At 48.5% G+C, this 143,812-nt stretch overlaps 1 protein-coding gene and 1 long non-coding RNA gene across 4 annotated transcripts; both read left to right on the forward strand.

Moving 5' to 3' along the window:
• Positions 1–23,900: 23,900 nt before the first annotated feature.
• On the forward strand, positions 23,901–49,311 carry Trim29 (tripartite motif-containing 29). Of its 3 annotated transcripts, none has more exons than XM_006510616.4 (10): positions 23,901–24,865; positions 32,512–32,607; positions 33,544–33,777; positions 35,359–35,557; positions 37,993–38,094; positions 40,222–40,314; positions 42,706–42,801; positions 44,023–44,124; positions 45,496–45,572; positions 48,296–49,307. In XM_006510616.4, the coding sequence occupies exons 1-10, from the start codon at positions 24,062–24,064 to the stop codon at positions 48,356–48,358; spliced, it is 1,866 nt and encodes a 621-aa protein (XP_006510679.1). In that variant the 5' UTR covers positions 23,901–24,061; the 3' UTR covers positions 48,359–49,307. The 3 variants fall into 3 exon arrangements, with proteins under 3 accessions (XP_006510679.1, XP_006510680.1, NP_076144.2); XM_006510617.4 differs by having other exon boundaries at positions 44,026–44,124; NM_023655.2 differs by lacking the exon at positions 44,023–44,124 and having other exon boundaries at positions 23,949–24,865; positions 48,296–49,311.
• Positions 49,312–70,956: 21,645 nt separating this feature from the next.
• Positions 70,957–91,592, forward strand: Gm36799. The gene is made up of 3 exons (XR_379317.3): positions 70,957–71,131; positions 90,031–90,222; positions 90,471–91,592. It is a non-coding gene; the product is annotated as a predicted gene, 36799 (long non-coding RNA).
• Positions 91,593–143,812: the final 52,220 nt, after the last annotated feature.

Raw genomic sequence — 143,812 nt, forward strand, 5'->3', positions numbered from 1 at the left:
AATCCTGGGCGAAGCCCCACCCCCAATACGTGCAACAGAGTAACCTGGTTTAAAACAGGAACCCGGCTGGAATATATGTTTGAGAGCAGCCTTCTCCCTGCTATAGAGAATCTGAGGGCGATCATAAAACGCATTCCGGCGCTGGCCAAAACAAAACAAAACCCAGGCCTTTGTGGAAGAGGGGGGCGGTCATCAAAGCCTAGCGAGCCGAGGCAGGTCGGTCAGTGCTGGGAGCCGGGAAGGCACAGGCTTCCCACCGCTCCCAAGGCCCGGCAGCCACACTGCAGTGCCTCACATCACCGCACGGGGGCGCACGACCTCCCGCCTCTCTGCCTCTCTTCAAAGTCCCCTTTGCAGACCCTTTGTCTCCGTTTTTTTCTACTTTTCACTTAGGCAAAGAAAAAAAAAAAAAAAAAAAAAAAAGAAGAGAGATGCGTTTGGGGACGACCTCCCTTGGACTGAGTAATTTGATTTGCTTCGCCAGGCCAGGAGCCATGAAGGTGACATTTAGAGCTAAGTCACTGGTGGAAGATGGTCGTCCATTCATTAGCCACCTACTCATAAACTCAGCATGCGATAGCCGGTGAGACTTTGCCCAGCTATTGGTCATCTTAGCGACTTGGGTCTGCCTCCTGAAAGCCGTGGGAAGCTCCTGCAGGGAGGTCGGCAGGGTGTAACAAATGGAGGACACAGCAGATTTGTTTTGGCATGATACCTGTGGCTGCTGAGAATGGACCCAGGTGAGCCAGGGTGCTCTGAGACAGCAACCAGGAACATCAGAGACATTAGAGATGCCCCAATGGTGATGGTGTCAGGGCTATGCTTATTGAATTTATCTGGGTGTGTTAGCACACTCCTGGAATAACAGCATTCTGGAGGCAGAGGCACGTAGGTTACTGCAAACTCCAGCTCAACCTGGGTTACATAGCAAGACCTTGATTCAAAACAAACAAACAAACAAAGCCACAAAAAGCCAAAACCCAACCAACCAACCAACCAACCAACCAACCAACCAACCATCAACAACAAAACAAAAAACCCAAAACCACCAGTTGGCCATCCTGGCTCATACCTATAAATCCTAGCACTTGGGAGGCTGAGGCAGGAGGATTGCTGCAAGTTCAAGACCAGCATGGGTTTCAGAATGAGATCCTGTCTCAAAGACAACACTCCTTTCCTGAGCAACAGCAACATATAAAACAGTTCAGCATTGTGGCTCATGCTTGTAATCCTATCACTTGAGAGGTTGAGGCAGGGGGATGGCTTCAAGTTCAAGGCCAGCCCTGGTCTCGGTGTGACACTCCACATGACAGAATACTAAACCAGGCAAAGAATACCAACTGACTGACTAAGCAAGAACCTAATGGCATGCACTCATTGGTGGGAGACGGCAGCATAGCCTCTCCTCATTCCTGAAGCACCTCACTTATTGGTTCCTAGACCATCTTTCCTTTCCAGAGGACCTTTCCATGCTCTAGGATGTGTTTGTCCAGAGGCTTTGTTCAAATCGGCCACACCACCTCTAAGCTGTGACCACAGACACATTCCCCATGCCTACAGCCGAGATCTTGGCCAGCCCCGTGCCAGGCCCCAAAGGCTTTTACATGGAAAGCATGTATGTGGGGAGAGAGGGTCACAATTTTTAGATAGTCTCTCTTGCTCTCCCATCTCAGGCACAACCAGAGGCAACCCGTCCCCCAGGAAGTAACTCATGATTAATGTCTGGAAGTCCAAATAAGAAAGCATAATGTTGAAGTAGTGTATGAAGGTCTTGCAGAGTTGTGAGCACAATTCCAATTATGATGATATATGGCGCTCATGAGCACGCACACACACACACACACACACACACTCCACTGACTATTACTGCATTGACTGTAGAGGACATGCAGGATTTAGGTTAGCCATATGTAGTATGTTGTCTCATGTGTTGATTATCTTCTTATGTGTCATATCCAGGAAGTCCCAGGGTCCTTCTCTCATGAACTCTTCTGTCACCCAGTAGAAAGTACCTCTGTGGCACCTGGGAAGTTCCTGGTCTCTGGAGTATTGGGGTGTTTGTAACTGTCCCCCATGATCTCTCTTTGTCTTCTTCTTCCTGACACTGATTGCTTTTGAACTGTATACGCCTTCTCAGACTGCTTTTCTCCTTCTGATTCTGGGACAGAGCCTCAGACTGTCTGAACTACTGGGTAGCCTAGGCTGGCCACAAATTCATGATGGTCCTCCTTCCTCAGCCAGATTACAGATGTGAGCCACCGCTGCTGTCTGCTTCTCACTCAGCTTTGGCCATTCTTTCTGCTCTGTGTGCACTTTGGTCCCTGGAAATGAACATAGAGGCTTCCAAATCCTTTCATCTTTCTGTTTGTGGATGGTCCCCTTGGGTCACTTCTGTACTCTCCTTGTGCGGTTACTACTTCCAAGGTCATCCTTGGAAGCGCTTCCTGCCGCAAATACTGGCAAACCTATCCTGTGTGGCCAGGTTTACTGCTAGTCACCCTTACCTGGCCTGATGATGAAGAGGAGGAAGAGGAGGAGGAGAAGGAGGAAAAAGAGGATGAGAAGGAAAAAGAGGAGGAAGAGGAAGCAGAGAGGAAGAGAAAGAGGAGAAAGAGGAGGAGGAGAAGGAGGAAAAAGAGGAGGAAGAGGAGGAGGGAGAGGAAGAGGAAAGGGAGAATGAGGAGGAGGAGGAGGAAGAGGAAGAGGAAGAGGAAGAGAAAGAGGAAGAGGAAGAGGAAGAGGAAAGCTCATATTTGTGAGCCTCACAGCTTGCAAACTCCATACTTCTCTTTGGTCTTTAGAACAGTACAATAACTCTGTGAGTTACATCGATCCTGGCACATTGTAATGACTGGAACGATAGCAGTTCGCATCTATGATGTAGCAGGTTTAGAGCTACACCAAACACTCAGGACCCAACACCTTATTTGCAGCACACCCCTCTGCTCTCTTGTACAATTGGTCACTAAAATGCACGTGTTATGTCCAGGTACCGCTGACGGCAGTGGCCCCCATCAGCACACCACATGGTGTGGCCAAAGCCACCACCACAGCGGAACAATTGTTTTGAAATGAGACAAAGTCAGTTCGTGGCTGACCGGTCGGTGTTGTGTTCACACCCCATATCAGAGCCAGAGTAAAACTGTTTGTCGGATGAGAAGAGGGAGAGAAGTGGAAGCATCCCAGGCGAGAACAGAGCGCGGACGCTGAGGCTGGTAATTAGTCACATGACTTGCACCAGTCACATCGTTTCTATGGCAGGCCTCCATTTCCTCTGGGCCAAAAGGAATAATAAAGTTTTGGCTTCCAGTAATGGAAAAATCGCTTTGCTGGATCAATCCCCCAACCTCAAAGGACAGCAGTTATAGAATCTAGATGTGTGCATGCATGCGCACACGCGTGTGTGCGCACACCCTCCCCCCCCCCCAGTAGATGGATGCATATGTGTGTGCACGAGTGCATTGGTCAGAGGACCATCTTCAATGTTGTTGGTCAGGTGCCATCCATGACTGTTTACCTTGTTACTTCCAACTCTGGGGAATTGAAACTCAGACCACACTTGTGCTGGTCAAACACTCTACCACTCTGCTACATCCCCAAGAGACCCACCTTGCTTTTTGAACCAGGGTCTCTCACCACCTTAAATTTGCTGATTCGGGTAGGCAGGATCAGTCTGCCTCCACCTACCCAGTGCTGGGGTCATAGCTCTGGGGTTGACTCTGCTCTATATGAACTCTGAGGGTTGGGTTCAGTCAGGGTCCCATGCTGGCGAGGCAAATGCCGTACTAACTGAGCTTCCCAGCCCTAGACAAATGCATTTTAAAAAGAGATTTATTTTGTGCATGACTATTTTGCTTGCATATAGGTTTGTGTCCCACATGCATGCCAGGTGCCTGAGGAGGCCGGAAGAGAGTCTTGGAGCCTCTAGAACTGGAGTTACTGATGGTTGCAAGCCACCATGTGGGTGCTGGGAATCGAACCTGAGTTCTCTAGAAGAGCGGCCAGGCTTGTAATCACTGAGTCATCTCTTCAGGTCTTTATGCAAACGTTTTTTAAAAGTAATTCTTTGCGAACGTCATAGAATAATCAAAAGCAAGCAGGAGCTGAAATTTCACTAGCAAGGAGTGAATTTGTGAGGGAAATCTGTTTGAGGTGTTAAGGTGGGGGTAACCAGAACACTGGGGTAAGACTTTGAAATGAACGGTGCCAAAGAGGGGGTGACTTTCCAAAGCAGTGTTGAATATGTTTGTATAAAATTGGCCCAAGGCCTTGCTGCTTACTAAGCTAGTAAGCTAGATAACCAAGTCTGTGAGGGAAACACACACACACACACACACACACACACACACACACACACACACACAGCCACACACGTCATGTAGAATTTAAATTGGAAAAAAAAAAAAGCAAGCAAAGATGGCATACCTTGCTTACCACAGTGGAGATAGTTTGGAGTCCAGCCAGAGTGACTGACATCTGGTGCGAAATCGATCCTTCAGAAGAATATAGCAGAATCTGGAGTCTCCGTGACACACCATGATGCTCAGTATCTAATTGGAAGTCACTAGGCATGCAAAGTAACAGCCAAGTGTCACCTGTACTTGTTCAAAACACCAGCTGATCCCAGCCGTGAGATGACCTGGTTTTTGTGATTAGTGGATAAAGATTTTAAAGCAGCTGTTAAAATATGTCCGAGATCTGGGCCTGGTGGCGCACATCTGCACTCTCAGCTGTAGACCAAGGCAGAGTGATTGAGAGTTTGAGGCCAGCCTGGGTTGCAGACTGCAACCCTGTTTTAATAACAACAATGTGTTTGATAATTTAAAGGAAAATATATAGATTATGAATGAACAAGTGGGAGACCCCAGGAAAGAAATAGATGCTGTTTGAGGAAACAAATGAAAAAATTATAGCTAAAAATCACTAAAGATTGAAATAAAACAATCATCAGATAGGCTTAACAATAGAGCTGGAAGTGTTAGGAAACTGAGCTTGTAGGAGGATTGTCCATAAGGATTATGTACGCCTAACGTCAGTCAGCTAGTTAGAACAGAGCTGCTCTGGGGCAGTCACACACCTCTAATCTCATCACTTGAAAAGCAGAGGCAAGAGTCAGAAACTACAGAGTTCAAGGCTAGTTAGAGCTACATGAGATCCTGTATAAAGAACAAAACCAAACAAACAAATAGAACAGCAACAAAGACATAGAAAGCAGTAGGCCTAAATGAAAACTTATCAGTCACTACATTAAATTATGTTGGATGATACAAAATAGATGAACTGAACACTTTAATTCAAAGGTACGGGTTAGCCAACTGGATTTAGAGGCAAGACTAAGTGTGCACGGACTACCAGAGATACACTTTAAATGCAATCTGGAAGCTAAAGGTTGGAAAAGGTATTTGTGTTGGTTTATGGATATGCTCGGTACCCAGCAACTCAATCTAACAGTAACGTAGGCATTCCTGTGACCAGATGCCGTGACAGTAGTGCTGTGTGTCAACCTGATTTCACTGAGATGTGCCTAGGACTCAAGCACACTTCTGTGTGTCTGTGATGTATTTCCAAGGATATTTAACCAAGGAGGAAGACTCACTTTGAGTGTGTGGTACCATTCCCCTAAGCTGGGGGACCTGGATGTGAGAAAGCTCACCAGCACAGGCATCCTCCTGACTCACTTCCTGCAGAGACCAAGGATAGCTAGCCTTACACATCTCTAACTTGTCCTTAAAATTCTTCTTCTTCTCTTTCCCTTCCCGGCTTCACTTCTCCCTCCTTTCTGGGCCTATCACTCAAACAGAATTCATCAAAAAAGCTGCAGTTACTATATTCGTATCTGATGAAATAGATTTCAAGACAGAGCGAAAGTGACATTTCATAGCCATAAAAGGGTCAACGCATTAAAGAATCACAATAATTACCAACATGTTCCAAAGCCTCATAATAATAACAATAATTATAATCTGTACCAAATCTAATAACAGAGCTTCAAATACATGAAGCAAAAACTGACAGAATGAAGAGAAAAAATAGAGAAATTCGCATTTACAGCTGCAGATTTAATGCTTCTTGATGTAATTGATGGTGTAATTGGACACAAATTCAGTCAGAATACAGAAGGCCTGAATACTACTACCCGCTTTCTCGACTGAATTGATATTTCTAAAATATGACACAGAACAACTGATTTCCTCGGGGAGTACATGGAACACTCAACATGATGCATGGGGCTGGGGACACAGCTCAGTTGATAGAGTGTTTGACCAGCACACACAAAGTCCTGGTCTAGATCCTCAGCACAAGATAAAACGAGGCGTGCTGGCTCATGACTGTAACCCAGCACTCAGGAGGCAGAGGCTGGAAGATCAGTTCAAACTAATCCAGGCTACGTCATGGGCCCTGGCATACATGAGATTTCTCAAAAAATAAAAACAAAACAGACACCAAGAAGCAGCAATGAGTCACACGCTGGAGAAAAGAAAACATCTCAGGGTTTCCAAGCTTGAACAGCGTGTTGGTTAACAGCCATGATCTTGGCACTCGGGCCTGGAAGTCCTGAGGTAGGCCAGTTTGTGTTACATACTGAATGCAGATCCATCCCAAGTGACAGAGTGACAGCCCCATCTCAAACTCCCCAACAGGTGGAATCAAACAATAAAACAACAGAATTGAATCCAAATCTTGATTTGGATTTTTAGCAAATCTTGATGCTTTACCGTCATTGGTTAGTTTAAGATAACTTTACAATTTCTGTCTTAGCTTTTGTCTTTTTCCTCTTTGTCCTGTCAGTTTTTGCTTCATATTTTGAAGCCCTGTTATTAGATTTGGTACAGATTATTATTATTATTATTATGAGGCTTTGGAACATGTTGGTAATTATTGTGATTCTGCAATGCATTGACCCTTTTATGGTTATGAAATATCACTTGCACTCTCTCTATATATGTTTTTGTTGTTGCTGGTTTTTTTGAGACAGGGTCTCTCTACAAAGCCCTGGCTGTCCTGGAACTCACTATGTAGACCAGGCTGGTCTTGAACTCACAGAGATCCATCTGCCTCTGCCTCCCGAGTGCTGGAATCAAAAGAGTATACCACCACACTCAACAAAGCTGTATTATTTAATTTCAAACTCAATCCAAAATACACAAATGATGGGGTCTAATCACTTTTTATTTGTATGGGTCTGTTTCTGTGTATGTTGTATTCACTTGTATGTGTGTGTGTGTGCATGTATGTGTGTGGAGGTCAGATGTCTTTGATCACATTTCATCTACTTGTCTGATGCAGGGTCTCTCACTGAACTTGAAGCACATCAAGTCTGCTACAGTGATTGGTCCATTGAGCTCCAGAGTCTACTTCATTAACTGAGCCATCTCCCCAGTCTCCACAAATGGAGTTTCATCCACTAGTTCAACCGCAAGTTGAAAATTCTAAGTCAAGAATGTATTTGAATTGGGGCTATAGGTCAGGGCAGAGCATTTACCCTAGCATGATTGAAGTCATGAATTCAATCTCCAACAGAGCCCAAAACCCCAAACCCAAACAACAATAACAACAACAACAACAACAACAACAACGAACCCAAACAAAATTCCAAACAAACAAATAACCAAATTAAAAGCAAACAAACAAACCTAGAACAAAAAGCAAAACAGAGCAAAATCCATTTGATACACTTAACCTACCAACCATTGTAGCTTAGTAACAGGGTGGATGCACGTTAGAATTCTGGCCACTTCTTCCTGTGATCCAGTGGCTGAGTGGTAGTGCAGCTCTCCACCGCTGCCCGTCATCACGAAAGACAGTGGTGCTGTACATCAGTATCCCAGGAGAAGATCAGGATGCAGAATGTGGACTGATGTGCACTTCTCACCAAAATAAAGTAAGAGAAACAAAACAAAACCACAAAATACCCAAACAACCCAGTAAGGTTCTCCTTCCTTAGTAGGAGATTGCCCATGTAAACCAATCCATATTGAATTAAATTCATAGAGCAGTTATGGTAACCCACCTTCCTTACAGAGTCAAAGTAAAAAATGTTACTATTTGTTAAGACTGTGTGTAGGAACCACCTGCAGAAAGATGGAGTTGCACAAAGTGTAGATATTAGGGACTTACAAACACTTATAAACACTTATCGATGTGTACCTTGCAAATGAGGATTCTTGTAACTCAGGGCAGGGGGAAGAGGTTTATGCACCAAGCTGGACACAGCAGGGCTGCAGCCAGTGGAAATGTACCTGGGTTTTCTCAAACCTATCAACACGGCATCAGGTGAGCAACAATCTAGGCCTGGCACCAAATGCTTGGGTGGACTCTTAATGACTTTGTTTATCTTCTAGCATATGGAATGGACGCCAAGGTTGCTTGGCAGACAGAATGGTAGTTACCACCACAGGGGCTGGAGGCAGGTTAAGCTGGATCCTGACGTTATTACATCAGTAAGTATTCAAAAATCATTTGAAAACAAAAATTCCAACCACTCACAGGAAAACTTTGGAAAGCTGTACAAGTTTAATCAGTCTGATAAAGGGTATTTTATATAAAAAAAAATCCAGCTAAAGTCACCATTACAGGCAAAACCCCTAAGACATGCTTCACAGCCCAGGACTAACTGCCAGGGTGTTCACCTTCATTACCATGGTTACAAAGTATGATAGTGATCATAGCCTCGGGTACAAGGCAAGAAAAAGAAATAAATGATATAGGGAAAAAAAGAAACAGTCTATATTAACATGTTGTGATGATTTATGTGGATAAAAATCTTACTAGAACTAACACGTGAATTTAGCAAAGTTGCAGGATATGAGGTCATTACATACAAATAAACTGTATTCATGCATACTAGTGTTCAGAAAAGCCATTGATGACACAGGGAATATACCTGTTACAAGAGAATTATACACAATGAAAGAGTCAGGAAAGTCTTCCACAGAGATATACAGGAGCTGTGCTCAGAAAAACCATGGCTGAGTGAAATGGAGAAGATCCAGGCAAGGGGAGAGATAAGCAGATTATGAATGGAAAACATTGAGATCATTTTTGACAAATTAGTTACAGATGTAATGTAATTTCTTTCATATTCCTGGGAGGCTTTCTGGTGTATTCATTCTGAAAAATATGTGGAAGTATAAAAAAGCCAAAATAAACCTAAAAAAGATAAACAAATCTCAAGGATTGAGTGCTGGGTTTGCTTTAAGATCTTTAATAAGGGGCTGGCGAGATGGCTCAGAGGGTAAGAGCACTGACTGTTCTTCCAGAGGTCCTGAGTTTAAATCCCAGCAACCACATGGTGGCTCACAACCACCTGTAATGAGATCTGATGCCCTCTTCTGGTGTGTCTGAACAGCTACAGTGTACTCATATATAATAATAATAAATAAATCTTAAAAAAAAAGAAAAAAATTTAAAAAAGATCTTAAATAAATGGAAACTGAGATGGTGTTGTATTGGCAGATAGACAGACAGATCTGTGGACATACAATGGAAATTCTAAACAAGGGCTGGCACTATACATAGTTGATTGAATTTAGTGGAATCTAAAACATTCTGGGAAGAAAAGAAACTCTTTGAACAAGTGGTAATGACATAATTGAACGTCTTTGTCCACAAATAAATGAAACTTAGCTGGGTGTGATAATTTAGACCGGGAATCCCAGCACTTGGGAGGCTGAGGCAGGAGAGCTGCTATGAGTTCCAGGCCATCCAGGACTACATCCTGTCTTGCAAAAAAACTCAACACCCCAGGTTGGGGATGCAGGTCAACTGGCAGAGTGAGTATCTAGCTGGCACAAAACCTGGGTTTGATTCACAGAACCTTGTGAGCCAGGTGTGGTAGCACACACTGTAACCCCAACGCTCAGGGGTGGGTGGTTGGAGGTAGGACGATGAGGAGTTAGAGGTCATTGTTGCTTATGCAGTAAGTCTGAGTGCAGGCTGGGTTGTGCGAGACCTTGTCTCAGGAAAATGAAAACCAACTAGATTCCCAGTTAGATCCTTCTAGAAGGAATGAAGTCCTGCCCCGAGTCATAAAATACGTCTGTCTGTGCAGGCTTTGGAGACTTCATTTCTTATTTCAAGACTTATAGCAAGATGGCAAGAGCCAAGACAGTGTTTTATAACACAGACAAGTTACTTAGATGACTGGAAGAGCAGAGGAGTCCAGGAATAGTTTTTTATAAATACAGCGAATGGGCTTTTCATAGAGATGGCACTGTAATTTAATGGGGGAAATAATATTTTTTGTTCAACAAGAGTTTTTAACGAATGACCCTATAAAGATGGGATGTCCATGGACAATAGTTTAAAAAAAATCATTTTGTACCAAAACTAAGAGTTAATCTGGTTCAATGATTCAAGTCTTTTAAATCTAAGTTTAGAATTTTTTTTTAAACATTGGAAGCATAACTCTTATAAGAAAAACAATCAATCTTTTGGATTTTATCAAAATGAAAATCTGCTTTTTAGAAGACATGGTTCTCAAAGTACAAACGCAAGTCATACTGGGGCTGAAAACATTTGCAAAATCAGTGTCTAACAACAGACTTGGGTCTAGGATATGTGCTTGTATCTCCTTTTCCCTCAATAAGAAAACAAACAGCCTGTGTAAGAGCTGGGCCAAAGATCCTGAGCCCATAATGGCTAGCACACAGCAGGGCTAGCACACAGTAGGGCTAGCACACAGCAGGGCTAACACACAGCATAAGCTCAGCATCATCCATCACTGGATGAACGTGCACCTCCATCACACTGGGGTGCCATGCAAAGGCTAGGAGCTCGACAATGGAAAAAGACTGATTAGATCCTGTGTCAGCAAGATGTGAAACAAGAACTCTTGTTGGAGGAATGGGAGATGGTACAGCCACCCTGGAAAATAGTGTGACAGTTACATGACCAAAGAATCCATTTGTAAGACATGAAGACAGAGATTTCTGGGGGCCAGGAAGACAGCTCGATGGTTAAAGCATTTGCTGCAGGTGTGTGAGGACAGGTGTGTCCGTCAGGATGCCCAGAACCCATGTTTATGCTGAGGGGATGTGTTAGCCAGCCTGCAGTTCCAGACTCAGAAGGTGGAGACAAGGGGTCCCTGAACAATCTGCCTAGGGAGAGACTAGTCATGTCTGAGAGCTCTGAGATGATGGAGAGACCCTGGCTCAGTGAATAAAATGGAAGAGTGGATAAAGGATGATTTCTGTCATCCTCTTCAGGCCTCCATAGGCACGTGTACACAGCATGTGTGCATTCACATCCACACGTGTGTGCCTACAATGTGCAAACATGTATGTATATACACATGCATACTCCACACACGTGAGAATGGAAAAAGAAAAAAAAGACATTTCTTCATAGTATGTTTTTTCTTTTCCATTTTCCTTTTCTTTCTCCCTTCCCCTTCCTTCTTTTCTTCCTCCTTCCCTCCCTCCCTCCATTCCTTCCTTCTTTCTTTTCTTCCTTCTATTTTCTTTTTCTTGTATTTTCTTTTCTTTTTTGTTTTTGAGATAGGTTCATGCTTTGTAGTCCAGACCGGCCTGGAACTCATTCTGTAACCTAGCCCAGTTAGTGGCAATCCCCCTGCCTCAGCTTCCCCAGTGCTGAATTATAGGCATGAGCCACCATGCCCAGCATATTCATAGCAGTTGGTATAACAACTTCAAACTGAAACAAAGACCAAATGTGCATCAAGAGTTGAATAGATAAATCAGTCATGGCTCATCCAAAGATGAACACTGCAAAGGAACTTACAGCAAAATCGTGGATGGCTCTCAAAATGTTGTGTCAGAGAAAGAGGCCAGGCAGGCAGAGAAGATGATATTCTGTAAGTACCCATTGGTATGACAGTCTAGAGAAGCTAATGTCAGAAAGCCGGTCAGTGATGTCCAGGGCCTGGCAGTAGCCCAAAGGACTGCACCTCTCATTAGTGTATACGTTTATCAGGGGCTCGTTGATTGGCACACTTTAAATTGGTTTATGTATAGCTTATTTAATTTTATATAACTTATGTGAAGTATGCTTTAGTAATTCTTAAAAAGCATCCTATTAAGCAAATAGGCTGACCACGTATTTAAAGAAAATATCTATAAAGCATATGTCTGCAAAAGGACTTGTTCCTACCCAAATGTACAATAAAGTCCTCTCATTCAGTGACAGGGACTGGGGCATTGCTTGATGGTGAAATTTAGCATGGGTGAAACTCTGGGGCCAGTCTCATGCATTAATAATATTAATAGTAAGAAGCTTAAGAAGCCACATAAGGAGCTATGGTGATAGCTCTGTAGAGGGCTCACCACCTAAGGGTGAGGCCCTGCATCTAGGCTCCCAGCACCCACGTGAAGACTGGGTGTGGCTATGCTTGGCTGTAACTCCAGCTCCAGGATGCTGAGAGGATCTCAAAGGTTCACTGACAGCCAATCCGGCCAATCAGTGAACTCGAGGCTCAGTCACAGACTGACCCTGTCTCAGAAAAGAAGGTGAAGCACCATCCAGGAAGACACCTGACATTGACCCTTGGCCTTCGCATGTACACACATGGGCACATACACCCTCACTACCCACCTGCATGCATCCACATGAACTTATACATGCACCACATATGTAAAAGTCAAGTAACTGTAGTGAAAATGGGTAAAAGAGTTGAAGAGAGTCCTCACACACGTAGGGAAACGTATGCACAATATTCACATGAAACACTGGGTGACATCATTAGTCACTAGGCAACTATGAGAGATCACCACAGACCTCCTGGCGGCTGCGTTGAAAACACTTATAGGGGCTGGAGAGATGGCTCAGTGGTTAAGAAAGAAGGCAGGCTGCTCTTGCAGAGGACCCTGGCTCACTCCCCAGCACCTGTATGATGGCACAACTGTCTGTGTAACTCCAGTTCCAGGGATCTGATGCCTCCTCTGGTCTCCTCCAGCACCAGACATACTATGGTACATAGGCATACATGCAGGTAAAATGAAAATACGTAATATTGCGGGGAGGAGGAAGAAAAAGCCTACGATCAACAAGAAGTGGAAGAAGCCACAAAAGCTGGATGCATACACACCACTGTTGGAATTTCACATAGTGCAGCCACATCTTAAAAAAAAATGGACTCTTTCTCCCTTCCTCCTCACTCCTTCCCTCCCTCCCTCCCTCTCTCCCACCCTCTCCCTCCTTGTCTCCCTCCATTTCCCCCCCTCCCTTCTTTTGTCCCTCTCTCCTTCCCTTCCTCTTCCCCCACTTCCTCTTTCCCTCCCTCTTTCCCCTATTTCATCTTCCTTCCCCTTCCTTCTTCCCCCTTTCCTCCTTCCCTCTTTCCTCCCTCCCCTTTTCCTCCCTTCTCCCCCTCCCTCCCTCCCTCCTTCCTTCCTCCTTCTCCCATCCTTCCTTTCTTCTGATTTTCCTCATTTATTTCTGTGTTGTGCACACACATACATACAAGCATGCATGCATGAGCAAGAACATGCATAAGAGCACTGAAAAGCGCCACAGTGTCCATGCAGGGGTCAGAAGACAACTTGTGGAAGTTACTTTTCTTTCACCACTTAAGCCTCAAGAAACAAACTCAGATCCTCAGGCGTAGGGGCAAGGGCTTTTCCCTTTTCCCGCTGAACCATCTGGCCACCATAGTTTTGTTTACAGTTAAACACACATACTCCACTCCTGGGTATTTATTTACCCAGGAGAAGTGAGAGCCTGGCCAGAGACAGATATGACAGGGGCCTCATACGCTGTAGTCGTACACTGGAAACAACCCAAATGGCCACCAGCAAAACTCGGAGATGAATTGCAATGCTCACATCCAGAGGAATAAAAAGCCACAGACATGAGACGGGTGAGTCACCGAGACGTGATGCTCAGACACAAAGCAAGCCCGTGAGAAAGCTTGCTGTGTAATTCTGCTTTCTCCAAGATCTAGAGGAAGCAAAGCGAAGAAATGAATCCATCGTTGGAGGTGGTGTTAGTTTGGAGTGGTGGTAGCCTGTGGGATTACCTGGGAAGGAATGAGAGAGAATTTCCCAGTAAGATGTTAACGTACCGTGTTATGACAGAGATGTGGGCACTGGGATATAAACACTTATCAGCACCACGCAGCTAATATTTGTACATTTGACTATGCAAATTTTCTTAGAAAAGCCATGTCAAAAAAAAAAAAGCATACAAATGGAGTGTGTGAAATCATAGCGAGAATGGCATACTGTGATTGTCGCTGGAACCGGTGATGGGCGCACAGGGCTCTCAATTAGACCATTATGTTTACTTTGTGTGTTTTTCAAGTTTCCCATAATAAAAAGTGAAATAAAATAAAGGGGAAGAAAAGGATAATTGCACCTTGAGGGGCTGTTTCGAGTTCCTGCGAAGGTTGGGGAGGGCTTCGAAGGCTGTGGAGTACAATCTGAGGTCTGTGCTCTCCGCGTGTGATCTGCTCTCCTCTCCTCCCGTCAGGATCTGCTGTAGCCACCGCTTCCTTCTTCTTCATCTTCTCCCTTCTTCTTCACCCTTCCTGCTGAGTTCTTTTCTTTTACCATTGCTCCTCCACCCCCTCCCGTTTCTCTTCTCCACCTTCTGTTTTTCAGAGACAGGGTCTCCTCACTGTCTAGCCCAGACTTTCCTCTCTATTCCAGATGTCCTCCTGCCTCAGCCTCTCCAGGGCTGAGATTACAGGTGAGATTACCTTACACTCCTTCCCCTAGTTTGCACCTGCCTGGTTTCTGCTTTGAACCTTCACTGCCCTTTCCCTATGGCCCTTTGTCCACCGGGTTGACAATTTGGGGGGTAAACAATGGAGAAGGGGCTTGGGACCCCTTTGAGGTTCTGCTTTCTTTCCTCTTTGTCCTTTGCTCTCCGTGCTCCTGAGTCCTCCTCTAGAAGAGGCTGGTGACACTCTTGACTGAAAGCCAAGCACACCTGTGACAGGATGGGCAGGCTGTGCAGCTGGCCCTTGTCACCTCTCTCTGGCTTTCCCCAAAACTCTCAGATTAGGGGAAGTCTGATTCTGGCTCCCAGCCCTAAGACCTGGCTCACCTCCCTGCAGAAGGCACCCTCCCTACCCCACCCAACTTTGTACCTCAATCTGGCTTCTGTTCAGACAGATGTGGGTGACATTCTCACTTCTCTGTCAGCACCCCAGCGCTTGCACCCTGATTCTTTTCTTGCCGGGCATCAGCTCGGGGCGGTCTCATGAGACGCTGACCCTCTGCATTCACTCTTGTTCTCTGTTAACCACCTATGAGCTCAGCAGTGTTTAATGAGCACCTATTATTTGCTAGGCACTGTTAGACCCTGTGGTCATAGCCATCCACGGTAAGGGAGGTAAAATAAAATGCAGGGTGTATGGTACAGTGTTGCCAAGCTGTGGGCCACACAGAGGACTCTTATATACAGCATAGCTTGGGGAGGTAGGTCAGGCCATGCTAGACAAAACACCCATGAAGCTAAGACCCAAAGTAGGTGAACAGGCCTGGACACAGCCTGTGAGGCAGTGGGGTTAGCTCTCCTGGGCGGGGCTCCCTGGGAGCTGCAGGCAGTGCAGGTGTAAAGGGAGGGTCAGGTGGAAAAGAAGCCTGTGATGCCCACACAGCCTCCCTGCCAGGAGCTGCCACAAACCGGCCCATCCTTCCTCAGCTAAGCCACCAGTGTCCTTGCTCACGCAGATATGGCCTTTCCTGGAGTGGTGAAGTAGAACTGGTACCCAACCTTCATTCATCTCCTACAGGGATGCCCCCATGCCCTGACCCCCATCCCCCAATCCCTACCCCCATCCCCCATTCTCCCAACCCCTCCCACCCCACCCTGCCCCACCCCACCCCACCAAGCCTCTGGCTGGGCAATGACTCAGGAGGAGCTAGCCTCAGTGTCTGACATGTGACTCCTGCCTCTGCCTCTGTGCCTCACTTGCTCCTCTGCTCCCTGTGTCTTCTGGGGAACTCTGTCTCTGTATCTGGATCATGTTTTTGATTGTGGCTCTGATGCCAGTGCTGGCCCTGGGTACAGCAGTCTCCCTAGCTGAGCATATACCCAGGTAGCCAGGCCTTGTTGGAGCCTGACGCTGACCTCATAGATACCAAAGGTACCTCTCTATCCCACATACTATTGAGCTGGGATAGAGGGCCAGTGGGCAGCTGTGGAGTGGGTAGGGTTCAGTGGCTTCTCTAGGGTGAAGAGGCAGCTGGAGGAGGCCCACTCCCCCCACACATTGGGAAGCTGAAGGAATGTGGGGGAATAGACAAAACGTGTTAGACACTTCACAGAGTAGCTCCTGGCATGCCCAGCCAGAAGCAAAAATCACTAGCAGAGTGTAGGGAATTAAAGAGAAAGTTCCGGGGCTGGATTATGCTGAGTTCAAACCCAGTTCTGCTAGCTATTAGCCTACTGACCTTGGGCCTGTTACCCAACCTGTCTAGTTCCTCTTATGTAAAACAGGAAGAATCAAACATGTCACATATAATGGTAATACCATTTATTGATTGTGAGACTTCTAGCTGTTCCTGTCACCCTCTGGGAGCCTTGTCGGGATTGTCCCTTCCCTCCCTGGGAATCAGAGCCGAATGGGAGTGTGCAGGAGAGAAGCTTGGAATATCCTTGGGGTCAGTGAGTGAGGGAAACAGCTCAACTTCTTGCTCTTAGCTCTTTTGTGTTCTGTCCTCTCACGGTTCAGAATGGCTCTAGGCTGAGTCCTGGCTGCTGGGTGGCTTTGGGAGGGTTGCTTTCTATCTCTGGGTCTCTGATTCCTAACCTGTGTTTTGTAGTAGGCAGTGATGCAACCAGGGCTGTGTCTATACGAGGTTCCTGGCAAGAGAATGCACCAAACCTAAAACAGTAGCTGGTTCGGTTCCTTTAAAAGCACCAGTAATGATGAAGGGGTAAGAGGGGCACTGGCTGGCTGGCAGGCTCAGGACAGAAATGTCCTCCTTCCCAGCCTTCCTTGGACATTTACTGTTCCAGGAAGGAAGGGGAGAGGTGCCTATGGCGGGACTCTGAGGAGCAGGCAGGGACTCCATGCTTTGATTTGTAGCTCCTTGTTATCGCTAAGCCTTGGGGGTGAGGCATCTCATGATTCTCTGGGTCTAGGGCTGCTGGCCCAACTTCTTTATATCCCCTAATAGCTGTTCAGTTTGTATTTTTTAAAAAAACCCTTTTATTCTCTTCTCTATTTCCGGTGTGAACAAACGTGTCAGCCATCTTCCTGTCCCTGCCACCGTGCTTTCCCTGTCTGAGGCCGTGCCTTTCTCACCGCCGCGAACTATCTCCCTCTGGAACCATAAGTCAAAACCAACCCTTTCGTTCCTAGTCTCTTTTCTCCTCTCTCACACAGTTCTGTAAAAGTAAGGATCTAGAATCCAGATGTCAAGGAAGAAATGCTGCGGAATCCATTTCCCACCGTAATCACCCGTGCCAGCCCACACTCCTCCAGTGCACCGCTATCTGAGGCAAGTGGCCCTGTCTGTGGCGAGTGGCCCAATCTGTGGTGAGTGGCGCTCTCTGTGGCGAGGCCTTCACTTAGCTGTCCGACTGGAGTCCCTCTAGCTGCAGTTAGTCTAGAGGGTAAGAGGGAAGCTGGCCCTGTCTTGGTCAGAAGGGTATCATTAAGCCACCCCCTCTCCAGGCTAAACAATCCTAGCGCCTTTAACCCTTTCCTCTTAGGTCCTGTTTTCCAGGTCTTTAATTATTTTGGCTGTCCATGTCCAAATTTCAGAACACAGCCCTATAATCATAGAACTTCAGGGCTCCAAGCTACCTGGATAGACTCTGGAGGAGGGCCAGCAACAGAGGTGGCCAGCCTTGCCCTCCCCAGCCATCCCACAGGGGAGGGAATGGCTCATTTGCCCTTCTCAGACCTTCCTAAAGGCTCCTCCAGCAGAGGAGAAACTTGCCTGGGTCCCTTTATAGGGAAAGAGCCACTTGTCCGGGGTGGGGTGGGTTTTTTTTTTTGACTATCTGCAGCCAGTGCTACCCTTAACCCTCAGCAGTCCTTCTGGGTAGTGAGGGTCAGCCTCATTTTGTAAACAGGGAAACTATCGGAAAGATTGTGTAACTTACCCACATCTACCCACTGAAAAAGTCCCTTGCTGGGCTTGGTTGGAACATGGCTGCAACCCAGAACTCAAGACTGAGGTAGGAGGAATGTCACAAGTTCAAGGTCAGCCTAGACTATATAATAAGATCAAGGCCAGCCTGGGATAAGAGACTCTGACTCAAAAAATAAAACAAAACAAGCAAAACACAACAAAATTAATTTCAGGAAAATGGAAGTCATGGGCTCCTCCCCCAAGCTCTATCCCCACCCACTCTTATAACCCTGTCACCCCCAAACTCCTTGGTCTCACATAGGCCCTGAGCACAACCCTGCAGAAAACAGCTCAGGAAGTGGAGTCAGGAGCTCAAACCGACTCGGAGCCAGCAGCATAACTGTGAAATTACGGAGGGCCTTATTCCTACCAGTTGCCAGGTGGCTGTGGGGACGCACTGTGGAAACCTGGAAGGCATGGAGAATTGGGGTGGTAATGCAAGAGATCTGTTGCAGCTTTGGGCTGGACTGCATCTTCTTTAGGAATCTCCTGTCTTTAACACTTCCGGGCTTCCCGTTCCTAAATGGAGTCACACTACATCATCTAGGGTAGTCTTTATTTAACATCAGCCAATTTCTGGGCCTGGTGGTGCATACCTGTGATGCCAGCACTCAGGATGCTAAAGTGGGAGGACCTCAAGTTCCTGGCCAACCTGAGTTACCAAGTGAGACCACTCTGCCTCAAAACCAAGAAGGATAAGACATAAACGAAAACAAAACAGAACAAAAGGAAACAGGGCTCCCAAGTCAAAACCAGAGATGTTTTAAGACCAGCCTGAACTTTCTCTCACAGTCCTGATGGCTACTTAGACATTTTTAGTAAGACCAAAACTCCAGTTCCCCAACTCCACATGCACAGTCAACTGTCACTTCTAGCGTATTGAAGCTAGACTCAAAGGAGAACTGCCTGCAGATTAAATTATCATAGAGCTTGGGATGCGTGGTAGGGGAAGACCGCAAAGTGTCTTCCTCCCATGTTTTTAAGGGTCTGTCATCCCTTAAGAGACACATACATAAAAGACTTTCTAGGGAGAGTCTTGTCCAGAGACAGGAGAATGGGCCCCGTGGCCACTCCCCTCCCACCCTGGGTTCCCAGGAAGGCAGAGGAGCCCTTTCCTTTTAAGGAATTTCCTCTTTTATGACAGGAGAGTTAGAGGCAGAGTCAGAAGCAGTCAGGCCACCAGAAGTAGGCGGAGGAGGTTGCTCCACCCGCTGAATCAGGAGGGGGACCAGCTTCAAGCTTCCTCTTGAAAGGGCTTTGAGAGGAGTCCAGGGTCAGCGGCTGGTGGGCGTGGGAATAGGCAGCCCAGTGGAGGTTGGCAGACAGGGCAGACTGGCATTTGTCCTGAGACAGCCAAAGGAAGACACAGAAATCGTCCCTGTTCCATAAGAACTCTTCTCTGGAAGCCACAGCTCAGCGTCCTAACCCTTCTCAGATCCAGCACTTAAATCGCATGATAGGCTTTAAGGAGGACCAGAGGGAGGGCAGAATAAGACAGGCAATGAACGACTGAGAAGGCCAGGCAAGGTTCCTTTTCCTTTCAAGGCTTTTTAAAATACAAAGATCCTTCTGCTTTGGTCCTTGGGAGTCTTTTGCAGTTTGTGTGTGACACAGGTTTAGAGGACCATCATGCAGTGACTTTTTCTAGGCTGTAGAAGGATGATAGGTGCTTGGCTGTCGTTAGGCCCTTGCGTGGGCACAAGTGTAGAGTCAGAGCGAGAACCCTCAGGGAGTGAAGGAATCGTCACCTTTCTTTGGACACCTGGGCACTTCCTCCACTTCAGTGCTGGAGCTTGACATAGCCCAGGCTAGTCTTCAACTTTCCAAGGAGCTGAGAAAGACCTTGAACTTCTTCTGATCCTTCCTCTCCTACCTTCTGAGTACTGGGATTACAGGAGTGTACCGCCATGCTCGTTTATGCTGAGGACAGAGCCTAGGGCTTCATAAATGCCAGCCATGCACCCTCCCTACTGAGTTACAGTCCCAGCTTTAGCCTCACCTCTTTGGTTCAGCTCCGCAGCTCTGTTAGGGAAGCTGAAGACTATGTGGTGGCTAGGGAGGGTGCTTTTGAGGGAGACCTGGAACCTGCTCAAGGGGTCACTTTCAGAGTGGCCTGGGGCTCTCCCTCCCCTGGGCATTCCAAGCCCCCTTGTGTTTATTCTCTTATGAGCCATTCACCCAAAATTTGAATGGATCTTTTACTCTTTTCCCATGACACTTCAAGCTCCTCAATGCAGATCAAGAACTCATTCCAGTCTGTATGATGGGTTCCTGCTCAATGCCAGGCACACAGTAGTACTCAGGAGTAGGTGGGGATGAACTAACACTAACAAACACAGGCAGGTCTGAGCTAGATGTCTCTTGTGGGACCGGTAGGTGCTAGGATGGAAGCAGGAACTGTGAGGTCAAAGGGACAGTGACAGCTCTTTATCCCATGCACATGGGGGCCCTTGAACCTACTTCCCCTCCCCAACTTAGGACAACTGAACATGGCTTACTCCAGGATCTGCAATCTATCCATCTTCCTACAGTCCATCTGTGTACCTCCATCATCCATCCACCAGCCCAAGGCCTGGGATGTGTTGGAGCAGGCCCGTACTGACTCAGGAGAGTACCAGGTACTGTCAGCATCTTGAGGTATTAGGCGCAGATTGACACTTCAAGATGGTGATAGCAGGGTGGGAGGAAGAAGCAAGTTCCACAGGCTAGGGCTTTGTAGGAACAGTCAGATGCCAAGTCTCCTTTAGCAAACCTTTGTAACTCACTCACTCACCTACAAACTGTTTGTATCTCTCCTTCCTCCCTCTAGTCTCTCTCCCTCTCTCCTATCCTCCTTTTGCCTCCTTTTCCAATTACTTTTTATCATTTATTTATGTGTAGAAATCCATCCATCCATGCATCCATCCATTCATGCATCCACCAATCCATCCATCCATCCATCCATCCATCCATCCATCCATCCATCCATCCACCTATTCATCCATCTATTCATCCATCTATTCATCTATCCATCCATCTATCCATCCATCCATCCACTCATCCATTCACCTACCCACTCATCCATCCACCTACTCACCCATCCATCCACCAATCCACTAATCCACCCATTCAGCCCCCCACACCTACCCATCCATCCAACCATCCATCCCACCCATCTCTACTTATATTCATCTTTTGATTTCTTTTTTCCAGCCAACTAGCCACAGATTTTATTTTATTTTATTTTTTGGGTCTGGACATCTGTGTATCTGCTTATTCCTAAGGCTCATAGTACTTCCCCGACCTCTGGAAGCAGGTGTATGAACTCTAAGGATCAGAAGCAGCTGCTGGATGGCAGGGAGCCCAAAGGCTTTCCTCCCATCTTTTCTTGCTCTTCTTCCTCTCTAGTCCTCATCATCTGGTCCCTTAGGATGAGGAGACTTTCAGTGGGTGAGGAGGGGACATGTCTATACCAAAAGACCAGAACAACATCTTCCTTTCCCTCCCTGCTTCTCCCAGGCCTCAGGCAAGAGTGCAGTGTAGTGACATTGACCTGGCCTGGCTTCCCCGCCTTACCTTCTTCTCCATTCCTGTTTCCTCTTTACTTCTCTGCTTTTCCTTTCTCTTTTTCATTTTGTTTTGTTTGGATCTCTCTCTCTCTCTCTCTTTCTCTCATCTATCTATCTATCTATCTATCTATCTATCTATCTATCTATCTATCTATCTATTTTTGGCCTGGAATTTACTATGTAGACCAGGCTGGACTCAAACTTGTGGCAATCTTCCTACTTCTACCCCCCAAGTGGCTAGGATTACAACCCTAAGCCATTACAAACTCTGGCCTGGCTTTTGGAACATAGTTGGGTTTCCCAACCCAGAAAGCCTCATGAGTTCTTCTTAGGTAAGCCTCATGAGTTCAAAGGAAAGGAGTTCCCATGAGGCCCCAGGACAGATACAAGTCAGCAATCCCACTTCCAGTACACATCTCTTCTTACCTCTAACTACTTTGTGTGCCAAGTGTGTCTGCCTTTTCCCCAGGGCTGTGATAACAAAGGCTTAGCTGCCAGCCTTCTGAGTCAAGGGGTGGGGTTCCCAGGATTTAACCTGAATTTGAGTGGAAGGAACGGAGACCCTTCCCCTGCACACACTCCAGAACCTTCTACTCCAGCTACACCCACATTCTACTGTATCCATCCATCCATTCCCAAGGGGGAATGGGGGCAGTTCTGTACTCTGTGGGGGAGCAGTTTCCAGGTTGCCTCTAAGAACAGAACTTCTGGTCCTTGGCTAGGGGGTGGGGGAGGAAGAGAGCTTGGCAGTTCTCATGTCTCTAGAGCTGAGTCCCACACTGTACTGTGTCATTTTGGAGGTTATCCCATAGGGCCCGACCAAGAGAAGATGTGTAGGTTTTTCTGATTCATACCAGAAAACCTGTCGAGAAAGGGAAGTCAAATGTCTGGTCTCCAGGGACCCCCACCCCCACCCCTCACCCCCTCGCTGCCACTGTGTCTCTGCCCCACAGGCCCCAAGCAGGCTCTGGTCTGTTCTAAGGGGATACCCAAGACCTGCATGTGCACCTTCTTAGGGCCATGAGCATAGGAAAACCTCCAGCAGCTATGTTCTAGTGAGATATTTAGGTGGCTCTAAGAACCAGGGATAGAAGAAGGAACTTCACAACCTCAAAAGGCCCAGACTATAATCCCAGGCCTGTAACGGGCTGAAGTCAGTGTCCTCTTAGTGCCTAAGTTTTATCTCTGTCAGAAGGCACAGCTGGGGACTCAGGTGGCAAAGGCAGCCAGGTTGGGGGTGGGGGTGTTCCCCAGAGACCAGACATTGATTCTTTCCTTTCTCTACAGTAGGTTTTTTTTGTATGACTCAGAAAAACCTGCACACCTTCTCTTCTTGGCCGGGCCCTATGGAATGACCTCCAAGATATCACAGTGGGTGAAATGTTCACCGGGCAAGCATGAAGACCTGATTCACTCTCTAGCACCATGTAAACACTAGATGTGGTATCCTGTGTCTGTAGTACCACTGATAGGAAAGAGACAAGCAGATCCAATGGCCAGCTCCAGCTTCAGGAAGATCTTCTGCCTCAAAAAAAGGAATGTGCAATTGAGCAAGATGTTGGACAGACAGACACATACAGAGGCATGAGTACACACACACACACACACACACACACACACACACACACACACACACACACGAGGGGGACAGAGAGAGAAAGAGACAGAGACAGAGAGAGAGAGACAGAGGCAGAGAGAGAGCCAGAGAGTGAGCGAGAGAGAGAGAGAGAGAGAGAGCCAGAGAGAGAGAGAGAGAACCAGAGAGAGAGAGAGAGAACCAGAGAGAGAGAGAGAGAGAGAGAGAGAGAGAGAGAGAGAGAGAGAGCCAGACTGAGGATTGTAGAGAGGCTTAAATAAGCTCAGACACGTAAAATACCCAAGACATCAGTCGCAAATTGGTTAGAATCAGTTGTGCATACAAGACCTGGGCCACAGCTTCCCTCAGAATATGCTGTCCTAGGGTGGAGACTTGCTTTTGATGTCCAACCCGCAAATTACAAGGCGATTTGGCTTGTGTGACCCAATTAAGAAGCCTTCTGTCCCGTGAACCTCTGCGGACACCTCACCTTCTGCCCCCAGGGGCAATGACCTCCTCAAAGCCTGCCCACCTGTGTGGACAGAGGCTCTGCCTTCCTGCCAGAAGTGCATCTGATGAAGCAGCCTAACAGGTTGTCAGTGGTGGGAAGTAATAAAACTGGGACATAAAAAACACTTCTTTAAAATCCCGGGCTGGGGATGGATGTGCAGGCGTGGCCCAGGTAATTAACCACTCTGCCCCGCCTGTCTCTCTCGGCCCGTTTTGTCAGGTTGCTCCTCCTATGGCTCCTCCTCCTGCCCCACCTTCTCCCCACAGGTGTGTCCCTGGGCTCTGGCTGCCAGCCCCACTTCGTGCCCCGAGACATCCGCTGAAGCCACCTGCCACGAGACCCCAACCAGCAGACACAGGCTAGCAAGTGACCTACCATGGAAGGTGCCGATGCCTGCAGGAGCAATGGGGCCAGCCCGGAAGCCAGGGACACCCGCAGCCCACCGGGTCCCAGCGGCAGCCTAGAGAATGGCACTAAAGCAGACAGTAAGGACACCAAGACAACCAACGGGCACAGTGGGGAGGTGACAGAGGGCAAGACCCTGGGCAGTGCCCTGAAGTCAGGGGAGGGGAAGAGTGGCCTATTTTCCAGCAATGAGTGGCGCAGGCCTATCATCCAGTTTGTGGAGTCTGTCGACGACAAAGGCTCCAGTTACTTCAGTATGGACTCTGCGGAAGGCAGGAGGTCCCCTTATGCGGGGCTCCAGTTGGGGGCTTCCAAGAAACCTCCTGTGACCTTTGCTGAGAAGGGGGAGCTGCGAAAGTCCATTTTCTCCGAGCCCCGCAAACCCACGGTGACCATCGTGGAGCCCGGGGAAGTCCGCAGGAATAGCTACCCCAGGGCTGACTCCAGCCTCCTGGCGCGGGCAAAGTCGGGCTCCGAGGAGGTGCTGTGCGACTCCTGCATCGGCAACAAGCAGAAGGCCGTCAAGTCCTGCCTGGTGTGCCAGGCTTCCTTCTGTGAGCTGCATCTGAAGCCCCACCTGGAGGGCGCTGCCTTCCGGGACCACCAGCTGCTCGAGCCCATCCGAGACTTCGAGGCCCGAAAATGTCCCTTGCACGGCAAGACTATGGAGCTCTTCTGTCAGACCGACCAGACCTGCATCTGTTATCTCTGCATGTTCCAGGAGCACAAGAACCACAGCACCGTGACGGTGGAGGAGGCCAAGGCAGAGAAGGAGGTGACTTGCTAGGCCCCTCGCTGCCTTCCCTTAACCCTCCCACTTGGATCCTCACTGGGGACTTATGGCTTCACGGTGCTCTGCTTTTAGGAAACATTTCTTCCTCCTCTTCATCTTCACCCTGGGGGTCAGAGGTCACTCTAACTTCCAACGATCTTAAGAGGGACATCCCGTTCGAGCCAACAGAAGATTAGACGCTAGGCAAAGCACACCAGATGAATCCTAAGTCGGGCTGGAGTGTAGAACGGAAGGATTCAGAACTCTCTGCTTGGCTGATCTGTTGTCTGTCCCTCTGTCTGTCTCTCCCTCTGTCTGTCTGTCTGTCTCTCTCTGTCTCTCCCTCCCTCTCTCCCTCCCCTCCCCCTGTCCTCACAGGTGATACTAAGGCAGGAAGACTCTAAGAGGGGACTTGAGGGCTCCTGAGTACCCTTTTTTTCTGATTCCAGGTTTGCACTTGCAGTCCTGCAGCTGCTGGCTCTGCCCTAATCTGGAAGTCACCCCACCCCACCCCACCCACCCCCATCCCCTCCTCTGCTCTCAGCTGGGCCCTGTGCCCTTTGTTTGTGTGGCTCCAGCAGACAGGTCTGTGCCTGTGGGTGGACAACATTGGATCGAGAGCATGTGTGGGTGGGTGGATGTAAATGTGTGTTTTATACGCACACGGGTGTCTGCGAATGTGGGTGTCTGCCCCTATTTATGTATGGGCTACGTAAGTGTGTTTGTGTGAATTCCCTGTGTGCAATTAGGCGGTACTTCCACGGGGAGGAGCAGAGGCAAGGCAAGTGGAGACTTGTGGGTGTGCTGCACCTGGGGAAGGTATTCTGGGTAAGGCCCAGCTGTGGCCACTGGTCTTGTCCCTTCCTGAGCTCACTCACCCAGTAGCATGTGGCCTTCCCAGGGGCAAACCTTCCTGGTGGCCAGGGCAGGGGCTTTACTTTCTTGTCAGCTTTTGTACCCCAAGGGACTCCTCTTTACCTAGCTCCGTGATCACATGCTTGCCGGTCACTCACTCTGTGCCGCTTGCCACTACCCTCGGGCAGCAGGTTCTGAGTCGCAGGTGGAAACAGACTCAGACATCCTCTCTAGACGCTTCATTTGGCTCCCAAAGGTGTCTTCAGCTTCTCCTGTCCCTGGCTCCAGTGTCCTCTGACACCAGTGTCCTCTGGCTCCATCCTGGCCTTTAGCTTCAGGATGGGAGACAAGAGAGAGGGAGCGTGAAGCCATTCTTAGGGACTGTGCTGGGGAATTCAGGACAGAAGGAAGGCACTGGGAACTAGTCTCAGGCCTGGTGTAAAGATGGTGCCAGTCATGAAATGTAAGACAGTGACTAAGCTCCCTCCATGTGAAACCGAGGCATGGGTTACACCAGCGGTTCTCAACCCGTGGGTCAGATCCCTCTGGTGAGTCTCTATCTTAACAAACAAACAAACAAACACCACTGCTCTAGACTGTGTTCATGTTTCTCTGTCTTCACAAGAGTTTTAGAAGAGTCTCTGAGGACTCTGGGGTGAGAAGGGGGACAAAGCAGATACAGAAAGCAAAGGTTTCAGGTCCCGACTCCCACGAAAGCCTGGTATACCGCTGGCCTCTTTTCTGGGCAAACTTTGGTTCCACTGTGAGCATCTGCAGAAGGGCTGATTCCAGAGGGCAGGAAGGTGTGGGCATTCTAGCCTAGAGACACAAGAGCTTCCGAGTTTGCTATTCTCAGCCAGGGGCTGCTGTAGGGCTCAGAGAGTCCTTGACTCCAAGGGCGTGGTAAAGAAACAGAGTCTCAGACATACAAACAAGATGGGACACCCTCCCAGGTACGCAGAAGCATGAACACGGAATTGCAGAGGGAGAATACCAGGCTTAATGGAGCATTCTCAGTCTCTCGGTCTCCTGTTCACCCCGCAGATGGAGGGAGGGCACACCCAAGGGAAGGATGGAACCTGGCTGGAGAAAGCTGTGCCTTGGACCCACCTTGGGAGGGAATGGGATACTGGAGTGGCTGCTATGGTGGGAACTTGGGGTAACGTGGGGTAACAACTCACCTGTCTGTGCTCTTGCAACACTAGGATAGACAGACAGGAGTGGGATTGAGCATCCAGGAGACAGCACAGAAACAGTGTCTGGGGCTGGCTATTATGGGATGTCTGACTTGGGGGGACTTTGACCCAGAATAGGGGAGGTGGTTTGATGGATTGGGGTGAAGCAGAGTGTCAATTCTGGCATCTTCTGAAGGCCTCCGAACCAAACTCAAACACCAGCTCCTGCATGCCTTTGTGCAAGGGAGCAGGCAGAACCAGCTCTGCAGGCCTGGTGGTGAGGCCAGGTGAGGTCATTAGGCAATGTCTAGGTTAGTTGCACAAAGCTGAAGATGACACCCAGGGCCACGGGCACTCATCTCCGGGGCCTCCAGCCTATGTACAGACTTGGAGTACAGACTGTGCTGGGAAAAGATCATGTGTTGTAACACATGATAGTGGCCCTTTCCTCTAGTGAATCTCAGTGCTTCCCTCTCTACTCTCAATGTCCCAATGTCCCATAGGTGCTCACTGGTCCAGCTTATACCTCTGTGTTCTCTCAGGCTATGATAGGAGATAAGATGAAGAGGGATATCAGCATCCTATTTATCCATCGTCCTCCCTAACCATTCCGAGTCCTTCCAGCTACAGCTGCCTGCTCCAGGTGGCCCTGTCTTAAGGTGCATTTGACCTGGTCTCTGGGTTGACATCGTTGGCATAGGAAGGTATATGCTGCTGACATTCAAACTGGAGTGCTACCCCAAAGGGCTCACACTAAGTGACCAGTCCACATTCTAGATATCCTCATCTGACTCAGTTCTCTTACTTTGCCTTGTGGCTTGATTTCTCATCCTCTTGCCCAATTCTTTGAGCAAGACTGAGCCACTAGGGTAGCAGGCTAATGCAGCCACTGGTCCTTGGGTTTCTTGCTGTGCTCATTTGGGGAGGAAAGCTCTTTGAGCAGGTGGTGGGGGCTGGGGTTCAGGAAGAGGAGCCAGACTAAAAGCTGGGCTGCTTAGAATCTCATTGGTCATTTTCAGGGTCTAGGTGTGAGACGGGGGCATGATCAGTTGGATGAAGAGGGGAATCCATTAAAGGACTGGAAAGTGAGAACCAGGCAGGTGGTTGGTGATCCAGTCTCTAAGGAGCTCCCGTGGGTGGGTCAGGGTTGGGCTCAGCATTTGCATGATTACAAATGAAGCAGTCCTGAGGGATGGAGGGCAGGCTCAGTGATGCAGGGACTCATACAGGCTAGGAATGAAGAGTTGAGGTGGGGCGGGATGGAGGGTTTCTCTCTACTACTTCAAACCTTTTTCCCTAGCAGGATTAGAAGAGTCTTCTTGTGATCATCAAATCTAGGGGCCTCCAAACTTCAGGCTGCAGGTGGGGGTCACTCGGTGATCTGTTAGAAAACAGAGTCCCAGTCTCTGCTCTGAGACATTCTGGTTCACAGGGATTCTAATGTGTAGCTGGGCAGGGGAAGGTAGCCCAATTCACCACAAGGGAAATGAAGCTAAGGGGTGGGTAGTGACAGCTGTAGGGCTCCTCCATGGTCTGCAGATGCCAGGATGAAGCCTCGAACTCTGGCTGGCACCATCCTTTAACCTGAGGCAGGAGGAAGCTGAGGGAGTGAGAGGGGACCCCTCAGTGAAGCCTGTGGACAGATAGGAGGCCATTTGACATGTGAGCATAGAAATATGAAATCTATTCAGCATTTCAGATTCTTATCCAGGTAATTACTATGTGTCTGAGAGTACAAATTTGGCAATTAACTGGCTCATTTGGTAAATGTCACAGCCCAGGGCCCATGCAGTTAATCCAGGCTGATGGAACAGCTTGGCCAGCCAGGTTCTTCTTTCCCGGGGCCCTGCTGGTCCACGGGTCTAGTGCTTGACTGTGTCTACACTTGATCGCCAGTCTAGGCTGAAGCACCCCAGGAAGTGCCATCCCTCTACTCTCAGGGGGCTTCTACTCACTCAAGGCCACAAGAATTTTAATGCTGAGCAACCCACCACAAAGGCCATCCTAGCCTTCACAGAGGAGAGGCCCCAGACAGTGTGGGAGAAGGGAACAAAGGAAGCATTTAGGGACAGGCCTGGGCAGGGTGTAGAGAAAGAAGAGAGGAGTGGGAGGAAGCCAGGAGGGAGGAAAGGGGAGGGGTGGAGCACTGAGGCCTGTCAGTCATCTGGAGCATCTGGGGGAGGGGTAAGGGGAGTAGAAGAGTGATAGCTAGTGTGTGTGTGTGTGTGTGTGTGTGTGTGTGTGTGTGTGTGTTTGTGTGTGTGTGCAGTAGGAAGGGAGAATTGCTGAACTTCACCAGCTCCAAAGAGGAAGGAATTCGGTAAAGGACAAGGTCTATGTCCTAGGAATGTCTAGACTCCTACCTCACAAGGGGCTTCTGAAGACCACAGAACAAGAAATGAGCCCCGTGATTATAACTTGCCTTTACATCTCTTTCTCAATGTGCACACTCGGACCGGTTACATAGCCCCTTTAGGTCTTGGTTGCTGCTTCTGCAGTGTGTGGCTAACACCACTGACCTCCACAGGGTCTTTGGCTTGTAGGAGATGCTCAGTAGCCCAATGCTATAGTTATGGTATCTTTGGATATCCTGTTGTTACTTTCTATGCAGAATAAAACCTGACAAACACTAAGAAGATCCGAGGCACATCCCTAGGGATCTGGCTCTAACACATGTCCTCAATGGGACAAGACTCCCCCTAGATGGGAAAAGGAGCCAATACTGTGACACTACTTCCAGCTCCAGGAATACACTGTATCCTGCAGGTCTGGTCTTGCTGACCATGGTGTAGGTACCGGGCCTCTCCCAGCCCATGTCTAACATCTTTAGAACCTCAGAGAAGAGGAGGGCCAGTCTCTCCTCTGCCCTGACCCATTCTGCCACCCACTGATGCAGACAGCCTGTCTCCGCTTCTGATCCTGTCCTTGCACGTGCCCAGGCTGGCCATCTCCTCCTGCCAACATAGGTGGCTGGGCAACACCCCAACTCTCCTCTCCAGACCTCAGATGGCCCCTGCCCTCCCCTTCCCTCCCTGTCTTTCATAACTGTGGACTCCCAGGAGCTGATCTCTCTTTGTCCTTAGCTTATATGCTCCATGGCCTAAGCTGCATTGAGCTCTATCCCTTGGACTCGGGACCACCTTCCTTCCTCTTGGCTAGCCAATCCAAGGGAGAGCCTTCATCCAGCTGTGGACTGGCCACACAGCTCTTGATAGGTGTCTTTGGTACCACGGTTCACCTCCAGCTCCTAACTCCGCCATTCATCTTCTTCCACTAGCAGGGCTTTGCCTTTTCTCCACCTTTTCCAACCTCTTTCCTGCTTCCCCCAGGGTCCTCCTTGCAAGGGGGTATCTTACCCTTTAAGGCTGGTGTCCCAGCCATTGTCCACTCTGAAGTCTGCCCACATCCTGACTGTGTCTATACCACATCTGGACTCCATCAGTCCCCACGTACCAGCCTCACCATCTAACATGTCTCAGTCACCTGAGCACGTCTGCCACTACCCCACTTGCTATATCTACCGCCTTGCCCCACCTGGGAGGTGCCGTAGAGAAGTGGCCATGGGGACATTACTCAGTCAGTGCTTACTCTGTGCCAGGTGCTTTCTGAGAGCATCACTTGGTGATCCCCATCTCTCCTACACCCTTGGTAGTGGGTACGGGTGCTCAGGTTTCCTCCACAGCACAGATGGAGCTAGAGCACAGGGAAGCAGAGGAATTTATAAGACCCCACAGCCTGCCTGCGGGTGGCGATTAAGGGTCTCAATCTTGGATTCTTATTCACGAGCTTTGAGTGAACCTATTCGAAAGACTTAGCTACAAAAGATGGGAGGCCTCCTGCTCTACTTGGACCCTGGTTTCCCCCAGGAATTCTTTAGGGATGGGAGAGTTGCTGGGACACACCCCTTATCCTTATCCTTATTACACACTTTCTATGCCTATTCCTCAGGGTACAGAGCTTCTGCTCAGGCCTGGACCACATTAGGGTCTTTAGATCACTAGCTCTGCAAGTGTTGTTTCCTGGGCATTTTGATTCTTCACCTCAAGGAGCAGAGCTGGAGGGTGAGGGCTTACTCTCTTTGTTCCCCCCACCCCTGCTGCTACTGTGTCTTCTCTCAAGCTTTGTTCCAGAGACCCAGCCAAGTCCCCACCCTCATCTCCTCCTGCAAGCCTGTCTTCCTCTCTGGCGATGGTATTTTCCATGCTGTGGGGTTTTCAGATGTTGGCAGTGGGACAGGTGCTTGCTGAGAACATCCTAGACTCTTTTTGCCTGGAGAGCCTGGGAATATGGTGGTGGTGGTGGACAGGTCATGGAAGCAGGACTTCCTGCCTGGGAGTGGGGGGGGGTCTCTGTGTCTCCTGAGTCCCTGTTTTCCACACCTCTGGGCACCAATTTTAAAAAGCCAATGGGAACCTATTTACCATTAGAAGCCATGCTCTGGGGATTGTTGCGACCATCCCAGGGCAGTCCCTCAGCCTCGGCTACAGGCGCTCCTTGGTTCCATGTTCTGTTCAAAAGCAGCTGTTGATGCTGCAGGCCCAGCTGCTCATGATACCCTGCCTGGAGAGCTCACCTGCCTCATGGCTTGTGATTTCTTCACCTTAGCCAAGGTGTTCTTGTAGGTTCCCCGGGGAGATGGCTAGAGAGACGAGTAAGAGTCTGTTTTTGAACCCCGGTGGTTCTGGGAAGCTCTGAGTCATGCAAGACCTCCTTGAAGGATCACCCCTTTATCTTCCAAGCTGGACAGGGCTTTGGGAGCCCAAGTGAGGCCCAGGAGGAAAACAGAGGTGCCTTTGACTCATTGGATAGCCTTGGCTTTAGCTTCACACCTCCAATCTGCCCCAGTGAGAGCTACTTTTCAGAGGAGGGCTTTTCCCCACATGGAAGTCAAGGGTGAGTGTAATCCTGATGTCTCAGTGCCCTCCTGATAGAGCTTCTTCCAAGCCTACCACAGGGTCCGACACTCTGTGAGCCTCTGAACACGGTCTCAGGTCCTCTCCTCCACTGCCTGGCCTCACCCTGTAGTTTTTTTTCCTTCAGGGAGCCTGGGGGAGTGTTCCCATCTTGCCTACACTGCAGATACGCTCCCTTTCTTATAAACAGGTTTACAGCTGTGCCTGCCTAGACGGAGTCTGTGCCGGCGGCAACCCCAGCTCTTGCTTGCAACACCAGGCCTGCGTCATGCCACAGAAACGCTGCACGGGGTTTCTGCTACAAGACACTCCCTGGGCAGGGCTCCACTGGACTGGGCTGAGTCCAGATCATCTTTTTCACCAATGGCCTAGGCCCACTGAAGGGAACCAGAATCTTCCACCTTTCGGGTTAGGTAGGAAGGCTCTAGGAGGCTTAGGTCCTATAAGGACACAGCCAAACTGCTCAGCCCTAGTGGTCCATTAACACAGAAGCATGGCATTGTATACATTGCTGGATTCTTAGCCAGTAGCACAGAGCCCAGCAGATCTGAGGTACTGATATCATGAGCTGAGTGAAGGGCTATACAGATGCATGGGGAATGTGCCTGAGTTTGCTCTATGGTGAATCACCAGCCTGGGTCTCTGGTTCTGTCTCCCCCGCCCCTCTCTGTTCCTGACAACTTCAACCTCTACGCTTTCCCTACAGACCGAGCTGTCACTGCAAAAGGAACAGCTGCAACTGAAGATCATTGAGATTGAAGATGATGTTGAGAAGTGGCAAAAGGAGAAAGACCGGATCAAGGTGAGCAGCCCGAGGCTCTTCAGCTGTGCCCTTACTTGCCTGTGTTGTTGTAGAGAAGCAGACCTCTGCTGCTGCTCCAGGCTTTGGCCCCATGGCGATACCCATATTTAGGCGCCTCCCACCCCCTTTGACATTCCCTCCCACTTTCCTTCTCAGCCTAGGACATTGAGGTGGGCTTTTCCCTATCACCTGAGCCAGCAAACAAGACCCTAGAGCCATTCCTCCTCCACGTATCCTCCAATGTCATCTAATGGCTGCTCTGCCCACCAGACTACCCAGCTACTAAATACACATTCTTTTCTTCTTGGGCCAGCATGGTAAGCGGTATGCCTGCTGTGGCTTGGATAATTGCAAACCCATCTAAAGTTACTGACTGCAGAGCCTGGCCTCAGGAACAGCCAACCGATTTACTTTCCAAATAATGTTTGCGCTAGTCGGGGTTTCGGCAAGCATACCCTGACTTGTGGGAGACTGTGGGGGCTTTTAGAGAGTCACTTGAGCATGGAATAGAGGCTCATGTTGACCCACCCACGGGAAAGAGCCAAGGTAAATAAGGAAGAGTGGGCCATAAGAAACACCTGCAGACAGATGTGCAGGTGACACACACCTGTCATCCCAGCACTCAGTGGGTAGAGGTAGGAGGATCAGAAGCTCAAAGCCAACCTTGACTACATAAGAAGTCTGAAGGTAGCCTGGTTTACGTGTAATCCTGTCTCAAGCAACAACAACAACAACAACAGAGCAATTCACCTAGAACAATAACATACACACTGGCATGGTTATCCATAAGAGGCATCGCCCAATGATGCCTTCAAATGAGATTCGTAGACAACTGGCTTGTCAAGTCAGGGCCCTGGGGTTCTCTGTTCTGTTAGAAACCTAGGGGTTTTTTCTTAATGCAACTCTTCCTCAACCCTCCCCTGACTCTGGACCTAGAGCTTTACCACCAACGAGAAGGCGATCCTGGAGCAGAACTTCAGGGACCTGGTGAGGGAGCTGGAGAAGCAGAAGGAGGAAGTACGGGCTGCACTGGAGCAGCGGGAGCAGGATGCTGTGGACCAAGTGAAGGTGATCGTGGATGCTCTGGATGAGAGGGCCAAGGTGCTGCACGAGGACAAGCAGACCCGAGAGCAGCTGCACAACATCAGTGACTCGGTGCTGTTCCTGCAGGTAGACGACTTCACCGTTCAAATCCTCGGTCCTGATGCTCATCTCATCCAGTCTCTCAGGCCCTCATTCGCTATTCATCCATGTACGATTACTCACTGCCCATTGACCATCCATTTATCCGTACATCCACTCATTCCTTAGCCACTCACTACCTATCCATCTACCCACTGTCAATCCATTCATTCTTCTTTCCATTTCTACACATCCACTCACCATCAATCCACTCGCCCATTACCTATCTGCTCACTATTCATCTAACTATCTATCCACCCACCCATTACCATACACTCACTATCCATCCACACACCCATCCACCCACCCACCCACCTATCCACCCATCCATCCACTCACCCATCTACCCACCCACCCATCCATCCATCCACCCACCCACCCATCCACCTATCCATCCATCCATCCATCCATCCATCCACCACCCACCCATCCACCTATCTATCCATCCATCCATCCATCCATCCATCCATGCCTACAAATATGCCCACCTATCACCCATCCACTCTTTACCCATCCCCCTCCACTCACTACCAACCAACCAACCAACCCACTCATCTATCTACTTACCACCCACCCACCCACTATTTATCCATCCATTCACTACCAATCCTCCTGTCTATTTAATTTTCTATCCAGTCTACCCTCTCTACTACTCTTAAGGATGGCACGCAAATGTCACCTTGTACCAAGTTCAATTGCTATGGACCAGCAGTGCTCTAGGCTTGATAAGAAAGAGTTCTGTGATTAATTAGTAATGCCTGCTTTGGGAAAGGGGGGAGTGGCATGAGAGCATTTCGTACTTGTTATCTTTGATCTTGTCTGTTTGTGTATTCATGCATCCATCTTTCTGTCTGCTAGAATGTTTTGATACTCCTGGGCAGGCAGGACTCTATCAGGTGCCGTGGTGAATAGAGAAGTATGAGACATGGTTTCTGCCCCCAGGCAGCTGCAATCCAACTGGGAAGATAAGACATGTACAATTAGAGAACAATATGGAAAAGTGTGTAATTAAGTGATAAAGCATGTGGCTCAGGAGATAAGTGCCTATGGAAATTCAGAGAAGGGCTGGCGGGCTGGAGCAATCTAAGGACAACCTAGAAGAGGAGGTGCAGTTTGGAAAGGGTCTTGCAGGCTGCTTAGGACTCAAGGAGGAGGGATGCTCAGGAGAGGGAGAAGGGATATGTGAGAACCAAGAAAGACTGAGGCAGGATTGAGTAAGCCTGTCAAGATGGAAATACACACACTGTTCTGGTATTTTCACACACCTCTTTACCTTTCCCCCTAAAGTCTATGCAGTCTGTGTCACTTTCACAACTCTCCGAGTACGTACGTTATGTACACATTGGTGCTGGGAGCCCTGGAATCTCTCATCTGAATGCTAATTTGGTCAAGGCTGATTTTAGCTGACTCATCTGTCCAGTGAGGAAAAGCAAGGCTAGCTATTGAGCTGATCCCAGAACTCAGCCCTTCTGGCTCTCCGCACAGTCCCCAGCTAAACTGAGAGTTCCCTTGCTCCCCAGAGCTCACAAAGACCCGGCAAAGTCAATGACTGCTTTTCTTTCTCGGTAGGAATTTGGTGCATTGATGAGCAATTACTCTCTCCCTCCACCTCTGCCCACCTACCATGTCCTGCTGGAGGGAGAGGGGCTGGGACAGTCTCTTGGCAACTGCAAGGATGACCTGCTCAATGTGTGCATGCGTCATGTTGAGAAGATGTGCAAGGCCGATTTGAGCCGCAACTTCATTGAGAGGAACCATATGGAAAATGGTAGGTCCTCCCTTGTCTACAGGTCCGAGGCTGAGTGTGTTTCTCAGCCAATTCCTGCTACCAGATATAAGACAAGAACCTGGCTAGCTGACACCTCATGGTCCCTGTTTATTCATTCATCGGACACGTTCAGCTTCAGGCTCAGAGATTCTAACACCCCTCGCCCACCATTGAACTGGCAGCTATTACAAAGGACTCTAGAGTGAAGAGCCTCTGGGAACTGCTATACAGGTGCCTCCTCTGTGGGCCATTCACTAAAGTCAAGGGCTGGTTTCATTCAAGTCTCCATCTGACTGTCAGCTCTAATCTAGCCACTGAAAACTGCTGCTGCTTGAATGGGCTGGCTTTGAATGGGTGGGTTACGAGCTTCATAAGTAACCCAGAATGACATCTGGGCTTGGAGGGAGGGAGGCCTGTCACCTTGACCGTGATGAGTAGTGTTAAGTCCACAGGCTAAAATTGGCCTGGTAGTGGGTTGGAGGTGACTTGGTGTGTCTCTCTGACTCATCAGCCCTTCTCTGCGTCACGCTTTTCCTCTGTAGAGATCACCTGAATTACCTCACAGAAAGACTCCTGAGAACCTGCCCTGCTAAGCCCTATTCCATCCAATCCCACTCCCTTTAGGGAGTACCTGAAGCCTGGGTACTTTCTCCAAGGCCAAGCCCCAATGGCTCAGGCCCAGTGCAAGATCTTCCAAAGCAGCTCGCTTGGACCTCGTAGTCATCAGCACCAATGGGAGTGATTCTGTCTGGTCTCCAGGTGCAACATATCATTCTCAGAGGAGAAGGCTAGGAGTGTGCAGGGGACCACACATGCATTATCCCATACAGTGTCCTTGTGAAATATGGGGGCGGGGGAGTGGGCATTCAATCACACCTAAGGACAGATAAGCCATTTTAGCAAGACAATCATTTGGCTTAGAATGGCACTCAGATCCTGACAGCCTTTTCCTAATGGCAATAGCCATGATCCTAATGGGGCTAGTGACAGCCAGTGTGATTGAGGGCTCCCCTGGATGTAGGCATTATGCCGAGTTCTTTCCTTCCTTGGCCTTTCTCTATTCCCTGGTAGGGTATTGCATCTTGCAAATGTCCAGGTTGTTATTTGGAGAAGCAGCCTTTCAAAGGGCCCCCAGCCAATGGGGAGGACATACTGTTGGGTTTCCCACTGTTCATCTGGATGCTATGGCTTCTCATCTTAAACAGGGACACCACCACTGTTGACAGCAACAGCCTTGGTTTAAAGAAGGACCATTGTATTCTCTGTGGCACAAACCTTGCAGGAGACTCCCTGGGTATGGTTTGGGCAGATGCGAGAGGACAGTCCTAGCTAGGGTAGGATAGCCTGCGAACCTCGTAGGAACCACCCAGCCTCCTGGTGGCTCATCATCCCATTTCTAGGTCACGATGATTCTTGCCACAGTCTCTGTGCAGGTGTGGCCCGGCGTCCTATATAAGGTGTGGAGGGTGATGGTGGCAGGGGCGAGGCTGAGTGTGCTGACTAAGCTGCCCTACACCTGTGCTGCAGGCCCCGGGGAAGTCTCCTTTGCCAATGTCATGTTCTTGTTACCGTTGGCTGTTGGCTGGATGGTATCTGTTATAGGAGATAGAGGCTGGATAGCATGTGAGTCAGGCCTTGGAGTGACCATCTGCTGCTCCCTGATTAAGGCTTGCCTACCAGACCAGGGATGCATTGCACCATCCCAAGCCCAGGGCTCAGAGGTACCAGGTTACCTTCAGAGATCCTTGGTTTAGTGGGACCAGGGCTGGATAAGTACCTTTAGTCTACTGGGCACCAGGATCCTGCTAGATGCTGATGGAGATGGAGATGAAGATCAAGATGAAAGATAGGTCTGAGCCATCTACTCCTTACCTGAGAGAGCATGGGAGGGCTGGAGAAAACAGTAGCCAGGAAGTAGGGATAGGAGAGGGATGGAAAGCAGCAAGGTAAGGGTAGAGTTGGACACCGAGAGAAAAGGTTGTTGGGATTTGAGAGTCTGCAGCTGTGTGCAGCTTACCCTACACAGCTGACTGGATCCCTGGACCACAGAGGCCAAGAGAGAACCTCAGTCCACCACTTGATACTGCCAACAGTGGCTGGGACTGAAGTGGAGTGAGGGATCAAACCCCTTGACTGTCCTATCTCCAGCAGCAATCCACTACCCCTTGATTTCCTTTGATTTTCTTTTCTGTCACATGGAGATGTTCATTCACATCTGCCTAAGAACTGATGTAGAGATCAAATAAGAAATGTGTATCTACCATGCACATGATAGCCTTCGCCAGGAGATGTGTGACTGGAAAGTAGCTCACTGGAGGAGCCGGGTGCACGTGGACACCGTGTCGTCATGTTCTCTGTGAGGGTTTGACTCTCCCTGTGGGCTAGCTCCTCTTCCCCATCTCTCCTGCTGCTGACCCACCCACCCTCTCTTCCAGGTGGGGACCATCGCTACATGAACAGCTACACCAGCAGCTATGGGAACGAGTGGAGCACGCCTGACACCATGAAAAGATACTCCATGTACCTCACGCCCAAGGGTGAGGGAGTGTGCTACCAACGGTAGCCGTTCAAAGCCCCTCTCGGACTGGTGCTTCCTGGGCAGAGTGACGGTGACTCAGTGTGTCTGGCACCTGCATCGGTGCTTCCGTTCACTCAGGGGTGACACATGTCCTGGTTTGGTGGCAGGTTATTCAGCGCCCTGCTCGTTAGATGCATCAGTCCCCTAAAGCGGCTCGTCACTCCTGTAGCCTCTGTCCTTCAGAGTGTCTTCCAGACTCTACTCTGGCGGGCCAGAGCTGTGTAGAACTTCTGCCCAAGTTGCAAGCAGTGAGCCCTGGGTAGGGCTGCTGCCTCCAGGGCCAGTCTGCCCCTCTGCATTTTCCTCGGAGTCACCTGCCTCCTTAGCCTGCCCTCCAGGGGGGACAGCCTAGGCCAGGGTTTGCCTGTCCTTGGTTCAGAATAGTCTGGAACATTCTTAGAGGCCAGCAACAAAACACAACAGTGCATGTTGCTATAAGGGTGGGTGTCCCAGGCCACAGGCCCAGGGTAGAGGGGGTATGCAGGTGGCTGTGGGAGCCAGGCAGTCTAGAGAAAAGTGGGGGTGCTAGAGAATGGAGGGTGGAGCGGGAGGGGGAAGATCTGGAAAGGTGTTTAGCTGGAGAGGCTCTGAGCAGTTGCTGACAGATAGATAAATCCACAGGACTCGGGATTGGAAGAAATGAGCTCATCAGACAGGAAGTTCTGCACCCCGCCTTTCTTAACAACACATGGACTTTCTGGAAGGTTCTAGGCAGCAGAGAGGTGCCAGGATTTCCCCTCTGACATCCCTGGGGTGAACCAGGCTCTGACATCAGTCCTGTCCCCTCTCTCTGCCCAGACCTCCACTCTTACTTAGCCAGTTCCATGAAAGGACAAACTGTGCTGGCCAGATCCCCAACATCTCTCTCCTTAAAAGTCCCTGTCTGCCTCTTACCAGCCTGGTCTCTCTGCTTCCAGCCCTGTGTGGTTAAGGGCTAGCCAGATGACAGTGTCTGAACCCCACTGATGGGGCCATCCAGTCTCCACTGGCTTCGGCTCGATACTCTCTGCATAAGGGAGACCCAGGGACAGAGTGGTCCAACTGCTGTTCACCAGGTGTAGGGAGTGCAACCTCTTACAACAGCTCCCTGAGAGTGCCAGGCTGAATCAGCCTGAGGCTGGTCACTGTTCCCTCTGGCCTGTGTCCTTCTGTGTGAAGAGAGGCAGTGAGACTCCAGGACTAGGAGCTTTTCTGACTTTGACTCTGGGCCTGTGAGTCAGTTGTGTGACATCTATAGGTAAAAGAAACAGGTTCTTCTGGTGTCCCTGCCCTGTGGGGACAAGATTGGTAGGGCACCTGCAACTCCCAGGCTCAGGGTAGAGGAGAGGCATGGGAGGAGCTGTGAAGACGTCAAGAGGACCAGAGAAATGGGGCCACCGAAGGCTGAGCCTGGAAGCTTAGAGTGACTATGACCCCCTCCCTTGGAGAAATTAGTTCCCAGGCTCAGGAAGGAGAGCTTTCTGCCCAGTGGAGAGGGCAGGGCTGTGATGGCAAAGGATGGACAGGCAGGGCAGGGCCGGGTGAGTCAGCAGTGGGTTGGGTGTACGGAGTCTAGGCGAGAGGTTAGAGACAACAGGAGGGCCCTGACTGGGGCCTGTGTGGGAGCACAATGCGGAGAGCAGGGAGAAGCCACAGGCTGTGTTGACAGGAGATCCAAGCTGGTCCATTAGCCTTCGTAGGAGGCTAGGTCATTGCGGGAGGACACAAAACCTCCACCCCTCCCCCCACTGTTGTCATGCTTCTTCTTCCTCCTATGACCCCAGCCTCTGCAGTGCAGGAGCGTCGCGTCTCAGCCTCCTGCTCTCAAAACTCCTCCATAGAGTGACCTAGCATCTTAGCGCACCCAGGACACCCAGAAGTCTAGTACTCTGGGCACTGCAGCCAATAATGTCCCCTCTGCTTTCCAAAGGGTCCCCTTCTGGGTGATGAGTTTTGTGACTACCTCAGGCTAGACCCAGGGACTGTTCCTAATGGAAGAGTTCAAAGGGCTCTGGGGGGAGGGGGATGTTTAGGATACTAAGATCCCCCTCAGCAAGTGGGAGTCCACAGGTCCCAGTTGAGTCAGGACCATGTTTCTGCCCCACAGGTGGGGGCCGGACATCCTACCAGCCATCCTCGCCTAGCCGCCTCTCCAAGGAGACCAACCAGAAGAATTTTAACAATCTGTATGGCACAAAAGGTAGGTGGGGACTCAGCTTACAGTAGGCAGGGGCAGTGTAGGTGTGCAGGTGGGAACCTGGGATGGTGGTGCCACGGCTGAGTCACGGATGGAATGTCTTGACTACCCAGTAAAAGACAAATGTAGGAAGTGAGGGAGCAGGATGGGTCTCCTGAGCCGAGAGAGAGAGAGAGAGAGAGAGAGAGAGAGAGAGAGAGAGAGAGAGAAAGAGAGAGAGAGAACTGCACTGGCTTATGCAGAACTGCATGATGTCATCGGTTAGGCTGGGGAGGAGCTAGTAAGACTCTGCATCTTTAAAAATCCCCAGGCCGCTTGTTCTTTTCATCCCTGAAGGATGAGTTGTGGGAGTGGGGTGAGTGTCTACTCTGAGGTTAGTTGTGGCAGCCTCTCCTAGTGAGCATCAGGACTGAAGGCCCACGAACCTGAGCTGACTTCTGCACTTGCTGTGCAGTGGCTAAAATGAGATGCAACTGGAAGGGAAAGCCTGACCTGACACACGTGTCTGGAAATCACAACAGCTCCTTATACAGTACTGGGTGTGGGGGAGGGGGTGCCTTTCCCAGGGGAGCTGTCAGATACATCCTGCACCGCGTGCTCCAGGTCAGGATCGTGGTGTGCTCACGAAGCCTCTGTTTTGGGGGGGGCCTGATCTTGCGCTGGAGCTTTTGGGTACTACCTGTCATGGACAGAGAGCACTGGGCCAGTTCGGCTAGGCACCCCCAACCCAGAGACAGTCCTAGGAAGACCCCTTAGTAAAGAACAGACCCCTGAAAACTGGAAGGTCACTACACTGCCATCTGGTGGAGAGGGCGACGCCCCGCGTCTTTACTGGTTGTTGAGATTCACAGCTGTGGAGGCGGAGAAGCTAGCTCAGTTGGTAAAGTATTTGCCACACAAGCACAAGGACCCAAGTTTGACTCCCACCACTTCCGTGCAAAAGCTGGACGTGGCTCTGTGCGCCTGTAATCTCATTGCTAGGGAAATGGGGAATCTGGAGGTCAGACTGACCAGTCGGCCTAACCAAATAAGCAAGCTCCAGGTTCACAGAAGACCCTGTCCCCAAAAACAATGTGGAAAGTGACTCGAGACACCCGAGGTCCTTACAGCTGACAGGCATATTAAACTCTGTGCTTGCAAGCCCACCCGCCCACTACCTCTCCCCCATCCACATACAAAAGGTTTACAGCTGTGGCCACACCCAGCAAGAATCTCTGGGAGAGAGAACAGCAAGACAGTGACCGGTACATGGGTCTGCGGAGGTGTGTCCTTGTGTCCTGACACTTGCTGAGTGAGGTCCCTAAATCTAACTTCAGTGTGGCTACTTGCCCCATTTCACTCCACTCATCCTTCAGGGACAAGAGGAATACATGGGCTTTGTGGCCACTGCTGCAGATGGAGCCTGACTTAGGAGGTACCCAAGGCTCTCTGCTGCTGAGGAAGAAAGAATTTGAGGAGTGTGTCCCATTAGTGGGGACTCCATTGTCATCTTGATGCCTCTGCTGTTTCTCCCTAAGATTCTCTTCCTCAGCACCACAGAAACCTCCTTGCACATGGCTCTCTGTTAGCCTGTTCACCCCACACAGAGGATGTCAGGCATTCTGGTATTTATCTGCTCATTTATTAGCATGTGTGTCCATCAATCATGTGGTGAGTGTGTTCTAGAAATAAGACTCTGGTAGGCGTCAGTTTGATGCAGGGCCAACCAAACCTATCCCTGGCACCACAGGAGATGAACAATTAAACAGCCAACTATAGCCCAGGGTCCAGACAGGTCAGGGTGACAGGAGGGAGCAGGTAGAGGCACACAGGGAACTTAGGGGAGGTGACAGGGAGACCTGCTATGTCAATTTGCTGAAGATGGGGAGCAAGGACATGTCCCACGTAAAGGATCATTCTGAAGCTAGTATTAGAGGAAGTGAAGTCGCAGCTTGGCTGGGGTGTCAGGAAGTGGGTGAGAATGGGGGGCACCTGCGGGCTGTGTCATTATTCTGAGCCCTTATTCTGAGAACAGGAGCTGGCAAGATTGTTTAGTGGGTAAGGCCCTTGCTGTGTAAGCCTCATGACCCCAGTTCGATCCCTGGGACCCCATGTAAAGGTGGATGAAGAGAACCCAGAGGCATCCTCTTGTAACACAGGCCACTCCGCATCCCCTATGACTTATTAAAGAGTACAGATCACCCTCTCATTCTGAGGATGGTGGCCTACAGGAGCACACCTATCCTTCACACACCTTCCATAGCAGGGAAGGCTGGGCACAGGTGATGTAGGCATAGTGGCATCCTGACCTTGGAGGTAGCCAAGGGACCAAGAGTCAAGGGTCTGATTGATCATGCCCTGGTCCTTCTCCATGCCTGCCTACCTGGGTTTGACGTGCCTTCTCTGTCCTGCCAGGCAACTATACCTCCAGGGTCTGGGAGTACACATCCACGGTTCAGAATTCTGAGGATATGCCCACGGTGCAAGGCAACTCCTCCTTCTCCCTGAAAGGTGAGCTCACTTCCTGCCCCTCGCTTGCTTACAGGCCACCCTGCTTGAGTCTCTGTTCCCTCTCTGGCTCGTTCCTCCCTCACACACTCTGGAGGCGAGGGTGCCAACCTAGATGGAAGCCGGGCCTGTGGTACGTCCCAAGGCAGGGGAGGAGGCTGGGCTATGGCGATGTTTCTTAGGGGTAACACACATACCGGGGTCCTAAAGATGGGCTGGGACAGCAGGAGAGTACTCACTCTGCCTCTCTACCCCTCCTGGCCCAGATGCTTCTTTTGGGCTGCTTCACCAGACTCTCTGCTATGGAGCTGATTTACCTCTGTTTGCTCAGTGACTCCCAGCAGCTGACTAGACCCCAGGTCATGTAGCAGCCCCCAACTTCCTGTATAGACATCTTGTAGCAGCCTGAAGGAGCGATCAGGCCTCTCAGGCCTAACCCTCTTTTGCTATACTTGGCCCTCACCTACCTACTGTATCCCTGGGGGTCTTGAGCAAGTTGAACGGGCTGCATCTCCTATTCCCTGGGGTTAGGTCATCCTGAGCGTATAGTAGGTCAGAGTAGGTCAGGGCCCTCCTGTCTGTCTCTAGGCCTTAGCCCTGTGATGAGGAGGGCTTTCCCTTCTCACTACGCCCAGACACTTATCCCAGAAGGAGCAGAGGCTTGTCTCTGGGATGGAGAGGGACACTGTCCCTCCCTGTACCTCCCCTCTCCTCCAGCAAACAGTGGCTTCATCACCTTGTGGTCCAGTTCAGGCTAGGGTTCAGAGACCCTGGGGAAGTCCAGTATCTGGGTCAGGCGTGGGACACTGTGGGTCTCTGAGGCAGACTGGGGACACTGTGGGACTCTGTGGCAGGCTGGCTCCCAGCATGTGCTTACTTACTCCTTCTAGCCTGAAGGTCACATGGTGCGGAGGGCTACAGCTCTTAGCTCCGGCTCTGGCTGGCTCCGACATTTCCCATCAGACTATGTACAGCCTCCTGCTGAGGCCCTCCTTGGAAGGGCTTCTCACTTCCAGCGAGTTCATGGCAGGCACCTTCAAGCTGACTAGAGATGGCCTAGCCAAGTTGCCCTGTGTGCCAGCATAGCCCGCAGTTCTGAGAACCCCTCCTCCCACACCCTCTGCCCAGTCCACAGGGGGAGCACAGGGCCCCAGAGAGGTGTTAGAGCCTCAGCCTCCTGGAAGCCTGTACCCATGCCACTGCTAACACCTCTCTCTCTCCCAGCAGGCACTGGGAAAACCCCCTATCAGTTCACAACCCTGGGACAGGCCACTGCAGAGTTTTCCAAGCCCCTGGACCGCAGTGGGCTGTTTAAAAACAATCCGGGTACCTGCCTGCTCCCCATCCCTCCCCTTCCTCTGTCATAGAAGGGCAGGTGGGCCATGCTGTGGGGGGATCTCTGCCACTGCTAGGGAGTCCTGGGTCCTGTTCCAGAGAGAGAGAGAGAGAGAGAGAGAGAGAAAGAGAGAGAGAGAGAGAGAGATATGCATGTCCCCTGTCCCCACCATCCTGGCTCTCTCTCTTTGGACTTCTGTCTGCTGCCAAGGCTGGTCTCCTGGGCCACCCTGTCCCCTTAGCTCTTATGGCTGGTATGGGTTTTTCTTTCTGGAAAGAGAGAGGCCAGGTCTCAACTTCCAGTTTTCATTGTCACCCAGGATCCATAGAATCTTCTCTTTCTCTGGCAGCTTCCACCCTAGGTGCAGGGACAGCTCCAGGGGTTCTTGCTCAGTGCAGTGGGAAGTTCTGCAGGTGGTAGGGCCCACTGCATGCAGCCACAGCCTCGCTGGATCGTGGCTGCCAAATACTGACCCTGAGAACCTCTCTAGCATCTCATTCTCCAAGTCATGGGTGATCTGCCCTGCTGCCGAGCAGGCTTTCCATTGCGTCTCCCAGTCAAGCCCTTTATAGAGTGCCTGGGCTAAGAAGGAGGGTGGGGAGGCAGGCAGACTTACTCTGGCTACCCCCTTCTCATCAAGTACTGAGAGCCACCTGCTGGGACCTTGGGATGGCTGTCTTAGCCTTGAGTGACAGTCACACTGGCCAATGGCTGACCTTCTGTGGGTTCCTGGTCTGCTGCTGGTGAGATGTGAGACAACCAGAGCCAGGCAGAAGGAGTGGAATGATGGATTTGGAGTCTGGCTAGCCTTGGTTTCTAGTTCTGATAGCTCCTTGCTGCGGGCAAACTGCTGAGCTAAAAGAAAGGACCAAACAGGGGCAGACACTCACATGATGCTTGGCACAAGTGGAGCTCAATAAATGACCCTCACAGCAGAGCCAGGAGTCCCTCCTTCTGGGCAGTGTTGGCAGGGGCTGCTGACTGACTGAATGACTGTCCTGGACTCTGGCAAAGGGACAGGTCTATGGTTGTTAAGCCCTCTGGGCCAGTGGGTGGTGATCCTGGCAGCACAGTGCAGACCTAGACAGGGAGACAACGTTCTCCTGCTGTCTGGCCTCATCCATCTGACTGGCTCCTCCTTCTTCTGTCTGTCTTGCTGTCTCCTTCCTTTGCCTCTCAGGATGTCCAGTTGGCAACTGCACTGCCCCAGCTGCTGCACACCTCTGCAGGTGGCTGAACTTGGCCTTGGGCTGGATGATGCTTGGGGGTCACTTTGGGGCAGGCATTGAAGCTGCTCCATCTATGGGGCTTCCTGATTGCCATCCAGGGCTCCTCCTAACTGGAACATTTTGTCTTCCCAGGCTTTCCCTCCCTCCTCCGGAGCCAAGTTCCCAAGGCCCAGCCTCAGACTTGGAAATCTGGCAAGCAGACTCTGCTGGTGAGTACGGCGTACCGGGAGAGTTGCCAAACATAGGCATGTCCAGGGACCTGGCAACTGAGCAGGCTTCCTGAGTCTGTTTGACAAGAGTGACTTTTCTGGGCCATGCTGGGAGCATAGGAGGCAGCAGTGACCCTTACACCAACATGTAGCAAAGATAGAGAAATGGACTTACAGGCAGGGGACCAGTAACTGCACACTGCCTTTGATCTCAGTTTAGAACCTGTAACACACGCATCCTATGTTTGTATTTGCAAGTGATCACTGAGTATCGATGGTGGCTTGGTCACCAAGAGGCATGTGATTGTGATGGGTGTCACTCCTAGGGCTACTTTCTATTTCTGACAGCATTGAGGCCATTAGGGGTGATGGTGTGTGTATGGGGGCCGGGGAGCTAGAAAGCTAGAAAGGTATATTTAGAATTTACTCTCTAATAACTCTAAGCTGGGGCTATTAGAAAGCAGCACTGGAGGGAGGATGTGGCCGAGGGACGGAGACTATCTGCTGGCATCTCAGAACCACAGACCCTTTTCAAGACTCTCTTCATTCTTGTATTTATGGGTACACTGTCACTGTCTTCAGAGACACCAGAAGAGGGCACCAAATCCCATTATAGATGGTTGTGAGCCACCATGTGGTTGCTGGGAATTGAACTCAGGACCACTGGAAGAGCAGTCTGTGCTCTTAACCAGCGAGCCATCTCTCCAGGCCTTCTCTTCATCCTTATAACGTGATGATGAGACGAAGTGCCCCCCCCCCCCTTGTGGACCGACAGTCTTATCCGTGCCTGGGAATAGCATTGATCACAGACTGCCACCCTGGAGGCTTCATTTCCCCTAATGCTTCCCTCTCAACAGCTTGCTAGGTCCTGAGAGGTCATCCAGTGAGCCATGCAGGTAACACCAGGGTTTTGTTGAGATGGGGGTGGGGGATGGGGGTCAGAGCCCTCCCTTCAGCTGCTTTTGCATTTTGAGGTCAGAGCACGAGATTTACTCTGTTCTACAAAGAGCGGCTGGGGCTGGTTTAATTGAAAAAAGTCTTTAATTTGTGGGCGAGAAGAGCTAAGCGATTGCATGTAATGCGGAGCTGGGCCCAAGGGCGTTGAAGCAGCAGGACTGTGGGAAACAGATAATGGGAGAGAGTTATCCCTCTCCCTCCTATGCACCTTCCTGGCTCTCCAGCCTCGGAGGCTCCAGCAGGACAAGGCTGTGCTGTCCTACTGTGACACCTAGTGTTGGGAGGATAGAGGCCAGTGCAGTAGGAGGCCTGAGAGCCAGGCTGCCTTGTGCCTAGGCCCCAGCCAGCACCAGCTTCCTATGTGATATTGTGTGAGTCGATCTTCCATGCCTCAGTTTCCCCATTTCTAACATGAATTCTGCAGTTTGGGTGATCTCATAGTCCTTGTGACTCTCACATGTGGTGACCCTAACTAGGGAGGGATGGAAATGAGCACCCCACTCACGCCCCCTGCCCCTCAGACAGCTCTCAGACAGCAACATTGTTCACTGGCCTGCAATCCATACACTATTGACCCAGCCTTTCTGAAAGACAAGTTCTCGCCTATTCACCTTACCCAAAGCATGGTGGACTTCTTTGGGGGCCCTGGAATGGACCTGAGGGTTAGAGAGACCTGGCTCCAGGCTCTGCTCTATTAGAGCAGCCCTGTAACTTTTTGTCAATGCCCTGTTTTCCTTCTGGGGCCTTAGTTTTGTCTTCTATGAATCAATGGTTTAGCCGGAGTCTGGGCTGAAGACCCTCCTGCCCTGGCCTTGCCTACGCCTGACTTCTACTATGCAAGAGTGTCAGACCAGAGCTTCTGGGAGGCCCGTAGAGGCTCTGTGCCTGACCCACTTAGGGACAAGGCTGATTCCTGAGACCCTCCAGAGGCTGGCAGTGCTTGTACTGGCCAGGGGCAGCTCTTTGCTCTTCCATGCCAGTCTGGGGGGTGGGGTGGGGGACTGAGTTCTCAGTGGGGGTTAGGAGGAAGGGAGAAAGGGGCTGAGTTCCCTGAAATTGCCGTATGACATGATTCAAAGAGGAGGTTAGGAAAGCTCTGGCAAGAGAGGCTGGAGCTCCACAATTGTGGATGGTGGGGAGGGAGCACAGCGGAGGGAGGACCTGGCATAGTGGTGTGCTCATTCTGTACCCTTCTGTCAGCGAGAATCAGCAGAGAGAGCATAATCCAACACATGAAGTACTTGAGACACAAGAATAATACCAGGAAGTGGAGTGGAGCAGGGGGTGATGGGGTTTGGAGTCCAGTCTCTGGGTCTCTCATCTTGTTCCCCCGTTCAACTAGCTGGTGACTTAGGCAAGCTGCCCAGCCTCTCTGTGCCCTGGTTTGCTTACTTACAAAGTGGCTGTGCTCAGAGTCGCCTGTTTAATTGGACGGTTGTAAAACCTAATTGAGTCTGTCGATGGCAAGCCCTTGGCACGGTGCTGTGTAGTTTTGTAGAACACAAAATGCTATAGCACACGGTGGCTGTGGTGACATCAGGATATTGGGTGGGTGGGTGGGGCAGGGGATGATGTCCAAGCTCATATGCTAAGTGGCAGGGACAGACTCTAGTTAGAATTTGGACCCAGAAGTTATGCTATTACCAGCCATCTCCTGGTAGCAAGATAGGTAGATCTTGCAGGCTGCTTCAGAGTCTAGGTTGGGTGGGCAGGTTAGGGACTTCTCAGACCACCCAGCTATCCTAACCATTCCTCTCTCCCCGCAGTCTCACTACCGGCCATTCTATGTCAACAAGGGCAGCGGCATCGGATCCAACGAGGCGCCCTGAGTTCAGGATGGAGGAAGCTGCACTCCCCCATCCTCCTGTTGCTCCTGCTTTGCAAGCTGCTGTTCTTTCTCCCGGGCAGGAGCCCAGCCCCACCCTGCCCTCACACAGTCTCTGGCAGCCCTACGGGGCACTCTTGCTTCCTCTGCTCCTTTCTGTTTGGTGACAGACAGTCACTGTGACTTCTAGGTATAAAGCCAAGAGACCTACCACAGGGGCATGAGCCAGCTGGGCTCCTTTCTCATACACTAAGCCCACACGGTGCTGGTCTGTCCACCTGCCCAGGCTCTGCCACATCAGGCTTGGTGACCATTTCCCTCCACTAGGTACCTAGTTACGGCAGCCTCTTTGCTCCCGTCCCTTGGGCTCATGTTGTATTGTCAGCCTGAGCCTGTCAGGAGGAGATGGGTCCCGTGTGTCCTCTTGCATCCACCTTACTACAGTATGGCTGGTCTTGGCCACGCCTTAGAGGATGCTCTCAGCATCTTGGCTTTTTCCTGGTCCAGCAGAGAGGTTCTGCCATGTCCTCTTTGAGGCTGCAAAACCGGAGAACGGGCTGTCCTAACTGGCAAGAGGATTGTAGCCTAGACATTTCTCTGCCATTGCTTGGAAGAGCAGTTCCCCAGGTGCGCCACAATCCACTCATGAAAATTGGCCTATAGACGTTCACTACTATGGGAATTTGATGCTCTTCACGGTAATGGCCAGCAGGAGGGCTGGTAAGAGTGGTGTCACTTAAGATGTACCATCCGTATCAGGAGAGCCAGCCTCCATCCACGTCACATGTCACTGGGCTTTGAGAGAGCCAAATCAGGAACAGCACTGGATGTTGGGAGCTTGTCTCCCACTCTGGGCTGACGGGGCCTCATGAGCCAGCTTGCAGGGGTGGGGAGGGGCACTTTTGGCTTACGCTTCCCCCTCCCTGAATAAACCATTTGTCTCTTTACGACGACTCTAGTCCTGAGTGGATTGTCCCTCAGGGTCACAGGGGCCTGTATTACAGCCCCCCCCATTACTTCTTTTATTTTGTTTGTTTTTTTGAGGCAGGTGTTTCTCTGTGTAGCCCTGGCTGTCCCAGAATTCATTCTGTAGATCAGGCTGGTCTCAAACTCACAGAGATCTTCCTGCCTCTGCCTCCTGAGTGCTGGGATTAAAGGCGTGCACCATCCCCATTGATATTCTCAATGTATCAGTGTATCTTGAAAACATAGAGACCTAGCCTGGGTCTCTGCAGAAGGATGCCTGGAACTTTCTGAGGCCCCCCCTTTCCTTAGCACTGAACATAACAGACAGAGGCCTAGGGAGCTCTTGACTACCCTGAGAGACCTAGAACAGTGGTTCTCAGCCTTCCTAACCCTGTCACCCTTTAGTACAGTCTCTCATGTTGTGAGACCCCAACCACAAAATTATTTTCCTTACTACTTCATAACTGTAATTTTCTACTGTTAAGAATCATAATAATATTTGTGTCTTCCAACGGTCTTAGGTGACCCCTATGAAAGTGTCCTTTGACCTCCAAGGGGTCATGACTCCCAGGCTGAGAAACGCTGCCTCAGGGTCTTCCATAGGTGCTTTGAGCTTGTGATTTGAGCCTAGTGGTAGAGGTGTACCAGAGGCATGGCCCAAGGACATTCTCCATGTAAATGCCCTGGGTGGTGGAGACCACAATAGAGGCTGCCTCCCAAGGAGCAACACGATTCTAGGCTTGGGGTACAGAGGAAGAGGGTGACACCATCCAAATCCCTAGGATCCCAGAGGAGCCTATGGGACAGTCAGGGAGGACTTCCTGGAAGAGGTAATCAAAGCAGACAGAAGCATGGTATGATAGAGAGAGTACAAACTTGACAAGCTCTCACATCTTTGGTCTCATGGTCCTTTCTCTCCCTCCTACCCCAGGCTGTCAAAATGCTGACGGGGAGGGGGGCATCCTCCACACCACACACTGCACACTGTGAAAAGAATCTAAATCAGCTTCAGCTCATGTCCCTGGAGCAGCAATACACCGCCCCCATCCCTCTGCCTATGGGTTCAGGGGAGCTTTCAGATCTCAATAGCCAGGCCTCCCAAGAGAGGCCCCTGGGAACCAGAAAAAGGGGGAGAAACAAAGGATAAGGGGGGAGAACTCAAAAGGCTCAAGAGAGGCAGGGGTCATAGGCTCCTGTGAAGAGCCCTCAGCACTGCTAAGGACCTGTCGTCTTGCTCTGATGTCCTTGGTAGTCACCTGCGAGAGTGAAGACAGAGTTTCCTATACTTGGCTGAAGCTTCCTAGGCCACAATCTTGCTGCTGTTTTCCCTAACAAACAGCCCCCAAGGAGTGCCTAGCAGTTGGGCACTTAATGCTACGAAGTCCATTGTCCTTTTCTAGAACCTGTGCTTTGGAGCTGAGATGTCCAGACTCTAGGAACAATGCTCTCAGCCCTAGAAGCTCCCTGTCTTGGGGGCTCCTGTTCCCACTTCCACTGCAAAGGAGGGAATGGGATAGGAGCCAGAGTTCTCCAGGGGAAAAGTCATGGGGGTGGGGCAGCTGGACCACTGCCTATCCACTGTCACCTACATCACGGAAGTAAGGCAAGGGACCCAGGTGGCAACGTCACTGAGCACATCCCCCGCCCCAACAATCCCCCCACTGCCACCATTTCCACAGCTGTGACTATAAAGTAACCACAGAACCTCCTCTCCCAGCTCCCAGGCCACCTCCCTCTGAGAGACTGGTTGCCAGCCCCAGGACACAGGAAGTGTCTCTCCCAGAGGGAGGGAGAGAACAGAAGAAGCAGAGCTCTGGTCACTTTGGGTTCATCTCGGACCCAGAGCAAAGGTCTGGGTTATAGGAGGTTCTGGGTGACACAGGTGCCTGTTAGCAGACAAGATGTGGGCTATCCTGGGGTACAGCAGGAAGCCCCAGCTGGGCAGCTGTGAGCTAACTTCTCACCCTGGCCCTGTGATCTCTTTGGAACTGGACAAGCCATTCACTCTCTCTGGGTCCAGCCTTTCCCAGTGTCCCCATTGGATCCTTACTAGGGTCTATTCTCAGTTGTCACAGCGAAGAGGGTCAGATGGGACTGGGAAGTGTGCCTGGCCCACCGGCAGGGACTGGGAAGTGTGCCTGGCCCACCGGCAGGGACTGGAGTGGAGGCTAGGCTGGGATCCGGGCAGCGATTCCCATCCCTGGGCTCTTTCCCCAGCCCAAAACTGCCCTTTCTTTCCTTTAGACCTGACTCAGGGCCTCAACCCAGAAGAGACCCTTTCATTCAGAAGAGAAGGCTGGGGCCTTGCAAGCTTTGGGGTCTGCTCTGGGCATCCAGGACCCTAGGAACAGTGCCATTATGTCCTAGAACATTGATTCCCACACATGGGCATGCTTGCGGAGGGGGGTGGGGGGGGGCTCAGAAACAGTCACCTGAAGAGAAGCACAAACACAAAGAGAAGACACATCAGACACAAAGGGGATCTAGGAAGATGTGCACTGATGTGTTGGGGCTTCATTCTCTGCATTTGAGGAACCAGGTGAGGGGGCATAGTCAGAGCACTCAGCCTGGGCTGGGGTCCAGGTTGTTCCATATACCAATTCCATGGTCTTGGGCACATTGTCCCACCTATCTGTACATCATTGGAAGAACTTTTAAGAGATGACAATGAGTTCTGAATCCCAGTCTGTAAAGATTATTCTGGTGAGTGATCAATAATTGAGAGACTGTGATTTTATCATAATCATCAAAGCAACAGCAGTGAACAATGATGACAACATGGTCAGACTCTCGAGTTTACCCTTCTCAGCATTGTTGCTGTTGTTAGTATATATTCTTCCATTTTTATACACTCTCATATTTCAGAACACTTTATTTTTTAATTGGGTATTTTCTTTATTTACATTTCAAATGTTATCCCCTTTCCCAGTTCCCCTTCTTCCCAGAGACCCCCTCTCCCATCCTCCCTCCCCCTGCTTCTATGAGGGTGTTCCTCCACCCATCCACCCACTCCCATCTCCCTGCCCTTAGTTCCTCTACACTGGGGCATCTGTCGAGCCTTCATAGGACCAAAGACCTCTCCTCCCATTGATGCATGATAAGGCCATCTTCTGTAACATATGCAGCTGGAGCCATGTGTACTCCTTTGTTGATGGCTTAGTCCCTGGGAGCTCCAGGGGGTCTGGTTGGTTGATACTGTTCTTCTTCCTATGGGGTTGCAAACCCCTTCAACTCTTTCAGTCATTTCTCTAACTCCTCTTTTGGGGATCCCGCACTCAGTCCAATGGTTGGCTGTGAGCATCTGCCTCTGTATTTGTAAGGCTCTGGCAGGGCCTCTCAGGAGACAGCCATATCAGGCTCCTTTCAGCATGCACTTCTTGGCATCCACAATAGTGTATGGGTTTGGTAGAACACTTTATTTTTTTGGAGACTCTCTTGTAGCCCAATCTGGCCTCAAAATCACTACGTAGCTAAGAATTACCTTGAACTCTTAATCTGAATGTCACATGATAGGACTACAGGCCTGTGCTAGGGCACTTGCTCTTTCTTTTTTAGAGCCTGCATTTGGTGATGGGCACAGGACTCAGGCTCCCGGAATTCTAGAACTGACCAGCAGGTGGCAGCATTTCACCATCATTAATGGGCACAAAAAGTACTCATCTGCCTAGGCAGGGGAGGCAGGGGAGGCAGGGGGCCAGGCTGCACCCCCAACACCCTCATCATTAAACAGATCTTCTTGTCCCGGGCTAGGAAGCATTGTGGTGAAGGGTAAACCCCTGGACTGAGCAGGAGAGAAGGACTTGTCCCTTGACCCACCAGTGCATGACACATATCTGTGGGCTCTGCAGTGGGGCTGTGGGAATACCAGGCTCCTTTCTGCAGCCCCCCGCCCATCTCTGTTCTCTCATCACATCTTCAAGCCATCTCCCAAGAGTGACCAAGGCAGTTTTGTCTTTCTGAGTATTGACTATTAAGTTTGAGAACGAGCTGTTGTTCAGCCACATAAACAAGGAGGATAAACACTAATTACTTGGTGAATGTGCCAACTGCTGGTTCGGAATCCATCACCTTGCCAAGGCTGAGGCTCAGAAGAGGCTAAGGGAGAGAAGATGGGGGTGTGAGCCAGTCCCTTGGGGGCCGGTAGATGAGGAGTCTACAGGGGTAAGTGAGCTCAACTCTCCCTAGGGTGATGAAAATATTTCCAGAGTCCCTGAGATTCATGAGGATGGATAGGACTCTAGGGAAGGGAAGGAGGCAGAGAGGGGGAGGAAGAGGGTAGGGAGGGGGCAGAGAGGGGCAGGGAGGGGCAGGGAGACCTTTTGCTAGGCTCATGGTCATCAATACATAAATATCAATCGGCCACAGTGTTTTGTTTCCCTGGTGGGCTGTCAGTCCTTGGTAGAGCCTTGCATTTCTTTAAGGTTGTCTCATCACTACCTGAAGACCTTGATGGGCCGCAAGCCTCATTATTGACAATGACCTACCTTCAGGAGGCTGATCTGGTAGTGGGAGGCCTGGCTAGGGGAGCTTGTGTTCAATAGGACTCTAATGACATTGGGGTGAGGGCCGTGTCTACAATGGCTAAGAGGTGCAAGCTCAACCAGATGTGTTTATTTCCTGGGCCCAACTGAGACAGAGATACAGGGGTCACACTGAAGTGACAGGATTGGGGGAAGACACAAGACCAGAGAATAAAACTCCATTCATTCATCGTTGTAGCCTGCCCACTGCCCCGCCATGCCCCCATGCTGTCTGCAGCTGAGGTTCCAGATTGGCAGATTCACCGAAAGGCAGATTAAAAAATGTTATGGAAAAAAATGGCAGCTGTATGGAACATGGAGACTTTTTTTTAATCCTTTGTCATTATTCTCTAAATAATACACTTATTTACATGGCATTTACACAGTATCAGATATAGGTAATTGGGAAGTTTTGAGATGTACAGGAGGATGTGTGTGGGATATATGCAAATTCCACAGCATTTTACACACGTAACTTGTGTGTCTGTGGATCACGGGGGTTGGGTACTGTTATCAATCCTCGCCAGGCACCAAGGGGTGACATTATTGGAGCCATGGCAAGAGGTAAGTATGGGGGGGGGTGGGTGGAAGGGCGGGAGCCTGCAAGGTGGAGGTGACCTAAGTCTAGCTTTTCCGGGGGGGGGGGGGAGGTGAGCTGATGTGGTGTGGTATAGTGGCTGTCTCCACGGAAGCTGTGCAGAGCATTTAAGAGGAGATTCAGCACACACCAAAACAGAGATCCTCATAGACCAGAATGGTTGCAGAGACGTCATCTAGAAGCCTCATTGTGGAGATGGAAGGACACGCAGTCAGGGAAGCAGACCCATGCTGAGCAGGAAGTAGCTGTGGGCAAAGCTCTGGTGTTCAGGACAGGCAAGTAGGGCAGCAGGTCCCGGCTGCAAAGCATGCCAACACAGGTGAGGGACACTTTGCCTCAACTGTCAAGGGCTAGTGAGGATATTATATAGAGATCACCCCTCCCTTATGCCTGCATGTTGTTGCAAAAGAAAAGGATACGTTGTTTGTTTCCTTTCTGATCCTCAGTTTTCTTGTCTGCAGAATGGGAGTAATACTGTGCCAAATTGTAAGGATGAAGCAAGGGCTGGTCCACAGAGTGCCTGGCACTTTGTTTACAGGGGCGGACAGGCGCTAAATGAATAGGGCAAGGGTGGCCCTGTCCTCCCCTTCCCTGACTACTGTTCTTGTGGTGACGGTTTGGAAACTGAACTTTCCCGTGTAGGCAAAGGCCTGCTAATCTTTGATGTTGCTTGACTGTGCACACTGTGGCCAGGCTGAGCCTGGGCCCTTCCTTTCCCCATGGGCGTGTAGCCACGGGTCCCCCGAGCTGTGTCTGGTAGCAGGAGGGACATAGACCAAGCTCCTTCCAGAGTGCAGGGCTGGCCGCTACATGCACGCATGGGTGGTCGGGGTAATTAATTTACACATTTTATCCTGCTTAGACTAATACGATCCCATCCACCTTCCTTGAGCCCTTCTTGCTGAGCGTGTGTGATGTCATCTCCACTCTAGATGCTTCCTGCTAATGTCCTTGTCTCAGCCCAAGCCTTTAGACCCTGGGTCCACACACCCCAGGCTTCTCATTTTTCCTGCCCAAAGCTGGTCCAGGAATACCACAGAGGCTATCAAAAGACGCCAATCAACTTTTGTGCAGCCGGCTCACTGAATCTTCAGAGTCTGTACCCGTGCATCTAAGCAACCGGGGAAGAAAATTGCTTGAAAAGGACGGCATCTACATTAAACATGTATAGGCATTTTTGTCTTGTCATGAGTCCCTAAACAATACCATCCGACACCTATTTCCATAGCATTTGCATTGTCTGAGGCATTGTAAGTCATCAGATGCCATGTGTAGTATACAGGATACAGTACAGGAAGATCTGAGTGGGCTGCGAGGAAGGACATGCTGCTGTGTACGTGAGACAAGCTCACCCATGGACTTTGGTATCCATCGCATCCCGGAACCAGACCTTCTTGGATTTGGAGGGACCAATGTGCACCCTCTGAAGGAAAACGAAGACCCAGGAGTCCATCTTTGCAGCTCTTGGCTATGACTCTCATCCCCTCTGAGCAGAGCCTGGCTCAGAAATAGGCAGAAACATGGTGCTGTCCTCTACATAGGGACAGGCCATTGCCCCTGCAGAAGGTTCCCAAGTGAAGACCATGCAGTGGAATAGTGTGTGTTGATTTCTGCTGTTATGCCAAGAAATGGAGAAAGGAGCAGATACACTGGAGTGGCTGAAGAGAATGGCCCCAGGGGCAGGTACACAGGAGCATAGCTGTCCCCATGTATATCTGGAAGCCACAAGGCAGGACAGTCCGAGAACTTTCCCCTGAGGTCCTCTGGAGGGTCTTGAGTCTGCAATGCATTGAGCATCATGTATTCAAAAGTACACTGGCTGTTGAATGGTAAATACAAATGAGACAGAGACGCTATTTTTGCAGTGTGTATATATCAGGTACTTCTCTGTGTTTGGGGAAGGGGTATAAGAAGGTAAGTCTGTGCTACATGTTTCCTGAGAGTGAGAGGTGAGGAAGAGGGAAGGTCTCAGAGGACTAGTGGTGGATGCAGTGTCAGGGCGAGTCTGGGCTCCCTCAGCTCACATAGGAATCCAAGCAGATGCTTGAGGTGTTTTGAAGGTAGCATAGGAGTTGCCTGGAGCGGGAGGAGATACCAGATAGGGGGAAAAGATGCAGGCTCCTCACTTCCACCAACCGTCCACTCAAGCCTGCTCAAGGAGCTAGAGAGGAAAGCCAGTCTTAACCCTGGCATTTCCGTGACAACTGTATCCTCCAGACCTGTCTGTGAGTGGACACTTTGGGGCTTAGTTCTATACCAGCTGCTCTGTCACAGCAAGGCCCCTCATTAGCTGAGGACAGCAGGCCAGCTCCTTCCGGCTGCTTCCCTCTACTTACGGATTCCATTTGTATGCTCTGCATCCAAATCCTGCAGGATTTAATATCCACTCTGTAATCTACTGGCACCAATAGGCATTATCTAACTAAACCTTAAATTGGAAATGCTAGGCTTCCATTTTCCCCATGCCGTCGGGAGGAGCCGGGGCTCTGTTCGTCCAATGTAATTTACTCTTGCACTAATTAAAGTGCATCTCGCCCTGTCCTCGCAGGCATGAAGCTTGCTCCCTGGGCTGCATGCAGGAGGTGAGGGGAGGACCTGGGCTGAGTCATCCAGATCTAAGAGTGCTGCTGGCTTAGTCCTAAATTCCTTTTGCTTTAGATCCACTTCATTTCCAGTCACATGACAACCCCTCCCCCCGGACAGGTACGCAGGACCGCAGCTGTCCCTGTGGACAACATCTGGAAACCAGAAGTCAGGGCAGCAAGGGAACGTTCCCCTGAGATCCTCCGGAGGATCATGAGTCTCTAATGCATTGATCAACATGTCACTGGCTCTATCATTCCTTCCTTCCTTCCTTCCTTCCTTCCTTCCTTCCTTCCTTCCTTCCTTCCTTCCTTCCCTCCCTCCCTCCCTCCCTCCTTCCTTCCTTCCTTCCTTCCTTCCTTCATTCTGTTCCACCTGTATTAAGCACTCATGGCAGGCACAGAAATAAGAGATATTAAATCTATGATCAGGCTCTTCCTACTTGGCCTCTCTCCTCATTTGCCATGATGGTTTTATTTGACATAAATTCCCAGGACACACTATCTTGTCAAGGAGCCCTTGGGGAATAGGTAATGTTGTCATAGATTGTCATTCCCTGCTTGACATTATTCAGTAACTCTCATTTTTAAAAAAAAAAAATTAAACATTTTATTTCGAGATAACTTATAGTTGTAAAACTACAGGTCATTGTGAGAAACAGTAAAGACTCAGGGGGTGTCCTTCACTGTGTTCCCCAGTATTAGCATCTTGGAACAGCACAAATCATGTCCAGAATGTTGAAGTTGGTACAACCAAAACCCAGGCCAACATTATCACCAAAGGATTCTGCTGAAAATGGGTCGCTTTTCCACAGGCCCTGTGTTACCCAGCTTTCCATCGCTGTGGCAAAATACCTGGGAGAAACCAACTTGCAAAGGAAATGTGCGTTTTCGCCTGTGGTTTCACAGGTTCCAGGCCCTGGCTGCTTTCAGGACTGTGGCAGCACATTTTGGCAGAAGCTGAAATCATGTGTGAGTGTGTGTATGTGTGTGGTGTGAGAGTGTGAGTGTAAGTGAATGTATGAATGTTGAGTGTGACAGTGTGTGTGTGTTGTGAGAGTGTGAGTGTATGAGTGAATGTATGAGTTTTGAGTGTGTAAGTGTATGAATGTGAGCGTGAGTGTGACAGTGTATGAGCGTGTGTGAGTGTGTGTGTGAGAGTGTATGTATGTTGTGAGAGAATGTATGAGTGAATGTGTGTATGTGTAAGTGTATGAGTGTGTGTGAGTGTATGTGAGTATGCTATGAGTGTGTGTAAGTGTATGAGTATCTGTGTATGTTAGTATGCTGTGAGAGTGTGTGTATGTGTGAGTGAATGTGTGTGTAAGTATATGAATGTGTATGTGTGAGTGTGTGTAATTTGTGAGAGTGTGTGTGAATGTGTGTGTTTGTAAGTGTATGAGTGTGTGTGAGAGTGTGTGTGTGTGTGCTACCCCACCTCCTATAGACCCCACCTCCTCCCAACAGCCCTGTAAACCGTGACTGCCACCGTGGATTAGCAGGCTGATGACGTCAGAGTCCTCAGGATCCAGTGTGTCCCAAAGTCCCACTCTGAACACTGCCGCACAGGGGACCAGACCTAAGAAGCCTAAGTATTAGGGGATATTCATGATCCAAAGCAGAGATGACTCAGAGTGTGTTCTGCTCTTGCAGAGGACCCGAGTGAGGTTCTCAGCACCCACGTCAGACGGTTTACAGCCACCTGAAGCTCCAACTCTGGAGGAGTTGATGCATCTACTGTCCTGCCTGAGCACCTGTGCGCATGCACACATACCCTTCCCGCCTTGTCTGAGCACCTGTGCGCATGCGCACATACCCTTCCCGCCCTGTCTGAGCACCTGTGCCAGCCCACACATACACATGGTTAAAAATTGGAATAAAAATGAATATTTAAAAAAAATCTAACCATAACACCCCCTTTCCCTGGCCTGTAGAAACCTCTGGTCAGCTGTTTCTTATGTCTATAATATTGATTTTTCCCAGATAAATTCAATGAGCTTTGGAGACCAGCTTGAAAATTCATAGATCCTCACACCTTGGTGAGCGAATCAAGGTTCACTAAACCATTTCACAGCAATGCAGGTGGGAGCCCAGCGGCAACGTTCACCGAAGAGACCGGATGTCAGGATGGGCCACCCTGATTGTCTTCCAACCCCAGGCTCCCAGATATGGCACAGTCTTAAGGGTATGGCTTTGACTGATGGTGCCGGTTTCCCCCGAGGCAAAGGGAGCTCTTACTGCTTTTAGAATACAGTTTGAGCCTGGCCTGGCCTGCTGTCAATTCAATCATTGGAGTGACGGTGTCTGCGTGTTCTTTGAGTCTGAATTCTTCATTTACATATTGTATGTGTATGCGTGCTCTCTCGGCACATATAGATGCATGCCAGAAGAGAGCACCAGGTGCCATTTCATATGGTTGTATGAATTCTTAAGGACAGGAAAGGACCCCCCAACCCCCCACGGAGTGGGCCCTTGTAGTTCTGGGTCAGGAGGACGATCTTGCAAAGATGAAGGTGAGGTTGCAGGTGTCTGGCCCGGGCTTGGGGGTCTCTCTTGCTCGGGCTTGGGGTCTCTCTTGCCCTGGGTATGTGTGGAAGGGCATTGAGGCATCCACACACTCACTGGTTCTCCCTGTTCCCTCTAAGATGAACCCAACCCATAGACAGGGATGGGTGTCATATGTATCCCTAAGCCAGAATGGCTTAGCTCCAAAGTGGTGTCACTCAAAGAGCTAAGCAAGCATAAGACGGCTGTGTGGGCAGCATGAGCCAGTCTCCATGAGTACCCTCTCTTCTCCATCAGCCATGAACTCTGTGACCTTAGGCTTGTTCCTGGTAATTGGACTGGCAGCCGATGGGGTTACAGAGCTCCATCACCACTGGCCAGAGTCTCACCTCCCCTTTGAAGGCTGTTTTCATGTCTCTGGCATGAAACACATGTACACAGAGGGCATCCTAGTGCTCCTTAGACTCAGCCCGGGGTCAGGGAAGCCTGTGTCTGTGTGAGAGAAGAGAGTTTCTCAGGTCGATGTCCTCCAGAGGGCAGAACCAGGGCTGGTGGGAAGGGATTGTGATAGGGACCGAAAGTCTTTGTTCAACAACAGACTTTTGTGGTGACTGGAAGAATCCAGCGGTAGAGCAGACTATTCTGTGGGGTAGTGGGGCTCTGCCAGGGAAGGTATCCACACACTCGTTCAGTGGTCACCTACTGACTATGGACTTTGGGAAAGCATCATGGATCCATCCCCGGGTTTCACAGACATGGGTTGAGGTCTCAGTTCTGCCACTTTTCCACATTATGCTCCCTAGCGATTATGCTGTGGCTCAGTGTTCTCATCTGTAAAGTGGGAACAATGTAGTTCCCTACCCACCCCAGAGGAAGATGAGAAGTGGTCAGGACATAAATGAACCCACAGAGACAGTGACGGCACACACACGACCTCGCAGGCTCAACCCAGGCAAAGTGTCAGCACTGGGACAGGGAGGTGAGCTCAGTCCCACCCATAACCAAGAGCTGTTTGCCATCTAGGAAAGAGGAATTCCGTGTTCAACAGGGTGACACTGGGTGTATCAGCCACCCTCCTGAGCAGGTCCCATGCCCAGGAGTACTTGGCCAACACAAAATGGGCTCCATTTTATTTCTTTTGTGTGTGAGCTTTTGTTGTTGTTGTTTGTGGGGTTTCTTTTGGTCTCATTGCCATTTTTGTTTGCTTGTTTTGATTTTTCACTTTGTTTTTATTTTGAGAAAGTGAAAAGAACATGGAATTGGGTGGATAGGGAGGATTTGAGAGGACTTGGGGGAGGGAAAATATGATAAAATATATTATGAGAGAGAGAGAGAGAGAGAGAGAGAGAGACAGAGACAGAGACAGAGACAGAGACAGAGAGACAGAGAGAGACAGAGAAATGCCCTAGCACCAAGTACACACAGGAGCGTTGTGTATGTTACTTTCTAAACGTGATTCTTTCTATTCCACAGAGGACTCTATAATAAACACTCCACCGTTAAGCATCTGAAGAAAAACCTGGGTCCAAGTCAGTTTAAATCAGAACTGTGGTCATCCTCCTGAACCAAGCAACTGGGCTCAGCGAGGTATTCAAATCTGAATACCAAGGGTCTTACAATACAAGGAAATAAATAACATAGCTAGCTAATAACAGGCAAGTGCCCAGGTATAATACGGACAAGAGGGACAAGAGCTCTGGATGTGCATCTTGCTAAGGAAGATACAAACAACCAAAACACAACCAAAAAGTGAGTCTCCAGGATCTGCTTCCCTCCTGCGGGGATTACAGGCAGGAGCCGCCAGTCCTGGCATTTTAAATGTGGCTTCTGAAAGTGCGAGCTCAGGCAAGCACTTCACTGACTGAGCCACCTCCCAGCCTGGAATTGCCCATTTTAAATGGGAGAGCTAGCTGGCATTTAAAGTCTGTATCAAAAAAGCTATTAAAAGGACAGATGAAGCCATATCAGAACTTGAGCAGAGTGCAAGATGTTGGGGAGTGGTGGAGACTGGGGAGTGGCGGCCTTGCTCATGGGCATTTTGGGTGGAGTGGAACTTGGGACTTTCTTTTGGGATGTCGTATACCCACAGAGAGTGGAGTTAAGTGCTGAACTCAGACCTGTTGCTAGCATCCATTGTCTCTGTCAAGAAGGTATCCACTGAAAAATCTCTCTGGTCAGTTTTAGTGGAGGTCGGTATTCTGTCCCACTCCACTGTCTCCGTGTAGAGGCTATCACATCATTTTGATGTTGTGCAGATGGCTATACATGATCCTAGGTCTCCCAAAGATTGACCATGTGTGATGGGCTTGGAGTCAGTGGAGCCAAGCTTGGCCTTGGATGGTTGCCGACCCCCTAGCCTCAATCTTCCTACCAGAGGTGTCTGAGGGTGCCAGACCCCACTGCTGGCTGTAAAGCACATAGCAAGAATACAAATAAAGGCTGTGTGCGGTGGTGTATGCCTGTCATCCCAGCCCTCAGTAGGAACAGGCAAAAAGTTTGCTGCATGTTTGGGGCTAACCTTGTCTACATAGCAAAATCCTGTCCTTCACAAAGGGCTGGACATGTAGTTACATTGACAGAATGTTTGATCATTATGTACAAAGTCTTGTGTTTGATCCCAGTACTCCATAAACCAGGCACTGTGATGTATATTTATAATCTCAGCAGAGACAGGTTAAGGCCATCCTTGGTTTTATACTGAATTTGAAGTCAGCTTGGGATACACACACACACACACACACACACACACACACACACATTTAAGTGCAAAATGACAGACAGGAACCAATTCTGTTGGCTTTGGCCTTTGGATTTACCCTATAAATGGATGAGGGATCGATTATCCCAATTATCAGATGAAGAAATGAGGGGCCATATGTGTGGTACCTTTTCAAAGGACACGAAGTCAAGATGAGACCCTGCTCTGACTGTATGTCACCAGACTATCCTCACTGCTGGATCCTGGAAACACTACAGAGTGGAATGCTTCCAAGAACACCATCAACAATGGCTGATTTCACCAGCAGGACATACCTCTAGACATGGACAGATACTATGAGCTCCTCCAAGGCAGGAGGCAGGGTCCTCTCAGCACCTCTCAGACCTAGGAGTCTTTTGGATATGATAACAGTGTGGCTCTGGCAGGGGCTGAGGAAGACAGCAGGGGAGGAAGGCAGTGGATGCTCAGGTCTGTGAGGAGGGCAGAGTTGGGGGTCCAGTCATCTCTTCACGACCCCTCCGCCTCTTCCTGAGGCCGGGGAGAGATGAAGGGCCTGGCGCTCTGCAGTGTTCTGTGGCGCTCAGGAAGATGGCTGCATATCAGGCTGAATCACACAAGCACTCTTGATAAACAGCGGTAGCTCTGCTCCTGCCAGCTAACGGGATTAATCTAAATGCACACAGGCACAGCTGGGTGAAATCAAAACACAGGACCCAGGTGACATGACACTCCTTAGCAGTGGACCCCTCCTAGTCTCGAGCCTTAGCATGTCAACCTGCCCTGTGCTGAAGTCCGTTTCTGAGGGCCTCATGATGACCATATGCATCAAGGGCTCAGGTGACTCCGAGGGACAAATGGTACATGAGGGAGGCTGGGTATATGGACAGTCTCAGAATGAACGTGGTGATGTCGGAAGTTTGGGAGCCATAGGCAGGGAGGGACACTTGCTTTGGAGGACAGGAGACGCCTCTGAATACTCCTGTTACCACCCGCCACCCCACCTCCCTGCCACTCTGCCAGTCCTGCTGCTGGGAAGAGCTCACCCTGGTAACCTTCATGAGAAGGAGAAACAGCTGGCACTTGGAGCTTGTTCTGGTCTCCCTGGAAAGGGAGGGCGGTGTATTTACCCAGACAGACACCCCATTCTACCCACCTGTAACCCCACTGTGCTGCTAAAGAAACTGTGGCAGGTTTGGAGGTTTATCAGATAGCATTCACCACAGAGACCGCATTTCCTCCCCAGTCACCGCTCAGGGGAAAAGTACAACGCAGGGCCAGCTCCAAGGCTGAGGCCATGAGAGCTCACTGCCTCCAGGTGGCAAACCCCCCTCCCCCCACCAAGGCATCAGGTCAGTTGCTTGGGCTGTAAGTTCCCTTGCACTTCCTGACTGAGTCCAGCACCCCAACTCCCACCCCGAAAGAAGCTCCAGGTGCTATGGGGGAGAGAGGGGATCTGGTGTGTGTGGGGGTGGGGGGGGAGAAATCACTTCTGATCTGTAAAGTCAGAGTGGTTTGGGAGGGTTGTCGATGTGTCCACCTCCTGCCTCTGGAGTGACAAACAAGATATAGTCCCGCCCCCTCCTGTAACCCACCCCTTATTCTTTCTCTGGAACCTCTGGGACCATAAACTGATAAACTGTCACTTTCTGTGCTGGACGCTTTAGCCTCCTGTTCTCCTCTTCCTCGAATGTCCCCTAGCAGCCCATGGAGGTGGCTCCTGCCTGTCACACGAGCCCCACAGTCCAGGGGAGCCAAGGCCACACTGCTGGAGCTTTATGACAAACCCCATTCCTCTTCTCACCTCCCCGGGATCCAGCCCAATTCTTGCTCAGCTCCTGAGAGTAGGTCCTGAGAAGAGAAAGGGTGGGGTGTGGAAACAAGATCGGTTCAAGTTCTTATCCCTTGGCGCCTGGCTCTGTGGCCTGGGCAGACCCTTTTGCCTCCCTCAGCATGGAAGTCCTGGTTTGTAAAACAAAGAAGAGGGAAGCAGAGGGAAGCGCTGCCTTACCTAGGCTACTCTGTTGTGGGAACAAATGAGGAAAATGTATACGCGTGGTCTCCATGCTGTGAGGCGTCACAGAACATTAGTTGTTCTACCACACCCCGGGGGCAGGCGTGCTCCCATATCCACGCCAGCTTTTCTATTAATACTGTTCAGAATGATAATGACTTAGGCATGATACCAGATGGGGGTGGGGGTGGGCTCAGTGGCCCTGGCGTTAAGACATCATGGGACTCTGTATAGGACCAAGGGAAGGAGCGCTACTCTCCACTTTAAAAAATTTTTTCATTTATGTACATAAACACACACACACACACACACACACACACACACACACACGCACGCACGCACGCACGCACGCACACACACACACACACAATGTGCATTGGTGTTTTGCCTGCATGTATGTCTGTGAGACTGTGTCAGACACCCTAGAACTAGAGTTTCAGACAGCTGCGAATGTGGGTGCTGGGAATTGAACCAGGCTTGAAAGAATAGCCAATACTCCTAACCACTGAACCATCTCTCCAGCCTCAGTTGCTTTCTTTAGAAAAACAAAGAGCTGCTGAGGTTCTGGCCTTCCAGACAACATTCTGGGCTTGGAGTCTGGACTCCGATGCTCCTACGGCCATGATGGTGACCTATGGCACTTATTGCAAAGCCACTGCTGATCCACATTTCCTCTCTGGCTTCATCACCACACTGGTCCTGTTTGTCTCGGGGCTTCCGCTCACTGAACCAGCATCTTCTCCTTGGTGCCCAAGGCTGAGTTGGACTGAATTTCAAATTCTTGCTTCCTGGGAGAGAGACATCACACTGTGTTCACCGGTAGGCTGAGGAGCTATGAGCTACCCATTCAGTGGTGGAATCAGCATGTGAGCTGTGGTCTAGGACGCCTGTGTGGACAAATCTATTTACCTGATTGGTATGCAATTGGCATGTCTTTGGTGGCTAATTTGTTCATCCGCCACAGTCATAGACTTAACCATAACACTTCCCCACGTATACCCACCTCCACAGAGATCCACTAGGATCTGGGAGGGGGTATTGAAGTATCAATGTGGGTGTGGGGTGGAGCACCCCACATCCAGGAGTTGCATCAGATCCTCTCTGCAGCCCTAGCTGCCCCCTTCCCCCTAGTCATCACATCCTGAGCCCACTCTTGCAGCCCAGAATGCAGCTGCTTGGTGCGTCGGGTAACTCATCTTACCCCTTGAATCCCCAGTTTCTTCATTCTGGCCAGAAGTAGCTTCCTGACATCAGTCAGCAGGATGGGGGTTCTCTGAATGCCACAGAGTTAGGGCTTGACCCTGCTCTGGTTTCTGCATGGTTGCGAGAGTCAAGGGTTAAACTTTCAGTCATTTTGAAAGCTAGTTTTCAACCCAGCTACCAGTACAAACTAAATTATATAAGTTACAATTAAACAAGTTGTATTAAACACAAAGGCAATAAATACTCAGAACTCATTACTTTCTAATTATTTCACTCCGTTTTACTATTTTCTATGCTCTTGAGGTTATTTATATGTATTGTGTTCTGCCTGGTGGAACGTCTATATAAGGGCACACAGCGATGTGCTCATTCCCAAGCCGATGTTTGGTCTGTTCAGTGGCTCTCAGTTGGCCAGGGTGGGAATAGCGACGGCACAAAAGTGGCAAATGTGGTAAGCGGGGCTTCATTGTTTCATTATTTGCCAAGATTTGAACAAGCTACCTTACTACACCTTAAACTTCAAAGTGTGCTGTTATATATATTGCTTTGTATGCAACACACGCGTGTGTGCACACGCAGGTGCACACGCAGGCACCCACAAACGGGAAAATGTTCTTGCAGAAAATGAGGACCATTACCTGAAACAGCATCGAGGATGCTCAAACCCCTGATGCATGAGAGAAGGGCCATGCATACTTTCGTCATTTCACTTTCCTTTTCTCCCAGTAATGCAAATGAAAATATCAGCCAATGTTCGGTCGCAATCATGGGCTGGTGATGATGCCAGGAGTTTTGGAGAAGCCATCTAGAATGTTCTGTGAGAACCTGTTGCATGCATGAACCTCCACAGTAAAGGGCGTTGCGTATTTGATTACAGCTTGTAAAATATATGCTCTGCATCTTTATATTACTGAAATTACAATACACAGCTGAGTGTACGCACAGGAGTGGCTTAATATCTTCTTTCTGCCATTGGCCTTGGCGCTAACAGTTTTTAATAACTCGGTCAGCCTAGTGTGGTGATGCACATGTGTATAATCCCAGCACTCTGGAAACTGAGGCAGAGGGATGAGGGAGTTCAAGGCCAGCTCAGATTGCATAGCAAGAATCCGATCTTTAAAATAACCAAACCAAGGAACTGGAGATATATAGTTCAGTGTTTAAGACCCTGGCTTGGTTCCCAGAAACCATATGGCAGCTCACAACCACTTGTAAGACTGGTTCTAGGATGCCAACACCTCTGACCTTTGAGGACACCGAATACATATGGTGCACAACCTCACCCAACTACACAGACATACACAAAATAACTTTTAATAAACAAGATGAAAATAACTCTTCTAGTTGCTGCGAATAAGACAGATCCAGGCTTTCTTTTTAGTCCCCCTAGATCCCACCAGAGAAAGCGATTCCAATCCTAGCAGTGACAGGAATTTCCCCTGGAGTCCTGAGACAGAAGAGTCGAGGGTAGAAGGATCTCTTTACCTGCTCAGCCCTATGAAGGATCCCCATCTTTTTGCCTGACTCCATCCCAAGCCCTATCACAGTACCCCTGGGGTTTTAACATGAGGTTTTTTTTTTTTTGGTCCACTCTTGTGTCTGTGTCCTGTACAGGTGGCCACAGGGACCATTTCCAGGTCCTTATTAGATTACAGGGCTCCTCTGCTGGGGCCCCTGAAGCACAGGATGACTCAGCCTGGAGCCACCTCTTGCTCTGCACCAGCTGACTGGCTTCCTCATGGCTCCTGGAGGCCACCAGGCCAACAGTGCTAGATTTCCCTCTGCCTGAGATGGTCAGCCCCCAGATCTCTGTCTGGATCAAGGACTCATTTCCTCCAAATCTTCTCAAATCTCTTCACCATATTGAGGTCTTCCTCGAGTCCATTCTCCCAGGGTCCCTTGACCTCACCCCAGCACATGTGTTCACCTTGGCCCGGTTCAACTTCTCATTTTTGAATACTGTTCTAAAATGTTTTCTGTTGCCAAGATAAAGGCCAGGCTTACGCTTCCAGATCACGGTTCATTACAGAGGGAAGTCAGGGCTGGAACTGAGGCAGGAGGTAGAGCAGAAGCCATGGCAGCCTTCTGCTTCCTGGCTCCCTTGCTGGCTCATGCTTCACCCGTTTTCTTACACAGCTTGTGCCCACTGCAGATCCACCTGCATAGGACTGTTCCCGCCCACAGTGGGCTGGGCCCTCCCACGTCACTCACTAATCAAGAGGATTTCTTACGGACACGGCCATAAGTCTGTGTGGTTGAGGCAATTCTTCAATTGAAGTACCCCTCTCCCAGGTGACCCTAGGTAGTGTCAAATTGTTGATAAAGGCCCAACCAGGGTTTTAGTCACTATCCTAACACAATAGACTAATTTTCTTGTATTTGCAATATGATCTAAGCTGTTGTCTGCATTGTTCCTTGATAGACTTATACCCCCCAGGATCATGTGTGTATGACATTAGTCAATGATTGTGGAGAAAATCTTTGTGGAAGACAGAGTGGCTTGTGAGAGGACAGAAACGACCCCCTTTCTGTGTGGGTGCCAGACAGGCAGCCTCCTGCCTCAGCTCAGCTTAGAGTGGACTCCTGTCAGTTTGCCTTTGAGAGTCCATCTGAGGCCTCATATTTACCAAGGCTTCTTTGCGAGAAGGGTTTACTCAGCCTCATGTGCTAAACTCACAAAGTCCTTGGGCACTCCAGGACAATAGATAGCCAAGCTTCTGAAAACCTTGTGATCTAGCCAGACTGACACATAGAGATGAACCCTGGCAGACTCTCCAGCTGCTTCAGACCTCCAGGACAGGAAGAAAGCAGGGCACGTGTGACCTGTGGCCATCAAGAGAGCAGCGATGCTGCCAGTGTGACCTCTTCTCATCACTATCTTCTCCTCCCATTCTCCAGGGACCTAAAATGTGGGCAGCAAGGAAGTGGAAGATGGCCCTTGGCCCATCCTTCATTTGCCTATCTGTGAAACAGGCTTAAGAGTATTCCTACATTGCAGGTTGAAGATGCAGATAGAAGGTATTACCAAGCCTGGAAGTCCATTAACAGTCTGCTCCTGTTCATGGCTAGTGAGCTCCCAGCCATGTCAGGAGAAGGGTGGAGCTTACCTCCTTCCTCATTCAGGCTCTCACATCCAGGAGCAAGGGACAAGACAGGCACAAGACTCAGACTCAGAAGGAGGAGGAAGAGAAAGGGGAGGAGGCAGAGACCAGGACCTGTTCCACAGTGGGCCCTGGGAGTGGTGACCCTGATGCTGGATGTCTCCACCCTCCACCTATGGCCCTGATCACCTGGAAGGATCATTGTCGTGAATGTGGCAGAGCAGTGGCTGTCATAGAACAGGTGTGGTTGGAGGAGCTACTGTGGGTTCCCCCGGAAGCCAGGGACAAATGCAAGACCCGAGCTCCTGTATGCACAGATAGTGTGTGTACCCACCCCCATTGCCAGCCACCATTTGAGTATCCCGATTCCCTGCCTTGAGAGGTCAGGGGTCAGAGGTGAGAGGCGGCTCTCCCCAGCCCACCTGGACCCCAGCAGAGCCAAAGCACTGGAAGAACCTTGCCCTGCTCTGCCACCAAGATGCCCGCCATCTGCTGCCTTGCACCAACAGCTGTTTGGCAAGGTGAAGCAGAGACCATGACGCTGGAGGTCAGAGGCACAAGATGCACCCAGTGCAGGTCCTCACAAGGGAGAGAGATGGTTGATGGGAGTCCCACTGATTGGACGTGTCAACAGCAGGTATGGGCACACCTCAGCCTTGTTCTCTGGAAGTGCCACACCCTGACACATATCACAGCTACTCTCCACTCTGGTGTAACAGCACAAGTAGATTCCAGTTGGTCGCTTTCAGGACACGGGGCCAATCTTTTCATTTGTAGCTATTTATTGGCACCTATGCTCTACTTCTAGAACCCATGAATGTACAAAAGCAATAAGGCCCCTTCTGTCACAGATTGCATGTTCTAACTGGGGCGGGGGGGGGGGGGGAGGAGAGGATGGTCTACATATGAGCATGTGTGAAGAGGAGAAGGACAAGGTCTGTGTCTGGGACATGTCACTTCCTAGCTGTGTGACCTCAGGCAAATCACTAAACCTCTCTGAATCTTGGTTCCCCCATGTGTACAGTCAGAATGATTAAGATTACAAAAATTTCGAAGGATTATTGGAAAGTTAGTATGTGAAATTTGCACAGAATGCTTGGCTCCTGGCACATGGACCCATCTGTGCATGCTCCTGTGTTATGTTGGTACCTTACACTCAGGAGTGGTGATCAAGACATCCAAATGCCGTTCTCTCCCAGAAACCGATGCCCGAGAGGTCATGGGTTGAATCTATACAGCTTCATAAATTTTAGTTGGTAAAACATCGACTTGTCCAAATCCTTGAGTGTTTGCTCAACAGAGACTCTAACAGCTGACATTCTCTCCTCACTGGCGGGATCAGGTGGAGTTTGAGTTGGATGAACCAATTTATTGTTCTAATTAAATGAATCCATTCTTTGTTCTGGTATCATGGTGACCCAGCCTAAGACAGGCTGGGATTCTTTTCCAAGGTCCTAGATGTGCTTTCTCTCTTTCACAATGAGCCTTTTGGCTTGGTTCTACCTTCATTTTACAGCCGTCAAAAACAAGCAACAGGGAAGGTGGACACACACACGCCTGCATACTTACACACACACACACACACACACACACACACACACACGCATGGGGGGGCATGCCAACCCATGACTGTCCTCCCCACTAAGTTGGGACCAAGGATACCCAAACTCCATATTTCTGACAACCTCTTCTCCAGCCAGTTTTCTTTTTCCAGTGCAGAAGCTAAAGAGCCAAATGGAATTGTCTGAGTATGGTCAGTCTCCTGCCAGCCCTTGGGTAGGCTCAGGCTGCTGGCATCCTATTCTGTCCATGGTGAGAAGCATGAGCTTAGCCTGGCATGGAAAGCAGTGTTTTGGCATTGCCAACCTGTGGTGTTTGTGGGGAGGAGGGAAAGGATGTTGGCTACTGGCAGGCAGACCTGTTGCCACTCCAACTTGGCATGTCTGGGCAGCCTCAGTGGTCCAGACATAGGGAGCAGGGAAGAGGACTCTCACCCTAGCCTGGATCTAGTTTGATGTCCTGATGGGGGATGGAGGTAGGGGTCGGGAGATCTAGCTCTTTCTTAGCTGAGAGCTTGGGGGCACAGTGCTACCTTCCTGTGTAGTGGAGCAAATCCACTCAGAACCCTTGGCTAGCTCCGTTTCTAACAGCTAGGGGGTAGTTCTCAATTATGTGGGAAGTTACATCTTAAATTTTCTCCTATAGGGTGACAAACGCCAGTTCTTAGAAGTTGGGGAGCTGGTGGCATCTTAAGGACAGCGCCTGCCTCCTCTGGAAGCCATCTCCTCTCATTGCCACTCCAAACCCTCACCTTGAGCTGCACTCTTCTAGGGAATAAGGCAGGCTGCGTCCCCAGCCCATCTCCATGAGCTGACATCAGCTCTGCACAAGGGGCCAGGATTCCAGAGCCACGGGACAAGGACGAGTTGTTTCCCTGCCTTGAGCCTCAGTTTCCCGAAGCCCTGTCTACACACCGTAGCAAAGATGAGATAACGCACTGCTGGAGGAAGTGAATTGTCAGGCCGCCCACCCACTCGAAAGATGTTACGCCCATCCACACAGCCTTCTCAAGGTTAGCTCGCTTGAGCGTCTTCTGAATTCAGTTAGAAAGCTGCAGGGTCCGTTAGACATCCCCTCCCCTCCCCCAAGGAGAAGCTAAATGTATCTTCCAGGGGACCTCTACTTCCTTCTTCTGGCCTGGCCGCCTGATCACCTCGTTTCTCTCCTTCCTGGTGATCTCACACTTCTGCAGAGCAGTCCCTGGGCAAGCACGGACTTGAGGAGAGCAGTAACAGCCACAGACAGGAAAGATTAGGGATTCTCTTTCTGCCGTCTTCTTGCTTTCCTACTCCGAGATGGGTGAACGGTTCAATTTACTTTTTGACGAACGTATCTGCATTATGAATGATACCGGGGATGGAATTGTTACATTAAATCAAAGTTAATTTTCGACTTCTGTTCAGGGCGCCATAAATAATCAACTCCAGGGATAAGGTTATGGACTCAAGTCGCCCAAATTATGCTAATGAGGATGATTAAACTTTTGAATTCTAAGTTTCTGTAAGAATAACAATCAGTTAGCATTTGCATTTCCTTCGTGCCCTAGGATCTGTGGCTTTTCAGGGAGTTGTTATTAAATATAAATAACGACACCATTTTTAAAGCCAACTTGAACCCTTTGGGGCATATTGTATTCTCTTTCCTGGTGTGCAGCTTCTGCAGAGGTGTCTGAAGCAACCAGAGACAGAGGGGGCAGGAGGAGCCCAGGCATCAGATACTCTGCATTTGCCTCATCTCTGCGTCAGAACTGCAAAGGCGTTTTCATGTTCTAACAGAGACAATAATTAAATTTTGCCATGGTCCATTTGGTAAGGAATGCCGAGGAACCCTGTTGATCCTTAGAAGTGCTACTCACAGCCAGTGAGCCATGATCTTGAACTTTGAATGGGGTAGCCATTCTTAGCTTTGCTGATGTGCCTCATGCCTCCGGGGCTAGTGTGTTAACTTTCTATGCTTTCTTGTCTGTTCCTGCACAGGCTGGGGGACCTTTGCAGAGGACTCCTACCCATTCCTTAGTCTAGCCTAAGAAGGGGCAAAAGACCCAGTTGATTCCTGGCTGTATGTTTAGCCACTTATATCAAAGTCCTCTCCAGAGGACGGATGCTCAGCTCCTCATGTCTGCACAGGCCCACTGGCTGCTATCAGAATGACAGGTCAGCCCAGAGGTTAGGCTGCTGGCTGAGTAGCTATTGTTTATCCCAGTTTCAATTTCATCGTCATGACAACCCACACAAGTCATTGTCCCAGCCGATGCTGCTGTGTGAAGGTGTGTGAGAAATGAGCTTTGTCCTGGCGCGCTCCACTGACGGACGAGGACCCGACTCTGCACTCGGGTGGCTGCTCCTTTCTTTCCTCTGCGCGTCCAGAGTGTTCTTATTTTCCCCACCACTTACCCAGAAATTGTTTTTGAAAAGCATCTCATTTCAGCTGAGTTTGGCTCAGAGTGGTTGGGAATAGTCTGGGCCAGGGCTTTCTGTATCTCCTTGGCATTCTGGCAAGCTTGCCTCTCTCTGGGGGCTTCCAGAACTAGGGACTCCATGGGATACTGTGGGTGGGAATCTGTCAGCGTATCCTTCTCAGCACCCAAGGGAAAGAAGGCAAATATTCTCTTGCAATCTGATGTAAACACTGGCCTTCTGGTGGCTTCCTCCCTGAAAATCTCCACACCGATGGCTGGCCTCTGGTTGCTGGTTTGTTCTGTTTCTCAGAGAACTGCAGGAGGCTGTGGGGCTGTTAAGACACCAGCTCTGGATGCTAATACTGACAAGATATCCAATCTCTTTTGAAATTCAATATCTTTTTACAATTCAAAGTTTCTTAACTGTGGGCTCCAGTAAAATACTTTCTTACTTCAAGAGGGAAAAATATCAGGGCACAGTCACAATCAAAAGCACATCCCGAGCTTCTCATCTGGTTTCTTGTGTGCTTTAAGACTGGATGTATATCTGCTTGGTTGGGGGGACAGGCTCTACCTCTGCCTTGCTTTGGTCTGGCGTGATGCTGAGTTATTGAAAGGAAAAAATGGTCCTGGTCATATGGGTGGTCACAACTCCAAGAAGAGAGCTCCTGCCAGACTCCTCCAGGAAATGGCTTCTCTATGGGTGCAGGGTCACCTGCTGTGTGGAAAGCCTAGCTGACCTGCATGGACAGAGTCAAAGAGGAGGGTTTTGGTTTTGTTTGTTTCTTTTCTTAAGATATTGCACTTTCTTTGCCTGAAACAGGTGCGGGTAGGAGTTGGGTACGGCAAGCCAATCAAGAGTCAGCAGATTCAGCAAACTCTTTTGGAGATGGGTGCCTCTGCATCTGAGGGACAAGCTGGGGTTAGGTTCACGTGCTTGGTGTCTTGTCATGAGCAGGGAGAACTGAGTCAGATAACAGCAGTGGGTGGAAAGGCAGCAAGGAAGTCGGGACCGGAGTCCAGCAAACCTGGACCAACAGTTGGCCAAGCTAAGAGATAGGGGTGGGAGTGGGGTGGAGAGCTGTGGGGGGGGGGTAGTGAGAGGGAGGGAGGAGATAGATGGGAGGAGGAGTGGTGCATGTCATTGCTGTCCTCCTTCATTCAACCATGTACCTAGAATCTTTGCCATGTGCCTGCCTGCTTCTTCTTTCCATCGGTTCTCATAGCTGAGGGTGTGCGTAAGGACAGGAACTAAAACGGAAACAACCACCTATGGGAGTGAGGGGTGAGACAATTAGGCTGGGACCTCAGAGGGGTCTTCCCAGAAGACACTGCTTCAACACAGCACTGGGGAGCCCAGTGCTGGAGTTCTGGGACATCTGGGAGAAGGTTCAGGAGAGGGTGGGGGTGGGGGGAGCAGCGAGTAGACAGCATCCTGTGTGGAGTGAGGCCTGGGAGAGCCCCTAGGGCTGCAGTGGAGTGACAGGGAAGAGAATTGTGGTGCTATGGGGCCACAAAGACCTAGGGCATCAGACTTCCCCGGTACCTGTGACAACTTGTAAAGGTCATTTGGGTCCAATGGAAAGCTAGGGGTGATTTGAACAGAGGAGGGGTATTTTAGTCAGGGTTTCTATTCCTGAACTGAAATATTATGACCAAGAAGCAAGTTGGGGAGGAAAGGGTTTATTCAGCTTACACTTCCACATTGCTGTTCATCACCAAAGGGAGTCAGGACTGGAACTCAAACAGGTCAGGAAGCAGGAGCTGATGCAGAGGCCTTGGAGGGATGTTCTTTACTGGCTTGCTTCCCCTGGCTTGCTCAGCTTGCTTTCTTATAGAACCCAGGACAACCAGCCCAGGGATGGCACCACCCACAATGGGCCCTCCCACCCTTGATCACTGATTGAGAAAATGCCTTACAGCTGGATCTCATGGAGGCATTTCCTCAAGGGAGGCTCCTTTCTCTGTGATAACTCCAGCTTGTGTCAAGTTGACACACAAAACCAGCCAGTACAATTGATCCCTTGTCAACTCAACACACAAACACATCACTAGTAAGCCTCAACCCTTACCTTTTTATTCATCCCCAAGATCTAAATAACTTTAAAAATCCACAGTCTTTACAAATTCTTACACATTAAAATTTCAATCCCTTTAAAATATCCAATCTCTTTTGAAATTCAATATCTTTTTACAATTCAAAGTTTCTTAACTGTGGGCTCCAGTAAAATACTTTCTTACTTCAAGAGGGAAAAATATCAGGGCACAGTCACAATCAAAAGCAAAATCAAGTCGGACAGTGGTGGCACATGCCTTTAATCCCAGCACTTGGGAGGCAAGAGGCAGGCAAATTTCTGAGTTCGAGGCCAGCCTGGTCTACAGAGTGAGTTCCAGGACAGCCAGGGCTATACAGAGAAGCCCTGTTTCAAAAACCCAGAAAAAAAAAAAAAGCAAAAAGCTAACTCTAACTGTCCAATGTCTGGGATCTACCCATGGTCTTCTGGGCACCTCCAAGGGCTTGCGTCCCCTACTATAGTCTCCTGAGGTTTTCGCAGCCCTGAGTGTCCACGGGCCTTAATTACAAGCTCCCTTTGTACTGAGAGATCTGCACAGAAACCCAAGTGTGTAAGCAGATTTATAAAGCTATGGGACTTTAATTCCTGGCTTTGAACTAGCCAGCTGGGCTCCTTGGAGCATCTCAACACAAGAGATTAATAGTGTACCACAACCCTGGTACTCTTGGTTTAGGTATAAGATGCCTGCCATACACATACACATCACACCTAAGGACTTCTTCCATGATCTCCAAATAAGGAACCTTTATGGCATGCCTCAGGGGCACATTGCCCTGTGTAGTCTTCCTCCTTGTAAGAAGAAAAAAGTTCTTGGCCAACTACCTACGATACAATGTTGCAATTGCAATCAGTGGCCCAGCAGGTTGGTGGTGAATCCTCATGAAGAGCTGGGGGCTGGGCCTGTCTGACCTCCACAGCCACTCCTGACCCTATCCCATCTGATACTGTGTTTCCATGATGTTACCTGTTGGTGCCCAGAGCATAGGGGCTCACTCTCCTGCTTTGCAGGCTAGGCGTGTTCCTGTCCTTGGAGATGTTTCTAACTGAATATCTTCCACACCACTGACAACAAGGCTTTGTGAGTTACCGACTACAGAGACATCTGAGTTGGCAAAAATCAAAGGAAAAAAACAAAATCAGTTCAGGAAAGGGTCCAAATTACATTGAAGGATATCATCCCGGTCTTTCAAACAGTCAAACACTCCCTCTTTTGATGAAATAGCCTTGTTATTAAAAACACATTAAAAAAATGAAATCGAAAACAAATCCCTTCAAATAAGATTTCAGCCTCTGTTCAAATCCAGGGGTTTATTTAGGAGTTCCATCTTCTTACCCTGAGTGGAACCAGGCATGAAAGAGCTCAGCCCGCTGTCTTGGAGCATGCTAAAATCAAGGAGGGAGACCTTGGCCAGGGTCTCTGAAGCAGGAGCCCCCAAAAGAAATGGCCCTCTCAGAGATGCTGTCTGGGCTGCACAGGGCTGATTGACTCAACCAAGTTGCCTGTCACTCCACAGAAACTCTCAGATCCCTAAGGGTAGATCCTTGACCCAAGATGATTGCTGTTACAGTAGTAGCATCCTGCTATCCCTCAGACTTGTTTCTCTCTCCCACCCCCTAACTCGCTCCCACTTGTTACTTTCTATCTGTTGGGCAGCTGTTCTTCCTCCCTGCCTGCCCCATTCAACAGGAAGCCCTGGTTGTAGGAGGGAAGAGTCCATGTCTTTCTCTGGGACTTGTCTGTTTCCCTGGAAGGCTGGAAAGGAGCAAGAGAGGCTCATGTTGATGCTGCTTAATTCTCGCTCCGTGATGAAAGGCTCACTCAGAGACCTGATTGAGGTGAGTGTAGGTCAAACGAGAGGGAATTTCATCCAGCCAGGCATTTTATTTAGCAGCTATTCACAGAGCTGGCACAGGGAAGGTGGTAGAAGACTATTCCTTGGTTCTTGCCCTCAGGCTAACAGACAGGAGGGGGAGTTTCAGAAATCAGTTTCAAAATGAGAGTGCAGAGTTGGGTATGGGCTGGGGGCAACTTGGAGGACCTACTGTAACTCTATAAGGGAGATACAGAGGCAAGGAGATGAGGAGGAAGAGACTTGTGTTGGGTTTCAAAGGCATGAGGTGGTTGGTCAGGAGACTGGCAAAATGGGTAGGGCATCCTGGCGGGGAGTCCAGACCAGCACCAGGAGGTGTGGCAAGCCAGAGTTTCTGGGCCTTCACCTCCTAATCTGTCAAATGGGAAACATTGTAACAATGCCTGGCCTCCTGGTCTGTCTCAAGCAGCTGCTGGAAGACCAACAAACCCGAGGCACTTGTAAGTGTTTTACAGGAAATAATGTCAGATTTCTAAAAAACAAACAAGCAAGCAAACAAACAAATAAAAAACAAAAACACAGGACAGTAACGCAAAAAGTAACCATCTATTTTCATCCGGATTTATCTGCTCTTTTTAGTTTATTCAATTTATTATTTGTCTTTATGTTTCCTAGTCCTGAATACAGGACACACAGTTATATATCTGTGTGTGTACACTCGGGGTTTTTTCTGAGTACTTTGGCTAAGTTATGTGTTTTAGGACTCTTTATCATGAATATATTTCCCTGTGCAATTTCTAAGACTAGGAACAATCTCTTATATACCTCAGTATATTAGCAATTTTATGGAGCTAGCCAGACCTGGTGGCACAGACCTTTAATTCCAGCACTCAGCAGGCAGAGGCAGGCAGGTCTCTGGCTTCTGTAGATTTATATTGATAGACTGCTTTGGGCTAACCTGTCATCCATGTTATAGGTTTGTTCTGGGTTTTGTCTGGTCTGATAATCATAGGCTCTGTAGTGTTTTTCCCTGCACACATATCCAGTCTAGGGACAGGTAATTTGTTTCCCATGTCTTTTTAACCTCCTTTAATCTGAAATATCCCCATAGCCTTTCCTTATTTTGTGCAGTATTAATCATTTTAAAGAATACAATGCCGACACTCACTGTTATTAACTGAACAGTTTACAGAATTCCCCTGTTAGATATCCCGGTTCATTCTCTCACCAGCCAGGCAATATGGTCCTCCCTGTTGGCAGCCTCTCTGCCTTCTACAAAATGGTTTCTCTTTTCCTTTATTTCCCCTTCTGGAGAAAATCGCGGGGAGGCTCTCAGGAAGTTACTCAGCCCTTGATGCATTTTCCCAATACTCTAGAGCTTGTGAGTCCATCTTCTGGGCAGATGACGCCATACTTCCCCAGTTGAACAATCACAGAGTCATCTCTGAAGGCAATTTGCTTCTGTAGGTTATAGTTAATTATCCTCTTCAGGTTCCAACCCTCCATGTAATATGTAGTTTCCCGGTCCACTGTAACTGAGCCATGTGGGGTTTAATAAAGGTTTTGTTGAGGATCCCGGGAGAGTTTAACACCCTGTGAACCTTGGGGCTCACACCACTGATATCTCCGATTCTGGTGGCACATGCCACACTGCGTTCTACAGGTCCATACACACTGCCAGCTTTTCTCACTGTCCTGGTCATTTGGATCTCGACTGTAATTCTGCCTGTTTTTCTCCTGATGGAGCAGAGCTTTGTGGGAGATAAGCGTCCTCCTGCCTATTCAAATGACTTTTGGGCAAACTTCACTTTGAGGTGTTTTACCTTCACTTTGAGGTGTTTTACCTTCACTCTGAGGTGTTTTACCCCCTCAGCTCTTTAAACCCGCTGGCTTTTCCCCTGAGAGTTTCCAGCTTGCTTTCATCTCTTTCTGGTTCCACTGGGAAAAGAGGATGTTGGTGGTTGCGTAGTCCCCAGTTTTTATTGGCAAGTTTCCTCTTTTGTCTTGGTCTGAAGGTTCTCCATGATTTATCCTTGGTATTCTTAGTGACAATATGACCCAGGTGATGCTGAGTTCTTCTTGGGCTATCACATCTGGAGGCAGGTGACAGCCATCTGTTCCTTCCTGTGATCTAATTAAGCTAGGAAGACCTAGCCCTCTGTGGCTTTCTCTACTGTTTATTACTGTTTCCCCTTCTAAGCTGTCAGCAGGAAGACACCATCAAACATTTCCCATCCCAGACTCTTCTGAGTTAATGTCCATTAGTGATTCATGACCATCCTGGTCATGGTGGTCCACAAAATACTAATCTCCCAACTCTAGTTCCCACACAAACTCCACATAGCCAGTCCACGTTGACTACTTAGCCCTTGTTATTCTACAATGAGAACGAATGTCTGTCTGTCCATCCATTCATCATTGTGATGGTCAGCCTTCATTGTCAACTTGACACAACCTAGACTCACCCAATGAGAGAATCTCAGTTGAGGAATTGTCAGGATCAGCTCAGTCCGTGAGCATGGCTGTGGAAAATTGTTTTGGTTGCCTTAATTGATGTAGGAAGGCCTAGTCCTTTGTGGGTGGTACCATTCCCTGGGCTTGGAGTCCAGACCAACTGAACACAAGCAAGCAGGCAGGCAGACAGGCAGGCAGGCAGGCAAGCAAGCAAGCATGCATTTACTTCTCCATGTTTCTGACTGTGGATGTGACACCAGCAGCTATTTTAAACTCCTGCTCTAACTTTACCACTATGATAACCTATAAACCAAAATTGTAAATTAAAATAAATTTCCCCCCACTAAATTGCTATTTTAAAATTTATTTATTATATGAAAATACACTGTAGCTGTCTACAGACACTCTAGAAGAGGGCGTGAGATTTCATTACATATGGTTGTTACAGATGGTTGTGAGCCACCATATGGTTGCTGGGATTTGAACTCAGAACCTTCAGAAGAGCAGTCAGTGCTCTTTAACCACTGAGTCATCTCTCCATCCCCACTAAATTCCTTTTTGTTACTATATTTTATCACATCAACAAAAATAAAAAAAAAACTAAGATTATCTATTTATCCATCTATGCATCAATTATATGTTTATGTATGTATGTATGTATGTATGTATGTATGTATGTATGTATGTATATATGTACGTACGTACCTATCTATCTATCTATCTATCTATCTATCTATCTATCTATCTATCTATCAACCTACCTACCTACCTATCTGTCTGCTATCATCTTCAGTCATCTATTTGTTACAGACCTATTATTGATATGGTCTCACGAATTTATAATTTTTTAGGAATTAATGTTTATAGTTAACTGTTTTGTTGTTCAGATTACCCCATCTTTGGCCAGTGATGTCCTTTCAATGTGGCTCCTCCACTGTGTGACTAGTATCTTCTTTCAGAGGAGCATATTCTTGTTTTACACATAGTAAGAAGAAGGGGTAGGCTTATTCTATTTCAATATTGCCCTAGTCCTGGAATTGGCTACTTTAAGAAGTTCTGGCTCCTTTTAATAGAGATTGGACCTGTACATTGAGTGTGGTCATTGTGTGGGGAGTCTGGGCTTCCTGGTTCTGTTAATGAGTGGAGCTTGGAAATACATGTATGCACATACAAGTATCCATGCACATGTGCACATAAATGTACACAAAGGCATGTGAGTATGTTTGCACACTTGTGCAAGCATTCAAATGCACACACCCTTCAGGGAACATAAATTCACATCAAACTCAAGCACGTGCCCCCAGGATTCTTTTTGCCCTTACCCTTTTTGTAGTCACACGTCCTTTGTCCCTTTATCATCATCTTGACAGAAGTTAAAGTTATCTGGGAAGAGGAACCTTTCCTGAGAAATGCCTCTATCAGATTGCCTGTAGGCTAGCCTGTAGGACAGTTTTTGATTAACGACTGATACAGAAAGGTCCAACTCAATGTACAGGTGCCATCCCTGGGATGGGATCATGGGCAGGTGATCATCAGTCGTATTTGAAAGTAAACTGAGCAAGCCAGCAAGCAGCAGTCCTCTGTGGCTTCTGCTTCAGTTCCTGCCTCCAGGTGTCTGCTTTCAGTTCCTGCCTTGGCTTTCCTTGAGGGACTGTGACCAGGATATGTAACCTTTTCCCCCCAGGTTGCTTTTGGTCAGTGTTTTATCACAGCAGTAGAAACCTAACAAATACATCCTTTCTTGTCAGGGAGAACTCTGTAGTTCATTCCTCTGTAAGAAACAAACCTACTATGGAGGATTCTGTATTTGTTTGCATTTCTTTCCCACCCCACTCTTTTTTCTTCACTTTAATGCACACAAAGCCCATCCTACCCCACACCCAGTGTATGTGGCTTCATGATATACCCAACACCTGGATAAGTTCTTTCTCTTCTTCCCCACTTAAGTATGATTATAATCTAAGAGAAAAGGGAGAGACAGACAGACAGACACACAGTCACAGACACAGACACAGACACAGACACAGACACAGACACAGACAAGAGAGAATCCTGTAGAGCAGAAGGGTAAACAGGAATTAGGAATCTCAAGATATTTTATTTTTTGTGATGTTAGTACACATGTAGAAATCTTGATCTTACTATATGCACATTACACACACTGGCACATGTTGAGCACTGGAGGAATAAGCTGACCCTTGGGCCTTTCTGATGGGGATCAGAGCATCTGTGACTATTAGAGTTGTTGGGCAACTTCTCTCTCTATGTGTATGCACGGAGTCACATAGGATTGGCTTGGAATAGAAAGACATATACTGTCTTACTCATGGTTTCTATTCCTGCACAAACATCATGACCAAGAAGCAAGTTGGGGAGGAAAGGGTTTATTCCGCTTACACTTCCACATTGCTGTTCATCACTAAAGGAAGTCAGGACTGGAACTCAAGCAGGTCAGGAAGCAGGAGCTGATGCAGAGGCCATGGAGGGATGTTCTTTACTGGCTTGCTTCCCCTGGCTTGCTCAGCTTGCTCCTTTATAGAACCTAAAAATACCAGCCCAGGGGCTGGCGAGATGGCTCAGTGGATAAGAGCACTGACTGCTCTTCTGAAGGTCCTGAGTTCAAATCCCAGCAACCACATGGTGGCTCACAACCACCCATAATGAGATCTGATGCCCTCTTCTGGTGTGTCTGAGGTCAGCTACAGTGTACTCACATATAATAATAAATAAATCTTTAAAAAAAAAGAAAGAATACCAGCGCAGGGATAGCACCACCAACAATGGGCCCTCCCCACTTGATCACTAATTGAGAAAATGCTTTATAGCTGGATCTCAATGGAGGCATTTCCTCACCTGAAGCTCCTTTCTCTGTGCTAACTCCAGCCTGTGTCAAGTTGACACACAAAAACCAGCCAGTACACGTACTTACCTTACCTGCTGTCTGGCAGAGATGCACCTATGTGATGCTTGGTGTGGGAAGCAGATCCCATGGGACAACAGTGGGGTACTCACTGAGTGACAAAGGAACAGTAAGACAGACCACTCACTGGTCTAACCGTCACAGCGACTGCTTAGACTTCACACCTTCCTCTCCCAGCCCTGTGGTGACCTGTATTTGGCCTGTGATGAAGAAGTCCCCTTTTGTCCATGAACTGTACTATAGAACATGGCTACTAAGAAATCTTTTCTGCACAGCACCCTTTATGTGGGTGAGAAGACACTCGCTCTGTAGCCACGGAATCAGAGCTTCAGAGATCTCTATGCAGGCAGAGTTGGCAGTTGTGTTTGCTTGGAAGCCAGGGTCAAGGGAAGTGAGTCACTGGAACAAAGTGACCTGTCCTGGACCATGAATCCTTTGCAGGGTCACTGGAATAGGGAACCTTTGAGTATACCTTCACATTACAAATCTGGGGAGTAGTGACCTTAGCATGGCAAGACAAGACTAGTGTGGAAGATTTGCATGATTAACTGGTTAAGATTGTTCGGTACCATTCTTGAGTTGCATTCTGTGATGTGAGCATCTCCTGTCTGACTTTGTAAGAGAAGCACTGCAGTGGTACTATGGGACCCTTCGTGGATACCTCCTGGGTACCTGGGTCTGTAGATACTCGAGTCCCTTATGTAAAATGGCATAGTATTTGCATGTAGCCTGTGCACATGTTCCTATAATTGAAATCACCTTGAAATGCTCATAACACCTTTTACAACACGAACACTATGTCAATAGTTATTTTGTTCTGTCATTTAGAGGGAAAAAAAGATGTTTGTACATGTTCGGTACAGATGAAATATTTAAGCGTGTGTGTGTGTGTGCATGCCTCTGTGTGTGTGTGTGTGTGTGTGTGTGTGTGTGTGTGTGCTTTGAAAAGGGTCTTGCTCTGACAAGGCTAGGATGGAACTAGCTATTTCTTCCTTCCTTAGCCTCACAACTGTTACAGCCCTGTGCCATCATACCAGCTTGGTGAATACTAGCTCTTGGCTATTGTTGACTCTGTGGGTGAGAGCCTGAGGATTCAGATGGCTGGCTGCACTGAGGGGCAGCTGCCCCAGTGGTGGCAGTATTTCTGCCCAGTGATCGACCACAGGTATGCTAGTGGTGACATACAGCTGGTAGGATGGGACTCAAGCCTAAGGTGCTGTTGGCCCTGGTGGGAGTTGAAAAGCAGCTGAGAGTGAGCCTATGCTTGCCTGAGAGTCACCTGAAGAGCCTTTGGGATACGTGACAGCAGTGACTCTCCCCACCCAAATTACACACACACACACACACACACACACACACACACACAAAACAAAGTAATAAGGCTGAATGGAAAGCCTGTGACATTCAGGCTGCTCTTGTATAGAGAATCACCGTAGAGACCACTGAGTCCCATTCCTCCCTCAAATGCAGCTGTCCCTTGCAGCCAGCCCGACAGATGGCCAGTTTGCTTCATAGTAATTGCCATTTGATCCTCTCCTCCCAGTGTGAATGACTTATGCATGCCCTCTTCTCCAGTGCCTGGCCACCCCTCTGAAGAAAGTAGCCATCGTCTTTTTGCTTTGCCTGTCTCCCCACAGATTCGCCTCTGAATGTGGGAGGCCCCCAGGCCCCAGGGCCCACAGATGCACCATGCTGCTCATAGCTCCTGGCGGCTGAGCAGCTGAGGTCAGGGCCAGGATGCAGTTTCAACACTTCCCATACCTGTTTGTTCTTTAGCTTTTTGCCTTTGCCATTGGAGTTGAACCCTATCAAAGGGTGGATTTGTTTGTCTCTATCACCAGTTCTCAAAGCCTAGAATGGTGCTGAGCACAGATCAGCCCTCCACAATTTTTGTTACTGGATAAGATGAAGCTGCCCCTGCTGGTTTCAAAGGGGAAAGGTCTGATGTCTCCCTCTCAAACTCTCCTAGCCTAGAAAGTGGATGCTCAGGCCTATGGCTACAGTCTTTATGAGATCTCCTTAAAGGTGTGTTATGATCTGGGATTTATGTGGAATGGATTCTCTTGCAGTCATAACTCCCTGGAGAAGGAAGCGGCATGGAAGCCCATAGCTACATAGGGGCTTGTGTCTGCATAGAAGCCTGTGCCTGCATAAAGGCCCTTGGCTGCCAGGCCTGTGTCTGCATAGGAGTCTGTGGCTCATACAACTCTGCAAGTTTCAGAGTTCACACCAGGGTTCCTGAGAAGGCAGATTCACAGAGTCATCGCCTCATTGGATGACCTGCTCTTGTGGATCCAGGAGTGCTCTGCCCAAGGGATCCGCATGGTCAAGGCATGCAAGGGGCAGGAGAGGATAGCAGGCAACCCTTCTGAAGATAATCAGTGTTAATGAGAGGAGCTGCTGAGTTGCTTCCTGCCATGTTTTTCTTTTCATTTTTTTTTTCCAACAGCTTAGTATCCGAGGCTACGCGGCACATTTTTGGGCTAACCCCAGCTACATATTTAACATCCTTGGAGATGTAGTTAGCTGCTTCTCATCACATCAGGAACTTTGGTGCTTTCCCAGTTGCCAGGCCTTTGTGCTAATGAAGGATCTGCATCCTCAGAAGACCTGGGCTCATTATAATATCATTTGCATTGTGATTTTAGTCTCCTTCACTCGCTTTGTAGGCTCTTCAGAGGATCATAGGAAGAAATACCCTAAAAGGGAGATCTGGTCTACTGTGATTTGGAAGGGGGGAAGGGGTCACCTTATCTGCTTGAGTATGCCACCAGCCATCTCATAAATATTCATAAAACTCTTTTTTTTTTTTTTAAATCTACAGTGGCGAGCACAGTGGGCTGACATCTCCTTCCCCAAGTTAGGTCATCCCGCTCCAAGCTCTCCGGGGTCTGCTCTCCTTTGGCTTTGCTTTGTTAAATAAACTTCTGCTTAAACGACATCTCTCAGCTGAGTTCCTTCCTTCTGGAAGATAAGAACAAACCTTCACCTGCAACAGCAAGACAGGAAGTAAAGCACACAGAACAAGCTTCAGGCTCTAGTTTCCTGGGAAGATGAGCAGCTGAGCTTAGGCCTCCCCGTGAGGGGGGGGGGGAGGGGAGGGGAGGGGAGGGGAGGGGAGGGGAGGGGATAGAGGAGCAAGAGGCCAGAGGTCCACTGAGGACCTGAGAGAGGACCAGGCAGACACTGTCTCAGAGTCCGTCTGTAGCTTGTGACCACTGGAAGTTCCGTCAATGTCAGTGATAAACGCTTTCTTCCCCAAGAGCCTTTGGTCATCCCAAGCCCTAAATAATTGTTGTGGTTAAAGCTTAGTGTTAACATTTCTAGAAGCTTCACCTTAGTAGATTTTAATCATGAACTTGTTAATTAACATTGAGGGCACCTGGGGGTTAATATTGGGGATTTCCAGTTTTCATTTAGTGCCTGATATTCCTGGACTACCTCACAGTGGCAGAGGGCCAACAGTGGTTGTTTTCAGTCACCAGTTTCCAGGAATGGGGCACTTTGTGTATGTATCGCTGATGCTATGTATTCATACGCTGGATGAGCAGATGTTCATCAACAGCTGGGCACATCTGTACTGAGGACCCAGCAAGCAGCTGGGTATGATTGCATGCACCTGGAATGCCAGCGTGGGGTTGGGGTGGGGAGGTTGAGGCAGGGGGATTTTGAGATAGGCAACTTGGGCTATGTAGCACTTTAGTGAAATGTGTCAAAACAACCCACAAATATCAAAACAAAAAACTAAAACCATCAAGGGCTGTGGACATATCTCAGTGGTACAGTGCTTGCCTAGCATTCAAGGACCCAGCATAAAGAAAAAAAGAAAACACAATTAATCAATAGAAAGAAAGAAAGAGAGAAAGAAAGAAAGGAAGGAAGGAAGGAAGGAAGGAAGGAAGGAAGAAAGAAGTGTGTGTGTGTGTGTGTGTGTGTGTGTGTGCACGTTTGCACGAGCGTCTTTAGTTGCTTGAATTCTGTCTCTGTATGGGACCATTTGAATTTTTACCTGTATTTGAAAAACAATGAAAGTATAAACCATGAAGAATAATTTTATTAAATGCAGGTTTTTTTAGTTCATATGTAAAATAGTTTGCTTAACTTTGATGTCTTTAAAATAGTACCTTCATTATTTCTTTATATTATCTTTATAATCTCTTTAAAATTAAAATTCATTATTCTTTTAAACATATTAACTGCTGATTGTTGAGAGCTAAAGAACGAATTCAAAAATAAGATAAAATACTCTGTCATTGGCACAATTCAATATTTGCATAAAGTGAGCCATTTGCAAATATTTGGGTTTTATTAAAATCCACTTATTAATTGCTAGACAATTATTTACCTAAATATTACTTTTAAGAATTCTTTTATTGGAATGATTATATAGATGAGGTTCAATAAGAAGGTTTTCTCACTGTTTCTTTTCTGACTATTACTATCATTTCTTTTATCTCACTGTCATCACTAAAAATAATTTTATTAAATAAAGGAAAGGATTAAAAGAAATCCCCTCAGAGTATCGATTGAGTTCATGTGAGGCACCATTGAATATGGATGGTGGCCCCTGGTGCTAGTGTCCCCTCCTCCTAGGGACAAGGACTCACAGGACCCAGGCTCTGCTCTGATGACTGGGGGTGGGGGGAGAGATTACAGAACTTTCTAGGGAGCTGGCTTTGCTAGGAAGTAAGTGGCCATGGTAAGCACACTCCTAAGATCAAGTCCCTGACATGAAGATACAAGTTCAACTACAGGGTCACTGTGATGGACTCCAAGATAATGCTCTTTACAGAATAAGAGTTGCATTTCCTTCTCCTGATACAAGGCTGAGCTCTAAGGCTTAGAATCCAGACCTCGTCTTCCTTCTGTCTTTTCATCTGGCACACGTGCAGTTGCCCTACTCTTTCGGCCCCATGTGGCTGGCACAAGAGTATGTATTCCAACCAGTAGAAAGGGAAGAGGGCAATGCAGGGCACGTGTCTTTCCCATATGCTATGTCTATAACTTGTGCGTCTTTTACTCACATTACATATGCTTAGTTTAGTCACACGACTCTAGCTGAGAGGGAAGCTGGGAATTTTTTTACTTCCCTCTTTTCCTTCCTTCTTTCTTCCTCCCTCCCCCTCTCCCTTCCTTCTTTTCTTCTTCCTCCCTCCCTCCTTCCTTCTTCCTTTTTCTCCCTTCCTCCCTCCCTCCCTCCTTCCTTCTTTCTCCCCTTTTCTTCCTTCCTTGCTCCTCCCTCCTTCCTCCCACCCTCCCTCCTTTCTCTCTCCCTCCTTCCCTCCCTCCCCTTCTCCGTCTGTCCTTCTTTTCCTCATTTCTCCTTCTTTCCTTCCTTCCTCCCTTCCATTTTTCTCCCTTTTTCCTTTCTTCCTCTTGAAATATTTTATTTTATTTTTATGTGTGAATGCTTTGCCTATATGTGTGTCTGTGCATCACGTGTGTGCCTGGTGCCCTAAAAGTCAGAAGAGGGCATCCGACCCCTAGAAATAGGGTTATGAATGGTTGTGAACCACCACATGGGTCCTGGGAACCAAACGTAGGTCCTCTCCATTACTAAGCACTAATTGCTGAGCCGTCTTCAGATCCTTCCTTGCGATTAAGTACGCAATGCTTTTTATTTTGTGAGATTTCTAGTTATATGGCCACATTTATCTGAAAACAGAGACTGCTGTTTGTCCAGATAAAAATTTGGATCCCATGGGCAGAGGGGAAAATTAAGTGTTTGGAAACAACTGTGGGTTTCTTCCATTGAGCAGAGACTTTCCTCTTCTCTACGATGTCAGAGAGTGTTCCCACAGGTATAACATCCAGGTGACAGCCATGCTGAAGAAAGCTGCTCCAGTCACTAGAACAGGCTGCCTGGGGCCAGAGGTAGAGAAGGAGGTAGACGATGGGTAGGTACCTCTTCTGCCTGGCTGGCCCCACGGTGGTCATATTCCTTGCTTTTAAGAAACTCAGTGTTGTACATTAAACTCAGCTGACTCCAGCAGATGGATTAGGGAAGGTGGGGATAAAACAGGGTAAGCCACCTCAGGAGTCTGCTAAAAGTGTTTTCTAGACAACCCTGCAAATTCTTTTTTTTAAAGATTTACTTATTTCTTTTATGTATATGAGTACACTGTAGCTGTCTTCAGACACACCAGAAGGGGGCATCGGATCCCATTAACCCTGGAGATCCTAAACCCAGTGCTTCAGGAGGGACCCAGGGACCTGCAGGCTGAACACACTGCCCTGTGATGGCTTAGTAGTTAAAAGTACATACTCTTCTTACAGAATGCATTCAGAAGATCCAAGTTCAGTACCTGACACTGAGCATATAGCTGTCCATAACTCCAACTCCAGAGCACCCAGTGTGTTCTCTTCTGGACTCCCTGGATATTGTTATTCACATGCACATACTCCACAAAGATGCAGACACATACACATAATTAAAAGTACAATAACTCTTTAAATCCCAGGTGGCCTCAATCTAGGTGTGTAGTCAAGAGGATGACATTGAACTTCTAATCCTCCTGCCTTCATGTCTCAGATGCTGGCATTAAAGGCATGCACCACCATGCCTGGTCTTATGCAGTGCTAGAGACTGAACCCAGGACTTAAAGCATTTCTAGGCAAGCACTCAACCAACTGTGGTGGTTTGAATAGGAATGGCCTCATAGTCTCCTGTTTGAATGTTTGGTCCAATGGGGAGTGGCATTATTAGGAGGTGTGGCCTTGTTGGAGCAGGTATGGCCTTGTTGGAGGAAGTGTGTCACTGTGTGGGTGGGCTTTGAGGTCTCAGAACCTCAAGCCAGTTCTCTTCCTGCTGATCCAGATGTAGCTCCTTCTCTCAGCTCCTTCTCCAGCACCACGTCTGCCTGCACATTGCCATGTTTCCCACTATGGTGGTAATGGACTGAGCCTCTGAAACTAAGCCAGCCCCAGTGAAATGTTTGCTTTATACGAGCTGCTATGGTCATGGTGTCTCTTCACAGCAAGAGAAATCCTAACTCAAACATGTTGGAATATACGTGTGTGTGTGTGTGTGTGTGTATCTACCACCCTTCCAACCCTCACTCCACCTCAATCCCTTTCAACCTCTCAACACTAGGTAGGAGAGACAGAAGGTCAGAGGGCAAGGGAGGCATATATCTCTTTAGGTTATTTCCTGCTGATTAGGGGTATTGGGTTTCTTGTGGCAAGTCCATCTTTGTCTACAGGATATCCCCAACTTCTTTTAGTCTCTTTATTCCCAAACACTTGACAAACTGTAACAATAGCAACCAGGAGCAGGAAGGGTAGCAGCAGCCTCTATAGGTCTTTTCAGGGCTCTCCCATTTACACCCTCTCCAGAGTCCCCAGAATTAAACTATGTGCAGCTGTCAAAAAATCACACCCCTGCTAGAGCACAAGGCAAATCATAATCACCTGCTGTGAAGCAGCCTCTTGTCCCACACCTGGGATTAAAACAAGAGCATATACACGTAATATGACTGGTTTTTAAAGAAGCCAAAATTTCTCACTACAAAGACACCTAATATATCCACTGCCTTTGAGACAGGGAGACTCTCCACAAAGGTATTGATGTGTTTATAAAAAGATGAAGAGATATAAGATATGTTCTACGGGATGTAGTGAGGTATGAAAGGGGGTGCCTTAGCGGGCTCACACCAAGGCATCCCTTCCCCCTGAGGGACCAGCCACACGATGGCATAGTATAGAATAGAGTTTATTCAGGGCATGGGGAGGGGAGTTAAGAGGGTAGAAGAGGCAAAGAAAGACACAGAGAGGGAGAGAGTAGAGAAGTAGAGGCTGGCCATGACCACATGGAGGTGGGGGGAGAGAATGGGGAGCAAGAGGGAGCAAGAGAGCAAGAGGCAAGAAGACAAGAAAGGGAGGAGGGGGCAAGCAGCCCTCTTAGAGTGGGTCAGGCCTACCTGGCTGTTGCCAGGTAACTGTGGGGAGGAGCATACCTGGCTATTGCCAGGTAACTTTGGGGTGGAGTTTAGACAGAATGCTAACAGGTATTGATAACAATACCCAGGACAGGTGCTTTAGCACTGGGGACTTTTGGTGATTGGAGTGGAAGACTGGGCAGGGTTAGATGTTCTGTGCAAATCTTGGGACATATTTTAAGGTCCCTCAATACTGGAGCTGGCATCTTTTCCCTCTCTCGCCCTCCACCAGCAGGAGTCATCGTCTTTCACATGTCTGCTGTCTGGTTGGTCTTCTCCCACCCTGACAATTGCTTCCTTTCCATTTTTCATGAAGAGAGAGCTGGTGGGTCAAGCTAATTGCTACTGAACTATTGCTTTCTGCACCTGGTGCTCCATCAGCCTGTGGTCATCTTTGGAATTGGATGCCCTTGAGTCAGGCGCCCATCCATGTCCAACTGGGATCTCAACTGCAGTCAGGCTGGGGTTCAGCTGCAGGCTCCAGCACACAGCCAGCATTCCTGCTTCGGTAAGTCAGACAGGGTCTACTCCTACGTGATGGGTGGTGTGATAGATAAGAGAAATATGAACCTGCACACAAGGTGGGGTCCTAAATACACCATCTGTGTTTGGCCTTGGCATTCCAAGTCTGTGATATCAAGTGGCTCAGAGATCTTCACTGTGCAGCCTTCTCTGCCTCACAAGCATATTGCACAAGTTAGGACATACACACGGCAGTCATAGAGTTAATCAAACAAGAATAATTATCGTTCACAGGTCCTTCCACGGCACAGGGGAACGTGCATATGACTGAGTCTTCCTAGCTGCCGAGGAGGAGACGTGAGAAGCAATGGAGGGGAAACTGAACATGAGACATTCGCCTTTCTGACCCCCACTCATTTCAGCTGCCTGTCACATCGCCGCAGGATAGCAACTCTCCTGCGCAGCAGGCATTCAGGAGCCAGGCCACACACCAGGATCTGTCCTTCTATCTAGCACCCTGTGCCTACTCTGAGGTTAGCAACAAGTGGCAACCTCTTCCTTCCTACAGACAAGAAGGTGACTGGCGCTTCCCAGCCCATTATTCCAGCCCACGCAGAGTGAGGTTAATGGAACTGAGATGAAGCTGGCTGGCGGGAGAGGGAGAGCCCTGAGGGGACCACACAGCTCATCTTCCATCCCTCAGCCTGCTCTTCCCCCACCCCAAGCTCTGGGCATCTCTGTCCAAAGACAGAGATGGGAAGGGCAGAGGGATAAAGGGGTCTTACACTCTTACCAACAGATTCTGCAGGGAGGGGTGCTGTCAGCTTGGTTATCATTAGGAAAGATCAGTTTGTAATGCCCTTAGACAGTTCTGTGATTGGCTTGTGGGTACAGACGGAGGTAGACTGCTCATCTCCACAATGAATCTGCTTCTTGGTAGGAGTGGTCCTAAAAGGGCAAGAGAGAAGGAGAGCGCCCACACGGAATGAATGGATCTGGCAGCCTGGATTCCAGGAAAGATCTTTGATGCCTGAGTAGAAAGTGCTTGAAGAGCTACAGACAGGGCTGAGGTCAGAGGTCAGAGGTCAGAGGTAATCTGTAGTGGAAACAGGAGGTGAGAAAGCCTTCATCTTCTAGATGAACTGAGACCGGAACCGCAGATTTCACAGATGAAACTGGGCACGCTTCGTAACTCGAGCCCTGGGTAGAGCATCACACTTGTTGATCTGAAGGCCATCCGGCTGCTCAGATGACTTTCCTGCTGATGAGGAAAGAAACACCCTCCCGGCTTCACCCCATGACTTGTTGGGCAATGGTGCAACACTGAGGTTCATTGCAGTCTAAGAGACTCTTCCATGATCCCGCTCTTTTACCAGTCACATCCTCCTACATGGAATATACACAATATGCACACACACACACACACACAGAGAGAGAGAGAGAGAGAGAGAGAGAGAGAGAGAGAGAGAGAGAGGGAGAGAGGGAGAGAGGGAGAGAGAAAGAGAGAGAGGGAGAGAGAACAACTCACTACATGGACCTGAGCCCACTTAGGACAGAAAGAATAGGTTGTTTAGGAAGCACTTCAGGTTGGATACCCAGAGGGGCTTTTAAACACAAATAGAACAATTTCATCTCTGACTGGTGCTCTGTGTACCTGATACTGCATCTACCATTGCGAATGAAGAGCCACCTCAGAAGGTTCTAGGAGGTCCCGGCCAGCAGAGAGGACTAGAAACCAATAACCCGGCCATCTTGGAAAAACAATAACCTGTCTCAGCACTGCACTGTGGGTTTTTGTTCTGGACTCAGGGCCCTTCTGCCAAAACAGAATCGAAGCTGGGGCTGGAGGTGTGGACCTAGAGACAGCCGTGTTTGGAAAGTCTCTTTAGTAGGTATGGCTGTGGATAGAAGCACATAGGTGCTGCCTCCCAGCATATGCAAGCTCTTCCTAGTCTCCCACTTTCAGTAGATGCTAAGTGGAGATGGTTTGGACAATGTGTGCCTGAACTCTTGGTTCAAAGATATATTCTGATCACTGGCTTATAAAAGTCTAGACTTTGAAACTACTGGCTCTGTAGATATTTCCATGCGTATGTGTGTGGTTTCGGAGCACACAATGTCTGCTTCCTAACTGAAAACAAAAGAAAATCAGAACTTGATGAAAGAGGTTTGTTAAGTTGCATAAGGGTGTGTGGGATTCCCCCACCCATCTTACGTAGCAGCCTTTCCTCGGTGCATAGAAGAATGAGGACCACACGGAGTGGATTCCATTCAGAAGTGGCTTAGGAAACCCGAAGAGGAACCCCAACGAAGGCCAAGTCTGTGATCACCTCATTCCTAGAAGCTTGCTCCAACCTCTCCAGCACCTGGGGAAACGGGAGGTCTGCTTGTGTTGGGGGAGGAGGAGGAAGAGCAGTTCTCATCAGGTATCTACCAAGTCCAGGGCATGGGAATTCCTGGGACCAAGCCCCTAACTTGTCAGAAGAGCTGGGACTTCACCAGACTCAGAGCCATCTTGGGGAGTGCAGAGAGACGGATGTCTATGACTCCTCTATGAAGGTGTTCAGAGGAGAAGGGGAGCAACTCTGATCTTTCTCTACCCACTCCATTCCCATGCACAGGATGGTGCTGGTCTAGAAAATATCCATCCGTCTTGACAGAAGCTGGGGTCTTTCCAGGTATCCAATGCTCCCGTGCTCCTGTGTGCTTGGGGATTGGGTCTTGAAAAAACACTGGTTCTAAGACTCTTGCAGTCTCCTAAGTCATAAGAGAGAGGGGAGAGAGCGAGAGAGAGCAAGAGAATGAGAGAGAGAGCGAGAGAGAGAGAGAGAGAGGGAGAGAGAGAGAGAGATATGCTATCCTCACCGTAGGCTCTGGAGGCTGGGAAAAAATCAAGGCAGGATTAGAGCTGGAATTTTCAACTCTTCTTACCCCAGCCTCCTCCAGGAATGGGAAGAGTGCATTCTGGGAATGGGCTCCCTGGTATCTGGGATGAAAGCAGTTTAGCACTGTGAGTCTTGCCAACTCAAGTGACAGGGAAAGGGCAGAAACTCCCTTTGAAAACTTTGTAAACCCTCAAGGAATACAAATGGCCAGCCCCCTTCCCCTCTTACCCCTACTGAACAGCTTCAGTGGCCAGGAACTACCTTTAGACTTACCTAAGGGCTGATAGCAAGTTCACAGTAACAGCAGTTCCCAGCTCAAGGCCTGAGAGAGGCCAGTTTCTGCCCTACAGGAAAAAGAAAACCCCACCAATCCACGAGTTTGCCCCAAGATCAGGCCACACACTCCCTTCAATCCCTGTACCCCCACCCCCCACCCCAAGAAACCCTATATAGATCCTATATTCTGCCCAGTTCTAGGCTGTTTCCAGTAAATCTCTGTGTGAAGTTTGTTATGCGGTGACTTTGTGGTATTTCTTGGCTCCCAAATGCCAGGCCGCCTTTCCATCCAAGCTGTAATGGCATCTCGTGCCAACTCCAGACAGCGTCAGAGTAATAAATTGACTACGTGTTTACACTCAATTGGCTTGGAGAATGACAGGATTGACTTACCCTTAACAAAATGACAGTGTGGTCAGAGTCCCAGCGCTTCCAGGTCCTCATACACCCAGCATAAAACATGATACTTACGGAATGAAGATGGCTGGTCAGGGTGGCTGGAAAGGAGGCTTAGAGAGGGCCTCTTTAATTAAGATGGTGGCATTTGAACTAAAGCTTGAATACAGAAGGACAATCAGCTCTGGGTATCCTGGAGGGGTCCAGGAAACAGAAAATCAAAAGCAAAGCCTTCAAGGAAGGAACGAGGTGAGTTCTAGGCCACACGAAAAGGCCAGCAAGCTGGATTCTGAGTGTGAGCAGAGGCTGTTGGAGAAGGTGAGGGCCAGCTAGCGAGGAGCCTGATGTTCAGGGAGAAGGAAGCCTGCAGTAGGGATGGTGTCAGGCTAGCATTGCAGCCAGATGTGTGGACTCGGACAGGCAGTTTAGATTTGTTAGCAGAAATAGGATTTGGTAGTCACCAGCTTTCTGATGGTGTGGAGCTGGCTAGGGGAATGGGTATCCTGTAGAAGACACTGGTGTTTCAGGCTTGTTGCAAGATTTGGAAAAGCAGAGTCACACCAAATAATTTGGGGAAGGGTGCGAATTCAGTCCTATTCTTTTGTCTCAAGAGGAGTAAAGTTCCTCTCCACAAGGCGGAGCTAATGCTGCAGATGGAGCTAAGGTTGCTAAGTAGCTGTGTGGCGGGCAGAGCACTCTGATGACACAGACTGGCCTAACAGAACCAAAGTGCCCTTAGCACAAAAGGGTGAGTCTAGAGAGCCAGGCCTCGAGTTATAGACACACGGGTATGTTGTGCAGCTTGGAAGGAGCCAGGACCCAAGGAAAGCAGGCAAGCTAGAGATGGGAGAAGGTAAGGGCGAGGAAACTCTGCCCAGCTTCCGGGAGACAAACAGTCCTGTCTAAACTTTGAGAGCTCAGTTGGTCTCCCAACTCCCAGAACTCTAAGCTGATAAATTGTGTTGTTTTAAGCTACTTAATTTGTTGAAATAGTGACACACTACATTGTCTCTAATGATTCAACAAACATCTCTGAAAAGCAGCGTGCCGTGTGGTCAGATGCTTTTTATATTGGATATCAAATGTCCCTATAGGTGCATGTGTTTGAACACTAGGGCCCAAGCTGGTGGCACTGTTGGGGAGGCTGTGCCTTTTGTGTGTAGGTCCTTGCTAACACAGGGGTGGTAGAAGGGTCTCTGCCTCAGTAAATTTAGAGGCTTGTCTTGTTTTCTTAATTAGACCCCGTGAGAGAGCCTGGTTCCCATAGCACCTGTAACCTATACAGCTCTGTTGCCCTAGATGGATTGACAAAAGCAGAAATGGCACTGGCTTAAAATCACGTGACCTTGTTACTTATTCAAGTTGTACCTCAGTTTTCCCATCTGCAAAATGGGAGTCATGGCAGAACCTACATCTTGGGTTTGTGATATATTCACAAGCAATGCCTGGCTCAAAATAGGCTCAGAGTCCATGTCAAATGTTGTTAGTGTCTTTTCTTTCTTGACCTAAAGGGCTCAGTACACCCACTGTGAAGTAGAGACTGACTTCTGACTTCTACTGACCTCCTAGGGGAGGGCAGTACCTTACATGGTTCTAGTTGACACAACAAAACACTAGGGTTTCTGTCTTAAACAATAGAGTTTCCCCTATCCTGAGGTCTCAGTGCCTGAAATCCAAGGTCAAGGTATGGCAAGGTTGGGTGCTGGAGATGGCGTCTTTCTGCAGGCGATCACCTTCTCACTGTTTCTCATGTGTATATGGGGAACAGAGAAAAGGATGCACCCCCATCCTTCTTCTAATCATACGGATCCTATAAAGGCCATGCCCTAACTCTCACGACTTCATCCAATCTGAATGATTGCCTTAAAGCCTCTGCCTCTGAGCACCGTCATGTTGAGGAGCAGAGTTTTGATGCATAAGTTTGGAAGGAACAATAGCATTCGGTCCATACCGATCTGGAACTGGTAGATGGGCCTTGAATCTGACTGGCCCCTTTTCTGTGCTCAGAAACAGCAGGGGGTGGCTGGCCCAGTCTACACGGCAGAAGGTCTCTCCCTTCCAGGGAACAAATATAGACTCAGTCCAACTTTTAGGTATCAGAGCCCACAGCTCCCGAGCCCCCAACACATTCAGTCACATTTTTTAATTGGGTGACCACCCTTGTCTATGGCTTCCATCCCATGGCAAGCAGACTGGGAAAGCTGGACAAGTCACACAGCGTGTGGGGGCACACACAGCAAATGGCAGCTCGATCTGGGGACAGGACTCCCTGTCTCCTGTTTCCTGGGAGAGTGCTGAAGCCACAGCCTGCTTCTCCCCTCCCCCAGAGAATGGAGGTGCCTGGTCCCAACACCACCCATCCTTCCCTTGTTGCTTTGTCATCTCACAAGCCCAGTGTCTGGATCCTGTGACCTCTGCAAGGGCCTCCAGAAGTGCTTGACAGACCTGAATAAGGAACGGATTGGCCCCAAGAGGCAAAAAGGGAGCTGTGAAATCAAAATTAATAAGTGTTTGATTACATGTCTACAAAACATGTCAACTAGTCAACTGCCACTTAACTCCGGGTTGTTCCTAAATTAGAATTAATGTGGAATAAGAATGCGGTGCAGAGAGACTGATAGATTATGGAGCCTCCAGATCCCAGCCTGAATTACATATGGAAATCCTAAAGTGACCCTGTCTCTCTCCATCTCTGCCTCTGCTGCATCAGAAAGCTTGGGAGGGACAGAAATGTAAGGGGTCACCAGTGAGGGCCCAAGCTCCATGCATCAAACTTAACAACAGAGGGATGGCTGGTTAAAAATAACAGCCAAAGCTGAGACTGTAGCTCAGTTGGTAGGTCTCGTGTGCATGAAGTTCTAGGTTCAACTCCCAGTGCCCCATAAACAGATTGGGGTTATACATGCTCTCAGCATGTGGAAGATGGAAGCAGGAAGATCAGAAATTCTAGGTCATCCTCAGCTAGGTAGTGAGGCCAACCTGGGCTAATTGAGACATTATCTTGAAAAGGAAGGAAGGAAAGAAGGAAGGAAGAGAGGGAGGGAGGAAGGGAGGGAGGGAGGGAGGGAGGAAGAGGACAATCGGAACTTCATTTGAGGTTGGCTTTTTGGCAGAGTCATATCTGAATATCCCTCATTTAAACCCCCACTTTCCTAGACTCAGCTTCACATATACAGCGCAGGGAGTGAACAGTCCCCATTACACAGAGTCAATAAATATCTGTACCAGATATCCTGTTAAATATAAGTGTACACATGGAATAGAGCAGATCCCTCCCCTCTGGAAACTTGGACTCTCGGGACAATCTTTTGCATGTCTTTTCTTATTTGCATCTCACAGAAACTCCGATCACCCTTAGAGCAGGTGTTAGTTCAGGTCTAAACCCCTGTTCAGTTGAGAAGGGATCAGAGGAGCCATTCATGGTGTCTATGGCAGCAGCTTCTGAGCCTGGACTGAGTCCCAGGTCCTATCTCCACCTGCCTGGGAGAGCCATGGTGGTGATGGCTGGGCAGCTGCTGTCAAGGGTCCTGGCTTTGAGACACACACTCTTGTTGAGCTCAGTGCTCCCGCGTGGAGCAAGGCAGGGGGGTGGCAGCTAGCCTGCTCAAGCACTCTGTGGCTTCTTATGAATCTACGTGGAACTAATTAGTTATTATTTCAGCCAATTCATTATAGTCTCTTTGGAGCAGCCTTCCCTTTCATAAAGACTGCTTTGGAACTTGGTTGGATGTTGCAGACAGGATGTGCTTGGGGGCTGCTTCGGGAGGCAGCTTTCTGCTTCTCCCTCTCCTGATAGTCTTCCTCGTCCTTCACTGAAGCAGGACAGCCTAGCACTCTGTACCTAAGTACAAGTCCAGCCTGTCCTGTCTTTCAGGACACTAAATCACTCCTGGCCCTGCCCCAGGCTGCCACAGCCCTATCTCCAGCATCCAAGTGCTCCCTGCCCCACCAGGCTCTGGCCTGGGCAGCAAATCCTTTGTTTCACTCCTCAATCTCTCCTGAGCTGTCACTCATCCATGCCCCGGCTTAGCCCAGCTTTAGCCCTCTCTGTTGGCTCTGTCACTCCATCACCCAGTCCTGATCCTACCATCTGTCTCAGTGTACACCCCACCATACCCTCTAGATGAAACCACTACTTCCTGCTGTTGCTGTGCCTGCCTTCTCCCTGTCCCAACTTTCACACACATCCCATGCCACCACCAGTCACTATGCCTCGAGGACCAGTTCTACACTGATTATGATTTGAGCGAGCACAAATGGTCCGAGGGTTGAGAGGAGAGCCAGGGATCCCCTCTGTGATGGTTTGAATATGCTTGGCCCAGAGAGTGGCACTACTAGGAGGTGTGGCCTTGCTAGAGGAAGTGTGTCACTGTGGGGGTGGGCTTGAAGATCTTCCTAGCTGCCTGAAGATGCCAGTTTTCTCCTGTTTGCCTTTGGAAAAAATGTGGAACTCTCAGCTCCTTCTGCACCATGCCTGCCTAGATGCTGCCATGCTCCCACCTTAATGAACCTTCCGAACCTGTAAGCCAGTCCCAATTAAAAGTTGTCCTTTATAAGAGTTGCCTTCGTCGTCGTGGTGTCTGTTCATAGCAATGAAACCCCTAAGACATGGTCCTTACTCCAAGTTCTGCACATGCTTGACCTCACCAAAGCAAAGTGAGAAAGAAACCCTTAGCTACCATAGACTGTAGCTCTTCCCAACCTTTTACTGGCCCTAAAGAGTTAACGTCCCCCAATATGGTGTCACCACGGGACACCTTCTGGGACCTCTATTATGGTGGTCTTAGCTTGGTGATGAGCCATTGAGCCTTTGGAAGAGCACTGCAAGCTGAACACAAGCCCACAGACACTCCCCAAATGATAGCTGGGACCCATTGGCTGGTCTCCCTGGGAATTCAGTTGCTATGGCAATGGGACAGTATCCCATAGATGCCCAGGGATGGGGGCTGGAGAGTTCTAGAGGATAAGACTGGTCACTGTGGCTGTCTATGCAGGGTCTTTTGTGACCATCTCTCCCTGTGTCAGGAGAGCTGGTCATCTGTGATACAGGGGTCAAGAAGAGGATTCTAACAGTGCTGCTGCCCTGCATAAATGCCAAGGGAGCCATCAGTATGGTTTTGCTGCAAATGCAGGGGATCATCTTGGGGATTTGGGGGAGCAGCGAGATGTGGAGCTCAGAAATAGAAGAGTTATCCCCTAAATCCAAACCTGCAAATACATCTGTCTCGTCAGAGCTTGCTCGTGGCAGTGCTTCCAAGACACCGCATGGAAAGGCTTCTAGCAGTCATGGACCGCGGGGTTAGGACCATACCCCAGCACCCACACGTTCTTATCAGCCTGTTCAGAGCTGTCATTTGCAAGTGCTCAGAACCCATTTCTATTCCCTGGTATGGCACTTCTTAGGCAAAACGAACTCCCTGAATTTAAATGGCTAGCTGCACAAAGGAGGGCTTCCCTCTTTGCCTCAAGGGATCTCCTCATGTTAGCATTTGGGGATTTGATGAACCACCTCAAGCTTCACCATATCATACAACTTAACCTCAAGATGAATTTCAACACTGCTTACTGAATTCCACTTTCCTGTGAGGTCACACTCAGAACCTTCATTCCAAAGAGGAGGAAACCAAGCCAGAGAAGGGATTTGGCTTGTCCATCAGGGCAGCCCATGGCAGAGCTGGGACTTGGATCCACGTCTGGAGGTTTGGTCAGCCTTCTCCCAGGACAACGCAGCTACTCCCCAGCCCTTGGGTCTTGCAAAGTCAAACACACACACACACAGAGAGAGAGAGAGAGAGACAGAGAGAGAGAGAGAGAGAGAGAGAGAGAGAGAGAGAAAGAAGGAGGTAGAGAGAGAGGGAGAGAGAGAGGGAGAGAGAGGGGGAGAGAGAGAGGGAGAGAGAGAGGGAGGGAGAGAGAGAGGGAGGGGGAGAGGGAGGGGGAGAGAGAGGGAAGGAGAGAGATGGAGGGAGAGAGAGAGGGAGAGAGAGAGGAAGAGAGAGGGAGAGAGAGAGAGACAGGGAGAGAGAGACAGACAGTCACAGAGAGAGAGAGAGAGGGAGGGAGAGAGAGATTGAATTCTCCCTGCTGAGAAACAGGATGAGATCCTTTCTCCATTTTTATTTTAAAAAAATCTTAATCTGCTCTTTAGTTAAGTATTTAAATTGTGTGTGTGTGGGGGCGGGGAGTGCATACTCTCCTGGTCATGTTTATATATACATGCATATATGTTGTGTACATGCACTTTGAGGTCAAAGGCAAACCTTGGGCATTGTTTGTCCAGGACCCTCTATCTTGGTTTTTGAGAAATGACTATTGAGACAGATATGGGGCTCATTTTCCAGTCTCAGAGCTCTAGACAGTCTCCTGCCTCCGACCCCAGAGCGCAGAAACCCAAGCCTGAGCTCCTGGCTTTTTATGTAGGCGCTGAGGGTTGAACTCAGGCTCTCCTGCTTGTGTGACAAGGACTTTGCTGACCGGCTCATCTCCCCATCTTCTCTCTGCCATTTAAAAATGGCTGCCAGTCTCTACTGTGATCTACTAAGCCTTTGCTGGTCTTTAAACGGAGAACTGGGCTGGTGAGATAGCTCAGTGGATAATAAAGGCACACGCTGCTAAGCCCAAGGATCTGAGTTCGAGACCCAGAACCCACATGCTAGAAGAGAAGAACTGACTCCTGTAAGATGTCTTCTGACCCCTTTATGTGCCTCCCCTCCAAAATAAACACATACGTGTAAAAAAAAAACCCAGAACAATTTCAAGATCATAGGACCGGGAGAGCACCAGGATCGGTGTCCCCCGGATCCTGCGGAGGGTAAGAGGCTAGCTTTGGGAGGGTGCCAAGCCCCCATTTGTGAAACTACAGCTCATTGTAACACGAGCTTCAGTTGTTCCTATAGATAAAGCGGGCTGGCAGATAGTCTCCAGGTAAAGCCAGGCTGAGCTTGTACTATCAGTGGTGCCCTAGAGTCTTCCTACTGAAGGGCTAGTTACTGTTGGCTCTGGGAACACATGCGGGCTTTCTGCTGGGCTGTGTGGGGGTGAGATTGCCTTCTGTCTTTGCAGTCTTAGCGCAGAGCCTGTGAAACACACCACCTTCTGCTTTAATGCCGTCTCAGTAAGAGCTGTCTGTCTCCGCGACTGACCTTCGTAGGGGGCTTTTCTACAGTCCCCACTTTAAAACGGTTTTGCTTTTAAATTCTGCATCCCCAGCCATCCTCCTGGCTAACCTTCCACCCACAGGTTTCCTGTCTTCTTAACCAGCCAGCCCTTCCTGCCTGCCTCCAAGGCCGCAGCTGCTTCTTGACTTTGGTCCCTATTGAAGGTGGTTTCTGCTAAGAATTAAACCTTGTTGGCAGAGTATGGTGGGAGAGCAAAGGCCACACTGTGTGAGCAGATCCCTACAGGCCTCCTCAGCAAACTTTTGGCCCATGTACTCGATAAGTTAAAAAAATGTGAGTGAGGGGTAGGGTACTTTTGGTGGACATGTGCCAAGTACCCCTGAGAAATCATACCATGTAACACATCTGGTGTAAGAAGTTTATTGGGGGGAAAGGAGAAGAGTGGGGACAGGGGAGAGATAGAGACAGACAGGCAAACAGGCAGACAGATGGACAGACGGATGGGCAGACAGACAGACAGATGAAGGGAAAGAAAGGGATCTGGGGTGGCTGGAGGCCCTTTTATCCACAGTACACACCTGGCCTACCCGATGGTAGCAAACGTTGACCTGAGCATCTGCTAAGTCCTTGGGAGCAGGCCAGTGGAATTGTCTGTTCGCTAACAGTACTGTTTCAGCGATTGGGTTGAGACAAGGTCTCATGTATCCTAGGCTGATCCTGAGCAAACTGAATAGCCCAGGCTGTCTATGAGTTTCCAATTCTCCTGTCTCTACCACCTCATATGCTGTGATTATAGGCATGTGCCAACACATTTGGCTTTCAGCCCCTCCCAAAAAAGAGACAGATTTATTAATTTTTGTCTTATGTGTGTGAGTGTTCTGCTTGTGTGTATGTGCACCATGTATGTGCCTGGTGCTAATGGAAGTCAGAAAAGGACACTGGATCCCCTGGTACTGGAGTTAAGAAGGGTTGTGAGCTACTATGTGGGCACTGGAAATGGAACCCAGGCCCTCTCTGAGAGAAGCACACACTGTTATCCACTAAGCTGTTGCTCCTGGCTTAGCTGTTAAAGGCTCACAACCACAAACACCCTCATCCACGTTTTAATTAATTTTATTTATTTTCTCTTTTTTTGAGACAGAGTCTCACTGTATAGCTCTGGCTGTCCTGGAAGTCTCTATGTAGGCCAGGCTGGCCTTGAACTCACAGGGATCCACTTGCTTCTGCCTCCTGAGTGCTAGGATTAAAGGCATGCACACCATATCCAGCCCTTCATTCACTTTTAATGTTGATCTCAGCAGGCCAGTTCTGGATCACAAGCTTGCTCTAAGGCTATCCCTGTTCAGAAGGCTTCAAAAGGTTCTATCTGCCTTCTAGACTTCCCTTCCTTTGTCTTCTGGTGAATGCCCCTACTCCTACGGGATAGTCCATCCCATGACATGTTCATTGGACATGGCTTTGCTCACTGTAAGGGACAAGGTCCCTAGCCTTTGAAAGCCAGCCCCAAACTGGGACTTTGGGTTCGCTCTATTGCCTGGGACTGAGCCCTGTGTCTCACAGCCTTCATCTCCAGGATTCCTGCGGGCCGTGTCTCCCTGCCAGGGCTGTGACAAGTTCTCTGTAATACACGGTTCTTGGAGGACCTGATTCATCTCCTTTAACCCACCTTCCTGACCTGCACCAAGTACAAGTAGCACGAGGCTGGTGGCACAGCTATTTAGGCTGGGCTAGCCTGGGACAGGTGAGGTACGACTATCTTAGGTCTAGGACTAAGAAGGCCAGGGTTTCCGATATGTGAGGAGCTTTGAGGCTTTCCATCTGCGTTGGCTGAGAGTGACCGACCCTTTTTCAGCTAATCAAGGGGTAGAAATGTAGCTGTCCCAACTGGACCACCCAGCGCAGGAGCCCCTGGTTCTCCGCTTTCTCTCCAGAGTAATAAACAGAGTCGTTACCGGTGCCTCTGGCAGCTTCCCAGGATGGCAGGTTATTTATATGCAAATTTGCCCATCTGAGGCTAGGGAGGCTCATAAACAAGATAACGGAGGCTTCTGTAGGAGCTGGACTGTGAGAGAGGGTGGGGAGAGGCCCTCTAGCTTCTGAGGGAGAAGTTAATATGGGATTAGCCACAACCAATTAGATGGTATCAAACCCAAAGGGATCCTGCAGTTTAGCTAAACTGAAGATGGGGCTGTGGGTAGAGGGAGGCTACGGCTGTCAGAAGGATCTGAATGTGGGCAAACCCTTCCCCAGAAGCCAGGCTTGTGTAGACGCTCTGTCCAACCCTCCAAATAGGGTGTAAATGAGGGCTTAGTTGTGGCTCAGTGGTAGATTATTCCGTAGTATCTGACATGCTTAAGGTCCTGGGTTTGATTCCCAGAACTTCAACAGTGTGTGTGTGTGTGTGTGTGTGTGTGTGTGTGTGTGTGTGTGTGTGTAGAGGTAGCTGGCACTAGTAGGCATAAAAGAGAATTTTGCTCAGTTGGGCAACAATACTGTGTGCCTCACGCATACACTGGTCCCTTTGGGTAGCACTCACGACCAGCACAATCCTTCTAACAGATTTTTAATATTAAATTTTATTTATAGTGTGTATGCATGTGTCAGGGCGGGGCCACACACCGCTATGGCACACACCTGGCAGTCAGAGGACAACCTGCAGGAACTGGCTCTCTCTACCATTTCAGATCCTGGGATCGAACTCAGGTTGTTAGGCTTGGGAGCAGGCACCTTTACCCACTGAGCATCTGACGAGCCTTTCCATCTCCTTTATCACTAATTGTCTCCTCCCCATCCCCATACCACAAGCCCTGGAAAGCCTTGCTTAGCTGGTCACTACTCTGGGTTCCCACAGAATTCAATACAGGACTTCTGAGTGACTCTCATTACCCGTGCCTGTATGCTGTCAGCCTTTGCAGGTGTGAACACTGCTATGATTGCGTTTTGATGGCCAGGTACATGGTAGATCAACAAATTTTTTTTTGGGTGGGGTGGGGTGGGTATAAAGAAAGCCCAAGATTTAGATTTAATTCTTGTTAAAAGTAGCAGGCTTTTATCATGTGGGGAAGGTTCCAGCTCAAGCCTCAGCCCCCTGACCTAAAAATGGGGACATCAAATCCACAGCTGACTGGCAGCTAAGTTGGTTGCGCTCTCTTACTGTAGGAACCATTGCAAGCTAGACACACATGGACGGACATTTCTTAAGTAAGATAGTGTTCTCACATCATCTGTCAGGAAAAGCCTCCACGGAGTATCCCAGGCCAGCCTGAAAGCAGCTCTTCAAGAACGGCCAGGCATAGAAGAAGCCAGCAGCCTGCTCAGTGACCTAGCTTGTTTCTGTGACTCCATGCCTGACTTAAGGAAAGAAGGGTTCGTTTTAGTCCATGGTTGGAGGAGATCGAGTCATTTGTGTAGGGAAGGCCCAGAGGCAGGAATAACTAGGTGGCCTGTGTCTGTCCTCGGGACACAGTAGAAGATGAATCCCGACACTCAGCTCACTTTTACTTGTTTGGTTTTGGTTTTGTTTAGTCTGGGACTCCAGACTATACCATGGCACCACTCACATTCCAGATGAGTTTTCCCTTTGCAGTTAAATCTTTCTGAAAACATTCTCACAGACAGGCTCAGAGATGTGTCTCCTAGGTGGTTTCAAATCCAGGCAAATTGACAACGAGGATTAACCATCTCCCAGGGCAAGAAATTCTGGTGTCACATGTTCAAAGCCCTTTGTGTAGAACATAGTCCCCCCTCCCCCAGAAAGAATCACGTGCTTATGAGAAGTCACAGACAAAAGAACCCAAACTACCCTCTCACCATCCAACAACCCTCTCTGTCCTATGAATTTCCTTAGTATTTGTAGGAGGAACCGCTCAGCCGCAAAGGCATCTCCTGCAGGAGGACCTAATTAAGGACTGCCTGAGAGACCAAGGATTGCTGATGCAGACAATGCCAGCCAATCGGGAACTGCTCTTTAGAAGAGGTGCTTTCTTGGGACCAATGGGGGCACGGGTAGAGGGTATTAAAGGAGCTTGCAGCAGCGTTCAGAGGGGCTCGCGGCATTTCTCACCTGCTCCTGACATCTGTACCATTTGTGCCACCTCACCTCCAATCCCTAAGGACAAGTAGGGTCAGGCAGAGGGCAGTCCAGGGCATAGGCAGTAAGTATTAACTGATTTGAATTCATATGTAATCATAGCTTCTGACCTTCTTGCTGGCTGACCTCACAACTCTTTCTTTGTTTTTTCTTCCCTTTTCTTCTCTTTCAGAAGCTGGTATCACAGTACTGACTTCTATGTGTGTAGGATGTTAAGTCCCTGCTGGACTTGACCACGAACTTCCTCTCTTCCAATGTCTAGGGCACTAATTAATAGGTTATCTCTCCACAGGTGAAATGAGCCAATTAAAGCCAGATTAGAATATATTAAAGGCAGGTTTATTGGGAAGCTGCTCTCAGTCAAGTTCACTGGCCCCAAGGACAGAGGCCAGGGAAGTCACCATGGGGAGGAGGGTCGGAAAGGGATGGGCACACACAGTGAGAAAAGAGAGAGAAGAAGAGAGTAGAGAGATCCAAATGACTGGATTATATAGGGAGGAGCCTCTGGGTGGCAAGGGCAGCCCAGTCCTTGGCTGGAAAGTTCAGGGTTTGGGGGCAAGGTATGCCAGGTAGGGACTGAGGGATGCTGGGAGAACCTGGAGGCCAGGTCTGCTTCGATGTGTGAAATATGCACCGCAGTCCCTTGTTTCAAGCCCAAAAGCAAACACTAGTCTGCTGGAGGATCTTGCCTCTCAGGATAGTCTACCCTGGGGAGGCTCATCAAGGATTAATCATCTGGGGGCGTCATGGAGAGCATGAGAGGCAGCATCATTGGCTGAAGAGAGGGGAAGGAAGAACACTCCTGGGAGGTAGCAGGAGCAATAGCGAGAAGCTGAAGAGAACGGGTTGTGAGCAGAGAGTCGGAGGACATGGTGCTTCCTAGGCCGGATGGTGAGGAGGAAGCAGGGGCTGTGTACCACTGGCCTGAGAGGACAACACAAACCCTATTTGTCTCCTTTAAGGACCAGGCCTGATTTAAAAAGAAGGCCATAAGGCACCAGCTCCAGGAACAGACTGTAAAATCCAGAAACAATATCATAAAACCCCCTCCCAGAGAACAGCCTGGGGATAGCCACAAGAATCAGGAAATCTCTTATCTCAGAATGGGCCATCTGTGCCGGGCAGCCCTATCTTATCCTATGGTTAAACATTCATGGCACTGACCAACTGTGACTCCTAATCTACAATGAAGTTGTAGATTACCTAATCTTCTAAAGAGTTCCTCTGGTTCCTTATAAGAAGGCCTATACACCTTTGTCTGGGGTCTCCATTTGGGGGACTTGCTAACCCCCCCACCCTGCACCCTCATACCCCTACACACACACACACACACACACACACACACACACTCCCACATGTTTCTGCAGAATAAACTCTCTTTGTCTTTGCATATTATTTGAGTCTGAGGTCTTCCTTCAGGGAATTTTGGACCCTTCCAGGCCTTGCCAGGCAGCTATCCCCACCTCCCACCAGGGGAGACCAAGGGGCAGAAGACAACAGCTGCTGTTCTTGTGGCAGCCATGGGTCTCCGTAGTACCAGGTCCCACACTGTGTACCAGGTCCCTCCCCTGGTGACCTCTAGGATATCTGAGCATTTCTGTATGTGGCTGCATGTTCCTGCAATTATGTTGTGACAACATGTCCTGCAGAGGCTCTGACAGCCCAGGCTGCAAAGAAGAGTCTAGAACTTTAGATCCACAGCACTTACTTTTCCAAGGGTACAAGCAGGACTAAGAGCCACGGGATGAGCTCTGTTTGTCAGTGCACGGAGCTCTAGGCAGGCCTCCTGAGTCCACACTGCAGATGATGCTGCCTCTTCATTTGCGCAAAGGGGTCATCTTCCTTCTATAATGAATAGGCCATGCTCTCACTGGTCAATGGCCTGACAGGAGACACTGATAGAGAATTTAGAAGTATGGGACCCGTGAGATTTCCTCACTTCCCCAAGAATAACCCATGGGTAAGTTACTAGAAAAGGAGGGAGATTCTAAACTTTGGGATTATAGCTGTTTGCTGGTTGGATTTATACAATTCTCTCCTTACCCAAGACTATATCCTATCAGTCCCACTAGAAGCCTGGAAGCCTAGTCCTCTCTTCACATGTGTTAGAGACCTTTCTTATGTGACCAAATGTCTGAAAAAAGTGACATAGGGCAGGCACAGCCCATCGTGGCACAGACAGCATGGCGGCAGGAGCTCAGGAGGCTGCTGCTCACCTGGCATCTGCAACCAGGAAACAGTGCATGAGCAGGACGTGGGGCTGGGCTGTAAAACCTCTAGGCCTCTCTCCTGTGATCTCCTTCCTCCATGGAGACTCCACCTCCTAACAGTTCTAAAGCCTTCCCAACAGCGCCACCCACTGGGGGCCAAGTGTTCACACACAGGAGCCTGTGGGGGAAGATTTCACATTCAAACCTCATCCTTTTTTAGCCAATGATGATGATGGTTCTTAGCTCACCCTATCCCCTGGCTTTCCATGTCTCCCTAAGTTCTCTGAGTCATGCTAATCCCCTTCAGAATTCCTAATGCGGAGGGTGGGAGTGGGGGTGGCATTGGCTGGACCTAGGCTTTCTAAAAGAGGCAGAAAGTCCTGGCAGTTCCCATTCTGCCTCAGAACACAGAGACATTGTCTGTTGCTGTGGGTAAGCAAAGCCTGGGAGACCCCCCCTTTCTGGGGGAGGAGTGAGGAGGAGGGGTGGAAATAGCTTTCATTCTTTTCCAGAAGCTTATGACGACGACGGGAAGACAAGCCACAGCTAGTCTCCCTTCACAGGCTGTTCCTGCATGAGGCACTGTTCGCTTCCTGCCACAGTTCCAAGACAAATCCCATCATGCCTCTTCCACACTTACCATCTTTCCGTGGTCCCCCAGTATCCTCTGGATAAAATGCAGGCTCCAGGCCACATGGGACGCTCCAGGATCTGTCTGAGACTTACCTTCTATGGCCTTGGAATTGCTCCTCTCCCTTCTTTCTGCTGTGTCCAGAAGGATCTAGAATTTAATCACATGGTTGATCCTGGCCACTCTGCTTCATGTCACTTAGTTTATCGGATGTGCAAATACCTCCCGCCCTTTGCTTTCCCTTAAGATTGGGAGGGAACCTCCTGGTGCTCGTTAGATGCTCAGAGTGTTATGCCTCACTTTCTGAGATGCCTACAACATCTAGAAAGGACATTTTGGAAGCACACAGGACACCATAGTACACATAGACTGATCCTTGAAGTTTTCAGTCTTATTTTGCCCACACATCAGAACTTGCTCATCTCTCTCTGTGTCTCTTTGTTTCTCTGTCTCTCTGTCTCTGTCTCTGTTTCTGTCTCTCTCTCTCTCTCTCTCTCTCTCTCTCTCTCTCTCTCTCTCTCTCTTTTGAACTTCATGGTTTCCTATGTTGTCTTTAAAATATTTCAGTTGAAGAAGTGTCATTTTAGGAGCAGTTGTGGCTAGCAGCCTGTACTCTTGGTGAGGAGATGGCTGGCTCTTTCCATTAGTGGCCCAGAGAGAGCCATTGTCTAAGACCAGCAGCCTGCCTGCCTTGACCCCTGATATGGATCCCTGGTTTTCTGGATCACGCTAAGGTTCCTGGCTAGAGACAGTGTCAGATCTCCCCCAACTCTGCTGCTAGTGGCTCAGCACCGGTGCCCAAGAGGTGGAGCTGCTGAGTAGCTCTCAGAGGGGCTGATTCCACTCCTCCTGAGAGGGCTCTGTGCGGTGCTGTTAGAGTGCAGCCACTATTCTGAACGGGACTAGACTCCTTGAGATGAGACCAAGGAGGGTCATTCCTTAGGGATGGACTCAGCTGAGGCGGAGACAATATCTTCTGTCCTCACAGTGATCAACACTTTTTCTTTCCTGTAGTCTATCTATCTCTCTGTCTATCTATCCGTCTGTCCATCCATTCATCTGTTCATCTGTCTATCTATCTATCTATCTATCTATCTATCTATCTATCTATCTATCTATCTATCTATCTATCTATCTATCTAATTTATTTTATGTATGTATGTATGTATGTATTTATTTATTTGGTGGGGGAAGGGCACATATGAGGAAGTGAGAGGACAACTTGAGGGAGTTGATTGCTTTCACCATGTGGGTCTCAGGGACTGAACTCTGGTTGTCAGGCTTGGGAGCAGGTGCTTTAATTTGCTAAGCCATCTGAATGCCCCCCCCCCCTACACAAACACACTCAGATTTTTGACCATCTGAAACAAGAGATGGCAAGAAAGGAAGCCATGTTCATAAATAGCTAAGGGCATCTCTGGCTTTTGTGACCTCTAGCATGTCTGAGTTCTGGTGCTGTGTGTGTGTGTGTGTGTGTGTGTGTGTGTGTGTGTGTGTGTGTGTGTGTGCGTGTGTACTCACGTGCCTTGGAGATGAACTGCGAGCTGTCTCTGATGTGCCCTGGTTCAATGGCAGTTGACAGCCCTTGCTGCTGTCACACCAGGCAGGTTGTCGGTATATAGGAGAAAGCAGTTCGCTCTGTCCTCACTGACAGCCTGAACCCACGACGTTACTGTGGAGTTGGCATAGCTGGTCAGAGGTCTCTGGGCAGCATGCAGTCATGAACACAGTCTTGCACCGCTGGGTCAGCTCTGAATTTGAGAGTCTGTGCAGCAAGGCCAGGAGAAGGAACAAGGGTGGGGGCATCCCAGAAGCATTCAGAGAAGCTGTCCAGCATCCACATCCACATCCGAATCTTTGTGATCTCCATGGTGTTCCCATCCCTCAGCTTCCAGGACTCAAATCCTTAGAGTTTATTTTTTATTCCTCTTCTCAAAATCTCTGTATCTAATTGGTAACCAAGTCATTTCTGTATCTTCTAAGCAATGTCTGTGTTTGAAGCTGTTTCCACTCTAGCTGGTCTGTCTGGGTTTCTAATCTATCTGGTCTCCCAACCTTCCCAGTTTCCAACTCAGTCTCCTTTCCCCTACTTCTCATGCAAATGCCTGTCCTGTCTCCTAACACCAGGGGTTCCCACCATTCCCAAAGCCTCCAGGGCCACCCCCTTCCTTGTTCACAAAGTCAACCATGCTACTGAATCCTTCCTGATGTCCCTATCTTCCCTCTCATAACCTTGGCTGCCAGTGACCTTCATAAGGGCCAGGTCACACCCCCTTTCAGAGCTCCTCCTCCAGGTGGTTCCTGAAGCCTTCTCCACTCTACATTTCCTAGGACAACCCCTGACCCCTTTCTCCTCCTGCATCTGCTGTTTCTCAGATCACTTCTGCCTCTTTTCTTTCTGCCCAGCTCTTCAGCACTGGGGCTTCTAGCTTCCTGTTCAAGATTTCTTCTCATTGTTGTTGATTTGTAAATCTACATCTTCAGTCTCGACCCATAGTCCTCTGGGGTTGGGGGGCTGGTGTGGGTGATCTTCCGGGGTCCAAGAAGAAAATGCTATATTTGATTTTATCTAAAAAGTAAAAACAGACACCTTCCTAATTATTTAATGTACATGTTGTCATACATAGTACTTGTCTTAGGGTTTTACTGCTGTGAACAGATACCATGACCAAGGCAACTCTTATAAGGACAACATTTAATTGGGGTTGGCTTGCAGGTTCAGAGGTTCAGTCCAGTATCATCAAGGCAGGAACATGGCAGCATCCAGGCTGCCATGGTGCAGGAGAGGCTGAGAGTTCAACATCTTCATCTGAAGGCTGCTAGAAGAAGACTGGCTTCCAGGCAGCTAGGACGAGGGTCTTAAAGTCTACACCCACAGTGACATACCTCCTTCAACAAGGCCACACCTACTCCAACAAGGCCACACTCATTCTAACAAGGTCACACCTCATAATAGTGTCACTTCCTGGGCCAAGTATATTCAAATCACCACAGTAGTTATGAGAAAAACACAGAGATATAGGAGAGTTCATGCACCCACTTTTGTTTTTCTGAAAAGGAGAGTGGCAGAGATTCCTTGGTTGTCTTAGACTGTCCATTCCCTCCCCTCATCTCATGTAATAGAAAATAGTCTGCCTGGATGCTTGGGATAATGACCATTTTACCCTGTCTACTTTTTGTTTATCAGAAACTGGGGGGACTATCTTTGTGGCTATCAGTTGATATGGGGGAAATTAGGATGTAGCCCACTTTTGGGATTGTAGCCTTATTAACAAAAGAATTTAAGAACAAACTCAAAAGGGAGTTGCAGGACAATTTTATCAATGTTTAAGAAAACCCACAGGGTGGGCAAGCTGTAAATCTCAGAAGCCACCCAGAAAAAGAGAAGGAGGGAGGGGGGCTGCCATTTGAGTTAAGCCTGGGAGGTGTGCCAGCCACATGGAGGACAGACAACCACAAGCAGTGGAGCAGAGGCGGAGTATGTAAAGAGTCAGATACAGGGTGCAGAAGTGTGAAGCACCAGAGAAAGCATGCTTAGAGCATACATAGAAGAAAAGGAGCAAGCCAGCTTCAGAGGCTGCCTGGCTGTAGCCCTGTAAGGTACCGTGCTAAGGATCAGGAATTCTGGGAAGAAGAAGTACGTTAACTCATTAGAGGGAAAGTTATCTCTCCTGACTCACCTTGCTCAAGGAGAACCTTCTCAAGGGGTGATCCCACCTTCTTGAAGGGTGGCAGTTCCTTGTGCGGTGTGGTGGTTTAAATATGCTTGGCCCATGGGAAGTAGCACTATTATGGGTGTGGCCCTGTTGGAGGAAGTGTGTCACTGTGAGGGATGACTTCGAGAGTCTCCCTCTGACTGCCTTTGAATCAGAATGTAGAGCACTTGGCTCTTCCAGCACCATGTCTGCCTGCATGCTGCCATGCTTCCCACCAGGATGATAAAGGACTGAACCTCTGAACCTGTAAGCCAGCCCAAATTAAATGTTGTCCTTTCTAAGAGTTAACTTGGTCGTGGTGTCTTTTTACAGCAATGAGACCTTAACTAAGGCAGGCAGGTCATTGACTCTGCCCAGCTAGAATGTTAAGTCTCCACCCAGGCCAGAGGTTCCATCTTCTCGCCAGAAGGAACTAGTTTTCCTTAAATGAGCCTTCCCTCATTTAAGGAAACTGCAACCTGCTGTTGCGATGATGTCATTTTCTGCTAACTGTGCCATCTTGATCCACTTCCAGGATATAAGCAGAAATGGGGGGGGGGTCTATTTCCCTTCCTTTAGGAAAGGCTTGACTTCCCCTTCTGCAGACATCCTTTCTCCCAGCATCCCAGAGCTGCAGAAAGCCACACTGACCTATAGATTTATGTGGTCAAGGAAACCAGGTCTTGTCAAGCCACTGTTGTTTGTGGCTTGTGATAGCAGCTGAATCTGTATCTTGTCAGAGACACATGGAATGCTTTGGTTTAGATTTCCTTTCCAAGTTTGCAACCTTTATTCACTCCAGGCATCTGGAAGTCTTCACCCCTGGTACCCTAAGTATCAGATGTCAGAGGCCAAGCTCTTTATTACTCCCTGCCTGCTGTTGGTTGTATCAGCTCCATTTCGTGTTTTCTGGGGACTCCTGCTGAGACGCTCCATACGCTGGGGCTTCAGGTGTTAGTCTTCATGCCCTTGCATGACACGTGGTAACACTGTGATTACTGTAAGCTACCTTCACACGACTGAGCGCATTAACTTTCCATCATGGAGGAGGAAAGGAGCTTGAGACCCCACTTTTCCATAAGGATTTACAAACAAGGTTTCTAGGAGACATGTCTCATGAGACCCCACCTCTCTCCAAGACTTAGAGGCAGTAATGGTTCAGAGGAGAGGTCTCATGGGGATAGGTTCACCTAGAACTGATAGGCAGTAAACAGTTGCTAGGGAGAGATGCTCATGAGGCCACATCCCTCCTCAGAACATGTAAATAGTTAGCGGTTGATAAGCAGGAGAGACATTTTCTTTCTGTTATTCTTCCTTCCTTTTTTCTTCCTCCATCCCTATCTCATTCCTCCCCCTTCCTTCTCTTCTCCTCTTCTCCCTCTTCCTTCTTCTCCTCTTCTCCTTCTTTACTTTTTATTGACTCCTTGTGAGTTTCACATCATGCACCCCAGACCCACTCATCTCTCCATCTTCTTATATCTATCTTTTACCCTTGCAACATCCCCCTCAAAATAACACACACACACACACACACACACACACACGCACGCACGCACGCACGCACGCACGCACACACACACACACACACACACACACACACACACACACACCATGGAAAACATCTCATCCTGGAAGCTGTAGTGCGTCACAATGTGTCCCACAGCATACCCCTCTGTCCATACATCTTCACTTAGAAACGTTCATTGCAACGTGTGTGTCATTCATTTGGTTCGAGATCTTTGGCTTCTGTGACACCATCAACATTGGATCCTTACTGAGACTCCTTCTGGTTGTCCTGTTCTTTCCCTGTGTCATGGAGATCCTGCAGCTTTGGATCAGCAGGATTGTCCCCTTCACACATCCCAACCATTCACAACTGATGTAGATTGTGGGATGGGTCAACTCAGAACCCTGGACCTGGGCCTGAGTGGTAGCTTTGCTGGTCAGCACATCAGCTCTCCCTATCTGCACCACTCGGGCAAGCTCTCCAAACCTGCTCCAGTGAGACCGCCTAATGTCATCATCAGCTCACCTGCACCCATGCTGCCAGAGTCAGCTCTACTGTGCTGCCTAATCAAAGCACAGGACCTATTTTCTCAAGTACTGAAGCTATGAGGGGCTGGGCCAGCTCTCCTGCTCCCCCACCCTCATGGTTGGCTCATCTGTGTCTTTGCCTTCAGGGCCAGCTCTACTGTGCTGCCCAGACAAGGTGCAGGGCCCACTCTTCTTGAGCTCTGCAGCTAGTGAGGAGCAGGGCCAGTTTACCCACCCTCCTGAACCTAGGACCAGCTCTCCCAATTACTGCAGGGGGTGAGGGTCAGAGGGAACCCATACTCCCATAGTAGAGGAGATGTGAATCAGCACTCCCTTGCTGAAAGCTCTCACCTTTGGGGCTGGTTCGCCTGTGCCCTTTTCCCCATGGCCAGCATTACTGTGCTGACCATGTGAGGTGCAGAGTCTGCTCATCTCCCTAGTTGTACTACCAGTGAGGGGCAGGGCCCATCTACTCTCATGCCCTGGAGGAGAGACATTTTCTTCATGGGGCAGCCTACTGTGTGTTGCCCATGCTCTCTTCAACAACTTTCACCACCCACACTCCTATCAGTTACCCCTCACCTGTGCTCCTATAAGTAATCCTAACCAACTCACCGGTTCACTGTCCTTGGTGATGTCTTTGCTTTGTTTTTGCCCTTTGTACCCTGTCTGAGGCAAGCAGACATTTGCTCACATCTCAGAAACAGTGTATTCAACAAGTAGACATGGAGTTTTACCTGTGGTGTAACCTGTGGCAGGAAGGGGGCTATGACAGGCACCTCCCAGGCTCTTTAGCCAGAGGACATCAATTTTTCTGCCACACCAGTGGAGCATGGGCAGAAATGCTCCCCCTCTAGGCTACACCCATTCTCATCTAATAGCACCCTACATCTCCCTCTTTCCAATGATGTCTAGAAAAAGGCGGGGTGACAATGAAGCACTAGGATAGGGCAGCAAAGGTCCCTAAAGCTGCTGAGAGGAGAATGTCTCTGGAGAAACACACCAGACCATGGTGAACAGGCATGGTGATTTCCCCTGGTGAACAGGCATAGTACTTAGGGAATGTTCGTTACAGCAGCTGCCACTCTTACCCTGATTAATAGTTTCCAGTGGCTTCATGAGTGAAGACAATGGGAAAAGTTAGAGAAAAGAGAAGGGATGGAGGGTTTTGATGACTGGAGTTAGAGACAGATGTCCCAACTGGAGACCTCTGGGAGGTAAGATTTCATTAATCCATTTGTCTCAAAATCTTGCCATGTATAGATGCTGATAAAATGAACCCAGATCTCTCTCTTACTGGAATGTAAAATGCATGCACATTTATATACACACACACTTACACCTTAAATTTTCATTAATTTATCTAATCTCCTAGAAGTCTTTGTTACGAAGTTATAAATGACACAGACTTGCTGAAAAGTTATGCTTGTTATCTTGTGATAATTGTAGGTTCATTTATAGTTGTAGAAAATAATTCTCATCCTATGTACCGTTTCTCAACAGCCCCGGAAAAAAAAGATTTATGTTCATGCAAAAATATGAATGTGATTGTTCTAGCGGCCTTATTCATAACACCCTTAAGCTGGAAACAATGTAGATATCATTCAGCCAATGACAGGCCCTGAAGGTGACATCACGCAAGACTGTGCACAGTATTGCAATAAGGATATTGACATAATGGCCTTCAAGATATATCCCATTTTCCATGATGACAAGTATCCCTCTCATCGCCTTTGTATAGGCACATTCACCTTCTTCCTGGGTCCACCTGTACTTCTCATTTTGGGTTTTCCATTTCAACAATGTCCTATGAATAGAATCACACAGTGAAGAACATTTTAGGAATTTTTTGGTCACTTTTGTTAGTTTTGAGAGTTGGTCTTTTTGCTTTTGCTTTTCTCTGCTATGTAGTATTTCATACTATCGATATACTACAGATTATTTAATCTTACATGGTATTGTACTGTTACTTTTAGTGTCTTCATGTGCACCCAGACTTCTACAATTAGCACATCAGTTGTACATCTTTGATGCTCCTTCTCAAGCTGTTGTTCTCCAATCTTATTGTTCTGGCAGTTTTTTCCCCCTTTAAATCACTCATGGGTATTGACTTATATAAAAAAAGACTTTAAAAAGTTATTTGGGGCTGGAGACATAGCTCAGAGCACACACTGTTCTTGCAGAGGAGTTGAGTTCAGTTCACAGCACCCATGTTGGGTGGTTTAGGACAGCCTGTGACTCCTAAGCAATCCAATGGCCACTTCTGGCTTCCATGGGTATCCCCACATATGGCAATCACACACACACACACACACACACACACACACACACACACACGCTCTTAAAAATTATTTATGATTATGCTCATGTGAGCGTGTGTGTGCGTGCGTGTGTGTGTGTGTGTGTGTGTGTGTGTGTGTGTGTGTGTGTGTGTGTGTGTCAGGGGAAGACTTTGAGAAATTAGTTCTCTCCTCCCACATTTAATGGGTTCTAGAGATTGACCTCAGGCCGCCCAGTTTGTGAGGCAAGTGTCTGACCTGCCGAGCCATCTCACTGGCCCATGGACCAAATGCTTTTCCCTGCATTCATTGATAAGATCATGAAACTTTCCCTCAGCCTGTTAATATTTGATTTTCAACCATTCTACTAGTTTGGCATCTTTGGAATATATTCCACTGCTATCATGTATAATTTACTTAGGTATGTATATGTGCCATAGTTTTGTTTCTGTTGGTATAATAAAGTACTCTGATAAAAGTGGCTGAGGGAAAAGGTTTATTCCAGGTCATAATTCTAGGCCACAGTTTATTACAGCAGGGAAGTCAGGTAGCAGAGGCTGAACATAGCTAGTCACATCCACGTCAAGGACAAAGAGTGTAAATGCATGTGTGTTGGTGCTCAACTTGCTTTCTGTATGCACATAGTTCAGAATCTCCCACCCAGGGAATGGTGCCACCCATAATGGATGGTATCTTCTCACCTCAACAATGTAACAAGACAATTTCACACACACACACATGCCTATAGGCCAACCTATCCAGACACTTTCTCATTAACACTATCTTCCCAGGTGATTCTAGATTGTGTTAAATTGATAAAAAATTAACCAGCACAGGCTAGATAGATTCTGTGCTGGTTAGTTTTAGTTCTCGACTTTACATAACTAGAGTAAACTTGGAAGAGAAAGCAATAGTTGAGGAGTTGCCTCCATCAGATTGGCCTATAGGTAACTCTATGGAAGCTTTTTTAAAATTTTGATTAATGATTGATGGGGTAGGTAGGGTCCAGCCTACTGTGAGCAGTGTTACCCTTGGGCAGGCAGTCCTGGGTGTATAGGAAAGGAATCTAAGCAAGCCAGGAGGAGCAAGCCAGTAAGCAACATTTGTCAATGATCTCTGCTTCAGTTCCTGCTTCCAGGTTCCAGCCTTGAGTTCCTGCCATAACTTCCTTCAGTGATGTACAATAATTGCTAAACTGAATAAACCCTTTATTTCCCAAGTTGCTTTTGGTCATGTTATTCATCACAACAACATAAAACAAACTAGGGTCAATCTGTCTGTCTATCTAACTAACTAACTATCTATCTATCTATCTATCTATCTATCTATCTATCTATCTATCATCTATCATCTATCTTTTTGAGACAATTTTTTTACGTAGCCCAGGCTGACCTTTGAACTACTGATCCTCCATCCTCTACCTCCCATATACTGGGATTTCTGGCATGTCCCACCATGCCATGCCAAGACCATAATTTACTTTATATATTTATGAGCTAGCATTTGATGATATTTTGTTAAGGATATTTTACATCTATATTCATGAGGGATATTGATCTCTAGTGTGCTATTCTTTATCCTAACTTCATCTGATTTGTGTATTAGGGTAATGCTAACTTCAAAAGTAAATTGGCATTCCTTCCTCATCTATATTCTGGCAGAGATTGTATAGAGCTGGTGGTAACTCTTATTTAAACATTTAATAGAATTATCCAGTGAAGCCATCTGTGCCCAGAGAGTTCTTTTTGAGAGAAGTTTTAAAATTATGAATTCAATTTCTTTAATAGTTATTGAAATTATTCAAATGAAATTCTACTTCATATTGGATGAACTGTGGTGACTCGTGTTTTTCAAGAAATTGGTTCATTCTGAGTTGCAAGTCTCCCCCAATCTCATAACCTCACGTATCTCCTGTGATTTTGATTTTGATTTTGATTTTGATGATGTCTACAGGGCCTCTACTGATGTCTCCTTTTATCCCTGTTACTGGAATTTAGGACTCCGCCCTCCTCCTCTCTCCCCCATCTCTCCCTGCTCCCCCACACCCCCACTGTACCTTTGTCAGTCTTACTAGAAGTCAGTTTCATTGATTTTTCCGTTTCAGAATTATTCTCCCTTTTTAGTGATCTTAGTTCTGCTGTGTTGGCATTTGTTACTCCATTCATCTTTCTTTGGGTTAATTTTGTTCTCCTTTTTCTGGATTATCATCACCTAAACGTCTTAGTGGATGAGTTAATTGAATGTGCGTGTACACACACAAGCATGTGATGTGCACAGGGGTTAGAGGAAGGTTCTTTGAGTGTGTTCTGGCCTGCCATTTTATGGGACAATGAACTGAACTCAGGTCCTCAGTTCTGCCTATAAGTGTTATTTTAGCCATTGTCTTAGTTACTGCTTCTACTGCTCTGAAGAGACACCATGACCAAGGCATATAAAAGAAGGCATTTAATTAGGGCCTTGCTTACAGCTTCAGAGGGTGAGTCCATGATTACCATGGTAGGGAGCGTGGTGGCAAACAGGCAGGCATGGTGCTGGAGCAGTAGCTAAAATCCTCTACTTTATCTGCAAGATAGAAGTAGAGCAAGGACAGAGAAAATTGGCCTGGCTTGGGTATTTGAAACCTCAAAGTCCATTCCCCGCCCCCCATGACATACCCTTTCTAAATAAAGCCACACCTTCTAATCTTTCCAAAATAGTCCACTATGGGAAACCATGCATGCATATATACGAATCTATAGTGGTTATTCTCATTCAAACCACCACACCCATTAAGCCATCTTGGGGGAGCTATGTTATTCATCCATTTATTTATTTATTTATTTATTTGTTTATTTGTTTGTTTGTTTATTTGTTTGTTTGTTTATTTATTCACTCATTCATTTATTTATTTATCTATTTGTTTATTGATTGATTGATTGTATGTACATGAGTACACTGTCACTATATTCAGACACACCATAAGAGGGCATCAGATCCCATTACAGATGGTTGTGAGCCACCATGTGGTTGCTGGGAATTGAACTCAGGACCTGTGGAAGAGCAGTCAATGCTCTTAACCACCGAGCCATCTCTCCAGCCCCTATGCTATTAATTTTTTTATTTTATTATTTGTATTAATTATTGATCAGTGGATCTTGCTCTATGGATTATTGGATCCTAGCTGACCTCTAACTTGGCAGTCCTCCTGTTTCAGCCTGTAGAGTGCTACACCGCCCCCAGCTTCCAATAGTTCTAACACACCCTCTGCTCTCGGTGCTACAGATGTTCTCCTCTGTGCTGCTTTAGCTGTTTTCTACAAGTTATGTGCTTCATGGCCACGGGTCACCAGAGGACATTCCCATCAGTGACAGACTGCCATTTGATGGTGGTTCTGTGAGGTTATATTACAAATTATGTCATAGCTGTCTAATTTTGTCTAAGTACACACTCTATGATGTTCACACTATGGCAAAACTGCACAATAATACACTTTGCAGAATGTGGTCCCATCATTAAGTGATGCGCGATTAGATTTTCTTCCTCTCCCTCTGTAACTCTGAGGGCATGAATGGTCCCCAAGGCTTGCTTGTATCTTTGTTGCCATCCATTTTCTCTTCTGTTCATGGTGGGCAATTCTATATTCGATTTCAGCTCCTCATTCTCTCCTCTGTCCCCTTCGTTCTGCTCTTGGGTCCACCCACTGAGATTTTTATTTAATTACTGGGTGTTTCTGCTCAAACACATCCATTGGTTCTTCTTGATAGCTTCCTTTTCTTTGCCTGACCTTTCTCCTTCTTCTTTGTTTCAAGCATGCTTATGCTTGCTTATTGAAACATGAAAAAAATTATAGCTGTGGTACTAGAAAAATGACTTGGTGGGTAAACTGCCTGTCGTGTAGCTATGAGGACTCGAGATTGGATCCCCAACATCCACATAAAAGATGAGTGTGACAAAGCATCCTTGTAAGTCCAGCACTGTATTACAGGGACAGGTGGATTTGGGAGCACACTGGCCAGTCAATCTAGTTGAAATGGCTCAATGAGAGACCCCATCTCATAAAATAAGATGGAGAGGGACTGAAAAAAAATTTCAGTTGTCAGCCTCTGGCCTCCAAATATACCTGTACAAATATGTCTACACACACCTACATACACCTGTACATACTTGCACTCCCCAACCCCTGCCACAAATCATGGCTGCTTAACCATCTTTGTGATCTTAACTTCTCTGGTGGTGCTAGGCTTCATTGCTAATCATTCGTAACTCCGTGTGAGGGTATCCTGGTTCTAGGTACAATATGAAACCTGGATATCATAGTAGAAAGTTCTGGATCTCATTTAAATCTTTTGCTTCTCTTTTGTTACTGCCTGGTGGAGGTAGAAATTACGTTCCCCAGTCACTCTTTGTGGAGTGATATGCATGGGTGGGGCATGGATAGAAAGATCCAGGTGTCCACAGATCTTTCCTGATACTACAGTGAGGATGGCCTTGATATTAATGAGCAAAGGTCAGGCTATTAATGAGCAAAGGGTCTTGACTCTCTACTGAACCTTCTTTGGCTCCACACTAGAAGAGAGAGACACATATCCTGCTGTCAGATGGGGGGGGGGTATCATACAAGTGATGGCACACCACATGCTGGTGTTCTCTCTCTACTCTGCTTTCTCTGACACAACCTCAGCAGAGTTTTGGGGTACCTGGTGTAACCCAAAGAAACTTGGGAGCTGGGGTTCCTCATTTAGCTTTCCTGGCAGAGTGATCATCATGGGGAGGAGGGAGAAAAACACGTTTTTTTTTTTTTTCTTTCTGTGATGTTTGACTGTGTTGGAGACATTGCCAGTCTTACTGGAGAGCAGGCTTTGCTTAGAATTTTTCTTTCCTGGGATGGAGAGATGGCTCAGTGGTTAAGAGCACTGACTGCTCTTCCACAGGTCCTGAGTTCAATTCCCAGCAACCACATGATGGCTCACAATCATCTGTAATGGGATCTGATGCCCTCTTCTGGTGTATTTGAAGAGAGTAACAGTGTACTCACATAAAATAAATAAGTAAATCATTAGAAGGGGGAGGGGGAGGGAAGGGGGAGGGGGAGAAGAACTGTTTCTGTTTTTCAAGTTCCCAACTCCCTACCTTGCCATTGTTCAAGTGCTGAAGTCCCTAAGAAGTCTGTCTGTTTTTCATCTTCCAGAGTCTTCTTACGTTTGTTTTATGGTCAAGGCTGGGTTTTCAGTTGTTCTGAGTGAGATAAAAGGAAGAAAGTACATCTACTCTATTCTCTAGCAGTGAAAGTTTCCCCATTGTATTCTTAACAGCTTAATTGGAGTATAATTCTCCTGCCAAACAATCCACACAGAGTGTATAATTCAGTGGGTTTTTGTGTATTCTCAGAGTTGTACAACCACCACTACAATCAATTTTAGAATATTTTTATAACTCTAGAAGAAGGCTTCTACTCCACCCTCCGCTGAGGCTCTTAACTCCAGGCAGTTGCTAATCTACTTTCTGTTTCTATGAAATTGTGGATCATGGATATTTTATGCCCTTGGAATCTTTAGCACATGGTTTGCTCTGTGTCATAGTATATGTTGGCTATTTCCTCCTTCCTTCACTTCTATTTGAGGTCACAGAGATTGAACTTAGGACCTTGTTGAGTAAATACTCTACCACTGAACTACATCCCCAGCCTCTCATTGTTTTTAATTTAGAGACAAGGTCTCCCTAAATTGATTAGTTTGAGATTGTCCTTGAATTCACCCTATAGTCCAGGCAGGCCTCGATCTCTTCTTCCGAGTAGCTGGGTTTCCAGGTCTGTAACACCAGCCTTGGCTACTACCTCATCTCTTTTTCTCTCCGAATAATAGTCCATAGTAAGGACTGATTACACTCCACTCATCCACACACAACTGATGAATGGAGAGACTCTTGGACGGCTGATGCAGCTTGGCTACAGTGAAAAATGCTGCTGTGAACAGTCCTGTAAAGGGTATTTTTTTTTTCGGAGGGAGGGAGAGACATATGTTTTTACTTCTCTTGCATAAACACCAAGGAGCAGAGTTGCCAGATGATGCCGCGACATGCCTAACCATTTGATGAACCGCCAGACTGATCTCCTCAGTGGCTGCATCATTTTGCATCCCCATTAGCAATGGATGAGGGGTGAGCATTCCCACATCCTTGCCAATGCTCTCTGTTATCTGTCTTTTTGATTACAGCCATCCTAGTGGGTGTGAAGCTGAATCTCATTGTGGTTTTGATCTGCATTTTCTTGATGACTAATGATGTTGCGCCTCTCTTCCTGTGCTCACAACCAAGTGTTTGTCTTCTTCAGAGAACTGTCTATTTAGCACGTCTGCACGTTTTTGAATGGGGTTATCTGTCTTTTTTTTTTTTTTTTAATTCTGTTGGTTTCATTGTTTTTGCTTTTTTGTTGTTTTGGCTTTTCAGTTGTTTTGCTTCCTGAGACAAGCAAGGAATGCAGTGGGTAGCCATAACAAAAGTTCAAGGCTGGCCTTGAACACATAATCCTACCTCAGCTTCCTGAGTCCTGGGGTTCCAGACATCATGCACCCCTCTATGCAGTTTGTCTTTAGACTTTCTTGATAGAGATTATTGTTTGAAACACAAGAGGTTTTGAAAATTTTGTTACATTTATTTATCATTATTCTCTCTCTGCGTGTGTGCGTGTGTGTGTGTGCGCGCGCACATATGTGCACATGTTGGGGCACAGTGCTTGCGGACAGTGGCTCCATGCTCTGACCCGTCTCCCCATCCTCATAGAGTTTCCAACTGATGCTGTCCAGTGTACCTATCGATCCTTTATTGCTTGTGCTAAAAGATAATTCTCTAAAGGTCATAAAAGCTAGTGCTGAAATTGAAGAGAAGAAAAAAAAACTATTTTCTTCAAAGAGTTTCATAGTTTGCTCTCTTACATTGATTCCACCCAGTTGACTTTGGTGTGAGTCGCTGATCCAGTGCCACCACGGTGCGTGTGGCTGTGCAGCTGCATCTGTTGGAGAGGCGGTTCTTTCACAGTTGAGTACTGGACCTCCTTGTGACAAATCGACCGACCTTAAACGGGAGCTACAATGTATGGATTTCCAACTTCATTCCATTGATCTGTGTGTTCTTACTACATGTTAAGGTGCTCTAGACAGCAGCCAGGCCTTACCTTCATATTTCTGGCCTCTGTTAGGGTCTGGGCATATGTAGGGAAATGCCAGGATTCGAGTCTGCTAAGTGCAGATACTATAAAATGCAACATGCTGGGCGGCTCAGACGGATGAAATCATTTATTCACAGTTCTGATCATCTGAATTCCAAGACTAGAGTCAACTGGGGTGGTTCGTGTGGGTGTCTCCTCATCTAACAAATGGCTGTATTCTCCCCGTTACCTAACAGGCCTTACCTCGATATGTATGTATCCTTGGTGTCTCTTCTTAGATTAATGTCCAGCCCATTGAATTAGGATCCTGCCCTTCTGCCTCATTCAATACTCTTTAAAGGCCCTGTCTCTGAAACAGGTCTAGAACTCCAGCATATGAGCTTTGGGTGATACCACTCGGCTCACAATCCTAGGAAAAGAAGCATGAATACATGAGCGGTACCCGTGAGGGACGGAAGCGATGGTGAAGCCACCACCAGCAGAGGGTCAGTTGCTTACGATGCATCAGAGCATACCCAGTAGGAACAAGCCTCTTAGGCAACTAGATTGGCTTCCTCAGGTCAAGTGAGGACCTGGCATGGACAATAGGGCCCATGTCCAATAGGGCTCTCTCTCTCTCTCTCTCTCTCTCTCTCTCTCTCTCTCTTTCTCTCTCTCTCTCTCTTTCTCTCTCTCTCTCTCTCTTTCTCTCTCTCTCTCTCTCTCTCTCTCTCTCTGTGTGTGTGTGTGTATGTGTGTGCATGTGTGTGTGTGTATTAGGAGTGTGTGATAGTTGTTAGAGGGAGAAGTTGGCCTGAGAAAGGTCCTCTCTGGAGGAATGTGCACACACATGTGCTGTGTCCTCAAGTGGATGGTCTACAGGGAATCCTGCTCCACTGAACCAGAGAAAATTGGGGGTCTCATGGCCATCGCTTTCCCTCTAGTGACATCTTCCAGTTACTGCTGGGTATTTGCTGTGGACACGGATGGATGGGACAGGTGTAATGGGCCAGGCCCAGGAGAACCACACTTCCAGGTATACGAGAGCTGGTGGAGGAGGGACAGCGACATCTCTCTCTTGCTCTCCTGGGTTCTCTTGACCACTCTCTACTGTCTTCCCTCTGTTCTGCACGTCCCCAAGCAAATACCTCCCTGAGAAATTGCTCCACCCCCTTTATTCTGGAGACAGGCACCAGACAGATACCAGCTTATCAACTAGTTCTCACAATTCTTGGGGGTTGGGCCTGGAGGGGACGAGTGAGGTTGAGTTAAACAACTTCGGTAGAGGAAGACAGGGGAAGACAGGTCTTGCATCAGGAGCCACCAGCACCTCCCAAAGCATGCCATACACGTGTTATGAAGCTGGGTGGAATCTTAAACAGCATTATTGTGATTCTATCGGAGGGCTCAGTAGTTAGCAGTCATAATGCTTTTCATTGCCCAGGGCCTTAAGTTGTTCTTTGTGTGTAGGAAGTTCAGGTCAGGAATGGGAACAGAGTCAGGCAGGATGGAGATCTGGAGAAATGAATGTGAAACTCTCCTCTATTCCTCTCTTCCCAAGAGCAGAACAGGCAGGCAGCAGAGCTTGTGTGGACATCAAAGCCACTTTCCATCCACTGAATTCACAGGAAACCATCAACGTCACCCACTCTGGGCTGTGGAGGTGGGTTGAAGGTTGGAGTCCCAAAGACAAGGATAGATCATGAGAAGCTGAGGTTCCTATCTTCTGCCTCCTCAGAGGAGACTGAGAGCTCTGAGTCATTTTTTTTCCCACACAGGTGGGCCACTGTAATGAGGTACAGACAGGTCTCAGCTGTAGGAGGGTATTTCATATGCTTGGACCTTTCTGAATCCCCTTGTCTTCTTCATGCTTTGCTTTTTGTTTGCTTGTTTGTTTGTTTGTTTGTTTGTTTGTTTGCAAAGGGGGGGGGTACTGACTATGCCTACATGACTCTTAGCCTTCTACTACATATAGCAAACCTGAGGCGAGGCATGGAGAGACGGGTAAGGCTGGGAAGGACCAGGACCCAGGAGTTTCTCCAGTGTTTCTCATTCCCTAAACAAATAATACCCAACTATCCCCTGGCACATTGTATTATAATATTCTCTCCTTCATCTCCTCCCGCCATCTATGACATCTAGTAGGGATTTTCAAGAACAGCAGGGAAATGCATCTTGAAAGTCTTCTTTGTGAGTTGGTCTCTGGGATCATGGACTTAAAATACGGCAGCTCTAGCTTGGGGAGATGGGCATTGAGAAGGCTGGTGGGTGCGACCAATTACAAAACCTTGAACAATAAATGCCCATCAGGCCGGGGCAGTAGATAAATGATGGATAAATGGACAGACAGATAATAGCTGCATGCGCTAAAGAGAGAGGAGAGCGAGAGAAAAAGAGAGAAAGTCATCTACCACCAGTGGAGGTGACTATTGAACCAATTCCTTATTCAGAAAATTAGTAATTGAAAAGGAAGAATTAGCATTTATCCATCCTTTGTAAGAGGAATTGTAGTTAATTCCTGTCGACGCGGGAAAAATTCATCCTTGTGAAAAACACTAGCCGATAAATATGTAAAGAATGGCAGAATTAGAAAAATCATCATCTTTCAATATTCAAAGAAACAATCTATTCAAGCAAACACAATCAATAGAAGGCAAGGCAAAGGCATCAGGTAAAATTGGTTGAAAAACAAGATCTTTTAGGCGGAAATGCATTGCCCTCAGTGCCTCGTCAGAGGGAAGATAAAACTTTTCACTGGCTGGGTCTGTCAGGGGACACCTTAATCAAACCATGAAAATTAGTGGGCCAGCGTGATGCTATCTGCTCCTTCTGATGTTTGTAATATGCATTTCACAGCATCGCCTGGGAAGTTGTATTGCTTATTCAGGCTGGCACAGCAGCCTACAAAGACAGGCTGTCATATTTCCCTAGACTGGGAAGGCATAGATCAAGATGCCTGCCAACTCAGTTTCTCCCTTCTGGGTGGGCTGTCTTCCTGGCTTGAGACAGACAGCTTAAGGCTGCATGGGGGAAGCCTGCTCCTCCTCTGTTAGGCTACCACCCGAAGACCTAAATCTCCTTTAGCCATGTCACCTCCACAAGACCCTATCCCAATTATGGCTGTGCTTGGGCTTAAGACATCAACATATGAATTTGGTGGTGACAGGGGCTTATGGGGTGGACACAACTCAGTCTGTTGTTTATATGGCAACTACCAAATAGCCCAAAACAGCAACCATTTATGTCTCCAGTGTTTCTGGGGGTCAAGAATCTAGACTGGGTGTCTTCAGGTCAGAGTGTCTCATGAAGTTGCAGTCAAATGGTTGGCTGGGATTAGGCCCCCATCTGAAGGCTTAACTAACAGGTAGGAGAGCTGCTTCTAGCCGACTCATGAGGCTGTTGGCACGCCTTTACCCCTTGCTCACTGGGCTTCTGCATGAGGTAGCTGGCCTCAGCCAAGGCAAAAAACAAAGATGGGGGGAGAGAAACACAAGGCAGAAGCCAGTTTCAAACAATCCTGTCAGATTGGACATCTAATAACTTTGCCATATTCTCTTCTCAAAGTCTAGCCTTCACTCAAGGGGAGGACTTCCATAAGGACAGAGCCCAGAGAGGCTGTCACTGGGGCCACCTACTATGGAAGTATTCAAGCCAATAATCTGATTTGAGTGTGACCAAGCTCACGCTGGAACATCTAATTTATAGGAAGTGTGAGAGGAATTGACAAGTTAAGCAGCAATGTAAAGGGAATAATCAGATAAGCCTAGAAGGTGGGACTTTCTGCAAGACCACTGAGGTGGTCTGAAAGAAAATGATTCCCAGGGGCTCACTGGGAGTGGCACTGTTAGGAGGTGTGGTCGTGTTGGAGGAAGTGAGTCACCAGAGGGCAGGCTTTGAGGTCTCAGATGCTCAAGCCAGGTCCAGTATGACTCTCTTTTCCATATCGGCCTGAATGCAGCCATGCCTCCCATCATGATAACAATGGACTAAACCTCTGAACTGTAAACCAGCTCCAATGAAATGTTTTCCTCTATAAGAGTAGCCATGGTCATGGGGTCTCTTCACAACAATAGAAACGGTAACTGAGACAACCACCATCTCTAGTTCTTCAAAAAAACCAATGTCGTGACTGATGAGACGGGAACTATTCCAGACAGAAGAGGTTCTGTAGAATCCCAGCACTTTTGATTGGAATCTATTAAAAAACAGCTTGAAGGGACACTTCTGAGATAACCACGGATATCGGAAGATGGCTTTAGAGGAATCTAGTCTGTGGCCTGTGAGTGGCACACAGTTTAGGGTGGATGGTGTGTTGTAACATTATAAAAAAATAAATGTAGGTGCACTCTTGAAAGCAGTGAACTTGGGCACTTCTGTGATGTCACTCAAGATAGGTCTTTGTCCTGAGAAGCCAGAAGTTTGGAGACCCTTGGAAATGATTTCTTAAGTATAATAATGGCGGTTGGAGTTAGTAGCATGTCTTTATTTTTTAAAAGAAATAGGCTAAACTATTTAGGGGTGCATGCAAACTTATACTCAAAGGCCTAGAAAAACACAGCTGCAGCAGATGTTGCTCACTTGGAGCATGTGGGCTATTCTTTGAGCTTCTCTGCATACTTGGAAAAAAATTTTTTTGAGACAAGTCCTACTCTGCAGTCCAGGCTATCCTGATCCTCCTGATCCATCTGCTTCAGCCTCATGGATTTTCTAGGCATGTGCCACTATACATGGTTCAAATTTTCCCTTTCTTTTCCTCCTTCCTTCCTTCCTTCCTTCCTTCCTTCCTTCCTTCCTTCCTTCCTTCCTTTCTTCTTTAGACATGTATGCTGTTGGGCAGTGGGTGTGGGGGAAAGAGGGAGTGGGAGGAAAACCCACATCCTGCCAGAGTTCCGGTGCTCTGGCCAGGCAGAACCAGAAGACTGCTGCATGCTTTCCACATGGCCCCGGGTTGGGGGGTGTCTGGCTGTGGGAAGCCACTGGACCCCAGATCGGCAGGGGGTGAACAAGGGGCAGTCCTAGGAACGAGGTTCTCAGCCTCAGGCATCCCAGACAGCGCTGGACACCTCGGAAGAGCTGAGAACAGAATGGGGACTCAGCCAGCAGGAGGTTAGATGTGGCTCATTAGGGGAGAGCCTATCCCATCATTCAAGCATGGCCAGCCTTGATGAGCAGAGACAGTCTATGGTTTTAGAGCTTTATTGTAGAAAGGCAGGGAGAAAGAGAGAAGGTAAAAGAAAGAGAGAGAGGCCGGCCATGGCCACGTGGAGAGATGGGGGAAAGGGAGAGAGAGAAGGAGGGCTAGAGAGAAGAATAAGAAAGGTGAAAGCTAAAGAGAGGGAGGAGGGGCCAAGCAACCCCTTTTATAGTGGGCTGGGCTATCAGGTAACTATGGGGAGGAACATACCTGGCTATAGTCAGGGAACTGTGGGGGTGGAGTCTAGCCAGAATACAGAAGCTTGGGACATTGTCTGCGTGACTTGTAGTCACGGAATTATGGAATTGGGGGCTCTGTGGTGTCAGACACCTGTCTCTGCAAATGTGGCTTGGTGTTCTGTCTCTTGTAGAGTCTTCTACTGGGTCACCAGAGCAAGCCTTATTCAACCAAAATAAGCTGCCTATCATGGCCCCACAGTATGTATCCTTCACTTTGACTGGCCTGACTATGTAGACCAGCCTGGACTTAAACACACAGTGATCTGCTTGCCTCTGCCTCCCAAAGTGCTGGGCAGTATGCAGCACTATGATCTTGATAGTTAAAATACATTCTTTAAAGTGACCTATTTATTTTTATTTTATGTGTATGGATATTTTGCCTGCATGTATGTCTGTGCACTGTGTGTATGCAGTGTCTGTGGAAATGAGGAGAAGGTATTAGAGCCTCTAGAACAAGAATTTCAGGCAGCTGTGAGCTGTCACATATATGCTGGGAACTGAACCTGGGTCCTTTGCAAGAGTAACAGATACTCCTAGCCACTGAAGCATCTCTCCAGTTTGAAACTTATTAAAAGTATTGTTTGTTTGCATATGTTATATGTGTATATGTATGCATGCCATTTACATGTATGGAGATCAGTAGACAACTTGTGGGAGTTTATTCTATCCTTTGCCATGCCAAGTTTTCAGGTTACCAGGTTTGGAGGCAAGCACTTTTCCTCTCTGAACCATCTAGCTGGCCCCGAAATACACTTTTGTGGTAAGAAGCTGAGAGGAGGCTCCAGCTCCACAGCCTGGGGTGGCCAGAAGACACACAAGTGCCCATCCTGTGGCGGTGGGCACTACAGTGAGCAGATACGTGGTGGAGAGAAGGAAGAGATGGGGTACACGGTGGGGAAAGGGGAGAGAAAATGAAGCAGATCTGACTTCTGCACTGTGGAGATGGAACTGGAGACTTAAAAGTGGTGAAGAACAGGCAGATATTAGGAGCGGGCAAAACCACTGGAGGTCATGGTGATGTCCTGCCCAAGTTGCCACTCCATGGCCCCCATGTTGGCACCAAAGGTCATCTGCTTGTCAGTCTGGGCTGCTGCTCAAGACCATGTTGATGTCCAGGGGCTAGGCTGACGCTGGGGGAGCAAAACTGATTTGAGTGGCCTGCCCTGCCACCTGAAGCCACGGCGACATCACCACGTTACTACCAAAGTCTTTAGTCTGGGCAGCTGCCTGAAGCCATGTTGATGGTTGAGAACTGGGCTGAGCTGGTGAGAGTTAGCCCTGCCCGTGCTCCTCAACAGCTACCACACTCAGGAGAGCTGGCCTTACTCCTCCTGGCATGGGTGTGGGATAGCTGGCCCCTCCCCTCCCCTGGGCATTTCAGGAGAGTTAGGTGGAGGAGAACTGTTGAGCTGACCATTGAGGCCCAGACCCTGGGCTCTGATCTGCCCCACCCCAACATCTATCCCACCTATGAGCTGCTGGAGATTGTGAAGGGGCTGGTCCTGTAGAGCTATAGCATCAGGGTCTCCCTAACTCCGGGAGACAGCAGGACATCCACGAGGCATCTCAGTGAGGAACCAGTGTTGATTTCGTTGCAGAACTTAGAGACCTCGAACCAGACCAGTGCCTCGCTGCAGTGAGCATTTACAAGTGAGCGGTTTGGACAAAAGAGTATACTGTGTGACACACCATGACACACCATGGTTTCTACAGCAAGACTTTCTTTTTCCTTTGTAGGGGATGTTACAAGGGTGGAGGGTGGAAAATGGGTGGCACTGAGGTACATGAAACGCACAGAGAATCAACAACAACAACAACAAAAATATGACCAACTAAGACAGCTCTTCCAAATAAAACCAGATAAAACTGATAGGCATTTTCTCTCCCTCGGTGATGCAGACATAGGCCAGACGAAAAATAGATAAAGGCAGGTTTATTAGGAGGCAGCTCTGGGATGGGTTCACTGATCCCACAAGTGAATAGAGGTCCATGACGTCGTGCATCCAGGTGAAAGCAAGGGGGTTTTATAGAGCTTAGGCGAGGAATGATGACGCGCCAGCTTGGAGCTGGGATGGTGCCCATACATGGTCAAAAAAACTGAGCCCCTGGGCGGGCACTCTTGGGTGGGTTGCTGGAAATGGGGAGACAAGGAGGGATGACAAGTGAGCCCTGAGTTTTCTCTGAGCAGGGTGGGATTAGGGGAGGGGGGCAGATGGGGTTTCCCAGCTTGTGCAGGAGATGAGCAGGGAGTCCAGTCTAATAAAAATGCCCCCTTCAAAAAAGGGGGGGAAGGTGAGAGGAAAGGAAGTCAGGTTTCAGATCACAACTGTTTAAACCTCAGAGCAGAGCACCAGCATATTTCTCAAGCTTATGGAAAATGTTCCCAATTTTTCAGCGAGTGTCTTTTTTTCATGCCTAGTCTTGTTCTAGAAAAGATTTAATGGGACTCCTTCCCTCACCTGCTATGGCTGGTTCCTGGGGCGCCAGAGCCTGGGGGAGGAAGGGACCTGCCCATAGCCAAATACGCATGCCCCTAGCAGGGCTGGCCATGCACAGATTTCTGGTCACATCAGGCACATGAATGGGTAGATTCATCATTTATTCAGATTTGATTTCTGGCTCTGCTTCTTGTCTGATCTAGATCAAGTGCCTTAGCTGTTCTGAGTATCATGAGCCTCCGTGCCTAAGAGAGCATATTCCCCCACTGTTGAGGGAGGGCCGGAAGCCATGGTGGGAGCTCTTGGTGGCTGTGGCTCTTGTAGTATGCTGGTTGGGCATGGTTTATGTATGAAGATGTATGATATTCTTGCTTAGATGTCAGGCAGGGCAGAAAAGCCCCGAGGACTCCTTGAAAGACCAGGAGACCTCTCATAGGGACACCGAGTGAATTGGGAAGGGTAGATAATCAATAGGAACTTCTTCCAGGTACCACGGGGCTCTGGACCATGTAGATCGTGGGCATCACTCACATGGCAGAACACTGGCTCACAGGTCTTTTCATTCAGCCTAGCCTAGGATCATAGAATCCATTCTCCTGTGCCTGTCCCTCTCTGAGACACAGTTAGACACAGCTCAGTCCCTACCCCACTCCTCAATCACATCTCTAGTGACAGGAATCTCTGCAACCAGGTAATACCCAGCAGGGGGAAGAACTGGAGAGAGGTACCAACAGATACCTTCGGCTCTTATGTTCAAAGCTTTTGCTGTCTGAAGAGTGGGCTGGATGGAGAAGCCCCAAACAGGGTGAAGGCAGGGAATACATGGGTAAAAGATCTGCCAGGTTCTCTTTGTCCAAATCTAAAAACCCACAAACAGGAATTCCAAATGAGTGCAGCCTGGCGCTTGGCACTGAGCTGACAGGGGGAGAGATGAAATGTTATCAGATGGAGATCAGATGAGATGAAGGCCGGGCATCAGGGAGCCACACTGAACATGGAGAGAATAAGGGGATCCAACACCCATCGCAGAGCCATAGAAGGGTCTCAGAGCTCACCTGAATTGCCAGGAGGCATGACTAGGAGAAAGCCTTCGTGGCTCCCTCAGGACACAAGCATAGGTGGCTTGAGAAGTGTCAGGAAGCTTCCTGAAGTCATGATGCCTAAAATTCCATTAACAAAGTCTGCCTTTGGGCTAGGGAGCTCCTGAAATCAACAGGAGCCTTAAGAAGTAAGCAATGAAGCTGTTCACTCAGGCCCTCCATAGAGTCCCCAGACAAATGCTTCCCAACTCCCTGGTTGAACTAGGTCAGTCAGTGCCAAGCTCTGCAGACACCCCAGGAATAAGCTATAGCTTCTCTCTCTGCCTGTGTGTGGGGTGGGGTGGGGTGGGGTGGGGTGGGGTGGGGTGGGGGAGGCGTTAAACAAGGGATTGCAGTGCAGATGTGGGAGCCTGGCTCTCTTGTGTTCTGCAGCAGCCTGGGGCTAAAATCCAGTGGGGGAGAGGGCGCTGGATGGGGAGGAAAAAGGAAAGAGAATTAGGCAAAAGACAAGGCAGGGTGTAGAGGAAGTGGGGGGTATTCATCCCCTAAAAGCCTGCCAGTTACAAGGTGGCGAGGAGGAAATTTGACCTGCTGACCTGACAGGTGCTAAGGACTGCATCAGCTACCCTCTCTCTTTGATCCCGTGGTCCTGCTGATGGTGACTTTTGAGTGGACCTGCTGCTACAGAGGTCTCAATTTTAGGTGGCATTAGCATCTTTTGAGGTTGCTTAGATTTACCCAAGCTTGCCAGGACCTTGGGATCTCCCTGTCCATTATGCAAATATCCCTCCAGGTGACTTGGCTGAGGTGGCTTTGAGACCTGGGGTTCAACATCCAGGAAAGTGGCAGAGGGGAAGTGGAGAGGGAATTCGAGGAAACTAGATGTCTTCAAAGCTTTTAAAATCCCAGGACTTCTTTGTGTAACTACCCAGAATCCAAAGGAGTCCCCTGAGGGAATTCAGAACCTCCTACTGATGGATTAAATGAGATAATGCTACCAAGTGTGGAACATTTACACTGAGCTCAGTAAATATGCATCTTCCTTACTCCAGTACACCCTAGCTGAATTCTGCTGCTGCTGCTGCTGCTGCTGCTGCTGCTGCTGCTGCTGCTGCTGCTGCTGCTACTGCTGCTGCTGGTGTGTATGTGTGATCCTCACAGAAATATGGCAGAACACGTTCCAATATCTTCCAAGACAGAACAGGAGGGAATGGTGGAGATTGCAAGAGCCTTTGTGAGGTCTCTGGGCAATTTTTAATTCAAAACCAGTGGCAACATTGGTTTGCCTGTCTGGGGTAGAGGAGACTCTAAGCAGGTGAACCATCCAGTATTCAAAAGATGGGAAAGGTATCAAAGGCTCCAGAATAAAACTGGAGGTCGGGTGAGATAAGAACAGGGAGCGAAAAGGCTTTACGTTTCCCAAGAACTCCGGGAAATCATGATAGGAGTCAGCCTCTGCTCAGAGCATTGTGGACAGGCGTTTCAGTCCCAGCCTGTCTCTGTTCTGAGAGCTGAGCCTACCTCGAGGGGGGTGGGGGAAATCTCCCGGCAGGCATCTGTACTTTTGCGAGCAGCTTAATAGGATTTCAGTGGATCGCAAGTAGGGATCAGGACCGCTGCCTCTGGGGGGAGTTTGGGGTGGGGACACAGAAGGTGGGTTTTCGAGAGAGAGGGAACAGGGAGTCAGGGAAAGGATGGCATTTCTGCCTCACCACAAGGCTCCTGAGCAATGGCTCCAGCCAACCAGAGACAGAAAGCTCTGAACCTGTGGGTCAAATCAGCTTACTTCCTTTGAAGTTGTTCATGTTGGATGTTTTGTTCCTGTCAAAGAGGACCGGAGTCTCATTGTTCTCTCTGAACACCGTATCCATCTTGTTAGATCCACATACCCCATGTCATCCCCACACATTCCCAGGCCCTTGGCCCCGCCCACCTTGTCTTCAATGTCTTCTTCCCTGTCTGTGCTGTTCAAATCTCTCCCTTCTTCCAGCTCCACAGCCTTAACGACACTCTCCTCGAAAACTTCGGCACATGCATTATTAGTTTTTGTTTGTTTGGTTGGTTGGTTTTGGCTTTTTGTTTTTTGGAGGTTTTTTGTTTTTTTTTTTAATTTTAGTCTCAGAGATCCTTTGTGGCAGAGTCTATCCCTGAAACTTCAGCTCAAATTCTCTTAGCCAGGATGAAAGCTGGCAAGACCCTGAAATCCTCCTGTTGCTGCTTACCATGCACAAGACACCTGGCTTGTTATGTGTGTGCTGGGATCTGAACTCTGGGCCTCATAGCTGTGCAACAATCACCCTTTCTGCTGAGCCATCTCTGAGGCCCCTTAGTAGATTTCTGGAGAGAATGTGGGCATGGAGCAGAAACCCATCTATCAAAGGGTTGTAGCAACTCATTTGATCCTCATGCCTATGTTATAGGTAGGGGCTACTCACCCATTTTACAGGTGAGAAAACAGACACAGAAATGGAGGGTTTAATTGCTCCCCCATGTTCACATAGAACCAAGACCTGAACTCTAGCAGCAAAGTTTGATTTTCCTGAAGCCGACTACCCCAGACATCTCAGGCACTGGGATCTGGAGGCTAAAGTTGGGGTTGGGCTTTTCTTGGGGTTCTGTCTCTCTTCTCCTCCTTCTCCTTCTCCTTCTCCTTCTCCTTCTCCTTCTCCTTCTCCTTCTCCTTCTCCTTCTCCTTCTCCTTCTCCTTCTCCTTCTCCTCCTCCTCCTCCTCCTTCTCCTCCTCCTCCTCCTCCTCCTCCTCCTCCTCCTCCTCCTCCTCCTCCTCCTCCTCCTCCTCCTTCTTCTTCTTCTTCTTCTTCTTCTTCTTCTTCTTCTTCCTCTTTTTTTTTTCAAGACAGGGTTTCTCTGTGTAGCCCTGGCTGTCCTGGAACTCACTCTGTAGACCAGGCTGGCCTTGAACTCAGAAATCCACCTGCCTCTGCCTCCCAAGTGCTGGGATTAAAAGTGTGCACGACCACCGCCCGGCTCTGTCTCTCTTCTTATCCCATCTTTTTTAGTATAGTCCTTATCACATGTATTTGAGCTTGTCCCCTGTGTAATTGATCTATCACTCACACTGGAATCAGTTGGGCATTAACATCAAATATTTATTTAAAATTTTCCTCTCATGTCACCATTTTCAACTGTCGGCTGTTGAAATCCTATGCTTTTCTGTCTCTTTGACAACATGTTGAGTGGATTTGATAACTTCTTCTCAGTTAATAAATAAATCAAGTTTCAGATTCTAGAATCACAAGGGATTGTAGCTCATCTTTTTGCAGGCTGAACAGCCTAGGCCCTGGGGTCTAGCCTTTAAGAACAAAGAGTTAGGGATCAGCTTTCCAAAAGAGTTCCAGGCCAGCTCCGTGCTCTCTAACCCTATCAGCTCCTGTTCCCTCTTCCTTAAGGACTGGATCTTTCACATTACAGGTTGCCTTTGGGGACTGGTTATCGCAGTAGTGACTACCTAGATGCAAGGAAATGCCCACTTCTAATCTTCTGTCTCCTTGCAGACAGACTCAGCCAGTGTGCTGTCTAAACACATATTCTGGCCAGAGGAGGTTCCCAATTTCCTTCTTGTAGTTCTGTCCATCTCTAAATGCATCTCTGAGGGCTGCAGTGCCATACCCCCCCCCCCCCCCGCCCCAAACATGACATCTGGTGAGTGAAACATGGCCTCTTCATTATGCCTTCTACCACAGAAGGGGAAGGCAAACTCTTGCACTTCCCCAGCCATGATACTTTTATCTTGACAGCACACCAGAGCCAGGAGTCAGGACAACGCCTGGTTGCACTGAGGAGCAAGCTGCACCTGTTTATTTGAAAACACGAGGACCTTGCTGCTCTGATTTTCAGTTTTGGGTCTCAGATGCCTACTCTAGGGTAGGAGAAGAAGGTATATTTATCCAAGAAGCTCCAGTATCCACGACTATTGCCCCAGGGAAGCTAGACATTCGGGGACAGACTGCCTCCTCATGGTTCAGGGACGATACTGACTCATCTTTGACTGGATGCAGTGCCTCTGCTGAGGAAAGACTTCCCACTGTAACCCATGAAATCAGGCACTGGACCAGACCCTCCAGCTGTGGGTCCTGAGCCCATCACCCATGTCATCCGTCATCTGGTTCCTTCTCTCCTCAGTGCCTGGGCTCTGCGCCTCTCTTACGGATCCTTCTATGACTTTTCCAGTAAAGTTGCCATTGGTTCTTGGCTTCCCGCGCTGTCCCTTTCATCCTTCAATGCCTACCTCCATTGCTTCCAAGGTGCTGTGCTCTGCCTGGGCACTCTTCCCCTTTCTGCTGCTCTGGCTCCTCCTGGCAGGCTGAGCAGGTCTAACCCAGGGCAAGCCCTGGTGACATCAGCCTTAGTGGAGCTGGCTGCATTTCTAGAGAGAGATGGTCTACTATTGTGTAACTTTTTCATTTCTGAGGCTCCAGTCGGAGGAATCAAGAATGGGGAGAGCTCATTCTGGGTCCTACTGCGGTGACAGGTTCCTTCCTTGGACCTGCCAGAGAAGTATGTACACCCTGGTGGCCTGCTGCTGTGGAATCTGCCATGTTCTTCTTCAGGGAGAGAGGGAGGGATAGGAGAGAGAGAGAGTGAGAGAGAGAGAGAGAGAGAGGGAGAGAGAGAGAGAGAGCACCAAGAAGTCGTGCAGTGTGCTGGAATGTTGTAGACAGGGGAAAATGATAAGGCTCATTTAGAAAGCAGTAAAGTGGAGATTTCAATTTCCTTTGAAAATCACAGCACAGTTATTCTTCCGTGGCACTTCTCAGAAACAGTAGATTTCTGCTCTTGGACCCACTCAGGGGAATCTAACAGGGAGAGGAGGTGGGGGCAGAGGTGTCACACAAAAGAGAGGTTGACTCTCTGGAGGTCAGGGGTGGTTCACAAAAAAGGTGGAACCAGGGCAGCTGTCCACACCGGCAGGTGTCAGGGACTTGTTTGCAGACCTGCATACACCCAAGAACTAGAATGTGTGTACATGTGTGCATGTGTATATGTGCATGTTTGTGTGTGTGTGTACAAGTGTGTGTGTATATGTGCGTGTGTGTGTGTGTGTGTATTGGGCGCTCGTGCAAGTACATGGGAGTGTGTGTGTGTGTTACACAGAACTGGACTAGGAGATCTATGGATGTGGCTCTTCATTTGCACATGGTGCTGGCAGTGTCCTGTGCCGACTTGCTTGACAGTGAGCACGCACCTCATCTACCTTATGACGATGCCCTCTCTGCATTCCTCTCTCTGTGTGTGCTAAAAACAAACAAAGGAACCACATCTGGAAATACCAAACAAACATCTGTCCATGAGCAAATAAAGAGAGCAGAAGCCTTGAGGTTGTTATAACGAGAGGAAACAGATTCAGGCGTCAGAAAGCACTTCTGGACTTGGGCGGGAAAGCCAGTGCTGGCAGCAGGTGAGCTGGGGATAAGACCAATGACAAAGCCACACAACCTTGGCTTGAGCCCCCAGTTCCTGCTGAATTCTAGCTGTGTGGCTTTGGATAAGCCATTGGGCTTCTCTGGGCCTCCACAAAATTGCAACAAACAGAGGGTTGTCATGAGGCTTCATAAGATGGTGTGAGAAACTGTGAGGACTCAGACTCTTGACAGTGGCCCAAACGTTATTGGAGATATGACTTTGAAGTACTTGTGGACTTTTTAATTAAGGTCAGAATTATTTATTATTAACATTGTGTGTGTGTGTGTGTGTGTGTTCGTGTGCAAGTGCGCATATAGTCATGCATGCCACAGCCTAGGTGTGGTGGTCAAAGGACAACTTTTTGGAGTGAGTTCTCTCCATCCACCTTTATGTGGGTTACAAGAATTTAACACGTGTCACCAAGTGCACATGACAAACGCCCTTACCATTGAGGCGTCTACCCAGAGCCATCTGTGAGCTTCTTGAAAGAGTGCCTATAAGATGGCTCAGCGGTTAAAAGCACTGACTGCTCTTCCAGAGGTCCTGAGTTCAATTTCCAGCAACCACATGGTGGCTCACAACCATCTGTAATGGGATCTGATGTCCTTTTCTGGTGTGTCTGAAAACAGCAACAGACAGTATACTCATAAAATAAATGAATTAATTTTAAAAAAGAAGAAAGAAAGAGTGCCTACCTCTTACACACGGAGGCATTCCCCATACAGTCAACCAACCTTTGCTGTTGACGACTTCAGAACTGGGCTGCCTCCTTTTTTCTGGCTCCTGGGAGCAGCTGCCAGAGGACCTGTTGGCTCTAGGCCCCTGGGTTAGACTTTTTGCTGAGCACCTTTGAGCTCAGCAGCAAAAAAACCTCCTGAGCCCCTTTGCATTCACCTAGGCTGTCCACTCTGTGTCAATAAACTTAATGGCTTGTGACATGACTGATAGGGAACTCAAACTCACTATAATCCATCTGTTGAGTAGGCAATGGTGGCAGTGTCAGGTTCCAGGGAGATCAGGATAATAGATTCTGGTGCCCTGGACTTGGGGTGGAGTGTGGGAGAGTGGATTCCATCTGGGTTTACCACCCCATCCTAACCCCACCCCACATCTAGCCTGGGGCAGACTTGAGAGGTAGAGCCGAAGGGAGACCACAGAAGTGAGGAGGAGAGCTGAAGGGCCATTACCTGGAAGTCAGGAGCACTGCCTCCTCCATCTGTGATGCTCCTGTGGGGTTTAGGTCAGGCCATTAGCATCCCTACTTCTGTGCAATGACTTATGCCCTGGCCTTGTGGCTCCACCTATAGCCCTCAGCACATTGCTCCAGGGAACCCAAAATCCCACAACGGGGCAGCTAGGCTATTAGCTATAGATGTTGGTTTTCTGCCACAGTTCCTGGCATGTGACTTCCTTTTCACCGTGACCTGTAGGAAGTAGACCGTCCCACCCTGAAGTGGGGAATAGAAGCTTTGATCTTTTCAGTTGTCTAGTGCCAGAGTCAGCTGCAAAAAAATCCCCCCAGGGGCTGGAGAGACCTTCAGTGCATTTGTTCTTACAGAGGGCCTGGGTTTAATTCCCAGTACCCACATGGCAGCTCACAATCCGACGTCCTCTTCTGATCTCTGGATACAATGAACATCTACTTGATGTACATGCAGGCAAAACACTCATACATATAAAATAAGTCTTAAAAGGAAGGAAAGAAAAGAAAAAAAGATGAGGTAGTCAAGGTCAAAGGAATGGAGAGAGGGGGGAGGGGGAGGAGAGAGAGAAAGATCCTAATTCCCCAATTCACTCCTGTCTGATGGGGGCTATCATAGAACTTTCCTCAACACAGAGTGGTCACACATGATCTGCAGGCATTTATGCCTGAGGGATGCAGGCACTGTATAAATGCAGAGGGGTGCTGGGGTACAGGGAGCCTCCGAGTGGCTGAGATCCTGGAAGGTGCTGAGTCTGGAGGGAAAATGGAACTCATGGTTTTCTTCCTTGCTCCACTCATCCCTTTTTGTGAAAGCATAGTGAGCTGCTAAGCGGGTTCCCGAGTCCTTCCAGCACTGTTACACACAGTGGAAACAGACCAGGGGCTTGTAGAACCCAGAGTTTTGGCAGAAGCACAGACAAAAAAAAAAAAAAGACAAAAACAAACAAACCTGAGGAGGGTTCAGGGGAATCTTGAGGAACTGACCCCGGTCTGTGGGATCTAAGCCGATACAAGGTAGACATTCTTAGAAGTGACTGAAATTCTGGGAGCATCCCGTGCCAAACCCACTAGGTAGACAGAGGTCATCTGTGTTGCCCGTTCTCTGGCGGTAAAGGGAGAAATCAAGCCAGTTTTCCCCCTTTGCACAGCCTACCTGTCCCTTCAACTGTACTCACCACTACTGGAAGGGAGTGAAAAGCCTTTGCTTTAAGGGGTTTGATTCAAGGTGGGATGGAAAAACACCAAACTACATGATATTTGCCCTTCAGAGCTCTGTATAAAATCAGGCTAGGACTGGCACTCCCAGAAATCACAGCCTCTTAGGGTTCCTCTTGTTGCTAACTGTCCCTACCTGGCTGGTTTCCTCTGGTAGCACTCCACTGTTAAATTCCTGCCCATCTAAGCTCCCTCCAACCCCCCACACCCCTGCCCAGGGTCTGCTACCTGGAACTCAGAAGAGGATCACGGCCAATGACAGCGTTAGTTTATGTCAGATTATAGAGTGTGATAATCTCCCATAGTGTCCCATGGCCGGGGACATTGGGAAGAGAATTCCAAACCTCATTCGGGGAGGCTTAAAAACAATTTTACAACGCTCGGTAATTTGTACATAGTTCTGGGGTGCAGTATGACATCTCAGTCCTTGTGTACAGCGTGTCATAATCAGAATGGGTAATTGGCAGATCCATCACCTCAAACATTTATTTGTTCTCTGTGATGGGGACATGCAGAACCCTTCTGCTGATGTGAAACGTTCAATTAATTGTTGTTAATTAATTAATTGCCTTAGCTGCTCCTCTGGGCTGCGGAACACTGGGAGTTACTCTCCGAGGACCTGTGTCTGGTAACTCTTCCCTATCACTTCCAGCTTTCCCTTTTATGGCTCTTGTTCGCTGGCCCTTGCTGGGCTTGCTTTCTTTGTGTGCTTGCTCAGTTACCAAGTTAGCTCGTATTCCCTGGCAAGCACTGGGCAGCCAGAGTATGGGCCAGTTTGTTGAATGAAGGGACTGTCTGAATACAATCCTCTGGGGAAGGAACTAGGGGGCTCCAGCCTCCAGTTGAACCCCCGACATGGATAATTGAGAGAGAGAATTCTTCATCCCCGGACAGTTGAGAATTCATTTTAAATGCAGTCTGGTTTCTCAGGACAAAGCATTGTTAGCTGCCTTAGACTTCCTGGAGTAGGGAAATAAAAAAAATAAGATAAAATAAAGCCATGTTTTTCCTCTTTCCAGAGTGCTTCCCCCTTTCCCCACCTCAGAGGGAGAGCAGCTCACTTGTCCCGTCTCACAATAAATACTTGTGGAGCATCCAAATACAGACTCCTGCCGTTTGGTTGCCACCGTCTCTTCTTCACCCTGCACAAAGCATCCAGTGCCCAGGTTTCTCTCTGAAAAAGGCTCTTTACTTTAACTGGTTTTGTTCAGATAGTGTTGACTCCACTTCCAATTGGACACATGATCAGGCCCAGCCAATGAGAACACTGTCTCCATTGTACCATACAAATACTCCTTGTCCTAGGATGGGGTTAAGTAGTGATAAATACACTGTTAGATGAAGATACTGTAAGAAAAAAATGCATCAAGTACACCTAACATCAGAATACTCTCCTTTAGCAATATAGCACACTGCAGTGCTTTGGTGTCTGTCTGGGCCATCTTGGCCTGATCAGTTGCTTTGACTCACGGCCACTGGTCAGCATCAGGAGCAAGGACCACCCCATCCTTTTAACTTTTTGAGCCCAGGAGCAATGGTGATGGGTGGTGAATGGATGAGCGGTGGTGATGGGTGTTGAGGGTGCATAGACCCTGGTATGGAAATCTGGAGTCCCTTGTTAAACAACAGTGACCTTCTTGCAAGTTTCTCTGGAAGTAGTAAGCACAGGTTGAAATGGGCTCCCTCACAAACACATGGCATTTACTTTAGGCTTTGCTGAGAGAACTACTTCCTGCCTGTGACCTGCAATCTATGACAGCTGGGGATAAGAGCTGTGGAGGCCTGCAAAGGCAGAAAGCTGAGTGAAGACACATAGGATGGAACCACACAGCTCCCCAGACGCTCCCCAGACCTCAGAGGGGCTCCCTTGTTCGAAAAAGGACACCCTTGGAGTCAAAGAGCTCGGCCATCTCCTCCTATGGTTCTGGGTCATTATTGCAAGTATCTTTAGGGACGTAAGGTGGGGTGGAGTGATCTGCTGGCTGGGAACATGGCTGGGTACTGGCCAGGATGTGAGCTTCAAGCCTACAGCTTACTGAGACATGGGGTTCAGTATTAACGTAAGGAGCAGTCAGGAGCAGAGCCCACAGCCGACTGGAGATCTGTGAGAATTCTACAGAGAAGCAACACATCTGATCCACTCCTTGCTGCTGACACACATACACCTCATAAGGTCCACAGTGGCCCACAGGTCTCTCCTACCATGTCAGCATCAGGTATAAGACTGCTCCACACACGGCCTTCAAAGACATCAGACAAGGGAGGTCAATGCAAGCAAAAACACCCTCACTGTCTACCTCACTGTGCTTTTGGGAATGGTGTGTGCAGTGGGCTTTGCAGGGGTGATGGTGCTGTTCTTTGTTGACATCACCTTGCTCTGACTAGCACTGTTGACATCACTGGTGGTGGGGAGGAGGGTAGTAATTTACCATAGACAAAAAAGTCTGCCCCTAAGAGACCACATGGTGGCTCTTCCAAGCAAGTTACTTCACACCTTCCTGCCTCTGTTTCCTCATTTGTCAATACACACTGAGATGTATATGTACCCTGGATTATCTCTCTCTGGCTGATATCTTGCTACCACCTGGGCACCACGAGAGAGTCAACCACAGTGGACAAGTAGGGTGATACCAGGCACACCCAACATTGAGTGAGCTCCAGGCTCACACTCAAACCAAGCTTTTTGGCTTCCTGGTCACTTAGATGGAAAGTACACCTACTATGTGCTGGAGGGAACTGAAGGGACTTTCCCTCCTCACTTTCAATGAGGACATACCAGCTGACTTCCTTACTGTGTGTGCCAGTTACTAGATTCACAGCTTGGCTCTTAGAAGCCCTCAGTCTTGTGGAAGATGCGCAGGTTTGTGCAGTGGGGAGAGAACTGAGCTAGTTTGAGATGGGGGGGTGAGGGGATCCGGGATAGAGAGGGAGTAGGGGTGAATTAAGCTTCCTGGGATGTAGAACATCTTGGCTGAGACCAACTGTAGCAGGGATAGGAAACAAAGAGGCAGTCCTGAAGCGATGGTGGATCTCACCCTTGCCAGGGATTTCAAGGATGGATGGTATGACTTTCTGAGGGTGTAGAATACAGGGTTTATGCTTGACTGGGAGGCTAAGCTGAATCGTCAAAACAGGGAACACAGCCCCCAGACAGCACCAGAGCCACTGCACACAAGGGCGATTCCTCTCTCTAGCATTGCCACAGCCTGGTGAGTCCTCATGGCCTTGGCTAGGCATGTATTTTGTTTTGCCCGTGTTTCATTCCAAAGTGGATTTGTCATTGCTGTTACTTTTACTGTTACTAAAATTTAAAATTGAGAAAGCTCACATGAAAGTCTAAATTGGGTTCTCAAAACAAAACAAAGCAAAACAAAAAAAAAGCAAAACAAACCTCACTCCCTTCGTTCCCATAGGCCAGTGGTGGAGTGGCTTTGAAACCCGGTACTTCTCTGACATAGGACTTGCATGATTCTGAGCCCAGTCCAGTTCTTACCGCTTCTTCTGGTCTCACAGTGGCCCACCTCACCCAAGTCTTTATAGTCCCTCACCAGACAAGTAGGAATGGGCGTCTGTGAGCCCTGCCTTAGAGTAAGAACTCGGTAGATATAGACGGGGCTGCAAGGACCCCGGCTGATAAACCACCAAATGAGCCTGTGGGGGCCAGGGCCCCTTTCTGGCTTTTTCTGAGTTGGGATGGAAGGGTATGTTTTAGGAAGAAAGAGTGGATGCTGGGCCTTGGATTTGGGAGCTAAAGATAGGCGTGAGGCCTTCTTTAGTTTATTCCATTCAAGTCTCCTAACATAGCAAATGGAACCTTCCATGGAGCCCAGTCTAGGTAACTGGAACTCTGAGCTGGTTTGGGGATGTGTGAGGCTGGTGGAGACAACATAAACATTTTGCCTTATATTTTCTTCATGTTACCATGTTATACAGTCCATCATGTTTTGTCTTGACAAAGTCAGTCTTGCCGTGTAGCCCAGGCTGGCCTGGGACTCACAAGAGTCCTCAAATACCTCTCAGGTCCCAATTCTTGAAACTATAGGCATGGGTTACCATGCCATGTATAGCCTGTATAACCTATCTTTTTTGGTTGGTGGTAGTGGTGGTTTGTTTTGGTTTGGTTTTGGTTTTGGTTTGAGACAGGGCTTCAC

The sequence above is a fragment of the Mus musculus genome, chromosome 9 (genome assembly GCF_000001635.26).
Source record: "Mus musculus strain C57BL/6J chromosome 9, GRCm38.p6 C57BL/6J".
NCBI classification, from domain to species: domain Eukaryota; kingdom Metazoa; phylum Chordata; class Mammalia; order Rodentia; family Muridae; genus Mus; species Mus musculus.

Coding starts and splice junctions, on each gene's coding strand:
- Trim29 (XM_006510616.4), top strand. CDS start 24,062: ATGGAAGGTGCCGATGCCTGCAGGAGCAATGGGGCCAGCCCGGAAGCC. Junction 32,608..33,543: donor AGGAGAAAGACCGGATCAAG/GTGAGCAGCCCG, acceptor CTCTGGACCTAG/AGCTTTACCACCAACGAGAA. Junction 38,095..40,221: donor CATGTACCTCACGCCCAAGG/GTGAGGGAGTGT, acceptor TCTGCCCCACAG/GTGGGGGCCGGACATCCTAC.